Genomic DNA, 144,179 nt, shown 5'->3' with positions numbered 1-144,179 from the left:
CTTCAAAATATGTATGAAATATTTTAATTAGCTAAAGGATGAAAGAGAGGATCAATTGCATTTTGTAAAGTAACTAAATATTGAGCTATCAACAGTAATTCCTTTTTTTTTTTTTTGTTTTTGTTTTTCAGAACACAAAATATGGAATTAAAACTATACTCACAGTTTCACTTTTGTGGCCATCACCTTTTGCTCCATGGGGTCCAGGAAGTCCAGGTAGTCCTTGGTTACTCTAAATACAAAATAACAATTCAGGCATTGTGCCCGAAACTGGATCATCACAATGTAACAAATATTAAAAAATATGTAAGGAAACTATTTAATATCCTTCTGGAAATACAGAATAGCAGTTACCAGGTCTTGCAATTTGTTCGTAAAGCTCAGGAACTTTTGTGCTTTTTTATTGTTACCTGGGTTGATTAAATTATGATTTCAGAAGGAGTTCTTATTAGTAAATTATTAATTTCTTGATTTATAGAGGAATCTCCAGAACACTGACTTTATCTTCAGCCAATACAAAGTTACTTTTTAAGTTAAACTTGTATGACTTTGAGATAAGTCCTGACATTTGAACAATGAATTTAACAATATTGAAACATAATATGCCAGACTTAAGTTATCATATTTTGCACTTTTTTTTTGCTTTCAGGTAATCACATTGGTTCTTTCATCCAGTAAAGCAAATCCACATTCTACAAGTGAAAGAAGTAAAAGAAAGAAATACAACCAGTTATAAGAAACAGATAATTTAGTTTAGCCTAAAATGCTCTGTATTAGGAGACAATCACCCCTTCTGTTGACTCTTACCCTGACTCCCATTAAAAATTTGTGCATTTGCAAAACCTCAATACTTCCTTTCACGGTCAGAAGAGAAGCAATTAGCAGTTTTTTCCTCTTCCTCATTCTAGTGATAATTTTCCTGACATTTAATGAGAAAATTATCTGAGCTTGCAATAGATTGTTCTTCACAGAGCCAAGAAGGAAAACATATTACTTTGAGGTATCCCTCAAGATACACTGGTAGTCTGTACCATGTAGTATGCAGATAGCACCATCAATCACAAATCCTTATTAGTACTGGTAGGTCACACATCCACCTCACTAAGCACAGTACGTATATGGTCATACAGGGAGAAGTGTACACCCCTCACTCAGTCCCACAGAACCAAGAAATGCAACTAGACTCTCTTGTAGAGTGTTGGAGGGTCAGTCATCAGTATACATACAGGTAACTTATCCTGATGTATAATTACATACAAATAGCAAATACTACCCTGTCTATTCCAGTGAAAATAAATAGCTAGAAAAATGACTTCAAAATTACAAATGATTTAAAACCACTATTTTGTCAGCACATTGTGACTGGAAATTTCCACAACAACATAATGCTCAAGAAATCCCCTGACAGGAGCTCAGATCTCAGCAGCTGGTCTGTCTGAATACAGTGTCCATGACTGGAGAACAAAACAGCTCCTAGTTAGATATCCAGCAAACCCAGACTTTGTGTCCAGATTTCCTGTCCCACGAACGTCTCTACCATAGACACAAGTAATCAGATGTTCTAAATCAATTTAAGCCTTGTTGAGGAAAAATTAAAGAGCTGCTTTGGTTCTCTTAAAAATGGACGTTACAGGTTTAAGTTAGGAGGTATGTGAACCAAGAAAGACAAGGTAGAATCAGTGTTCTCTTTAAGACAAAACCCTGAAAGCACTTTAGGATGGAATTTGGGATTGGGATGCAAGCATGCCTTATGCTTAAAGAAAATTGTACATGGTAGGTCACTCCTGCATGACTCTCTCTTCCAGCCCAAAGCGATAGTTTCTCTGGAAGATTTGAAACACAATCTGACCACTAGATTCAAAGTGCATCAGCCCCAGAAGGAATTCTCTTCATGTTTTCTAATTTTCAAATGACAGAATTCTGAACCACTTCTGCAAAAATTTAACCAACAAGTGTGCTTCTAGTTCATAAATAGCTTCATAATAGAAAGAAGTTCTTAAGTTGTGAATAAAGTGAGAAATGTCTTATAATTGTTTAATAACTTTCTTTTTTCATAAGAAAGGAAACCATGGATCATGAGTTTATCTCTATTTTTACTTCTAATTCCACTGAAGTAAAAACCAGCCAAACAGATGTTTTCATTCTTAGCAGACCATTGTAAATACCAAATACATGTTAACATATCCCCTTCTGTAAGAACTGGGATTTTGTCAAGTGGCTTTGTCGTAAGTTAAATAGATATAAATCTACTTAAGTCAAATCTACAGCAAAATCTCCTATAAGAAACAATAACCTGGTCCAGACTATTTAACTTTTTAATAGCTCCTTCAAAAATATCCAAGAGATGGCCTAGGAGCAATTCTATGATTACTGCTTCCCACTGTTTTGTGAGATCTCATAAACATATTCACAGTGACTCACTCCATATCAGTGCACTGGCAACAAGGCAAGTGCCACTGATGTCAGAGATGCCATGCTGAATTAATTAATCTACCTTGACATCCCTTCCAGGACAGGCTTGTTCCCTGGTTTTGGCTGGGATAAACTTAATTTTCTTCCTAGTAGTTGGTACAGTGCTGTGCTTTGGATTTAGTGTGAGAAAAATGTTGATAACACACTGTTTTAGTTGTTGCTAAGCAGCACTTATCCTAGGTGAAGGACTTTTCTGTTTCCCATGCTCTGCCAGAGAGGAAGTGCACAAGAAGCTGGGAAGGAGTCTGGCCAGGACAGCTGACCCAAACTAGCCAAGTGGCTATTTCATACCATGGAACGTCACTCACAGTATATAAACTGGGGAAAGTTTGTTTCCATGGCTCTCCAGGAGTTAAGACCTCTAGCAATCCCAGTATATCAAATACTTAAAGATATACTAAAATGACCTCAGACCAAGATAACTCCTAGCTTTGAAAAACAAGCGGATTCCCCGCATTAGAAACTTATAATGTCTAGTTCTACTACTGCAGATACTAGAATGTTCCAACAACATAATTACGAGTAATCATTATACTATCCACAGTGAAGAGAGAAAAGAGACCTGTATAGTCTCTTAAATTATTGAGCAATTGTCAGAAACATGGCAAATACTTGTTTAAACAAAGAAATTATTATGGCAATAAAGAGACAAAGTTGTGTGTTTTCTGAAAAAGAACTTGCATTTTTAAATTACCCAAAATACTTGTTTTCTTACATCAGCCACTGCACATAAAAGCCCTGATCTAAAATTTAATAGTCTGGAAAAAGCCCTACACATAGGACATGGCCAGTCCGCTGTGAAAGTGATATGAACGGTATTGAACAGAATAAAATCAGAGTGAAAAAGGCAACATTTTTCAGCCTGAATTCTGTCAGTCTTGACTTACTGGTCTATTAAAAATATCACAATAACTAGGAAAAAAGGAAGAGACTTCTATAGTGAACACTGTCTTCATTGGCACATTATTTAGTAGATTTTGAAGCAATACAAGGGCATGTCACAATCCTTTCCTTTCTTTCCTCTCTGTGGCTGCATTTTTATTCCAGGCGTACCCTGAGTTTCTTGTGTTCCTTTCTGCCTTCCTTCTCCATGCACAAACAAGTCCAAACCATATCCTAGCCCTCTGTGATGACCTGTGATCAAGCTGATGAGTACATTATATATACAATACCTACATGTGCTTGGGGAAGAGGGGCACATCCACTTTTAAGGAAGAACAAAAAGGGGCATTAAATGACTTCAGAGTGATGAGATGTACATTAGTGACCTATGTACTTTAAAAACTAGCACCAAAGCTGAAAGCATCAATTAAGGTTGAAGTTAACTGACATATAAGTACAGCAACTATTTGGTTCTGAAAATAAAAATAGAGTGACAGTGAATTTTCAAGTATTTTCAAAACTATCAAAGTTAGCTGTACCGTTGCTGAATACGCTAATTTTACTCAGCAGGACAAATCCCACTCAGTTCAGGTACATTTTCCCCACTGAGAAGATGAGGTGCATGTAGCTCTAGCTATTTTGTATCTGACATTTCATTTAAAGTACTATCTGCAGGTTCACTTGGAAGTGACACACAAACACTCACTTCCAAAATTGCCACATCCAGGAAACAGTTAGTCTAAGAAAACAAATGTATAGTAAATAAAAAAACCTTCAGACTCTGAAGCGTTTAATTTCACAGGAAGGACCAAAACACAATAGAAATGTAGTAAGTTTTGTTTTGTTTTTTACAAATGGCTTCAGGAGCCAATAACACATATCAAGTTAAAAATCCTGTAGGACTCCCAGACTGTTAATTTTTAGTACTTTTCAGTCCTTATTTCTAAAATTCAGTCATCCTTTTTAGTACAGGATTTTTAATTTCTTTAACTTATAGTCTTTTATTTTTCACAGAAATTTTCCAATCTCTGGTCTCCAGCAAACACTTATCAGATACCTTTGGTCCATCAGGTCCCCAAATACATGATCCAGTAACAACAGGTGGTCCTCTCTCTCCTGGTCCACCCTGTTACAAAATGGGATCATCTTGGTTTAAATAGACAGTTTAATTTTCTGCACAAGTAGTAAAAAGTTTTTTTAACATTTTATATTAAAATTATTATGAAATTATCTACCACATCGATCTATGTATAAAATATACAATATTTGGAAAAACCATCTTATTGTTCTTCTGAAAGCTGGTCCAAGTTTCATGTTTTAAATAATGATTGATTGAACTGTGTATTTATTTTTTTAACTTCAATCCACTTTTTTGTGTCCAGCTTACAAAGCCAGTGGAATAATCAGAATACTTGTATTATTTCAACCTCCTTATCATTCAGAGTAAAACTTACTCACAAAATATTATAATTGAATGTTAATATTTAAAAGTAGAAATCTGCAAAATGATCTTGGTTAGAATCACTTGGACAACTTCAATTTAGTTTCTCAGTGCTCATGCATAACTATAGGGTTTGTAATTAAATGTTTACCTAGTCTTTTTCTCCTTGGGACTTTTGTGTCATTCAAGAGGATGGAAATATTTCTGCATTTTTTTTTAGTCTACTAAGTCTCCAAGAATCAGATGCTTGAGAAATTTGTACATTGCATAAATTCCATAGATTCTTTTATAAAATATAAAGTGAAGGGTTACCCTGAAGAAATGAGCTTACTTTTGCTCCAGTTGGGCCTTGTACTCCTTTATAACCAATCAATCCTTGGGATCCTTTTTCTCCAGGGTCACCCTGGTGAAAACAAATCTTTTTTACAATCTCAGCAAAGATTCATTTGCAACTGGGAGGTTCACAAATAGCAAAAAACATAGTGAAAACAATGCCTATTATTAAAAAGGTATTCAGATGCTTCACTCCAAGTAAAATCCCATTCAGCTCTAGAATATGACCTAAATGTCCTAAATTTAACCAGGTGGAACAAAAAAGGTATCTGTTTACTAATATATCTTTCCAGGCTTTTAATTTCTTATTTAGATATCTAACAGGTTACCTAACTTATCTTAGCTCCTTCTCTCTCCCTAACAGCACAGTGAGAAAAACTGCCTCCTCCTAACTTTAACAAAATCTATGTCCTGGATTTTTAGATCTCTATTGTTCAATTAACTGCTGGGCCTATGTTTATAGTCTGATTTTGCCACACTTGCTCAGGCTAAGGAAGCATTTCCCAAAATGGTAAGGCAGAATGTTGCTGAATAAAGAACACAAATAGCTAAGTAGTCCTTCAGAAGGCAATTTATCTCATTAATATTGTGTCCGGTTCTGGGCCCCTCAGTTCAAGAAGCACAGAGAGCTGCTGGAGAGAGTTCAGTTCAGAGACACAAAGATGATGGAGTGGAGCAGCTCCCTTGTGATGAGAGGCTCAGGGATCTGGGGCTCTTTAGCTTGGAGAAGTGGAGACTGAGGGGTGACCTTATTATTAATGTTTACAAATACGTAAAGGGCAGGTGTCAGGAGGATATAGAGCCAGGCTCTTCTCAGTGATATCCAATGATAGGACAAGGGGCAATGGGTATAAGCTGGAACATAAGAGGTTCCAAAGAAATATAAGGAAAAACTTCTACACTGTGAGGGTGATGGAGCACTGGAACAGGCTGTCCAGATGGGTTGTAGAGTCTCCTTCTCTGGAGACATTCAAAACCCACTTGGATGAGTTCCTGTGTGACCTACTCTAGGTGGTCCTGCTCTGGCAGGGGGTTGGACTAGAAGATCTTTCAATCCTTAAGATTCTGTGATTCTGTGAAAATAAGGTAGCTTATTAAACACATAAGAGAATCATTAACTTACTGCTGTTAGAAGGACTGTACAACTATTTAGTGATTATCTTGATAGAGTTTCTGAACTGAAGTGAGAATTCAGAAAGCACAATGTTTCAAAGAACGAGATCCATCAGTTGACATTTTATACCATAGAACCATTTCAGTTGGAAATGACCTTTATGATCATTAAGTCCAGACACTAACCTCACACTGCCAATCCCTGTGCACCTCTTACATGCTGGTTTTAAATATCTCCAGGGATGGAGACTCCACCACCACTGGGCAACCTGTGCTCATGTTTAACAGCACTCTCAGTGAAAAAGCTCTTTCTAATGTCCAACCTAAACCTCCCTTGGTGCAACTTGAGGCCTTTACCTCTTGTCCTATCACTCATTCCTTGGGAGAAGAGATCAAACTTGGGAGAAGAGACCAGCGGAATGACCAGTGATCTTAAATAACTACTGAAAATCTGTCTCATATATTAAAAAAACCCCATTCCATATAACTACTTTTTGGCCTTGAATGCCCTCTCCTGGTAGACCTTTCTCACCTGGCAGACCATCAGGACCACATGGTCCCTGTAAGAAAAGAAAAACATATTCTGATTATATTAGCAATTCCATTTTTATTGAAATTTTGTTTATGGGTTTTTGCAACTCACATGATACTGTACATAAAAATGTTTCAGCAACAAATGGCTGAGCACAGGCAATTAAAACAAAATGTAGCAACCCTTAATTGGATGATTTTTATTAGAACAAGCTAAGGATTCTACATTTTTTGTGAGAAAGTTAATCTTTTACAACCACAAAGTGACTTTCAAAAATACTATTAGGATGAATTTAACCACCCACCTACATATGTGTTTATTGATTAACAATGTCTTTGAGCTTTTTAATGAAATACACAAGGAAACCACATATTTTATACATTTCAGAAAGAAAGTGCATCCAATGAGCCCTAACTCAAAGTTACAAAAAGCTTGCTGAAGTTCTGTAATTCAAAAGATAAAGATATCATTAAAGGCTTATAATTTGTGTGGGGTTTTTTGATCCAAATTACACACAGGAGTTGAGGAATGTCTCTGCTCCTGGATTCATCTTCTTAAAATTTTATTTTAGACAACTTTAAAGTTTATTTTGAACTCAGACAAGTAGGAGTACAGCTATTTATATACAAATCCATGTCTTTCTGGAAACTGGATGCTGCAATACTGCTCACATGGATCAAGCAATTTTTTATTTCCCTAAAATGTATTTGGACATGGATTTATTCTCCTACTCGGGCAAGTCCCATGCAATTACTGCTGCAATACTGGGCTGACATAACTGAACATAGTTCTACTGCCCCAAACTAGGTACAAGGTCATTTCAGGAATCAGTAGCCAATATAACTGCTGTCAATCAAGTACACTTACTAAGACCTATTTTCTTATATTTTCACTTTCAATGCATACATCACCGACTTACAGGTAATCCTGGCTCACCAATTCCAGGAGGTCCTGGGAATCCAATTTTACCTTCTTGACCTTGAGCACCCTTGTGAAATAGAATATTAAGAAGTTCAGTCCTAATTCAACTCCACACTTTTGAAAAGCCTAACATTTACATATAGATGACTAAATGATGTCACCAGAAAGATCTGAAATTAAATGGGCAAAGTCTCCTGATTTTAAAAAAAAAGCATAAATAACACTTAGAAACATGTGAAAGTACTGTTTGATTAGTACTTGGGAGCGTTGGATTGCATTCCAGACCTCATACCAACAGCAAAGAGGTGTTGTCACTTTGCATAGGAGTATCTTCTTAAAAAAATAGGACCTGAAAGTTGACAATGATGAAGGAACAAAGTCAGGCAAAATTTGGTTGGAGTATAACCCAACCATGAAGCAGGGGATCCTAAACACAGCCTCTATCTAGGCATTCAAATTGAAGCCTTCTTCAGTGGAATATGTGATTACATGGGAACTTGAGGAACTGCATAATTTCTGTATCTTCTATTTATAAGGTGTCATGATCTTCACAATTTGTCCAGTTTACTGAGGACTATGCACTTCACTGTGATGAACACAGAGGATTTTATCTCTCCCTGGAGCAGTGTAGAGACTAGGAGTGACATTCCTTCTCCGTAGATTATTTTCCCTTCTGGAATGATCCAAATGACCCAGTGTCGTTACTTTTATGTGGCAAATTACTAATTTCTGAGCTCCAGAAACCTTCTCAGTGTTCCAAGATCTGCCTCACTGCACATAAAATATGCAGGAGTTCAATGAATGTACAAATTAGAGCAGTAAAAGCAAAAAAAAAGTGCAGGTAATTTAGACGCTGGCATTTGACTCCAAAAATAGGGGGGAAAATAGCATAAAGCAATACCAAAAACTTAGCAGCCAGAAGAACTGGAGTGAGATCTAGTTCTGCCCAGTTTAGATTTCTTGTTTGAGTCTGAGCTGTAGATCTTTGAGAAAACTTTCATAAACTAAGTAGTCATGTTTCCTATGTGGATGCTTTTGCAATTTTCCAAAAGGAGACCTGGCTGGCCAACACAGGAAGACACGACTTCTCTAAATTAGCAAGACTAGATTCCACTTTCTAGTCTTGCAATAAAATAAGATGGAGGAATGAAATGCTACATGAGAGAGAGAATTTTAAAACTTCCAAGGATATCTGTTCCCTAGTGAAAGAATAACAAGACAAATTTGTCACTTGACTATGTATCAGTGACTGAGATGTATTTCTATGCCTTGAAGTATGGTTTACTCATTAGTGCATTTGCTAGTACTTGAAAATGATCTTGAATATTTAACTGTCATTTAAATGGCATTATTTCTGACTTTCATCATAGCAACGTGATCAAAATGAAAACTTTAGAGCCACTGGAAAAGCAGGTCTGTTATCTGCATCCTATGCATATACAAAACCTGTCAATACTGTATCAGTTTCACATTTAGATGATAAAAGTCAGAGCTTGATAAAAAGGCAAGTGAAAACTTTCAACCAAAAATGGTTGCCCACAGTTAGCACATTAATAGATATATTGCTGAGAGTTACCTTGGGTCCTGGCTGTCCAACACCTGGGAGTCCTGGAGGACTTAAAGGGCCTTGCTCTCCCTAAAGTAAAAAAAAAAAATGGAAGAACCTATTAATGAAAATGAAACCTTAACCCAATTCTTTCACAGTGTCTTTCCACAACCTCATTTATGGCTATAGAAACATATTTTTAAAGTTAAAAAACAAAACAAGCCAAAGCAAAACAAAAAATTCAATCTGTCCTCAACAGTTGGGTCAATATCCTGGCCATAAAAGTTGCTGAGATAGATAATAATTTTGTAAAGCCATTGTTTCACACTCCTCAGGAAAAATAAAAAATATATCTATTCTTTGTCCTATCATTGGTTCTGACCTTATCCAATAATTTGGTGCATCCTTTCTAGAAGGATTGGCATTTGGAAATTAAGCAGTGTTTATGCTTTAAACATTGCACTCAAGGTTCTTCCCATAGCAACAACTACATATCTAAATTGTTGTTCCTACTGCTGTCTTTGACTACAGCTCCTAATTCTCTTGCATGTATAAAGTTTTTAACAAAGCCAACATAGATACATGATTTGTAAAAAGGTTTTTTATTTTTGTGTTTATTTTCTGGAGAAGTATTCATATTTTGGGGGTTAAATTTCATATACATAAAGAAATTATATATGCTGAGTTCTGAAACCTTTCAATGAGATTTTTGCACTTGAGGCTTAATGGAAGTGTGAAAAATTACTTTGAACAGAGATATTTCTCCAGAAATGTACTAGTTTGTAATCTGCCAAAGAATGAAGCTAAAATGAAAGAATGGGAGTATACAGTGAAAGTAGCTAGCAACAGGACAAGGGGTAATGGGATGAAGCTGGAACACAAAAAGTTCCATTTAAACCTAAGAAAAAACTATTTCACTGTGAGGGTGAGGGAGGCCTGGCACAGGCTGCCCAGAGGGGTTGTGAAGTCTCCTTCTTTGAAAGTCTTCAAGGCCCACCTGAACGTGTTCCTGTGCGACCTGATCTAGGGGGGTTAGACTAGATGATCTCTAAAGGTCCCTTCCAACCCCTACCATTCTATGATTCTATGATTATCTCTGAAGCTTAATATCTCATAACTACACACTTGGAGTGCTACTGTCAAAGCTTTAAACCTAGAGTAAGGTGGAATGATTCCTAGTCTTAAATTCTATCCCACTACAGGACAATATGATAATCTGAAGAGCAGCTATGACATTTAATGCTTATTGAAAACATAAAATTTTATAGCACACCTTCATAATCTAATAAATTAATACAGTATCAGTGTAAGTCTTAAAAGGCAGAGAAAAATCAAAGAAAGGTGGTATAACTCAGCAGAATAGTGCTTGTATCTCCACTTAGCACACTGATAGAGTATTAGCAACATTGACACTGCTTTAACATGGTTTCTGTGCATTTAGAGAACTAAAGATGTGCAAAGTTGAAAATATATTTAAAAATATATTACAAAAAATCTATCCAATTAAAAAAAAAAAATCATCAGCCTCCAGCACTACTACGGGTAAGGAGGTTACTGTGGGCACAGCAGACACTGCTAAGCACGATGGCTCCATTTGTTGAAACTAAATCTCTGTAGGAACTTGTTCCATTCTGAAGAATGATGCTTGATAAATACAGGCTGATTGCTCAGCCAAAATAAAAAATGAAATTCCTTTCTTGTGTTTGGAAAGTGTCTTCCTTTTTTTTTTTTTTTCTCATTGTCCAAACAGACATTGTATTTTGCATCTATTTCTGAGAGCCTCTGACAGAACTTCCCAAGACAGAAACTCTGAGGGATACTTCCTATTGCAAATCACTTGCTCCTTTCACTCACATGACAGAGCTGCCTTAGACACAGATGGGAGTCCTACTGAGGTTAATGTTTTTCCAAAAGCTTTTCTTTAACCATGAGAAAAACATTACACAGTTTTCTTTCCGTTGACTGGTGTCATGTAATCTACCTTGCAACAACTGTACTAGAAGGTAATACTGTTGGCAGCGTAATCAGTCCTTATGATAAAAAGTATGTAAGGTAGTATGGCAATTTTATTCTGTTAGATGTTTTCTCACTGATAGCAGAGGATGTCTGAATATTAATGGAGAAAGAAACCTCTCCTTCTACCAGATAACATGAAAAACTTAGAAACTATGTTAAAGGCTGTATATGTCAAACTTCATTTGGCTATTAGGAAGCTTGTGTTTTATATGTCTTTATATTATTAAATAGAAATTAAAATTTATAAAAACCATAAAGTATTGGCAATAATCTCATTATTTCTACACTTAAAAGGAAAACTCTACTTTTCAAAGCAGCTTCTTTGTAATTACCTTCTTCATCTAACACTGCTCAGTTTCTGTTTTCTCTCTCCCTATTAGGATTTTCCTTGAGGTGGCATCTAATATTGGCCAGAGCAATGGGAAGGAAAATGACATTTTATCTGAACTTAATATTTTTGCATATTAAAACTGTACCATTTTAAGTTTTAAACATAATTAACAGTCTATCCCCTCTCGAATAGTTTACGACAAGAAACAGATAGTACCAATTTAAATAATTTCTCTACTTTTAAGAAAGTGTAAGGAACAAAAAGACTCTGTAATTCAGTTTATAATGTGATAATGATTAAGCTATAGTTAAAACTAATCTTTCAGGTGTAATAAATTATCTTTAAACTAAACATTGGCATCAACAATGCAAGTAGATATAGATCTTTTGAAAGATATTATTGGTATTTTGTATTTGTAATCTACTTGTGGTTCCTTTACAGGGAAATTGTTTTTTTCATTCTCCTGGGAAGGATGAAACTTGCCACATAAGTAAGGAAGGAACTTGCCACATGTGTAAGCCATCAGAGAAGAAGTAACATTCCTTAGCAGTTCATTCTGGGACACATTTTCAGGCAAAAATGCAATGATGTATTTTTCACAGAATTCTCCCAAGATGTTTTTATGCTTTGAATACCTACATTCAAACTTAACTCTTTGCTTAAAAGTTTGAACATGCATCTGTTCACACAGCTTTAGATTCTTAATTCAGAATTTCACTATGTAGTTTAAATTTTCCAGAGAGGCTCTTCCTATAGCAGTAGCTTTTAAGAAAGTGGTGTTTTCAGTCTTTCCATACCTCGATTTCTAGAAATGTGTACTTTATTCCTAGTAGTCAAGAGTTTAGACAAATAAACCCAATGTCATTTCTGACATGATAACCATAAGTACTCTACGTTCATCACTTCTTTATGAGTGGAACACGTCATGCCCACTTCCTGATTTTATGCCCCAGTTTTATAAATTGTAACCGTACATTCTGCTTTTAAATCATCTACTGAAACTTGTGAATAGTCACTATTATTCTCCTCACTAAAACCACAAATTTTCAGAACTACCTTGAATACAAACACTCTTAGGAACCTTACTGGTGCTATTGTATAGAATATGTTGTGGTTTGTTTGTTTGTTTGTTTTTAATAAGTATTATTTAAGCATTTAAAAATAAATTAATGAAAACAGACAAAACAATACCTACTATTTTGAATAAATTAACAGATGTCTGCATGTTGATAATTCATTTTATATCTAACACCCAGGGGAAATTGGATATGCACATTTTACATTGTTGACTTCAATAAGGTACTTTAGCTTTGTGAAAAGGTAAGCAGCAGAACCTTAGGGCAGAGAAGTTTGATTGATCAAAATAAAGGGCATTATGTTCATTCTTAGAACCATGTTTTCCAGAAAAAACTTGGGCCTTCTGCATCTTTTACAGTGAGGAAATCGAGATGCACAAATTCTTTTTGTGCAAGAATATTTGCATTTTCCACAGTTTTTATTGATATTGAAGGGCAAAGCTCTCATCTAATGAGAACGTAGTCACATAAAACATGTGGTAATAGCTAAATCCAACAAAAGTAAATGCAGAAGCTAGTTAGGAGGCTATTTTACTGTATTAACCAATGAAATTAAGAATGCTGTTAACAGCTATGTAGAACTTAAATATGAAATGACTAAATATATTAAATTTACAGAGCAAGTGTCTCATTTCTATTAACAGAGAATAATGACTTTATGTTCTTTCTCCTCTTTTGAAAGCCTATGGCTTCCTTGTGATAACTTCAATGTTATCTTTGAGAGGTAAGCCAAGCAAAAGCAACCACAGCTGATTTACACAGAATCATAGAATGGTAGGGTTTGATAGGGACATTTAGAGATCTTCTAGTCCAACCCCCCTGCAGAAACAGGTCCACCTAGATGAGGTCACACAGGAACACGTCCAGGTGGGTTTTGAAAACCTCCAGAGGAGACTTCACACCCTCCCTGGGCAGCCTGTGCCAGGGCTGCCTCACCTGAACAGTAAAACAGTTTTTTCTTATGTTTAAAGGGAACTTTTTGTGTTTCAGCTTCATCCCATTACCCCTTGTCCTGTCACTAGATACCACAGAAAAAAGGGATGCTCCAACCTCCTGATATCCACTACTTAGGTATTTTTAAACATTAATGAGATCCCCATACAGTCTCCTCTTCTCTAGGCTAAACAGCCCCAGTTCCCGCAGCCTTTCCTCCTCATAAGGAAGACGCTCCAGTCCCCTGATCATCTTGATGGCTCTGTGCTGGACTCTCTCCAGAAGTTCTCTGTCCCTCTTGAGTTGAGGAGCTCAGAACTGGACAAAGGACTCCAGATGAGGCCTCACCACGGCAGAGTAGAGGGAGAGAAGAACCTCCCTTGACCTGCTGGCCACACTCTTCTTGATGCATTCCAGGATGCCATTGGCCTTCTTGGCCACAAGGGCATGGGGTTGCTCCACCCCAGGTGCAAGACTCTGCAGTTGCCCTTGTTGAACCTCATGAGGTTCCTCTCTGCCCAGCTCTTAAGCTGGTTGAGATACCACAGAATAACAGCACAGCCTTCTGGGGAATCAGCCAGTCCTCCCAGTTTGGTGTCATCAGCCAACTTGCTGAGGGTACACTCTGTCCCTTCATCCAGGTCGTTGATGAAGATGTTGAACAAGATTGGCCCCAGAACTGATCTCTGTGGAACTCCACTGGCCACAGGCCAGCAACTGGATTCTGTGCCATTGATCACCAGCCTCTGGGTTCTGTCATTCAGTCAGTTCTTGTCATGGTTTGACATGACAGCATTTTCTGGTAAGGGGGAAGGGGCTGTAAAGATGGCTCCTGTAAGAAGTTGCTCATAACTCTCCCCAGCTCCGAGCCAGATCCACTGCTGGGGCTAAGCCAATTAGGCACCTCCACGATCACTTTTTAAGAAGAAGCTGGAAGAGGAGGTTTCTTCCTCCATCTTTTTCCTTTTTCTGCCCCTTCTTTTCCTTCTGGCTGCTGGTGGTGCAAGGAGGAGGAAAAGTGAGAGAAACAACCATGCGGACTCCAAGGTCAGTGATGAAAGAGAGGAGGAGGTGTGCTGGAGCAGAGACTCCCCTGCATTCTGTGGAGAGAGCTGGTGAAGCTGAGATTTATTTTCATTTCTTTAAAGACCCCATGTCAGTGGTAGAGACTCATTTTGATAATGATCCTGTATCAGGGCAGAGACTCATTTTGCTAAAGCTGGCCCCAGACCAGGGGCAGCGATTCACTTCATTAAAGGCCCTGAGCCAGGGACAGTGACTAATACCGGAGGAGGCTGTGTTCCGAGGAAGGGACCCTTTATCACTATGGCCGGAGTAGAGCTTGTCCCAAGGAAGGGACCCAATATCCACAGCTGTAACTGTGGGTAGGAAACCATAACAAAGCAGCTCATTAAACTTATGCCCAGAAGAGGCCTTATCCCAAGAGAGGGACCCTGTAACTGCAGAAACTGCAACCATGGCAAAGAATCCACACCAGAGATATTCACCAAGGACTGCATCCCGTGTGAGGGACCCTGTATTGGCAGAAGCCACAGCTGTTGGGAACAACCCACACCAGAGAAGTTTGTTAAGGACTGTGTCCTGGGGGAGGAACCCCATGTTGGAGCAGGGGAAGAATGCCAGGAGTTGTCCTCATCTGAGAAGAGAGAAGCAGCAGAGCCCATCTGTGAGAGACTGACCACATCCCCCATTCCCTGCCCCCCTGAGCCATTGAGGGGGTAGAGATATCGGGAGCAATGACCAGGGCCCAGGAAGAAAGGAGGGATCGGAGAGGGAGTGCTGGTTGTAATTTTCTCATCATCCTACTCCCTTTTTGCTTTTATTCCATTCTGTTTCTTGTAGAATAAACTTTCCTACTTTCCTCTCTAAGTCAAGTAGTGGAGTCTGTTTAGCCCGGAACGGTAACTGGCAGCGAGCCCTCCCTGCCCTTGTCTTAATCCACAACAACCTTGCTTATCTTTTTACTCCTATTTTGCTGGGGCCTCCACCATCCTAACAAGGGTGGGGGTGAATGGGGTCACTGAGCGAGAGACTGTCGTGGTGCTGCTGTACTAGCTGGGCCAAACCACAACACCTTGTTTCCTTTTGGTCCTGGCTCACCTTTTTCCCCTCTGTTACCAGCACTGCCCTGAAACAAAGCAGGAAAATATCATTACTGTTGTGAGGATAAAATTCTCCAGTAGAAACTCACACTGAATCAGGTAGGGCATGTGTAGGGCATGGCTACTTTCACTTAGCCAAAAAAAAAAAAAAGGTACTACAAGGTATCTGAGTTTTTTTAATCAATATTCTATGATAAATACAATTTCTAGAAAGTATTTGAAAACTTAACCAGGAAAGCATCACAGAAAACACACACAATTCATCTGCCTTATATTTCAGAGTCACTCTCCACTACCTGACAGAATAACTTTAAAAATTCTTGAATCTTAAATTTTAGACTGGAAACTGGGAGTTTAGTTCCAGATATACAGGGAGAAGATGACAGTCCTTGCTGTCATAATCTGCCATACATATGTTTGGCCAGTGTTCTAGTGTTGAGGGAGAAAGGCAAAAACCTCAATATGTACCTTGGTTGACTCTGGTAAAGCTATTTAAGATACAAAAGGGATCAGAGAGTTCACACACTATCTGAACTCTCCTCTCTTCTTTACCAGAGCCAAGAAACCACTATGTGTTGAAGCACCACATGAGAAAAGAGAATACTGGAGACAGCATTTCAGACCTTTTTTCATATATGACATCACTCTCAATCTTTTGAAACTTTATTCCTTACACAGATAGAAGATTCTGATGGAAGTAATCCTTAATGGACATTTCCATCCACATGGTAAGATTCCTGAATAGCTTTTTGATTTAGGTTTCAAAATAATGTACCTGTTAATTTTCAGTGTTTTATTACCCAAGAGTATAAAACTATTTCCAAGACAGCATGTGATTATGGATAGATTTTTCTCTGAGCTCTTGAAACAGTGGCCTTTCACAGTGATATGCTATGCTATATCCCTTTTTGCAGCACATGCACAGCTAATGTCTTGGTTTTTGCAGACATAGTAACCAATTACAATACTGTGCAATACTGATCTCAATTAAAATTCAAATTCTGGAGGCTTTTCCAAAGAATGCATACTTACAGATCACCTTTGTCTCTTTTACTCCCTTTTCACAGCCACAGTTCTTCTGCATACACTGCAAAGTTAACAGAAACATTAAGGAGAACATTTTTCAAATGTATTATTTCAAATTTTTAAAGCAAGATCTGCAATTGCCTAGCAACAGACTAGAGATCATAAAAGTGAAATAACAGGAAATAAATGTTTTTCTAATATATAGTTCTTATATATTCAACATTAGACTTCTGTGTAGCCCAATTAAAATCATTTGCTTGATTTATTTATAACAAAACCAAATAAGCCTCTTTCTACTGCAACTACAAATGTTTAAGGTAGCATATACATAGTATATAGTACTGTGAACCTTACATAATTTTTTTACCCATTTTAACATTGCTATTGTTTTTAATAAGATCACTAATTAACTTGTGTATGTTGTACTAGTCCTATTTCACTCTGGTGAAATAGGTAGGAAGAGTTCTTTATATTTGACTAATGATACTACTCACTAATGAACAGAACTTGTAGGTTTCTCAGGAGGAAGGATAGAAGAAATAGTTGGAAATTTTACTCAAGGACAGAAGGTTGATTAATCCTGGAGTACTGATGCATTATAGAAGAAGCAGACATCAGGAGATCTATTATGAATGAGAGTAATAAAATACTCAAAAAATCCTACCTGCTTCTGAAGCAAGGCTTCCTGAAAAGAAAAGAAAAATACTACTTTCATATATATTCAATGTAACAGAGTACTAATTTAACCATTTTTCTTCTTTTGTTTACAGAAGTTCCAAGACAAATGTTAAAGAATGCGAACACTGTCATCCTTCATCCCTTCCTCACAATGGTAAGAATCCATCTGGGGAACTACTTGTATGAAAAAGGGTTCTCTCTGAGGAATAGAGGTTTACTTTATATGACCCATAATGAACAGAAAACAAATGAGATGTAATGGTACACCTAAAGAGACAGTATTAAAGAACAATGCTAACAAGGGGAATACGAAAAGACTTCCTAATTAAAGGCCTACTATAGAAGGCCTTACTAACACAATATATAAGGGAAAGACTAGGTGATTTTATCAGCCTTATGCATAAGAACAAGTTACCTTCTAAGGTATTATCACACACTCAGAGGCATACTCTATGTGCTGGCAAATACCCTGTCCCTCCAACAATGATCAGTGCAGTTGAGCTATTACTGTCCACATGCACAGCTTGTGAAGGACGTTTGGGAGGAGGAAGTTTTTTATGTCCTGACTCCTGATGTAGCAGTTATACAACACAAAAACCTCTGCACTGTCTTCAGGACCTTACTATCAAAGTTAAATGAAATCTGCCATGATAGACTATGACAAGAATAATGTCAGGATTCCTTACCAGTTCCAATGCTATATTGACTATCAGGTTCTGATCATCCAGGCATAAGATATGTTTAGAGGACGAATTACCAGATATCAAATGCAATTTTTCTTCTTGGACTTTTTTCTTAGAAAGACTAATAGTAAAAAAATGTATCCCAAGTCTCCTAGCTGCTGTGGCTACACTCTGGACATCAGGGTTGTTTGGATGATCCACACCATCAGTCATCAAAAAAGCCACTTTTACACTTCTCTTACGACCTTCATTTTTTAAACAGCTGAGTAGTATTGGAAATTGCATAATAGGTGTAGGTGCCCTGGTCAATAAAGCCCAGAGACTCCACTTTCTCTTTAAAATTCTGCACATTTTTCCAGGCTATAAAGGGATGATCAATGCTGACTGTACCGCTGAACTGCATACTTGCTAGTCGGACATTATATTTCTGAGATGTAACTGGCTTCCTCTGGAAAATGCTGTCAGTTAAGTTTTGAAAAAAAATTTTCTGTACATTAAACAATTGATTTTTGGCACTTTCTGAACTGTCCATGATAAAGGCTATATCAAGAAGATACATATCATCTGTAATAGAACAAGGAAGTTATATCTATGAATAATGTGCAGACGCGTATAACAGACTTCAGACAATTCTCTGCAACAATTCCAATCCTCAAATATTTTTCCCAAGGATTACTCTGTCTTCCCAGTTAAAATTCTAAGGACAAATTTAAATGTAAATGCCAAGAAATTATACTGAAGTTGAGTAATTAAAATTAAGTTAATTTAATTCATATCAGTGTTATTAAATACAGTCTACAGACAAAAACTTTCAAATGAGGTTCTTGATGGGATTGTTTTAGCATTTTAGTTTATTTTGTATACAAAAATTTCTACATGCAATTTCAAACTAAAAATTAGGCTCCTTATCATTTATCTTAAGAGAGATAAGTGTGCCAATGCAATTCACAGATGAGTCCACAACCAAGTATATGTCATCACAGTATTTCCTAGGTTTGATAATCAAACTAAACCACATTTTATAAATGTATAGAGAAATTATTGATTGCTAGCTAATTATCCTGAAATATGCAGAGATATACGATATGGTCAATCAGAAATGTAAGAAAATGTTTTTACCTTCATCTTTTTGCGTGAGTGAATAAGAATTCTTTCCTTTCTTTTTGTTTTGTCCATTTACTATTTGGTTTGTTGTCAAAGACAGAAGTAAAAAGCAAAAGAAAAAATGTTCTTTCCACATAGTGACTTTGATCTCAAATTAGATGACTTTTCCTTCCTAGTAAAAGTAAAAAACCCACCTTCATTAATGCAAACAACTAAATGCATATACTTTATATACAGAATACACATTTGTAGGATGCAAAATGTCTAAAAAGCAATTATAAAAACTCACTGGGTAGGTGGTTTCCGCATAGCAGCACCAACTGTAGCTCATGTGTATTAGAACCTGTTCTATCAGAGAAGAAACAGGGATACAACAGACACAGTGCTCCCTTTCTTTCTTAAAAATAGCCTGATACCTTTAGCTTTCATTTTTATATCTAACAAAAAATAATAAAACAAATTGTTACTAATGCATGTTGCTATTAACGTACTTTGCTATTAAATTGATTAGATTAAATTGGCAAGGGTTTGGAGAGTTAGTATGAACAATTTATTTTTCTAAGAAATGGTGGGTTAGAAATTAGTAATACATGAATGTATTACTAATGACTGTACCAGAATGTGTGCAATATCTTCCATAAAGACAGCAATCTATGAAAATGACAATATACACTAATAAAATTAACATTACAACATTCAAATTAGTAATTCAACAATCTTTTAGAGAAAAGTGAACTTCATTAAAACTAATTTGTAAAAACTGCCTGCAACTTACAATATTTCATTTAAAATATAATTCATATCAAAGATAATATATTAAATTTTAATATCTTTCCTCAATCTTCTTTTCAAGTTCATGATGCACATACATTATAGAAATCATAACTGCAGTCCTCTAAAACTAGAAAGGAAACAACGAGGTCTCTTACCTTTGAAGGTATTCAAAAAGCAAACTGTGGACTGAATAAGCTGTCAGTGTAGAAAATATGTGCAGCAGTACATAACGGAAAATATCTTTTGTTTACAAAAATCAGTCAATCTGTAAAGAAATAGCCTATACCCTTATAAAAGGTGCTACTTTGCATCTAGATCTTTTATGGTCCATCATTGCTGTTTATTGGCCAAAATTGAAATGAAGTTAGTCAGGCACTTAGCCAGGGCTGAGCGGGCGCCTAAGCTGTTTTATTAAAGAGACAGTATCAGTCTGGGAGCATAAGTGTTTTCCCATTTTAAATAAATGAACTTTTACATTAAAAAATCCACTTCTAGACAATCTGCATTTTTACCCAACACTTTGCCAGCCACACCTCTTCATCTTGTCTATGTTAATGTTGCAGCACTGGCAAAATCAGAGACGTGAGATTAGAACATCAGTCGTAGGCCAGAACTGAATTCTGAACAGTTGGTTTGTTAGTCTGCCAGAACCATGAGCATGTCTCAAAGACAGCAACTACATTAGCAATTTCAGTAATAAAAGACAACTTAAAAAAGAAGTCTTCCTGTGTTGTTTTGCTCAGAAATTCTTGCTGCTCTTTAAATTTTTTGATGGGCAGACACACACAGGTTATCTAAAAGAGGCTGTCATTTAGGTAGCTCTCAGTCTGCTGCATGCCAATTATATTTTCTCTACCTAATGGCAGGCTTCAGAGCAAAATTGTATTGTCATGGTGTTAAGGAAAAAAATTGGGGTGACAGAAAGTATGCCAATGGTAAGTCTCTAGGAATCATGACATGCCTTGAAGAAGTTTTGTGCAGATGCCCAACAGAAAGTCAGTGTCCAGCCTCTGGGCAGGCATTGCCTATCAGGCATGACTTCCCTTGGCACCTTGGTGGCAGGACAGAATGGAGAGCTGCTTCACATCGTTTACAGACTGCAAAAGGGAGGACTTGGGCTTCATCATTGGCATGAACTGGATTCTATGTGATTAAGCACTGAAAGTTTTCAGTTACAGATCTGAAAAGACTATGAATAATTTGAGCATTTCAAAACCACATTGCAAAAAGATGGTTTTGATTGAATCAGATTTTTTGACAGAGGTCCAAACTGTCATAAAAATGTAGGATTGAAAATATATAAACAGCTGTTTATTAATGACCCAACTGTATTGAACAGCTTAAAAAAATTCTGCCTAAATGTTATGTAAGTTCTACCCCTTAGCTTTTCTCAAGACAGATTTTCTAGAATTTGAGATCACCTTGCTCGCTTATGTCTGGGACACTCCTTTTAAATATATACATAAAAAATAGATTCTGTATCTAATTCTATAGCACAGTAATGTTGTATATTCATTGCTTTTTATGTTTATAAACCCAAGGATTGTGCTTGCTCTTTTTGTTCCAGCACTTTATGGAAGTTTCATGGTGAAAAAATACCTCTCACCACCAAGAAGACACTTTCAGCACGACAAGTAGTGGGAAAAGCTTAGGAATTGTTATTTTACCAAAATAATAAGAAATTTGAAGCTTTGTATTCTTTGTAAGTAATTTCTGGTTTTTTAAGTTTTGTAGGAAGAGTACATTTGAAAGATGAAGAGGAAAAGGCAGAGAACAGAATTTCTGAACTTTTATGTTGATATTGCAGGTTTAATCAGGTGATTTCATAGAAATAGGCCTTTCTTCAAGGCGTTCAACTTTCAAAAAAATGCTAAAGCACACCTGTTTATTCTGCTTCATGAACAACTCTTTCACATAATGCCCTTCAGAAAGCTGTTAGAGCACAATATGGTAGAGTGCAAATACCTGCTCTAAGAGAATTTCTGCTCTCCCAATCAAGAAATTTCATTAACAAGGCTGATGATTTGCTACTATCCAGATTTTATTATGGGGAAAATAGAGAAACAGAAAGAAAAAAAGAAAAACTATAAATCAAAATATTAATGTTGCTTTGTATGCTAAATTGAAAATGTAAAATGTAAAACATTACAGCCTTTTAGCGACTCCCTAAGCTTAAGGCAAGAAGAGCTTCTATAAGTATATAACTAGTAACCACTGGCTTTCTGTGACTATAAATCCACTGAACTACACCTGCAGCAGTCACCCATATAAAACCAAATCTATTAAAACTTCATGGGGCATATTTCCCTACAGCAGACTAAACAAGGTAGGCAAAACAGTTTTTTTCTCCTGCAGAACCCTGAGAACTTATTTTCTAACACAATTGAATTCCATACAGTCAGTCTTTTGAGTTCTTTACCTACTTTCTGCTGGATCTAAACCAGAGATACTGAATTTGTTGACCTTTAATAGGAAACAGGAGCAAAGTAGTGAATGCAGCACTTGGTGGCATCTGCTGCCACCAGCCCCTGACACACATACACATGGCAAAGAGGTCAGCTTTTACATGAGTTAGGGTTTCTCCTAAATGGGACAGTTACTGCAATGTTTGATCTCCTTGGCCACAGACAGTGAAGCAAGTGATGTTTCACAACTGTTACCATTACAAAATGATGAAGATTAAGACACTTTCCTGTCTCTTGTAAAAAAATACAGAAATCATGTCTGCTTTGTTTTTATTTTGGTTTTTAAACAACAGCAATGGAATATGCTAACTAGGAGCTTTTAAGTTAGCAGAGAAAAGTGAGCTTTCAACTAAGCAGCATAAATTTCCTGTTGATTTCATTAAAATTTTGCTGAAGGGGAAAGGATAAAAGTTAAAAATAGAGCCTTGTTGACCAGTTAGCATAAAAAAATCTCTGTCTTCAGGTTAGTAGAAGCATCCTTCATCTAGCCTGAGAAGAAGGTCTATTGCTAGACCAAATACTTCCTAAGGTACACACTTTCTACTTCTCCAAGAGTAAATCCCTTTTTAAAGAGACAGCCAGACACACATCATCTATTAATGTGTGCTGTGAGCCACAAGTACAACAGCATATGTAATCAACTTATTTAAAGGGCGAGGCAACACATATTACATAACTCAATGAGGTCTTAGCAAAAATTGAGTTGTGTGCTGGTTTTGGCTGGGGTAGTTAGTTTTCTTCACAGCAGCTAGTATGGGCATATGTTTTGGATTTGTCCTGGAAAAAGTTGATAATACCATTGTTACTGCTAAGCAGTGCTTACACATAGTCAAAGCCTTTTCTGCCTCTCACACCACTCCACCAGTGAGCAGGCTGAGAGTGTACAAAATGTTGAGAGGAGATAGAGCCAGGAGAGCTGACCTCAATTGACAAAAGAGATATCCCAGACCATATAGTGCCATGCTCAGCAATAAAACTAGGGGGAGGTTGGTAGGGAGCCTGCTGCCTGGCTGGGCATGGCCAGTTGATGGTAATTGTTCTAATTTGCATCACTGTCTTTCCTTGGTTTTCCTTCTTTCTCTTTGTTATTTTCCTTTCACTGTCTATTTTTATTACCGTTGTTTTTATGGTTGTTATTTCAATTACTAAACTGCTCTCATCCCAACCCATGAGTTTTCTCACCTTAACACAAGTCACTTGTCCCCATCCTGCTGCAGGGGGAGGGAGTGAGCAGTTTTGTGGTGCCTAGCTGCCAGCTAGCGTTAAATCACAACATGCTGCATGGCAGAGCTTTGCATCTGCATATGGTTGTACGTAGCACCATTCCTATACAGAACTGTCAGTCTGAGCGTGCTCTGTTAACATGAAATGTACTGGAGGGACATGTTGCTACCAGAAAAAAATTATACATGCCATCCCCACTCAGGCTCTCCTCAATGCAACTGAGGAAGGGTTAGCTGTCCCAACAGCTGCAGCCTGCTCCTGAAAGGCCTGCTTCCTAGAAACCTCTACATCAACTCCTGTCAGATGATAGATGAGCATGTGAGGCCTCCATTGAGTTTGTCTTCATTAAATAGATGTTGTCTTTGTTATACAAACTGAGACTAAATAATTTAAATGGAATACAATCTTTTACAATAAATATCTGTCAATGCTATATATAAATGGTAATTATTCTCAGCATCCAGCATACCTTGGATCAGATACATGGTGACAATGAAGCATTTAGTTACACGGATCACTCTGTTTACATACTTATTCTTATTCTTATGCATGGTTAGATCAAGACTTGTAAACAGCCTATCTGTCTGTCAAACAGACCATCAGCTATAGAAGAATGCCTGTTCCAGCAGTCATCAAGATTTATCTGCACTATGTGCTGAAGCAGAATTGAGTGAATGGATTTCCAGCCAAGTTCAACATTTTCTCACTTTTTTTGGACCTCCAAACATGATTCTTATCTGGCAGAGATCAGAAAATGTTAATATTTACAATTTTTAGACTGTTGAGGTCTGGGCTACAATGAATATTATGGAGTCAAAGACTGAGAAAGTTAGCAGTTCATCTTTGAATCGCTTTCAGCAGCCGAGAAAGAAAAGAGTGCCTATGTGACAGCAAGCTTGAGCAGGGAGGAAATCAAAACTACAGACTGTAACAGAGACAAAGCGAGAAGACAGGACAGAGCATTAAACTAAGTATTGTTAGAAGATAGAATAGAGCATTCAATTAAGCATTGTGTGATCACATGTACATGACTAACAAATTGTAATATATGTAACTAACAATAGTATAAAGTTAAGTAAAATGTAAGGTAAGCATAACCATAGTCTAGTGTGAGAGAAAACTAACTGAAGGCCAAATAGATGGGGCGATATTTTAAGCACAATAAGGTTGATGTTTTAAGTACAATAAGGATGGTGTTTTAACACGAGGTTGGTGTCTAAGTTGTTACCAAAATGAAACTTTGAGGCCTTATGCATAGCACGTGATCCTTAGTATTAACTGTCATGAATTGTAGCACGTATACAGCATTTGGAAAAAGTATATATGGGATGATTTTGTGACAATAAATTTGAAGTTGATGCACATCATATTGGTGTCTGGTCACTTCCGTCTCGCATAATGAAGAAGAACCCCTGCATTAGACAAAATTTTGACTGCTCAAATACAAATATAATCTCCTATCTATCCAGACAGCAAGGAATCAAGTTTGGTTGTATTTCTCTGGCTAGAAAATCTGTTACACGTTGTGTATAATTTGTCTCTGGAAACAGCCTAGGCATTTTTTCATTACTTACTGTGCATTGGAAGTATAATGAGTATCTTGACAGTTCTGTTACAGGATTGCAGATCTACAATTCAGAGCTTTAGTTTTGCACTAGTCTTGCTAGTATAGTTTTGTAGCTTTGTAGCCACACAGAAATCAAATTTGATGGATGTAATGCCTCCAGATTTATAGCACTGTTTTTGACACTACTAATACTTCCTGTTAAGCTGTTTAGTGCAACAGTGTTTCAACGGCTGCTCTGAACCAGCTGCTCAGTGCACCAGGATTACTGAATGTACATGTTACACTAAAGCCTTGGTCTGTAATATAAAGTTTTATCTGTAAAACTTATCTTCTGTTGGTATCGATTTTTGAGTTAAAAAGCCTTTAGTTCCCACATTCACACTAAGTCACCTTTCCTGTTGGAAAAAAAATCATCTATCATCTTTATTTCATGGTTCAATATATATCCTCCTTGAATACTTCCTGCTATTCTCATTACTGCAACTCAAAAATAGTAAAGAAGAAACAAAAAGAAATAGAGTTGATGAAGAGACAGCTTCTGTATGAAGACAAAGTTAATTGTGATTCTGTAGACTGGAAAGCCAGAACTGAATGTCAATATGATACAGATGTACAGAAGTATGAAAGAAGGTGACTATTCCACAGGACAAGAATGCAATATATTAAAGGACTTACACTGTGGATCAGTTTGCTTGATAATATTAACCAAAATTTATATTTTTCTTTCCTCCAGTATGCTCTTCACTCATAGAGAATGACAACAGTTACTATAAAGAATGGTATTTTTCTGCTCTTGACAAGTAGCTAATGGATGTAAGTAAATATTTTAAATGTCTTTTAGGAACATTGTTCCTAATGCTAGATAGATCTTAATTCAGTGACACTGTTATTCATACACTATATAAGTAAAGATATAATTATATATGATTGCAATAAATGTATCAAAAGGATCATATAGTTGCAGAATTCATTTTCTGTAAACTATAAAGATACTTATGCTATCTAAATCCTGCCCTCTAGTGTAGCTAGATGATATTGCACAATGATTTTATTTCATACTGGGTGACTCATTCAGCATTTAATCAGGACACAGCTAGCAAATGAGGCTACTGTCTGGGCAAAACATTTTTCCTCCTGTAACAGAAGGTGGAAGCCAACACTTCAAAGAGTGAGGATATCTCCTGCAAGAGCTGGTTTTACTCCTTAGTTCCTTCCTGATTCTGAGAAACTAAATACCCATTTCACACATTCCTCTCCTTTAGATACCCAGATTGAGACCATCAGTACCTGACACGTGGATTTTCTGAAAGCTGAAAGTTATCAGTGAATGTATCAGCAAGGTAGTACAATTCCAGGCTGTCAGAGAGTTCAAATGACAGTTTTGTTGTGTTACTTAGGAATGCATGTAATAATGGCCTTAGAAATGTTCCATATTGGTCTTAAGGTAAATAATTACTTACAATTCTAAGAAAACAGACCAAGAATCAAAACAGTAACAGCTCCAAAATGGACTTACTTTACCTCCTGGCAGTCCAGTTCCTGAAATTCCATGATCTCTTTTTGAATGAGGCTCACTTTTTTGACCCTAAATATTTTTTTTTAAAAACCCCAAATATTAATTTAGAATAAGTTTTTATAAAACATAACTGAATGAGAATCTGTCATGTCTTTAAAAAGTCAGTGTTTACATTGTGTTGTAACATAAAAATATTAGTAGTATTCACATGATTTGATTGCATATTCCTGAAAGGATCTGGCTAGTTTGGCTAGCGCCCCTTAGCTAGACATGACTAACAGAAAAGCCAGCCTTCCAAGAACCAAATACGAAAAAGTATAACAAAGTCATAGGGAAAAAAATCTATTTCCAATTAGTATATGAAAAAACTGTTAACTAAGCTCAGTATACCTTGATCTCTTATGAATGTTAAGAGATCTGTAAAGAAGAAAAGCAGCTTGAAATGGTGCATCCACTATACAAAGTCTCTACGTGATTAAAAATTCTTTAAAAATCTCATAGACTTATACATTGAGCAAATTTGGAATAGTTTGCAGAGTTACAAAAAACATGTAAATTTGTACCTCACCCATGAGGAGAAATTGCTGAAAATAGTTTGAGATACAAGTGTGTCAAAGCAATTGTCACATATGGGATTAGAATTGCATTCCTAAGCACTGAAGAGCTCTGGCATTCCCATTAAACATGTTTGGTATCTGTCATTGGAGTAACAGCATTTACTGGTCCAAAATACAGTTTTTAATTTTTAAAGTTCTTGGAATTTTTCTTGTGCGAGAGACACAGGATGTTAGAAGTATATTTGGACCATCATTAGGATTCAAGAAATTAGTATGATGTCAGATATTTAAGCTGCTGATTCCCTAGTGCCTAAAGGACTTCCATTTAAGATGAAAGTTAGACCATGTGATTATTGCAAGTATTAATTAAACTCATTTCCCATACTTCTATGGAAACTGTGGAAAATTTGGGAATACACAAACTAAAGTTCATCTTTGTTACAAAAATGACCAGCAGGTGATTCTTGGAAACTGATGTAAAAAGTCACTATGTCCTACTTCAACAGTAGCAGAGGAAGTGGAACGATGAAAAACAAAATAGATCAGCATGAAAATATAGGCTGCCAATTTTGCCTTTGATATATGATAGACTACTGTGTTTGAACTACTCTTAATTTTTCCACATATTTTGGCCTACTTTATTTATCAAAACAATTGCTGGGTTCCTAATGATTACTGTCATTAAGGAAAAAAATGCTGGTTTCATGAGGAACAATGCTTTTAAAATGGAAAGATCTTGAAAATGAAATCTAAGAAAACTAATTGTTGAACCATTAGACCACATTTTTGGTTTAAATTTAAAAACCCTGTGAATATATAACACATGAAATGTAGTTTCCTGGATAATACAAATTCTCCAGTATGTTTAGAGACAAGAAAAAGCAGCCAACAAACATTAATACAAATGATGGAAAAAGCCATTCTATCCATATGTCTTTAAACTAAAGGCATTGAATTATTGGAAGGATGGAAGAATTATGGTTTATATGTTTTCTTTTAAAAGTTTTGCAAAGCTATAAAAGCACTGGAAAGATCATTTAAAGTTATTGACTGTAATTCAAAAGAGAAAGTAGGAAAACATTTAATGAGGAAGCCAAAGACTATTTGCTTCCTTTGTTTTCTGAGAAAAGAGATACAAGAGGCAGCTAAAATAAAGAACTAAGATCCTGACTAACAGTGCCAAAGAAACAGTTAAAAACGTGACAGCCTTTGTATTTGAAAATACATTATTCTGAAGGAAGTTGAAATTGTCCAATTAGTACTTCAGCTTATATCTTCTGTTCAAAAAATTTTAGAGAGTTAATAAATAAAGGAGAAAAGGTAAAAATGCACATCTTTATGTGCTTGCAGAAAAGTAGGTTCTGAAATCTTTATCACATAGGACCAAGGAAGTATCTCTTTTTTTTTTTTTTCGGGTAAATTAAAAATAAGAAGAAAACTTTATTAATACATGTGTGATCAAATACTGGAACAGGATGACCAGAAACAATGCAGAGACTCTGTTCTAGGAGATATTAAAAAACCAACTGGGCAAGATCCTGAGCAACTTGCTTTAGCTGACTCTGCCTTGAGCACAGGAGCTAGACTATACAATCTCCAGAGATGCCTTCCAATCCCACACATTCTGTGGTTCTGCGATACCAGGCCATATTTCACTGAGATACTAACCTGTATTTCAGAAATTTCACTCCAAGTACAAATATGTTCCCATAAATGTACCTTACTCCCACTGCAGTACCTCAACAACTGTGTGGGTTGGGTCCCAGACTTATGAATATGTACCTAGTTCACCTGACTTTTCAAACACAATGTTAAAAGTCTCATTTATGAACTGTGAATTACACGAAAATGCTTATTATCCCATCCTTTGTTAAAGAAACAACAGGTCTGATAATGGGACAAATCATGTAAAAACACATCACTACACAGAAGCAATAAGAAGTCACAAATCCAACAATGAAAAAGATAGACAAGAAGTGTTGTCAAAGCAAAACTGATGACCTAACAACACAATCTTGGAAAGAATTGACCAAGAACCCATGCATGCTTCAATTCAGATGTCTCCCTGCTTCACAGAATCATTACGGTTGGAAAAGACCTTTAAAAGATCAAGTCCAACCACTAAAAGCTCTGAAATCAGTCAGTTTTCTTAAGAGGAAAGACAAACAAAAGTACATGGGTTAGGGCAGGTGCACTTATTTGCATTGCAGTTTTGAGCTGACTAACTGAAAATGTTAGTAGCTATTTTAACAGCTTTTCCCTTTCGTTTGGATAATAAATTCTGCTTTACTAAGTTAATATCTAAGCAACATGTAAAAAATACCAACACCTTATGTAAGGCTCTCTTACCACTCAAAAACTGGAAAAACATTCAAAATAATCCCTCATTTATGAGGCATTTGTCCTTGTGGAACTTCCTAAAATGTAACTGTCTGTAAATACATTAGTATAAATTATGTGACTTCTTGCATGGTGTAATCACTTATTCATTTATATATGTTCACTGGTGAACTAGGTGACCTTTAAAGGTCCCTTCCAAACCAAACTGTTCTATCATTCTATGATTTATAAGCCCTTTATTAAGTAATTCACTCTCACTACTTGCTGTTAGAGAAAATTACTGAATCAGTCTTCTGTTTTAGTAGAAGATTAATTTGCTTTTACTTTTCAATAGTTGTTTGGTTTGGTTTGAGAAGTCTGTCAAATATAAACAGAATATACATTGTAACATTACGCAGCACTAATGCAAGGCTTGAAATAAAGAGATTATAGAAGTAATAATCAATACTACATACTTAAAAGAAAAGGGTAATTCAATTTGATCTGCCTCCATCTCAAAAAGGTAGTTTAAGGGAAGTCAGTTGTGATATCACCTGGAAGACCAAATAAAATTTTAAAGTATATAAACTGAAGATTGTAGCAGCAGCTTAATTTCTGCAAGGAAATGCTGATTTCTCTTGTTATTTCCTTTCACGGCAGATCTTAAATCTCTCACATCCTTAATGTTCTTGGACATGTTCCTGTGTGATCTGATCTAGGTGAACCTGCTTCTGCAGGGGGACTAGATGATCTCTAAAGGTCCCTTCCAACCCCTATGATTCTCCTTTCAAAATTAGCAATAATAAAAAATGATATTTTTCCTTGGCAAAAACTTGGTTTTGCTAAAAATACTAATTCTGCAGTGTTGTAGAAATGACACTGTCTACTACAGAGAAAATTGAATTATACTGTTTTAAAATATGTAGAATGGAATTTAGGACAAAAGGTTCATGTTCTGACCCACGTAAATTCTCCTTAACTCCCTAATCTCTTTCCCAGTCTCAATCATTCTGTGAATCTGTGATATTCTGTACTGGTTGTACTGTTTCATCTACTCCAGATATGCTCATGTCCAGGCTTCAGGGAAGCAGTAAAATTCCTTCCTCACTTTGTCAATGTATACAGCTATTAATACGTAACAATGTTTATGAGAGCCATGTTACAGTAAACAACTCTCTCCAGATTCCCGTGTCCCCTCCAAAAAGGCTGTAGAAATTAAAATATCCTCAGCAACCACTGAGACAGAAAGCATCAAGAGTTGCCATTGACAACAGGTAATGAAAAAAACCAGTGTGCTGGGCAATTGCCACCAAAGAGACTTTTTGGTTTGCTTTCTTCTAATTCAGCACAGTTATTTAACAATCACAGCATTTTTGAGAGTGCTTCATTGGTTTCATTCTCTTCAGCTGTTGGAAGAGCCTTTGAAAAACATGATGTGCACTCAGTAAATGTTTGGACTGTAGCAGGGGAAAAGAACCTGGAAAGAGAAGCTACAAGGGACTTTATGAACAAAGGGCTGAACATGAAGTGAAGAGAGCTATGGGCACCAGATAACCTGTCACACCTTACTTCCGTGTGGGAAGGATTCTGGGAAGCCAGTGGGCCGGCAAACAGGCAACAGCAGGCCCCAAGCCAAAAGACATTTTCTGAGGTTTCCTCATCTCAGTTCAAATCTGCTATTTCCAGTGTAAATAATACTGCCCATTTGTTGCAGTTTATTAGTTACTTACACTAATGTGTTAAAACTAGTGTTGTTGCAACTGTTGGCTCTCTTTCTGCCCATCACTGGCACACCTGTGACTCTAACCTTTTAATGTGATACTGAACAACGTTACATAAATCAGCAGGAGGGTTTCAGTAACTAAAATCAGAGCAGGCCTCAAGTGACTCTGCTCCTGCTCTGTCCCTGGCTCACCATCTGGCCTGCGCTGCTTCAGCTCTGCCAGACCTTCTACTTTGGACTGAAAAAGGCAGCTTTTAAATTCCAGTCTCGCCACCAAGCCCCCAGCTGAGGGTTCCTGCACGCCCGCCTAACTATACTTCGCAGGCAGCGCCGGCGGAGCCACGTCCGTGCAGAGAGCGGCAGCGGCGGCGCGGCCCGAGCTGCAGAGAGGCCCCAAACTGCGAAGAAGCCGCGGGCTCCGGGCGCAGCCGGGCCGCTCTGCGCGCCGTCACCGTGACGTCACGGCGCGCGGGCTAGCGAAGAGCCCGAAGGGAGCGCAGGGAGGCGGCCAGCGGAAGCTGCGTCGCGCGGGCTGCCGCTCGCTTCGCCCCGCCGCTCGGCTTCCGGAAGCGCAGCAGCTTTTCCTTCCCCGCGCGCCGGAAGCGCCACAGTCTTCTGCACTGCTCCCGCAGCCGGAAGCTGCTGTGCGCCGCTCGCTCGCTCTTCCGTGGCGTTCGGCAGGGCCGGCTTCCGCCGCCCCCCTAGTCACCTTCCGCGGCGACACTGGCGTCGGAGCGCCCTGCGGCGCGGGTGAGCAGGTGCCGCGGCCGGGAAGGGTGGGAGGGTAGCGGTCATGCGCGTCGCGATCTGTTCCCGCGCTGCAGTGTCCTGGCGGGCCTCGGTAGGCTCCTCATTCCGCGGGTCCCTGCGTCTCGCTGTCGCGGGGTAGGGAGCAGCTGGACGGGCCGGGCTGCAGCGGGGCTCCGCGCCCCCGGCGCGCAGAGGAGCTGGGTTGGGGATGAACCAGCAGACACACAGAGAAGGTACGGGGAAAGTAAATAACGCTCTCGTTTCGTGCTTCCCAACCCACTGTGTCCCTTTGTTCACTCAGGAGAGGTTTGTAGGATCTGTGGGGTCTTGTGGTGTATAGGCACGTGTAAGGATTCTGGGCACACAGCTATGGAAGGCGTAAATGGAGTTTAACAGTGATGCACGTTGATGAATGCTGCTAGGTCAAAGACAAGGGAACGTTGAGGCAGAAGGTGGAATCAGAAGCAGCAGAATAAGACGAGTGGAAAGTCATATTTGCATAGAAGTCTTCAAAGAGGGCATGCCTTGTTAGGTTGTAAAACAGAGCAGACAAAACAGACAGACTTTAATTTTTGTCAATTAGTGCACTTCAGTTACGCAGAGACAATTTCTTCTCGCGTGTTTTAGGGAGTGTCTCTTTACCAGCAGCACACCCACATATCGTACCACATCACATCAAAGTTAATCCCTTCTTCCTTAATACTGGTGTGGAATTTGTAAACACAGCAAGTCCTTACTGTTGGTTCTGTGTCACTAGGTATGTACCAGCAAAAATAATGTATACTGTGGGTAAAGTGATACAAAGCACAGAATGCTTCAGGTTTTGGCCTGAAATGTATACATGTTAAACTCTTGGGTTTAACAGATCCATATATTGGTTCATTTTGTTCCTTCACTTCATATTGGTTCATTCACTTGGCCATTCAGAAGCACATATTTGTTTGTTTGTTTAAAAATGATCTCAGATTACAGAGGAATTTTGATTTTTATAACTGTTCCTACCAATTGTTTTCCCAACAGTTTACATATGTATGGATACCACCTGAATCATCTTACAAGACCTTAAATTGGGTGTAAACATGAGTGGCTCCAAACCTGATATTTTGTGGGCTCCACACCACGTTGACAGATTTGTTGTGTGCGACTCAGAATTGAGTCTTTATCACATTGACTCTGCTGTAAGTTCAGAACTCAAGGCTGGGTCCTTGCGTTTATCAGAAGAAACCACAGCTACACTCTTGTCAATAAATTCAGAGACGCCATATATGAAATGTGTGGCTTGGTATCCAAAGTATGATCCTGAATGCCTCCTTGCTGTTGGACAGGCCAATGGCCGAGTGGTACTTACTAGCCTCGGTCAAGATCACAACTCAAAATCTAAAGATTTGATAGGCAAAGAGTTTGTTCCCAAACATGCACGGCAATGCAATACCCTTGCATGGAACCCACTAGATAGCAATTGGCTTGCTGCCGGCTTAGATAAACATCGGGCTGACTTTTCAGTACTGATCTGGGATATCAGCAGCAAATATGCCCCAGAGACTGCAGTTGCTACAGAGAAAGTAAGACTTTCAGCAGGAGATCCAGAAGCAGGGCTGGTAGTAACAAAGCCGCTGTATGAATTAGGACAGAACGATGCTTGTCTCTCTCTCTGTTGGCTTCCACGGGATCAGAAGCTGCTGTTAGCTGGAATGCATCGAAATCTGGCCATCTTTGATCTGAGGAACACGAGCCAAAAAATCTTTGTAAACACTAAGGCTGTCCAAGGAGTGACCGTCGATCCCTATTTCCACGATCGTGTAGCTTCCTTCTATGAAGGTCAGGTTGCCATATGGGATTTAAGAAAGTTTGAAAAGCCTGTTTTGACCTTGACAGAGCAACCTAAACCTTTAACAAAAGTTGCATGGTGTCCAACAAGAACAGGACTGCTAGCTACTTTAACAAGGGATAGTAATATCATTAGACTGTATGACATGCAGCATACTCCCACCCCTATTGGAGATGAAACTGAGCCAACGATAATTGAAAGAAGTGTCCAACCATGTGAAAACTACATTGCTTCGTTTGCCTGGCATCCCACAAGTCAAAATCGAATGGTAGTAGTAACTCCCAACAGGACTATGTCGGATTTCACAGTTTTTGAAAGAATTTCTCTTGCATGGAGTCCAGTAACATCCTTAATGTGGGCTTGTGGACGACATTTATATGAGTGTACAGAAGAAGGAAAGGCTAGTTCCTTGGAAAAAGACATAGCAACCAAAATGCGACTCAGAGCTCTGTCAAGGTATGGCCTTGATACTGAACAAGTCTGGAGAAATCACCTCCTAGCTGGAAATGAAGATCCTCAGCTGAAATCGCTTTGGTACACTCTGCATTATATCCTTTATTTTACTTTAGTTTATTTCCTAAAGAAGTAATATATCTTTATACGTAAACCAGTTGTATGAAATGCATGAAAATCTTTAAATATAATGCAACATCCTGTAAATAGTATGCATATGTTAATCGGATATGACTTTAAATTACCAAAAAAACCCCACAATGTTTTTCAAATACCTGGGAAAAATGAGTCTTCCTATACATGAAAATACTTATGAAGCAGTATACTGAAGATATGGATCAAAAACTTACAGGAAACAAAGGTCCCTTAGTTTATGCTGGCATTAAATCAATTGTGAAGTCATCTTTGGGTAAGGATGTTCCACCTTTGCTAAGTTCTATTGTAGTATGTTTGCAGAACAATGTTTTCATGGGTTTGTCTTCAAAAATTGTTGAAAGAGGCTATTTAAAAATAGAGAAACAAATATTTGTTTTAATATATGTGATTTAACAGTTCATAGACAGAATTTTCAATGTTCTTGGAGGGGCACTAATCATAAATCCAAAGTGTCCTCAGAGGTAAATCTACAGATGAACTATTTCAAACATTTGGAGTTTGACTATAGCTCTGAAAATTTTTTCTCCCTATGTGGCTATTAATTTTTTTTTAAGTTCCACATGGGAATGTAACTCTTGGAAGCTGACTTTACTGTAGTCATTCCTAATGTGCTGAGTACATTTGTATCGCTCTGCTTAAATAAACTCTCTTGGTCTGAGGTTATAATGAGCTCTGGTGCATCACATTATGCCCCTCATGCTCAGTGAAGTTTTTATTGGTGTAATCTATTATTTGAATCTTGTTTATTATTTGAGCCTATTAATATTTATGCTCCTTGGAGCAAAAAAACTCTTCAGTGATGGGAAAGCTTCTAGCAGGTTGATGCTTACTAAGAAGAAAACTGGTAGGGTAGGTGCTTGACTCTGTGTTATGTATTTACAAATTGAACATATTGATAACTCCTGTCTACTGTAACAGGAACCTCCAAAATCTTAGAAGGTGGAGGACAGGCTCCCCAGCTCAAGAGGGATGGGGAACTTCTGGAGAGAGTCCACTGCAGGGTCACCAGGATGATCAGGAGACTGGAGCATCTTCCTTATGGGGAAAGGCTGTGGGAACTGGGGCTGTTTAGTCTAGAGAAGAGGAGACTGGTGGGGGGAGGAATCTCATTAAAATTTACAAATATCTAAATCGTGGGTGTCAGGAGGTTGGGGCATCTGTTTTTTTGGTTGTATCTAGTGTCAGGACAAGGGGTAATGGAAAGAAGCTGGAACACAAAAAGTTCCATTTAAACATAAGGAAAAACTTTTACTATTCAGGTGACAGAGCCATGGCACAGGCTGCCCAGGAAGGATGTGGAGTTTCCTTCTCTGGAAGTCTTCAAGATCCACCTGGATGCGTTCCTGTGTGACTTGATCTAGGTGGACCTGCTTTAGTAGGGGAGTTGGACTGGATGATCTTTAAAAGTCCCTTCCAACTCTACCATTCTATGATTCTATGAATATGGGTCAAGTTTAGATGCATGGTTTTTAGCAGATTAAAATGATCTTGTATATGCTGCTCCTTACCACAGAGATTTTAGTGATACTTAAGTACTAAAATACGATACTCTGCTTTTGTACTCCACTTTATGAAATTAAAGCATTGCATTATGATTGCAATTTGAATTGTGATTTAAGCTTAGTTTACTTATTTTGCATTTCTAGGAACGACAGAGAACCTCAGGCACAGCAGGAGTGAATCTGATAGACAGGCAGATATTATTCTGTATCTGAGTGAGGAGAGATCCTTGGCTTTGCAGCTCTGTGGGTGGATAAAGAAGGGAACAGACTTAGATGTGGAACCTTTTCTAAATTCATTGGAACAGGAAGGAGACTGGGAGCGAGCTGCTGCTGTAGCACTTTTCAACTTGGACATACGGCGAGCAATACAAATTTTAAATAAAGGAGCTTCCTCAGGAAAAGGTGCGTTTTGTGTTTAGTATCGTTTACGTTGGCATTTTACCTCTGTAGTAGATTTTTTTTTTTCTGTAACAGAATTATGGAAGACAGGCTCTTATGGAGCCTGAGAATCTGACATATCCTGGTCTTTTACTCCTCAGACTATCATATGCCTTACTATTTAAAATTGATCGTTATGTTTCAGAATTTCCTGTTGGTCCCAACCCCAAAGGGGACTCAGAACTAGTGGGATTCATTTGTCTCTATGGTGTTGCATCTGGGCACAGATGTATTTGTATCTTAGTCAGGTGTATGTGCTTCCACTGGGCTGTATGCAGCTTTCCACGAGTGGCATGGCTGTGGAATAACTGAAACAGAACATTCAGAGTCTGCAGAAAACATTTGGTTTGGAATAATATTTGGTAATAGTTACAATGTGTGACGGAAAAATTATGATACTGGAGCCAGGAGATGGAGGTATTTTTGGTTTTGTTTTTTTTTGTTTGTTTTTCTTTTCAGTATTCCTCCTACAAGTCCAATTTGCAATCTTTTATTAAATTTAAAATACTGTCTTGCCACTAAAGTGCGTAGGTAAGACATGAAGGAAGCTGTTAAGGTTCTTTTATTTATAATATTGCCCCTTTTTGTTGGGGAAAGTGTATATGTTCTTCCCATAGGTAAAAAAAACCTGAACTTTCTGGCAGAATGAATATTTAGATGAAATACATTTAATGTTTTTAGGAAACTTGTAACTTGAATGTGCTATATGTATTTGTCATCCTCCAGCTAGGTCAGTTAAGTGATGGCTACAGATGCAGTCCTATCTTTTCACTTGTTATGAATATGCTAATGACAGTCTTTTATAGTAGTGATAGGAACACATTTAGCAGCTCAAAGCTATTTCAAAATGCCAGAACTAGTGTGATGTTGTTTAAAGTATAGCTCAGGCTATCATGCATGTGGGCTTCTATCTTTTAGAGCTGCTAGTAACAGAGGCATTTAAAGCAGAAACTAGTACTGGTGTATGCACATTTACTTTAGCTATTGGTAATTCTGCTGCATTTTGTCTTGCATTCTGACAAAATGTTCTGTTTCGAACTGACGCTTACAATTACAGTTTTAATTGGATTTTTTAAAGTCCTTAACTTGACTGTTTTTCACTGATTTAATTTTAATAAATCAGGTGATCTGAACCTTAATGTAGTAGCAATGGCTCTATCAGGCTACACAGATGAGAAGAACTCACTTTGGAGAGAAATGTGCAGTACTCTAAGACTTCAGTTGAACAATCCCTACTTGTGTGCTATGTTTGCTTTCCTGACAAGTGAGTCTGGTTCATATGATGGTGTTTTGGTGAGTAAAATTCTGCTATGTTAAAATTCCTTTTTTTTCCTAGGTGTACATATATACACATACAAATATACGTAGGATAAGTGCTATATACTCTTATCAGTTAATCAGATTAGAATGTACTGTTTTCTCCTCAGGTTGGCAGAAAATATTTATTTCTGCCAAACAGATGTCTCATAATGGTGAACGTTACATTAGTGAACAAAACATGCATAACCAGCCAAAATATCAAATATAGTTCACACATTTTTAGAGGAGTTTTTTAAATGTGGAATTATTAAACCACTAGAAAGACATTACTAGTCATTTAAGCAGAAGGAAAAAAGGGAAGACTGGTGAATCGTGGAAATACACAAAGCAGAGTAAGTGCAGGGGAGTTTGCAGAACTTTCATCAAGCTATATTTGCATTGAATTGTATTTTATTTTGCATTGCTTACTTGTTAAAATAATTTCCCTGTGTTGAAACAGAGTAGTTTCTTATCTTCTGAAATTGGTATAAAATTGCCATCTGAAGAGAAAACAAAATCTTCAATTATGAGATACTTTGAGCCTTCAGAGTAGTAATATACTTGATCCTTGTTTAGAGAACTTGATTTGGTTGGAATTCCTTAGCCTAAGAAAGACCTCTGTAATGCAACAGGGTAATTGTCCTAAACCTGTTGAAAACAAAGTTGCCATAATATGCTTTTTAGCGTCTTAAAAAACTAAGGTAAGAATCCCAGAGGAGAGAAATCTGAGTCTTTCTCTTCAAGAAAATGTTCTTATTCTCTGGATATTGGGTAATGATTTTATAATTGTTTTTTATTAATAGGAAACTGACAGGTCATAAAGTTGGAGTATTTTTAATTTTGATTTTTATTTCAGTGAGACCTGTTGAAGTTTGCAGGAATAAGATTTTGCCAAGCACATCTCCCTGTTTTGTCAGTATCAATCACACTTTAGATTCTGAGAATGCCAGGAGAGGAAAATATGGGCACAGCTAAGTATTAGAATTAGTCTAGTCAAGCATTTTTTTTCTTCAGTGTTGCATCTGAGGACTATGAAGCAGACATTTGGAGTTAGTTTTTGGTTGGGTTTTTTTGTTTGTTTATTAACTGTTAGTTGTGATTTTAGGAAGGAATTGAGTGGTTCAGTTAGTTATTTTGTAAATAATGGTAAACAAAGGTTTTATTCTTCCCCCTGTGACTTGGTGAGAACTTTGGCTATATGTGCTATAAACACTAAGCCCAGCTCTATATGATTTGTAAAGTTTCATAAGCCACGTAGGATGTATTATACGAGACTCTCCTGCCATTTGAGTACAATGTTCCAGTAGCTTGCAGTCTTGCTCTGATGCCTGTATCTGAGTATATCCAAATTGATGTGGTATTTAGTGTTAGCTTTCTTTAGATGTGGTATTTTCTTTGTACCTAATCAATTTCATACTATTAGTTATACAATAGTGCAAATGTTATAAATGTTTATAAATGTTATAAACAATTATTTGAAAAGCACGAACTTGTGTGTGATGGTAATATTCCCATTTTTCTCTCCGAAGTATGAAAACAATGTAGCTGTACGAGACAGAGTGGCATTTGCTTGCAAATTCCTCAATGATACTCAGGTAATACTCAGGTTTGTGGCTGAACTTTTAAGCAAGCTGTTAAGCTGGGCGTTATTTAGGGGCAGAAGAAACTCTGGAGTGGAGGGGTGAACAAGGGAAGCAATGAATCATGAGTTACTTGGTTTTTGTCATCATAGTAGGATATAAGGCATGGTATAATCTGAGCTTCCGTTCGTACCTTCAGCTTGATTTGGTTGGTTTTCTCATTAGTATTCATGACATGCTAGTTTGTTACCTGATGTCTGTTTTACTGAAGAGTATTTGTACTTATTTTCAGATATTTACATTTTCTCAAATTATGGCTTGGTTTTCCAGCAGGAACGTTTTCTTTTAAATTCACTGAAGTATTTGAAGAATAACCTCTTATTGTACTTCCAATCAGGAGATTTAGAGTTTGTTCATAAATTCTTGAATTCTTGCAGTGTAATAAAATTAGCCACCAAGCTTTTTCTGTATAGCATCCAGCAAGCAGCATATTCTGTTAACAGCAGACACTCTTTCTTTAAGAGATGTAAATTGTGATAAGTTTTATCATATGCCAACAAACGAGTGAGGAAAGGATGAACAGATGGCAAAAGTTAAATAATTTTTTTCTTTATAGCTAAACAGATTTATTGAAAAGCTGACAAATGAAATGAAAGATGCTGGAAATTTGGAGGGAATACTGTTAACAGGGCTGACAAAAGATGGGGTTGACTTGATGGAAAGTTACGTTGACAGAACTGGAGATGTCCAGACAGCAAGCTATTGCATGCTGCAGGTTAGTGTTTCGCTTGAAAATGAATCTTTATAGAGGAGAACTAAATGTGATTTCTTCAGCAGTGTAGTACTCAGTCTTTTGAAGTAAAAAAAAAAAAATCTGTAATAAATTGGGATGATAAATGTAATGCACATTTTGTGGAATCATCTTAAGCACTCAATGTTGACAATAAACATGTATTTTCACTCTCTCTAGTTGAGATAGCTTGAGGAGATAGAAGGGGAAAGAGGCAAAAAGAAAACATGGTCCTTTTCAGTAACTGAACTGGGCATACCCATTCCCCTGCCTGTTGCTGGTGTCTTTCCTGACAAGTGTATTACTTTTTTCTTCCTTCCAGGTTTTTTTATGGAGGTGAGGTTTTCCATTTGTAGGCATTTGGTTTGATTTTCTTTTTTTTTTTTTTTTTAATGATGCACTTGTCTTGGCCCTTACACAGTTGCAGCTATCGCTAGCACTGTGTTTAACTGCACATGTAATCATAGCAATGGCATAGACTTACATGTGACAATTTTATAATTCGTCATCTGACAGACACAAGTTTTTGGGAGAACATGGCAGCACAAGTATTTCCAGAGAGGCAGACTGAAGGAAACTTGCATCAATCTTGCATTGCAGTTTAACAGAAAATCTTTTTCTGGACAAATTACACTATTTCTCATAGCTTGTAGTACATTTTGTAAAGCCTATTGAAAAAGTGAATAATAAACATTGTGTTTCTTCAATGCATTTGACATTTTTTCCTGCCTTCTTTAGGGTTCTCCATCAGATGTACTTAAGGATGAGAGGGTTCAGTACTGGATCGAGAACTACAGGAATCTTCTAGATGCTTGGAGATTTTGGCATAAACGTGCAGAATTTGATATCCATAGGAGTAAGCTGGATCCCAGTTCAAAACCTTTAGCTCAGGTAAATGTAATTCTTGTATGAAGTATGACCAGTCCATAAAGAAACATGGCATGGTACTTCTATAGAAAAAAGGTGTGTGCTGACCACATGGCTTTCATGAGGATTCATGTGCAAAAGACAGATTTCAACTAAGGTTACTCTAAAAAAAAGCAGCTGTTTTTTTCCAAAATGTTATTTAGAAAGGACTGGATAACTGTTTTGATAAGAGTACAGGACTATGGTAAATAAATCTACATTTCTTCACATGTACTCCAGAAAATCATTTCTCTAACATTTTATTTGTGTTTTTTTTCCTTAAACCTTTTTCTTCTAAATAACAGGTTGTCTTTCAGAAACTGTAACTTTTTGAACACTTTTTCTGGGGAAACTGTTTTGTTTTTTCCTCTCATGTTGAAAGACAAAATCAGATCTGCCATCCAGCTGAATTCAGAATTGGGGTGAGGATGATGCTGAAACCAGGGAATTGAACCTAGAAGTAGTTAAAATTGTCTCTCTTTAATTGAAGAAAACCTCAAAGCTACTTTGAAGCCCTTGAACCTTAAAGTGAATGGCAGCAACTTTCATTATCAGTTCTGATAAGCTAAACCAAAAATTTAATGCCCTCTCCAAATTCTATCTATTTAACATCTGATGGCAATTTTAGCCAACATGGTCTTACCACAGCACCTTTCAGTCTCTCATATCTGCTGTGTGCATTGTATGCCTTAGGGCCCAAAGGATTCTAAGGAAGGTGTTTTTGAATTTATGTGTCCATCATGGCAGTTCAAGGAGAGCTACATCCTTAATGCTCCAAGTGGGAGGGAAATTGAGTTTACTGCTCCTTCCTTATGTGATCAACAGAAATAGCTCCTAGAGTGTTTAAAACATGTGCTCCTTGGTATCATGACACAACTTCTGTCATAAGGTATGCAGATAGTGCAGATAAGTTAACTTTTGTGCATGTTATTAGGAAAATACTATTAGGAAAATACTTATGTTTGGGACTCCAGAGTGGGCTACCTGACTATACAGAGGGAGAGCCCAGATTTAATTATACAGGAAATAAACTTAATTTCTTTCATTACAGCAGATAATAGCTTTTGTTATCTTAAATAACACCTTTCCAAGTTTTAGTTATTGTGCATGTTTTTATGTGCTTTTAGATCCTACTTCTCAGGACTGTGTGCCACATTTACAAGACATTAGGAACTCATTCCTAAATAGCCTTGGCTTTCCAGGGCATTCTGGTACATAAGTGTTCACTAGCTTGAATGAATTCATTCATACATGTAGCAAAAGTGGAACCAAACAAAAAAATTAATGACCTTCTGTTCTCTTTAGGTGTTTGTGAGTTGCAATTTTTGTGGAAAATCAATCTCTTACAGCTGTTCAGCTATTCCTCATCAGGGGCGAGGTTTTAGCCAATATGGAGTTAGCGGTTCACCAACTAAGTCAAAAGTCACAAGCTGCCCAGGTTGCCGTAAACCCCTTCCTCGCTGTGCACTTTGCTTGATAAATATGGGAACACCAGTTTCCAGCTGTCCAGGTATGACACAGTGGGTTTTATAGTCACTCAGCTAGAGTACAAATTAGAGGCCTAATTAGCAGCTCCTGTTGGAAAATCTTCTGTTGCACCTTTTTCTATTTGTTACTCATACTACAAATATTCATACTCATCAGTTTGAGGAAGACCATCACTGAAAACTTGTTTACATCACATCTGATTTTATGAGGAAACTTATGTCTCCATTCTTAGGTGTCTGATAGTATACAAATACTTAGTTCTGACAGTATTCCCAGTGAGATTGTCCATGAAACTTCAGACAGATGAAAAGATTCAAGTATTATGTTGGTCAGTATTGTGAGCTTTAACACTGTAAGAAAGAAGTGTGTTGAGATAAGAGTGCTAGAAATCTTGGAATGTAAGTTAATTGAATTTTAGCTGGAAGAGGAACAGAATTAAATTACTGTGATATACTTTCTGTCACTAAGTATGAAAGAATGTATGGGTCATGGAGTCACAGAAATTTTATGATGGGAACTTTTCAGTTCTAAATGTCTTGGGCTCAGCATTATATAGAAGGTCTAAATGAAACAGATTTTGTCCGTATTTTTAGGTCAATCTTGCTACAGAGCCATGAGCAGCTGTGCAGTTGTCATCTATTTACATATGTCTTTTCATTCTTTCATTGTGTTATGATTCTATATTGTATTTTTTCCAATTAATAGCTTAGATTTTGTTGTATTTTCTAAACTGGAGTGTTTCGAGGCCCATAGTTTACTGGAGCATAAATCAAACACTGAAACAGAAATCGCTGTTGAAAGAGATTCCGTCTGTAAAATTTAGTAGGCAAGTTTAGTATGTCCTTAAGATGTGAAACAACATCTCAGCAACACAGTTCCTGTTTTGGCATCCCACCAGTTCTTAATAACTTTACTGACTTCTCTTTTAACATCAGGCCACTTCTTCGCGTAATGTTCCTAATTTCAAATGTATTCCAATAGTATTACTGGAACTGAAATGGAAAAAACACCGTAATTTACAAGCATATTTGTGGGGGTGGGTTTGTCTTTGCACAGGAGGATCCAAGTCAGATGAAAAAGTGGATCTTAGCAAAGACAAGAAGTTAGCCCAGTTCAACAACTGGTTTACTTGGTGTCACAACTGTAGGCACGGTGGACATGCTGGGCACATGCTTAGCTGGTTCAGGTAAGTTGATGTTGAAATCTTTCATCGTTCACAATGTGTATGCTGCATGGACACACCTCCTTTGCTGTATCTATAGTTTTGTTGATTTAGAACATATGCAGAACTTAACTAGGATGCTGAGTTTTTCTGATGTACTATGTCTCTGCACATACTTAAATGTAAAGATTACAAAATTCTTGTTTTATTTTACCTGTTTCTTTTTTTCTGCTATTGCTTTCTAGGGACCATACCGAGTGCCCGGTTTCTGCCTGCTCTTGTAAGTGTATGCAGCTGGATACAACAGGGAATCTCATTCCAGCAGAGACTGTCCAGGCATAAATATTGTTTGAAAATGTGAGGCTCTCTAATGAATGTCTATCATAGTCCAAGCATATATTTTAAACAAAGGTCATTTGTGACTTATTGACTGTGAAAAAATAAACTGCTATCAGATCAGTAAAAAGCTGTGTGTATGACTGTGCTTGGTAGAAGCAGGTATTTCTGAAATGAGCCTCTGGGATATAGTCTGTGGTCCTTGTTCAGAGGATTCAAGCAGTTCAGTTCAAAAGCACTCTGGAATTGTGGACTCTTTGGATTTGCTAAGAACCATAGAACTTTAATAAAAGTTTTCAGAGTAATGCTGATTGGCCATTTTATTTGTTTTCCAAACAAAGCAGTGTTTATATGCTAAGAAAGTGGGCCTTCAACATAAACAAAAAATTGTTCTTCAGAAGATCACAAAGAGATGATGAAGATTCCTCTGTTCATTGTTTTACCACACTTTCTTGTACGCAAAAGATTGTTTCCTTGTAAGTTCATTTGAAGTGCCACTGTTAATTGTATTCTAAATACTTTTAAAGAAAAATCCATTTATTTCTGTTCCCAAGTTTTGTTAACAGTAAAGCAACATCTTTACAATTTACCTTTTTAAATTTACTTTCATACCTAGCTGATGTGAATTTTAATGTTGAAGAATCTGGGAGGTTTTGTCTCCTAGCAGTGTCCATGTCTTAGAGAAGAGTTCCCTGAAAAGTCATGTCTGTTTCAATGCAGAGTGCAGGTATAAACTATAGGAGGTTTCAGTTGATTGATGAGTTTTTAACATAGTACTGTAAAAATCTGACATCTCAAGGACTGGAGACTTGTAAATATTTAAGTTTAAATTACATGCAGAGTTTTGACTACAGAAATATTTTAAGACTATTAGATAATCAGCATTTCCCTGAAATATGCTAGGAAGTGTGGAATCAACCTATATAAATCCTGCTCGTGGTCACTGGCAGATACTGGTCTGCTCCCAGAAGGCTGCACAATTTCAGATCATTGACCAGAAGTAGTTCTGGATGTTACCAGCTGGAATGAAGATTATTTATTAAATTGAGAGAGGCAATGGTATTTTGCTAATACTGTGCTAGGAGCTGATCAGGAGAGTTGTCCTTGATCTTGTAGGCAATAAAATTCACACAAATTAGGGGCAAAAAAACCTGTTTTAAGGTGTGTGATAATAACATCAGTTTACTTGGTGTGTGTTTATTTACTAGTAGAAACAGGAGTTAACATTTTTGTGCTATGAAATACTCAATGGAATGCTAGCAATAACCTAGTACTATATTGCCAGGACTGTGAAAATTGGGTGTTTTAAAAGAGAATATATTGTAATATACCAATAGTGCTCGAATGTAGTTGCAGTGAGATGGAATGCGGAAATGTTTTCTGTAGATGTACACAATTATATTCAGGACTTTGGCTTCTATTTCCCGATTTAGCGTTAGTGTTGAAATACATCTGCTGCCTTTATTCTGACCTAAAATTCTTGTCTACTTGACAAAGTTAAACAGCTACAAGGTTCTTAATGTTTGTAGGCAGGGGGGAGCAACTTCCTTTTTTCTTATTGGAATATTTATTTCTCTTTCCAGTATTTTTGCACACTTCATGTTGCTGTTGAAGAATTCTTCAAAATGTTCTCAATTTATAAATGTAAACTGGGGTTTGTGTGATACCCTATTTATATAAATACAGGCAATAAAACTTTTGCTTTATGGAAATGAGGATTTGTAACTGTCAAGGATTTGTTTTTATTCCTTTAGTAATTTTCTTGATAAATTCTATGTCCAGGTGAATGCAACTGCTAACTTAGAATGTCTCATTTTCTTATGTAAAAAAGAATAATTTATGTAACATTTTTTACTTGATATTATACCCTTTTGTGTCAAATTCTGTCATTTCCTTCAATTAGATACTTTGATACTCGGCATGTCTTTGAAATGTTTTGAAATGTGTGTGTATTCTGGCACAGTATAACCACCAGTTTTTATGGGTAATCAGGCTTCCAGGCCAGAAATTATACTATTTGCAAATTTTGCAAATAAAGAGGTATATTGTTTTTAATGATCAGATTTTTTCCTTGTTTTTGCTTTTAAATTAATCAAGCTGTGATTCTGCAGGGATTTGTCGTCTTTTACCAGGCACTATAGCTACAGCCATTTTATTAGCTGCAGTTACTTTAACGATTACTATTTTCTAGTATTTGCTCAACTCTGACCTCGTATGAAGGTGGCCTCGTATACTATGATGTTTTGACCCTATGGTTCATGCTGATTACATTTCATTATTTTCATTTCAACATATGCTTCAGCCTGCTTCTGTTCCCTGATTAAGGGCAAGCACTTTGTCATCATCCGCAGAGGCTGCTTGCGCATGAGCACAGCATGAATTTTGGATGGGTCCATGCCTGAGAAAGGACAGCAGAGCAGGGTCTGGTGAGGGTGACCATCAGTCAGCCAAGAGTCCAGCATTTGCCAGGCAAGTCAGCAGGGACACCCCTGCTAAAGGCTTCTTCCCACCTCCCGTGTGCAGCCCTGGGTTCCTGTGTGGTACTTCACTGCACAGCTGCTTTCTGGTTGCCTGCCTTGGGATCTCCAGTAGAAATGAATTTCCTCAAGAGAATTTGCCAAATTTTTGTCTATTGCTTCAGTTCAGACTCGGCCTGCTTTCAGTACCTTAACCAACTGGGACATAAAACCAGCCACGCTTCTGCCTATCAGGGGAGAGAGGGAAGTCACAGTAATAAGTACACAGCTAGCAATCTTAATAAGGCACTAAATCGAGGTCTTAAACCTGAAACCTACTTGTACAAAAGGTTAATGAATGTGGTAAAGGTTCATTTAAAATGTTACTTGTTGATTTATAGAGAATACTTCCGAAATTAGATTTTACTTTGATCATATTACTTTAAGAGATCTAAGAATCTTGCTACATGTTGTAAAGAGCCTGGAAAGTAACAAGTTTGGAACCACCCAGAAGTTTAAAGTAATCAGGACAAGTTGGCTGAATCCCAGTACTCCACTTAGACTCTGACCACAAATGAGGGCTGTGATGGGAAGTCAACAGCGCTGGAAATCACCAAGCCTAAGTGGACGTTTCTGTGTGATGTCTTCTAAGTGCTTAACATCAGTGCAAAAGACAAATGCCTTGTACTCCCTTTGGTTAAAATTACCCATGTCTGGTAAAATAGACTGGGATTCACCATCTGTCACTGAGAACAGTGCTCTGACAAGTAACACTGACAGAGTTAAATGCAGTCAGGGTCTTTTTTTATTGGAGGAGAGACTATTTTTAAGATGCAAAATACCCTGCCCATGTTCAATAAACCTGTATCAAAGCAAATGAAATTTTAAAAATATTTACATTAAAATCCCATCAAATATCTTCAATACAAATTTCCTGTAAAGTATCCTAGAAAAAGATGCCTACATAAACTTCCATTTTTATCAAGTCCAATCCTGCAAGAGAACACTCCTCAGAGTTGCAAATGGCTAAATATATACAGACAGTGAGATATCCACAGAAGCGTTCTCCTTCTTGATGAATAAATACATTTTCAAGGAAAACACTCTTCACTGGCGATAGTACAGGATACTTTCAACATATTTGTTGGAAATAAACGCAACTGTTACCATGCTGTCAGGCAAGGAAGTTACAGAACTGTGGTCTCCTCTTGAAGCTCTAAATACGGGCTAAGAAGAATCAGTTGTTCTTCCCAGTACCAAATGGGAAGTATTCAGAAAATTCATGAATAATTTTTAGTGCTTCATTGTAGAGTTCCAGATCTGAAAGAAGGCAAAGTAAATGGTTGTGATGCATAAGGCAAATTCCCTCCAGGCAAATGACAGCATTGAGGCATGGCTTCTTTCAAAGCAGTATAGCTAAATGCTCCAGGACCTCTTATCCTCCCGAGTTTTCCCAAAGACAGCCACACTCTCATGGATTGCCTTTTGGAGGGTCATTTTTAGGCCTGCTAGATGCAGTCACATAAGGTCCAGTGCAAGGCAAGAACCACACAGTCAGGAGTGGGACAAGGATCTAGACTGGCCCCAACTTCAAGTCAGTCACTCCAGGCTGAGAGCAAACCAGTATATTTTGTACAGAATTTCTCCCATGATACTCTTCTACATTCTACTCCGTATCTGTCAGCTTAATGAAAGACCTTGTCCATAAGAAAAGAAAATCACACTCTACCTTCTTACTTGTTGAAGAGGAGTTAAGAACTCAAAACGAATTTGTCATCATGTATATTCTTACTTACCAAATGGACATTTATCTTCTCTGAACTGGACGTAGGACATGCACATGATCGTTGCCTGATTTGTTACTGTTCCCACTACTTCAACAACTCCAGAGATCTCCTCATCTAGCTAGAAAACATAAATATTAGTATCACTGAATTAGCCACAGTCTCTATCACACAGCACTTCAGCTAGGAATTCTCTACAAGTCGTGTTCAGGACAGATTCTGTTCCATATCAAACAATACAGTATACTGAACAACCACATTAGCCCTCCCTGAAAAAAACCCAACCTAAGCCACTTAAGAGGTTTACAGCCTTTGTAACAGACAATTCAGTACCAAACAAAAAAAATATATGAAGCAGTATGAGAGGGAAGATACCAGTTTCTATATAAGTATGTAAGAATGTCTCAATCACTGAACAGAGACTAATGTAGGACTCAGCTGAAGAACTGATTTTAATGCATTGCATTCAAACCCAAGTAAACTATAGAACACTGTAAGAGCAAAGGAGGTATCACACATGCCAGACAGTAGTTGCAGTATTTTGAATTCAGGAAGTACAATTTGAAATTATTTCTTAAGTAATCTGTCAGTAAGTGTTCAGAATACAACAATGTTGACAATAACAGGCCTTTGGTTGAACAAGAAAAAGAAGCTAAAAAAATTTATCGTACTCTAAAGTCATACAGCATGGACATGTTTTCTTTCTTTTTTAACAGTGTGGTACTATTTCAGCAGTAGTCTTACAACACCTGTTCTGAAATTTCTAGTAAGTCTTCCAGAACACAGCAATAGATTCCCACTCCTCCCCATAATTTGGGGTTTCTCTGTTGAAATGAAGAACTATGCACATGCAAACTAAGTAATTTATTAAAGGGTAAAAAAGTCAAAAAGCATTTTGATTGGCAAATCTGTAAGTTCCTCTACTGACATGAGACAAACTGGAAAGATGAACCTGGCATGTTTTTTCTGCACACAGCAGTTTCTCCTAGAGACTTCTCAAGTGTTTTAATACATCATTCAGACAAAAAGATGTAAAGATGACATGCATGCTCAATTAAGCCAGAGCGTTTGCCATAACAACAAAAAGAATCCTTTAATTACAACATTAGCTAGAGAAAAAAAAAAAAAAAACTTTAGACAGCAGAGAATGCAGGTATATAATTTTCTGTTAGGCAGATAAAGACAATTTTAAAAAGGGAGGAAACAGTTAAATTAAAATAACTTAGTGGGATATATTACACTATAAACAACAAATAAAACAAGACAAAGTAGCCAGAGACATGCCTAACAAGGAAGGAGTTCTATCTCTTAACACCAGCTGAAAACTGATGAAGACCAAGAGTTCATGAATAGGAAGACTGCAAGTTAGCCGGAAGCTGCGCGAAGCAGAGGCAACAGAATACAAGCGGAAAAGAACCAAACCAATGTAGGGTTTTTTTCACTACTAAAAACTCAGTACATGCATAGCATGCACAGGACTCAGCAGGGATAAAACCTCCGGTACCCACATCAGGCAACATCAAGTATTTCCAAAGTACTCCTTAACTTACAGGTTCGCTCAGCTCCACAGTCGTATGTTTTCCTTCCCCATCTGAAAGCACGAAAAGCTTCCCGGTAGGGTGAATCTACAAAAGACGTTAGGTCTGTGCGCTCAGATGGTAGCTGTAAATTACAGGTTTAGCCGCCTCGACCAGAGGCGACGGGAGCCGCCAGCCTCCCTCAGGCCAGCCTACGACGAGCTGCCGCCAGGCAAGGTGTCGGCCGCCCCACGCCAGTCCCCCACGCAGGGCCTCGACCCGAAGCGCACGCCCGGGCAAGGCCCCGCGCCAGGCGACGGGGCAGCTTCCCGCCCGCGAGGCCCCGAAGGCCCCCAGCCGAGCACAGGACAGACCTTCTCGACGCGGCCCACGAAGCAGACGGGCTGCCCGATGTGCTGTGCCAGATGCCCGGTGGCGATGCGGCGCCGCGGTACCTCATGGACGTCCACCATGGCAGCGCGGTTTCCAGCCCTTTCAGGAGGGGAAGGGGAACGGCGGGAGGAGCGGAGCGAAGGCAGCCTCGGGGCGGGACTTCCCCTTGGCCTGACGCGACCCGGAAGCGGAGGCGGAGGTTGGTGCGCGGCGGCGGCGGCGGGCGGCCGGGCTGGGCTAGCGGGTGATGGCGGGGCTGGGGTCGCGCTGGCGCGGCGGGGAGGGGAGGGCAGCGGGAGGGAGGCGAGTCCCGGGGAATCCGGGCACTGCACTTCCTCTGCACCCCTGCCAGCCTCTGCGCCGCGGTCGCAGCCGTTTTTAGCCCTATCCTGTCATTTAATCCCTTTCTCTCAAGTTGTCCCGTATTTCCCCTCCTCTAACGGCCGTTTTCCCTCTCCCTTTAGATACTGGCTACCCTCAGGTCACTGCTACCCAAGCCAAGCGTTCCCGTCTCCCGGGCTGTTAACCCTCGCTTGTCTTATAGGCCGTAAGTTGATACTCCACACGTTGCGTGTTACGGCTGCTGTACCCATGCATTTACACACACAAGTATACTTTAGGAGGAGGTAGTTGGTGGAGGGGAGCCCTGCAGAAAGGGATATGAGGATGCTGGTTGACAGCATGCTTGGTATGAGTCAGTGGTGTGCCCTGGCAGCCAGGAGGGCAAACAGCATCCCGGCGTACATCAAACATGGTGCAATCAGCCACTCAAAAGAGGGGACTGTCCCACTGTGCACTGTGAGTATTGTATGAGGTTCTGTGCACTGCAGATATATCCAGATGAGGGCAACAAAACTGGTGAAAGGGCTGGAAGGCATGTCCTGTGTGGAGTGGCTGAGGGTTCTGGGTTTGTCTAGTTTGTAGAAGAGGAAGCCAAGGGCAACTTCATTGCACTCTACAACTTCCTAGGGAGGGGAAATGGAGAGGCAGGTGCTGGTCTCCTCTCCTTGGTTATCTAGTGACAGGACATGTGCGAATAGTTCAGAGCTGCACTGGAAGAGATGCAGACTTTGAATCAGAAAGCATTTCATTACAAAGAAGGTGACCAAACACTGAAGAGCTTTCCTGAAGAGGTGGTTGACGCCTCAAGCCTGTTGGTGTTGCAGAAGCATTTGGATAATCACTCCTATTATGCTTTAACTTTTGGTCAGCCCTGAAGTGATCAGGTAGTTGGACTAGATGATCATTGTAGGTCCCTTCCAACTGTTCAATTCTATGCTATTAATTTAATTTCACCATTAAAAAGTTTATGCTTAGCCCTCAGTTAGAACAACTAATGGACATAAGACAGAGGCATGCTCACCATGCATCTCGCCTTTTTCCGTGTGTCTTCCCTGACTGTCTCTTGTGTGGAGAGGTTTCTCTCAATTGTCTTTGCAATAAAAGCAGCTAATAGTATCCTGGGCTGTATTAGATGTAGTGTTGCCAGTGGGTGGAGGGAGGTGATCCTTCCCCTCTACCCAGCCCTGGTGAAGCCCAGTCTGAAGCTCTGGGTCCAAGAGAGGTGTGGACAGACCAAGGAGAGTCCAACAAAGGGGTACAAGGTTGATTAAAGGACTGGAGCATCTTATAAATGAGGAAACACTGAGAGAGCTTGAGGGGAGACCACGGGGACATGGTCCTGGGCAACCAGCTCTAGATGGCCCTCTTAAGCAAAGGATTGAATAATATGGCCTTCAGATGTCTGTCCTTTCCACCTCAGCTCTTCTGTGGTTCTTCAATTTCCATTCTGTTTCCAGGATTAGTGTTTCAGGAAATACTTAAGAAAATCTAACTCTTCTCTGACTTAAAAGGGTGATCCCAGCACTGCCTGTGTGCTGACTGTCCCTTTTAACCAGCTGTGGGTTAAACTCACCTTGCTAAGTGGTTTTTGTTAGTTGGCTGAGTTAATATTGTGATGGCTTGGCAAGCTGAATGGGCTTGCTGAGGAAAGAAGCTACTGCCAGAAGCTGTGCAGAACCAGCATGTGACCCAGAAGTGGAATGCTGTGGGGTTCTGTCTTCGATGAGGTGTCGCTGTTTGTCATCTTCTCAGTGTCACTGTGACATTTACTTTTCAGTAGTTTATTTGCAAGAAAATATCATCATCTCCTTAGCACTTCTTCAGAGATTTTCAAGGAGAGATCTCGTAAATAAAACAGTTGGAGCAAGATGCAGCAGAATACTGCAAAGGGTCTCTTCTAGGCCTATTGGTCTGCCACAGGGTTGGCTGTTAGAAGAACACATTCTAGAAGTTCTTACAAATATATGTCTGTGTCATGCTTCGCAGCTGTTGAAGTTTTGTAGTTGAGAGAACTGTTTGCAGGGAAAAAAGTAGGTTTCAACTGATTAAGTACTATATCTAATAAACACCTACCTTTCTATTTTTACATTTTTTGTCTTCTTCAGGGTTTTGAGTACTGACATCAGTTTGAGTATTTTTATTTCACTCTTGGCTTTGCCTTTGCCATCTATGCTTTTATTGTTTGACTTGGTTATGGTTATTTTTTGTTTTGGGTTTTTTTTGGTGTGTTTTTTTTTTTTAATGACTCGGTGGTTTTATGGTATGGTAATTTGGGTTGCTTGGTTTTTGGCATTTCTACTTCCCTTAAATTTTATGAAAATTATAAACATTCACATGTTATGTAAGTAAAAAAAATATTTGCCGTTGTTTTGTTATATGTATATCTCTGTTTTGTAGTTGTGTTTCTGGTGACATTTACTTTTCTTTCTTCTTTTTTTAAGAAGCACAAACTAAATAAATATGACTAGTGTTAATGCCAGATAAAAGAAATGATCTCTTTTAGTTTTGGGGTTTTTTAATTCTAATTTACACTAGGATGAAAACTTTTAAACTATTCTTTTGGTGTCACAGAGAAATCTTTTTGACATGCATGTTCTTGACTTAAACCGATTGTTTTCATGTCAGAAGCAGGGCTGTAAACATCTTGCACTTCTTCCGATTCCTGCTTTATTGGTGAATTACAGCAGATGTTACTATGGAAGAGAGACTTGCTCTGATGCTCTCTGTTTTCTCCTTCGTAGACTATATAGCTTAAACTGAAATTTTTCTGATTCTTTCTTTAAGGTCAGTTTTGTCTCTTGTTCTGACCTCATTTTATCATTTATGTAATTACTGTCATTGCCACTGCAATTTCACTTTGCTATATTCCTGGGCATCTTCTCTTTATCTTAGTCTACATCTTTGTTGGCTATAATATTAAAACACCTTTCTCCTCCTGGCACTTATAAATATGCAGGGAAAAAGCTGGAAAATAATGCTAAATATGCTAGGAGCTGCATTGTATAGAAAAATTTTATTGGATTTAACATATTGGTTTGGCTCAAAGGTCACCCATACTTCTTGTCAAAGGAGACTGACAAAATGCAGGAGGGATAAATTAACCCCTTTGTGCAGCTCTGTAACTCATCTTTGTCTAGAGCTTCAGAGAAAGACAAAATATTTTTTTGCAGTCTCACAGAATTGCTGTAGCTCATAGTTTATTACTTGCTAATGATTGAAGTGATGCCAAAAGCATTATTCTTAACTATCAGTGTTTGAGATTGGAGGAAGAAAAAATTGTGTTCACTTTTTTTTTGAGAGGGAAACATGAGGAGAAGGGAATTACATATTCCTACCAAGGGAGATTTTTATCTTTGGGCAGTGAATTCAATTTCAAGTCTGCTATAGAAATAAAATTAATCCCATCTGGAACGGAGCAGTGCTGTGCTGTATAGGAGAAATACTGCAGGAACATGGTCCAATCTCCAAATTGGGGGGTATGTTTTCTGTGATTTTGTGCTGACAGCTTTTTTTAAAACAAAACAAAACAAAACAAACCCTCACAGCTAAGTGCTTTGTTCTTTATACTGTGCAAAAATACATCCAGGTTCACAAACATAAAATTTTATTTTTATCCTGAAATGAAACTTGTGGGGAAACTGGCCATTCTCACCTTTCCTTAACTGAAACCTGGTTTATCTACACGTGGTGAAACTCCAGCCTTATTGTGCAAGTGCATAAACTTTGTTCTTTTCTTCTTGAGTGTTTCCATTCAGCTCTGTGTTTCTTTGTTGGACGGAGGCTTTGTTCTGTTTTTAACATGTAATTCAAGAAATTTAGTGGTTGCATTTCCCATTGCTGGCGAGATTTATGTTTACTTCTGAAGTACCACTATGGATAGAATTCTTGAGAGGGCAAATATCACAAATGTCCCAGCGTTGCCTGTCTACAGCTTTTCCTTTACCTATGCCATACTGTGTATAGCTTACCTGTGCCAAACTTTGTACAGCTTACCTATGCCATACTGTGTACAGCTCTACTTTTTGTTTCTGTGTCCCCCTTCTATTTTATTGTGTTTTTTATTTAGTTTAAACTTCATACTGTGTTTAGCAAATGTACTGAGATACTACAAGTAGTAGCTGGTGAGCTTCTTCCTCCACATCAGTTACCCAGTCCTCAGATTCACAAGCACAAGTTTTGTGTCTTGGTGAATTGGTTTCCAAGAGAAGGAAACAGCCTCACCAAGCATGTGAGTCTTTTTAATATGTGAGTTCCTTACCACCTTCCCAACATTTGCAATAACAAAATACAACATATGCTATTTTATTACTGCTGGACCAGTGCTTTTAATAGGATAAGAACTTGAGCCTAAGAGGTACTTAATTGTTATTTCTCTTTTTCTGCTTCAAGCAAAAGGATGTGTGGGGTTTTTCTCTTTTGTTTTCTGTTTGAGAAATACTGCTGGCAGCCAATTAGGTTAAAACTACTTCAGAAACTGAGTACTACAACGTAAAAATCAACCCTTGTGTATGTAGATAAGATTAATTTTGTGGGCTTTAGAAAAAAAAAATAAGATACTCAGACTGCCTTCTGTGAATGAAAGGAAAAAATCTAGTATCTAGAAGTACTTGTAACATTAATTTGGTTAGGTGGAACGGTACTGATTGTTAATTTAGTCTGAATTGAAATGGTTTTTGTGCTGTAAGCGGTAAAGTTTAGGTATGTTAAATATGCAGGACTTAAAAGATGACAAATGCAAGCTTTCCTATAAAACTCTTTTTGTGCCATTTATATACTGGTTAAAATGCTTCTCTTTGTTCAAGAAAGAAGGGAAGGGAACATTTTATGGTAGAGCTGGAAATTGTATGATAATGCAGATCTCAAACTAAAAAAAAAAAACCAATTTGAGCAACTGCAGTTCAGGCATCTGAAGTGGCTTATGGGAATCTGAGTCTTTACCAAAACTATGTGTAGTATTTTACACATCAACTTGATTTTGCTTCTTGTTGCACACTTAGGATAAAGGTAAAATTGCATTTTAAACTGTTCCACAATTGCCTCTCCTTCATACATCATTGGAGCAGAAACCTGACTCTTGAGCATTACAGCACAAGTTTTTACCACTTGAGGTATGGGACTGACAAGCCTAATTGGTAGCAGGAGATGACTTATTCCCTGAGGGTGAAAAAGGAATATGCATTGAGCCTGGGTGTGGGGGAAGGTAAGGAATAAAATAGATAATTAGGAGTTTCTCTATGGAACTGGAAATATCAGTATTTTATGTGTTAAGGTGGGAAAACAAGCAGAAAAGGAATAAAGTGTAGATAATTAACTTTTTTTTTAATTACTGCGTACCTGAGATCAGATGGTTTGTTCAGTTCTTTTGCACCTCAGTGTCGTTTTATTTGATTTCTAGAAAGTGTACCTCATCAGCATAAGCACGCAGTAGCAGGCCAGCCTGTGGGGTATTCAGTTTTTAAGTCTCAGGTCGCAGTTTGCATTGTTGCTGCTTTTGTCATATTCTATTTATATACTGTTCCTGAATGTCAATGCTTACACTTGATAGAGGACTTCTTGTCACCTGAACTTAGAAGTGTTTGCTGTCACTTGTAACAGCAGAGTGTAAGGCAGCATATATCTGGGGAATAGCTAGTGCTGATTGTGCAGTTAATTGCTTCAGGTCATTGGCTCGGGCAAAAAAAGTCATGCTTAAGGTACCATGAGTATTTGGGTGGGAACTGAGGAACTCTGGCAAATAATGTCTGTGATTTGTATCTGTCTTTCTTTGATTTTTTTTTTTTTAATCCAAATGCTACATGGTAGCACTATTCTCTCTTTCTCACCTTCTAAAGATTCTTTTTTTGTTGTTAAATTCAGTGTGAAATCATATTATCAAAACTTGACACTATGTACTTCTTTTCTTTGGACTGGACTCCTTTCCTTTGATGGAGGTGTTTATTAGACATTGCTATTGTCTAACAGCAATTTGTCAGTTTGTCAGTCCCTTCTTTAAATGTTGATGTCTGCAAAGTAAACAAGATTATGCTCCTCAAACTCTACTTCAATCTCATTATTCCATTTTTCTCAATTTCATATTGGTATTGTAGTAGAGAGCATCTTCACATAGCTTTTTTTAAACCTTCCTCTCTGCAGAGAGGAAGACCGTGTGTTTCAGGCAGACCACAGGCTGCTCCATAGGTTGGTGGTGTTCAGTGGTCCGAGTTCAGCCCTTGGGGCTGGAGGACAGTGCACCTTCAAGGGGTGACTGCTGCTGTGCTGCCTCTGTACCTGTGCTATGGATGGAGCTGTTGCAGCAGGAGGAATCTAAGGAGACTCTCAGTTATTGCACTCAGTGGTCCCAGTTAGGTAGAAAATAGAAAGTAGGTGGCAATACGTTGGTAGTTGTCTCAAGAAGCTGAACCTGAGAATATGTGCTTTGTATAGTTTTGTTGGTTGCTTTTCACAAGAGTGACGCTTTCTTATAAAGCTTTTCTATTTTTTCTTGGAAGAGATGTCCTTGAGTTTAAATCTTAAAGTTCAGGATAGTTAGAGAATTTGCTTAGAAAAATGCTTCTGCAGGGGGGTTGGACTAGATGATCTCTAAAGGTACCTCCCAACCCCTATCATTCTATGATTCTATGATCCATGGTTATGGGAGGTTTCATAGGACATAATTTTGTAAAAGCCAACCCAACTGCTTGTCTTTTGGCTAATGACCATGGGATTTTTAACATGACTTTGTCTTTTTAAGGTATTGCCTCTATGTAATCTTCCACTCTTGAGAGATAAAGAGATACTGAGCATAATCTTTTTGCAGTTACTCTTTTTATCCCACTAATTTCCTTATTTGTTCTTGCTGTTGTGAGCTCAAGAGTTCTTAGCTGCTTTGGAAGATTCTTTTAAAGAACTACTGTTATGAAAAATTTGCTATGTATGATTTTGTTGCAGTTTCTTTTAAGGAACTCAGTGGTAACTGTTAATCAAATCTATCCAAGTGTTAAGCTGTCTCTAAGATTACAAACTGGAAAAATGAAAATAGGTACTATGCTAAAATTGTAGGGGCAGGTGTGCAGGTCTTTTTAATTGATGCACAGACATTTGAGACTGAAAATCTGTAGTGCAATTTGCTTCAATAAAGTATGCCTCCGTTATAAAACTGTATTTTCTATAAATCATGTTTTGGGCATCAAGGTTTAGACACTTCAGAACTAGCTCTGATGAGAAAGTTTGTGTAATAACAATTTGAAGTAGCAAAAAATATGGAAACATTCTGAATAAATGCTGAAAGGAGTTGAAGTTCTGGGGGTTTTTTAATGGTTCAACTCCATTCATAACTTTGTGAAAAAGCCTTTTACACTTCACTTTCTTTTTGCCTGTTGAAGTTAGCTGCTACATCAACAGGTTAATCTGTCTGACATGAAAATGCCTGATATTTCAAATCTGGTAATAAAGATTAAGTTGTAATATCATGTGTGCGGCCTTTGGCATGGTGTGAATGTCTTATGGTAAATTCTGTTATATTTATTTGACGTATTTTTTCTTCGTTTCAGGTAACGACTTAGAAGAAAAACAGAAAAAGAGGCGATGTTCAGCTTCTTCCGAAAAAGTCAGGATTCAAAGAAGGTTACAGTGTCAGAGAGAGAAGCAGATGGATTTGTTATTGTGGGTAAGTGGTGCTTCTCCATAAAGTGATTGTTATAATCTTTAAAATTTTAAAATTTCTTTGAGGTGCTTAGATCAAATGAAATGTTAAGAAAAGCCATGTTAAAAAAATGTTCAGAATTCTAACTTTTCCTGAAGGAGTTCATATTCCTAGTCTAATCATGCTGACCAAATAGCTGAAGTTTTATTTACCTAGATATAAAGTCTTATTAAAGAGTATTGAAAATATAGTTTCTTGCTTTCCTCTCATACTCTGAGTAAGGAGAAGTTATGTCCTTACAAAACAGGAAAGTTGTGGATTTTGACTTTATGATTAGAGATGTGTCAAGAAAATACCTTATTGTAGTTGTTAGGGGATTGGTTTTTTTTCAGGTTCCTTCCTTGTAGTGTTACGCCCAAAGCCTTTTTATATTAGAAGCCAAAAAGCGTCTGTGTATTTCTAGTCACGTGGCAAATGTAGATGGTCTGTCTCAGAACCTGACTCTTGCTTAATGTGATGAAAATTAAGCAGTTTATGGTTTTCAAAGTCTTTTCATTATTCAAAACTAATCTGAAGCATACCTACCTGTGGACTGGCTAAATTTGCAGCTTTGATCAAGCTCTTTCACAGTATTGTAGGACGACTGAAGCATGCAGAAGATAAAGAATTTATTTTCATGCTGTAACTTCTTGTTACTTCTCGATTATTTGCAAGTCATGAAAGCCTCTAGATTATAAAAATCTAACAATGTAATTGGGACTTTTTCTGAGGAGATACTTTTTGTAATAGTTATCCGTTAAAAAAACTCTGGTTTTACAACTGTGATTTGGTGGTGTTGTGTTTAATTGTTGCATTGGACTAGATTTTGTTCATTTGTGCTGCCACGTTACATCACTCCAGCACTTTGATATTGTAAGGATCAAATGAGACACACCATCATCTCAAAAAAGTCTGGACCCCATTTAGAGTTTCAAATTCCATAAAAGGCAGAGACTTCTGCACCCAAATATTGCTTATATCCCACAATTGCTAGATCTGATTCTGCATTCAATTTTGCTTCGTTCCTTTACCCTGAAACGCTGTCAGTGACTATTTAAACTTTGTTCATATAAATTAATATGAAATTAATCTGTTAAATATAAACTTACATATCAAATTTACTTGAATATTTTCTTATTTCTGTTTATTATTATTTTCTGCTCAGACAGAAATTAATTAGCAAACTGCAACAAAATGGACTGTAATTTTGTCTTAACTAAAATTAACCGGCAAAAGAATTGCTGTCAGCCTTGTCAGTGGAGCATATTACTGTCTTGCCAGATGGATATATTTGCAGAATTATAGGTCAGCACTTACAGAGATACTTATCTAGAAGGTTGATATTTTTATATCTAGAATAGTAGCAGTCCAAAAAATAACCCAAATAAGCTACAGCACCTAGCTGTTCTTCTAGTTACTGTTTTTTACTCAGATGAGAGGTTCTGTGAGCTTTTTTAAGCTTAGATAAAAAATACTCTAGAATACCAGCACTACATGTCTTTAATAAATCTCAGAAGGATTATTGGACCATTAGTGTGAATACTGCTGTAGGCAGTGAACACTCTTGAATAGAGTGAGAATTTAATTTCTTATCTTGTAAGTTGGTTCCTAAACTTAGTCTTTCATTCAAAGCATATAAATACAAAACCAATGTTTCACTGATATTCTGAGCATGTGAGAGGATGTGATTTGCTTTTCTTTCCTGGAGAAGGAAGAGCTAAAATACATCCTCAGGGGAATGTCTGCTCCTGATTTCTGCTGTTATGGTCAGGTGAGCTTGTCTGTCACAAATCCCTTACAAGATTGTTCACACTGTGCACAACTGGTAAGGGCACGGTGTCTGAATGAGTCTTACCAAGAGTGAGTCAAAATGCCATGTCTGTTAAAAGAATGAAAGAAGTCTATTTGGCAATGTAGTGAGAGTACCGAGCAGCACAGTTAAATGTAGATAATAAAATTGATTTTCACTACAGTATTTACTTACTTTAATCTTTTTCTATATCATCTGATATTTGAAAAAGAGGGAAGGAGGTTCAACATTTCATAAAGAAAGATCCACCCTGTCAAATCTTGAAGCCTTTTTTTTTTGTTGTTTTCTGATTTTTTGATAACTCTTCCAAGTCCTGCTACATATTGCTATATTTAAAATCTACTTTTACTTGTAGAATATTAATGCATTTGGAATTTAAATATCTCAATACCTATTCATTGACTAGAAAGATAACTCATAAAAACACTGGAAGGAACAAAACTAACTTTGCAGCATAGCAACTAAAATAAATTGTCTATTTTAGCTTTTGGAGCAAATACTGTGTACGTCGGAGTCAAGAAAAAAGAATTTGTAACTCACTCTCTACAAAATAAATATAAAATGTAATTTTGTGCTAAAGCATTTTTGTTTAACTACCAGTTCACTTTTTTGCCAGATACTGGTAGCTGTAAAAGTGGTGCTTGTTCTGTGAAAAGCAGAATGAATATTCTGAAAAGGGAAAAGAGACTTATGAAATACAACACACAATTGGTTTTGACGAGTAAATCAATTGCAGAAATATAAAAAAATGTTTCAGTTTGCGTGATCACCACAAATTCTTTTCAATGTTAGCATTCTGAATGTCAGAATACAGAAAACAATCAAGTTTTCAGTTAGCACAGGGATCTTGAGGAGTAAGAGTTGTCAAAGAATTTATGACTTTTCTAATATAAAATAAATTCCAACCTACCATCCATTCCTACTGTTGCTAGCCACAAAGAAGACGACAGATTAGTGCTACCATTTTGATTTGCCACATAGATAAAAATTTCTCTTTAGGTCTCAAAGATGCATGCACAGGTAGTCCTAATCTCAGTCTAAGGTCAGGAATTTTTAAAACTGAGACAGCAATACTACTTTCCTGCTTGTGTATATTTGGCAAGGAGGTCAGAAATTTGCCAACATCTATGTGATGCTGATGGTTCCACTGAGGTGGGATGGTGTTTTTTCCTTGAACACAACTAAAATATCAGAATGGTTTGGTTTGGAAGGGGCCTTTGAAGATCATCTAGTCAGGGACATTTGTCACTGTATTGTGCTGTTCAAAGCTCTGTCCAACCTGACTTTGAATACAACTTCTCTGGACAGCCTGGTCCAGTGTCTCATCACCCTCAAAAATAACACACACAAACAAATAAAACCCATTTATCACAGAATATTGTTCTACATGTACTCCTTAAAAAATGCTGCAAAATGTTAATATTGCTTTCAGATTTAGTATAAGTTGTTGATGGGTGCCGATAGGGCAGGGGCTTGGGCAGAGACTTCACCAACGACAGGTATGGTTCCTTTCTACTTAAACAAGAACAACTGAGTAGATCTGGTGACAGTGACCAGGATCAGACCAGAATCAGAGATTGCCAGACAAGTTTGCAGGGACAAGGGAGATCTGAGGCCAGGCTGGGAAGTCAGGTCAGAGGGCTGGGCTCAGGCAGGGATCTTTAGCAAGGACCAAGAAGCTGTGATGAGACTTCTCCTGCAGCTCTTTTCCTGGACTCGGATGGACATGCTCAGGCTGCACTGGGTCAGTGCTGGCCATGGGCATGGATAGTCAAACCCTGGGACTGCTGAGCCCAGTGATGTGCTCTGGGCCAAACAGCCAGCATGGTTGTGTTGTTTCTCACTAGCATCTAGGAGGCAGCACAGTTTTCTGAGGAGCTCTTGATCTGAGCCCTTGAGCATGCCTGAGTTCAAGTCTCCTAACTTGTATTTTAAAGACTGATCTGTTTCATGAATTTAAGAGTTGTTGGATTTTGTTTTGTTTTCTCTCAGGGATGTTTTTTTGTTGTAACTTGGAATGAAGTAAATGGCTTGGAGAAGCAGCTCAATTGCTCATGCTGATAGACCTGATTTGTAAACAAATTTAACGTTTTTTTTCTTCCTTGAACTTTGCATAGCTTCCTGTTTCATCTTTTCAGATGTAAATTAACACGGATTTTCAATACTGATCAATGACTTATTTTGGAGCTCTTCTGTCACCGTCAGATGCATATTGTGATTGACTTATAGAGAGCACTTAACTGTCACGTGAAGATTCAGCAATTTTGCTGTACAATTTTCAAAGTTTGAAGAGTCAGTATCCAAGGAGAAATGTTCAGGCATGGGATTCTCATCAGAGTGAAATGACTGTCATAGATGCAGAGATGCTGTGTCAGGATGAGAAGAGTTGCCAGGAATTTTATAATGAAGGAAGATATACACCTGCTTTCTAAGCCTCATTTTTCCCTAATGTGTTTTTATAGGTCCTTGGAGATTATCTAGAACTACTAAGAAAATTTTGAATTAACACCTGTTTGTTATGCTTCTTACTATTGGAGCAAGCAGGATTTTTGCCTGTTATGTTTCACAGAATCACAGCATCTTAAGGGTTGGATTAAGATTATTTAGTCCAACCCCCCTGCCAAAGCAGGACCACTTAGAGTAGGTCACACAGGAACTCATCCAGATGGGTTTTGAATGTCTCCAGCGAAGGTGACTCCACAACCCACTTGGGCAGCCTGTTCCAGTGCTCTGTCACCGTCACAGTAAAGAACATCTTCCTTGTATTTCTTTGGAACCTCTTATGTTCCAGCTTATACCCATTGCCCCTTGTCCTATCATGTTTCCTCTCAAGAGACTATGAATAGTTATAGACATAAGAAATTAAGTGTTTTGAAACCATTTCCCAATACGGAGAAGGAGTTGTGTTTAAGTGAGTCTTGAATCTGTTGAATTAATCAACATGAACTTCCTGTTTCAACGCTGATGTCTGAAGACAAGGAGCTGTGCAGAACATATGTGCTTAGGCTTGCACCAACATCTAAAACCTAACAGAGAAGGAGATGAAATACAGTATAAGGCAAATATTTCTTTCTTATTAAGAAAGTAGAAGAGAACTGGTGTTAGATGAAAGGTTCAGGAAAAGTAAGGTATTGTAGAAATCATCAGTACTACAGGTGTGAAAAAGTCAGGAACATAACAGGATGCAAAAAGAGTACACAAAGAGTTGATATATTATGATGATAGCGAATACTCTTACGTCATAATTTGGGTCATCAGCTGTGACTTACATTATAAGCTAATCTCTATAAGGCATTTCAACTTTGACGTCATGTTAAAGAGGTGCTTGAACCTTCCTCTGATCTATTTAGCATATATATTACTGAGCTAATTCAGTATTTTCATTGCCTTGTATGGGAGCATACTGATCTGTAGGATTGAGCATTCTCACTCAGTTGTGAGGCTGTGAAAAGTCTTGATTTACATAAAACTGATTGTTTGCTTTAGTTAACTGCAGTTATATGGCAAAAGAACCTCCTTAACAAATCAGGAAGTCTTCTATACTGAAAATATAAAAAAGGAAAATGATCAACACAAGCCAGTCTTTAGTTCTGGAAATCTTGACCAATTTTGCATACACTTGTTCCCCTCCCACTCTCTATTTTGCCATGAATTTATTCTGCATGCAGATAGTTTCGGGGGTACTTTTTATTGTGGAAGGAAATGGATAAGTTGCATATTTGAATCAAGAGACACCTTCATTGTCATCCATCATTTAAGAAGGACTTAAGATCATTACAGTTTCTATATTGATCTTAGTAGTACAAGCCTCTACATGTATTTTGAAGAAGTCCTTAAATGTTTGCTTCTCAGAAAAATATGCATTTTAAAAATCTTCAGGAGTGAGTCTGTTATGAAACAGAAATGTAATGTACCATTTTTTTCCAAATCAAAGGACTACCTCCATACTAATATGTTCCTGCAATGCAAATAATTTTTTTGTTTCTCTCCTCCGCGTATGCACCTCTAAGATTAAATACCTCAAGAGATTTGTAAAATCATAGTGTTACTGCTGCTGTTTGTTTTCTAGGAGTCAGTTGTAATGAGTTGTAAATTCCTGTGAATCTCAACATTGTTTTTTCATTAATATATAAGGGGCTTGTAGTGGTGCTAGTAAGGAAGATTGAGCTGCTGCAGTGTTTCAAAATATACTGTTACATTAAAGAAATGAAGAAGGCTTTGTTCCAGTAGGAAAAAAGCAGTACCTCAATGTCCTTTCACTTTCTGCATCAATGGGCTTACATTACATTTTTTATATAACAGTAAGTTCTTGTGCAGTTATTTCCAACTTTGCAGTTTTTTAATAACCAAGCTACTACTTCATTATGTTGTTTAAGTTTAAAGATACTTAATACTAACTTTATAATAATATGAGATTTGGGGAATTTAAAAATATTTTTAATCAAAATAATACTTTATATGTGTCAGCCTGTGCCACTGTAAATGAATTATTTTTATGCTAGTGTATTAAGCAGCCTGTTTCTTGAAGTGCTGCTTTATGGGTTTTATACTTAAAAATTGTTAGTCACTCATTTGGACATGGAATTTTGCAGTCAGAGTTGACTGAAAAGGGAGGAGGAGGAAAAAAACAGTCCTCTCCTGTTAGCAATCCTTAGTTGGTTAAGGAGGTAATGGCTAGCCTTCATTCAGTAATGAAGTCAAACTAATCCTCTTGGGTACTAATTTTGCACAAAAACAAACTGCATTTTTCAACAGTACCGCTAGATGGGGATTTCTGTTGTATTCAGGAATTGTAGGGCTTTTCACCCTTGCATGCAGGCACACACAAAGTGGAGTAGTAGTAATTATCAGTACACCATTTTATTAGACTGTAGGTTTTCAACAGATTTATAAAAAGCTTTTTAAAGCCTAATACCAAATCTATAATGGCATTCCAACCAAATAAAAATAATGAAGCTTGAAATGTTGACAGCATGTATCTAGATATTGGCTTGTAATTCCTTCCAAACAGATCTGTTGAGGCCCATGTGGGACCTAAATAACACAAAGAAGTAAATTTGCATATTTTACAGCAGGGGGAAAAAACAGAATGCAAAAACATGAATAATTAGGAGCACAAGCTTCATGCTATATTAATACTGTTGAAAAGCATGTGTTAATTGTATTCTGAAAGCCAGTAGTGATTTGGTTGAGTGAACTCAGTCAGCATCTCTTATGCAGATTAAAAGAACTGGGTTACAGAACAACTGAAATTCATTGTTTTGCTGTATAAGGAGGTATATTTCTTAAAAGAATTTTTTTTCTTGAATTCTCTACAGCACAGGGAATCTTTCTTTTTAATGCCTCATCAAAACATGTTTTTGTTGACAAAGGACTGTGCAATTCTTCATTTACTTGTACATCTCTAGATTTTAAAAATAGTTCTTTTAGCCACGAATCAGATGTTAGTATTTTTAGCACTTTAGAATACATGACCTACTTATTTTTTATTCTTTTTTGTTTTTTCTTTTTAAGGCTTGAGCCCCTGAAACATATTCATGGTGCTTCCATGCTATGAATTTGATTATTTTGAAATTGCAGAAATGCCCTTATTTAAAAGTTAGCATACAGGCCATTTTTGAAACTGAATAATATGAATGATTGTGTTGGCTTCTGTTGATTGTGACATAAGATATATAACTTACTTCCTATGGAAATAAAAATGTAAATAGTATTGCAAGTGATTTGTTGACTGCTTTGACTGAATATTATCTTGACCCCTTAACTCACAGCTGTCTCAGAGAGTGACCAGGATTTGAACACTGAGTCAAGGGAGGTGAAAAGAAAGATGGAAACTTCTAGTTTAACTTCTGCAGCAATTTTCATTCTGAGGAGAAAAAAGAAGTGCTGCTGTATTACAGAGCTTTAAGACAAAAATGCACAGAACCAAACATTTACAAGCACTTTTTTAAGTGCATCTTGTTAATTTGCCTAACCAAAGAGGAAAATGGTAAAATGTACCAGTCTTTTTAGAAGTTGATGTGATTGTAAGAGGTTAAAGAGGCATCTGGCAAAAGGTTGTGTTGAGGTCACACGTGCATCTGACAGTTTGCTGCCAGCCCTCTAAGAAAATATTGGTTGGAGTTGTGTTCCTGTTTTTCGTATTAACTGCCTTCGAACGTGATGTATAATAGTCACTTTCTGCACGTCCAGCTCTTCAAACTATTCCTGAAAGGTTTGATCCTTCTGATTATAACTCCTTCTGATTATAACTCTTGCAAATAGTGATGGAAGTAGAATATGCTGAAATAAGAATTTTTTTTCTTCAGAAAAGATGAAGGCATTTCTTGGACATGATGATTCTGCAATAATGTATTTACATAGTTGACATAGTATTCTTTAACCTTTGTATATAGTAGGGTGATCACTTCTGACGCCTGGCTTCTGACAATTTTGCTAGTAGTGTCTTAGTCTATTGGTCCATATAGCATTCTTAAAGCAATGTGCAGTTAGAATATAAGGAAAATACTGATTGTTTATTGTAAAAAAGAGTAAAAGTAGCAAAAGATAGTGTAAAAGGAGGGTACTGGTTGTAAACTGTTTCCCAGAATATGCTAGTCATTCAATCTCTTTTAGAATTAAAAGCTTCTTTGATTTATTATGCAAATAAAGTAGTTCACACTATGATAATGTATTTTGATCCCAAGTCTGATTTTTCTGTATAATGTGAACTTACAGCTGGGGCTAACTGAAAAACAAAGAGGTGGAAAATGTGTTGCAGGAGTGCAAGATGCTATTCTGGCAAGTGATAAATTCAGGTTCAAGTCCCTCTCGCAGCAATTTACAGCATGGTTAGAAGATCACTCTCTGCAAAGTTATTAGCCCATGCAGTCACTGCCTGTCTGGTTGAAGTCTTTCAGACTTCTACATATATTAGTCAATGTTATTTTTTTTCTGAAGGAAATGTTATGTTGAGCTGATATTATGCACACTCTTGCCTATCTCTGGCAAATAAATGTTTCTGTACATTCTTTTGGTGGAAGAGGAAAATTATTTTGCCAAAGATACGTGGTCTTGTTTATTTTTGATTAGGTAGTGTAAAGAAACTCAAGAAAGTAATGTTCTGTGTTTCACAAGTGTTTAAAGTCATTTGTGTCATAGGCCTCTATATGAAATAGTAATACAAGCGTAAGGCTTTTCTTTATAAAATGAAAGATGACTTGTCACCTTGTGCATATAGGTATTTTTTTCTTTAGCTGCTTTTTCTTGATATACTAGGCTAAGTACCTTTCAGTAAGGGACAAAGAAATTAAAGGATATAGGTGATATACCCAGTCAATTGTTTTGCACTTCACTATTTCATCTACTTGTGCCATAACATATCTTTGGTGGTTGCCAAAAACATAATGTGCTTTCTGATCTTTGCTCACACAGCTGAATGATCTTTAGATCTTTCATGTTGCTTTTCCCCCACAAATGAGAGCTGTGTGGAGTCAATTCCAAAATTACTCTCTCTTCCTTCAGTAAAAAATAATCACTTGCTCACAGCATTGACCATGGCTTGCTGGGAAAGCTACACAGTACTCATTTTTTTGGGACTGTGATTACTTCACTTTGTGCTTTTTATATATTTTTAGGAAACTGTTCTACTGCTATTTCGATTGTCATGGCGATGTCCTTCTACATTATAGTAAAAAATAGAGGAATGCAAAGATATTCTAGAAATAGTGAGCTTCTTCATGCAGTTTGTTTCTTTAACAATCAGCACACAAGTTGCTGTTATTACATTTAATCATGTGTGTCATAAGATGTAATCACAGTCTTAATTCTATATATTTTTTCCTCAATTTACGCATGATTATTTGCTACAAAAAACTGTATATGAGGCAAAAACTGTAATGGACAGAAAATCATTGAAAAGCTTAAGTGCGTTTAACTTGGTAATATTGATACAGTATAGAATGTTTCTCTGTCTTCCTACTCCCATCAGCTGAGACAAATGTGGGACTTCAAATACATTGAGAAGATGGATACTGCCCCTTTGTTTACTTCTTGTTTATGTCAGGGTATCTAAGTGAAGTTAGGGGAAAATGGAGAAGGTGAATATGGATTTTGTATTTTGTCTGTAAGAATACAAGTACAGGCTGTAAAGAGAGCTCTCACAATTTGTCATATTAAGATGTCAACAATAGGTTGACATGTGGCCACCGTTAAACATGTACAATACTCTTTTTTTCAGTTGAAATGGGCAAACTTCCTTAAAATGATCCAAAGTTATGTCAACACTTTATAAAGAGATGCACAAATAGTTTTCCTTAGATTTACGCAGAATTTAATATACTGTCTCCAGCTGAATATAAACTTCAGCTGGATATAGCAACACAAAAGTTTACTCCTACTTCACCACTGAATGAACCAGAGGTGAGACCTAGGAAAGAACTAGTAGTAGTTTCCAACTTGTGAATCATGTTTTAAAAAAAATAAGACAGAGTTAACTAAGAAATAGAATTAACCATCTCTGAAATTTTATTTAAAGAATGTATTTTGAGCATATTTGCCTAAAATGACCTGCTGGCAAAAGCAGACACTGGCAGTAAGCTTGAATTCTTGGTATCCTCTGGAGCTGAAGTGTCTGAATCAAGGTGCTGTACATCAAGCATATTTGTCCACTTGATTCAAAACCAAAAGCCAAACTTAGAGCATGTTCTTCTTGAAATATGTTTGATGTGTATTTGTGCTTTTTCAAACGTTAATTCAAGAAGTTGGGGACGTCAAATCCAGTTCTGCATGGGCTTAGCACAGTCAGGTGCACATCTTCTAGCATCTAAGTCTAAATCAGTCCAGTTGGGAGGGCCTCCACTGTTTATATTGACTGCATAGTGATTCTAGTTCAATAATACAAGATGGAGGAGCTTCTCTGGTACAGTATTAATCATTAAACTGCAGTGACCTGAGAGTAAGGAGACTGGAATAGTGGTCTCTAGTCCCTATCCTATGTGTGTTGCAGATTTGTGCTCTTTTGTTTTCCTTAAACTGAAATAAGGTTTAAAAAAAAAAAAACAAAACAGAACATGGAAAGATGAGAGTGTGTTGACAACTCTTAGGCATCAGGCTCAGATGCCTCCTGATTTCTTTTACCTCTGTCCAAGGCAGCTTTTCCTTTTTGGGGTGAACCAGATCCAGCTTCAAAAGGAAGGAGAGAAAAGTGTCCCAAGCAAATGAAAGTGTAGCTGACTGGGAGTGCTCCCTAGGGGAGGCAGGAGCTTGAGCACCTACAGACTTCAGGGACCAGATCTCAGGTCCATTGTTTCTTGAGTGGGCCAGTTAGAGGGTGAGGGTAAAAGCAGGATCTGGCCTTGTTTCCCCAGTGTTCATTTTCAGGAAAAAGGTACCCATTATGCCTGGAATGTTGCTGTTTGGAATACCAAGGAAGGCAGACGTTACAGTGCTTGTCAATCAGATCCAGGATGCTTGTGTTCATTCGAGAACTGTCACCTAATTAATTTAGATCTTTAATGCATTTTGTGGCTTCTGAGACAGACGCTTTTTTAGATTATTGTTTTGCGTATGCCTTTCCAGGCATCATACCCATTGGAATCTTTTTGATAGCAAAATATGCATACAGTGTGAAGATAATGAGTCGTGGTTTATAACAGTATGCTTTTCATATTAAATAGCATGAAAAAGCAGTCAAATTATATACTTGCAAGTCTTTGTTATTAGACTAAATTATCTTTTGGGAGTGTTTAGAAACCATTAAAAAAAGAAGAGGGAGTACTCTAAGTAAAATAATTGAGGGACATAGTTTTTTTGGGTGATATTCCACTTACTACAGCTGCAAATGCATTCATTAGCACTCCAGAGTTGATTTTTAAAAGCCCTACGTTTTAGCCAGGAGGTATGTGTTGCAGGCTCAGCTGTTGAGCAGAAGAGGGAGCGTTTGTGTGCACCTACTCCTGCTGGTTTAGCCATCCCATCCTGTGAGGCTTTTCTGCTATGTAAAATAATGGTAAAAGCTATCCTGCACATTTTGATTCCAAGTTTGATTATAAGACATTAATGAGAACTTCAGATTAGAAAGTGTTTTACAGATGTTATTTGTCTGGATATTGTTTTTTGACAACCTAAAGCAGACATTACTGCTGTAGAAGTTGGTTTAAAGCTGATCAGGGCCACAGTGCAATAGTGCTGGTCTGCTCTTTATCCTTATATTCCTAAGCTAATTTAGCTTGTAGTGTTAGGGGTTTTTTGCAATCTTCTGCTTTAAAACAAAAAGACAAAAGCATTTTAGAGTTTTTTCCTTCTTTTAAAGATCCCTCTCCCCGGAAATGTCTCATAATATCTTTTACTGGTTAAGCTATACAGGCCCATACCTGCTTAATATCAGCAGGTATCTTTGAGCTATATGTCTTACACAATGGCCTTTGTAACAGCTACTCTTGAGCAAGAAATGCTTTCTTTTCTAACATCTGCATGATCGTTCAGATGTAAAGCTAAGGATGTCTATGTTGTTGTGTATTATTTCAGAAGGTGTGGTAAATCTAAGTGGTCTTGTCTACTACTTCTCTTTCTTCCTTTTTTTGACTTTCTCCCTTGGGTCCAGTGAAACTTCTGAATCCTCTGGATTTATATATTTTTCAATCTTTAGCACATTCCTGGCAGCATAAGCCATCTGTTTGCTTACATTCTGTAGCTAAAGTCAATGAACTTCTTGTGCAGAGAATGAATTATGAAGTTAAGACGTTTCTGGTGAGAACATGTCTAGGCACTTTTGATCTTGACTCTGAGGATAAGTCTTTAACAGGGGGTACAAATGAACACACTTTCAGACGCTCTTGCTTTAAAACTGGTATTTCCATTCTGCTACTCATGATTTCCCTCATGTACAGCATTTGTTACCTGTAACAACTGGAGAGCAACTAACAATTTTGTCTGTCTGTGTGACTTAAAGTAGCGTAAGTGCACTGATGTTATACCTAACATGTTAAGGACTGGTCTATTGATGTAGTTTCAGGAGTCCAGTGTATTTTACCACTTTGGAGAGTACTGAACTATGTATGCTGACATGCTGCAAACTGAAGATACCTTATATACTGTGGGGATATTGTTTGACTCCTGCTTTTAGTTTTAGTTTAAACATGTTTGGGATGATTCTTATTGTTTTTAAACAACCTAGAATAACAGAATTGACAGTAAAATGAAAAAGAAACCAGACAGTTTTTGAGAGGTTAGGATTTTAAGTATATTCTTTAAGATAACTGAATAGATAAATGCTATATAAACTGTCTCCAGAAGTCATCTGAAGGTCAGAACATAATGTGACATGGCATTTGTCCTTCTTTCTTTCCTCCTAAACAACAGCTTCTAACTGGGAACTAGGTCAGAATTATAAATTGAATTATGTGTATGTAATCCAGTTGAGAAGTACAATGTACATATAATCAGAATAAGTAATGTGACTGTCATTGCTTTAGAAACATGCTGAAATGGTAGTCAAGCAGAAGCAGAAATATTGTGAAGTGCATTTACTTTTGCCAATTGTTAAAAACCTTTTTACATTTAGATATTCCTAGCTTCTGATACATTTATTAGCAAAAGACAGATGGAAGAGTCTTGCCTTGTGCACTCGCTGGATGAAAAGATACCCAAAGGAAGAGCTTTCAATATTCTTACACTAGGTACTAACTAAAAGAAAGTATTTCTTATTCTTAAATGGAAACATCTTATTTGTACATAGTACTATATACCCTGAAACTAAGTATAATGGACTGTTTCCAAGACATACCACAAAGAAGTTCAGGAGTAGTTTGTAGATTCACTTGAAACCTTAGAGATATGTGTGTTTGGAATTGTATTTGTGGTCTTCCCACTTTCCCAAGGTGGACTTAGGTACAGTTATTTTCATGGGTAAAAGTGAGATTCTCTTGCCAGTAAAGCATAATTCATGCTATAGTCTTGGTGGAAGTATTTGCATGTTTTACATCTTGATGGAAATTTTGTAGCTACCTCAAACACATTTTGAATAAACAGCATTGTGGATAGGGGAGGCTTTGTTATATTCAATTTATTGCAAACTATGGGTCAGGTTACTTTCTTTCCCCCTTAAGTTCTGTTCTGGTTTTAGCATAGGAGTGTCAGTTGTTTCCTTTTTTTTTTCCCTGAGCTTATGCAATGTAGTGGAAATACCAGACTGTGGAATTGATCCTTATGGAACACTACTAAAACTCTGCTACATGTCCACCACCTGCTTAAAAAAAAAAATATTTCTAGTAAAATGTATGTATATGTTTTTCTATTGCCAATTAATTGTTTTCCAAACAATTCTCAATGATTAAAATAAGTATGTGCACTGAAGATAGATTTGGTTTACTATTAAAGATGAAAAGATTCAAAGCTAAATGTTATTCAAGTGAAGCAGAGCTCCACAGTTCATTACTTTTTCCCATGACATCTTCCAGGGGAGAGCCTCAAACAGCCAAGTAACGAGTAGGCAGAGTAGCAAAAGGCTGAAAAGAGATTGAATATCTGGTCTGGTCTTACAACACCATTTAATTATTGTATATTGTTATCCTTCTTCACTGGTAGAATACCAGGATACAGTCAGGTGTATTAGTATTGTCTGTGATTATGCTCTCCTGATGAAGGGGAATTTCAGGATGTTAAACTTTGTGTATGATGGAACCACTGCAACTAAATCCTTTGTTAATGCCTTAGAACATGAGAGGAAATGGGAGACTAAATATGTCTTTAATTTACCTTTGCACTAACTGATTTCAGGTGGCCTGTCTAGTAGGTTTGTTTGTCCATGTAAATTAGAGCACCCTTTTCACCCCAAAGCTAAGATTTTAAAATGAAATGGTAGACAGCGAAAGCATAGCTTCTGGAAGACGTGATACAAAGTATTAGCTATCCCTGTTCAGAATTCAACTTCTGTTGTTCGTCAGACTTATATCTTCCAGAAGCCAATAGCTCTTGGTCAGTGTCCAGATACTTGAGGGAAGTTTTAGGCTATAATTATGCTTTACAGCTTCTTTTAATTAAAAAAAGGGCTTCATACTGCCAACAATGTACTTGTGTCTAATTGTACCATTTCAAAAAATTAGTTCTCAGGAAAATTAGACTAAACTTTAGGAGTTCTTACATGTCAGTATATTTCACAGAGATATATGATACAAATTGTTGATTTCATTATTTGATCACAATAAAGTTTTCTTTCCCTGTGTAAATTGAAAGCAATGTTAATCTACTTATAAATATGTTTACCTGATATTTTTTGCACTGGATGTAATTTGAAAGTTGATGACATCTATTTTGTATGCAGCTGTCTGCATTTTCAATATAGGAGGAAATACAATCAGTTCAGCATGACTGACTGGATAACTATAAATAGTTCTAGAAAATACCTTCATTTCCTCTACACTTTTATTTTTGTCATATGCCTTACTGACTCTTAAAAATCTCTATCAAAATGTAATCAAAGTTGAAAGTTATATTTTTATTTTAAAAATTCAAAGTTATAACACAGAGCAATGCCTCCACTTGGGAAGAATAACAATAAAGTAAAACCCATCTTACTCAAAAATTTTGGACATGTTTTGTTCATTGTTTTTTTAGGGTGGTAAAGAATTTTACTGATTGCAAAAGATAGTGATGAAAGTGAGAATGCAATATATTCTTGTGCTAAAACTATGAAAATTAATATTGGGAAATAAATAGTACATTTCTGCATTAATAGGAAAAAATATAGATTTCAGTCCTCTTTTGGTTTTTTTTTTTAGTGGAAGCTAATTATGTAAAAATATTTTGCAGTATTTCTAACAATATTAATTTCTAGGTGAAACATTTGAAATTTTAAGTAGGATTTTAATTCCTTCCAAGCATATCATCATCTGGTAAACTAGTGTGACTTGCCTGTTTCTAACTAGATGTGAAAATCATGCCTTTTGTGAGTCAGATAAGTGCAAGCTGCAATATTATGCAATACGTAGTACATCTGAAATGAGAAGCACCTTTTAACAGAAGTTGCTCTTCCATTACAAACTCAGTACAGCCTTCTCTCCTATAGCTTTTCTGCTCACTGGCCTTAGCTTTCTTACCCTCTTTCAGTCCCACTCCTTCTCCCACAAATCTCTCAATAATGGCTTGGCAAGGAATGGCACTTAAGAGACCAACTGGCATGCTGGTCCAAAGTCACCTTACCAGCACATGAGATGGTAGCCACCCTCAGATAAGCTTAATGGAATGCCTGACTTCAGGCCACTTGTGGGTAATAACTGACTCGAGAGGCAGCTAGCAGTCATTACAACCTCTGGTTGTGCTAATCTGGTTTAGCAGCTCTGGTTTAGGGACGTGTTTGAAGCTTAATTGACACAGGCCAATAATCACAAAATTTATTAATGAATAACAAAGGACAACACATAGGCCATCCAACTGCAGAAGCCTTTTTATAAAAAAGAAATTTTTACACTTAAAGCAGTTCACAGGTAAAACACTGGTGATTTTTTTTGTACCTCTATGAAAGGGTATGTGTTGTTTTTCTAAACTAATTTTTTCTGTGACAAATATTTTTCTGTCTTTTAAACATCTTTTACTTTGTTGTAACTGTTACATAAAACTGTACTGAAAGTGATGAAAATCTCAGATTTTCATGCTGAGTCACTATTATTTTTGCTTTCAAAATTGAGTGTTTCAGCAATGTATTCTTTTATTGATATAAGAGTATAATTTCCATATACAAGACTCGGTAGATTAGTTTTACATTTACAAAAAGTCAAGTAGCTGTAGCTTAGTTTGTTCCCCAAACACAGCTAAAGTATTGTGATACTGGATTAATACTAATTATTATGGTTTGGGGTTTTTTTTTATTGATACATTTTTAATCCTTTTCTTGGAATCATTTCACATAACTTCCACAACTCTGATGGGTTTTACCCCAAAATTAGTTTATTGGGTTTGATATGTGGGGGTTTGGTTGGTTGGTTTCTAAAATAAAAGGTAATCAAGTCTATGCTTGACTTACAGTACCAAGAAAGTCACTTTCAGGAGAGCTGCAATAAGGTTATATGTTACAGCTGGGAAAACCGCTAGCACTAATTGTTCTCAGGGACTTGATTCTCACTGTTCTACATGGCAAGTAAGTTTTCGATCGTTTGTGCCCATGCCAGGGGAAGACGATAGGCCATCTAGCTATGTAAAAGCTGGATGTTAGGAAGTGTGCCTTCCTATTATGAAAGTTGCTGCAATCCCCAAATTCAAAGTAGATGAGAATGTGTGCAAAACATCCAGAATAAAGGAGTATGCAAGAAATGTAAATTGATCAGGATGACTCTGCAGAAATAAAAGCTATGAACTTGGCTGTCCCTAAAAGCATCTTATTGGGTGAGTTTAAAGCCCGTCACTGGTGAGGTCACTCGTTTGAGTAGAAGCAACTATAGGCAATCTGTCTGAGAGCAACCATATGCCAAAAGCTGACTTAGAATATGATAAGCCAATGATGTTTCACAGAAGCATCTTGCTTTTATGGAAAGTTTCTTGCTTTTGCAAATCTGTATGCTAGCTAGATGCCTGAATGGTTGTTACCTCAAACTGAGTCCTTTAAAAGAAGGAAAGGCAAGTATACAAGAGAAACATTCTTTAAAAAGAAAAATGAAAAGAAGCATGGGTTTTTCGGAGTCTTATAGATAGGGAATAGGATGTCACTGCTTTGTTCCTGGGAACTCAGGTTGCCACCTGAGAATAGACAGATGAAGTGTGATATATAGTGAAAGAAAGAAGTCTACAGAAGTACTGCTTGATAGCTCCAGAGCCACCTATTAAAGCCAAGCATCATGCAAAGAAACTAGATCCCTAAGTTGATTCACATTGTTGGATAAATATAGTGATGTAATTCCTGTATGTATACAGACAGTTTACATAGTATAAAAAAATTTACAAATTTTTACATAGTTTAAAAATTTACAAATTTGCATGGCCATTGCAAATTTGTTGTTTATGTTGGTAGATTCCAGGGTATTTTCAGCTGTAGTTTAGATAGTCTTACTGGTACGTTTAAGATGCTTAATACTGTTTTTTAAAATCAGAACTTTTTCACAAGTGGAGTGAAAGGAGTTTTTTTCCCACAATTAGTTGAATTCACATGCAGTATGCCATAGTGAATTCAAGTTGAAGAGGGTTGGAAAACTTATTCCAGTACTAATATGAAAGATTGTCAGCAGACTCAGGTAAAACTAGAACATTTTTATAAGGCTGCAGAAATATTAAGTCCCAAAAAAAGTAGTCATCATCTGTATTTCTGCTGTATGTGCTGACTCATCTTTTTTCTCCTTCCTCCATGTTGGTTAATTTTCACTAAAAATTGCAAAGTCTTTTATTAAAGTGTAAGCACTTAAGAATTCCCAAGTGCTGAACACTGGAAGTTTACAGTGGCAAGTTTTAGCTTGTAGTAACTCAGACTGAGGAGAAGACATATTTTAGTTTATCTGTTCACTTCAGCGACTTGTGAGAATAAAACAGTGTAGTTGGTACATCTGGTTTAATATTGAAGGAGTTAATCTACATTGTCCACATTGCACATGTCCTTTCAGTGTATAAACATTGCAAAGTTTTCAGGGCCTAGAAAATACAGAACAGAAGCACATAGCTATTTCTGCTGTAAATTAAAATGTACCTGTAGTTGAAACTTGCTCTCAAGTGTGCCACCTACACTTTGAAAGCGGATTTTTGAAAGTAGCTGACTAGGGGCAGAGCAAGTACCAGAACATTGTAAATTTCTGAAATCTTGGACAGAAATTGAAGAATTTGAAGTAATACAAAGAAATGCGCAGTATAGAAATGAAGGAGCTTCAACAATTTGTGAGGTGGGTTTTGTTGAGTAGGTCTAGAGGGCGAGTCTGGCATAGAGAGCTTCTGTTGGCTATGCTGACCAAATTTTAATACTAGTATCAGCCAAGAAAGGTTCTTTGACTTCTCTTTCACTGTTAGGGACTTCAGTTGATGAAATGTTGTGTAGTATTTGGACAATTGCAGTAGTATGGTATTTGGGCATATTTCAAAGAATGTCAAAAAAGATGTTAGGAATTCTGAGTTTGTGTACTCTCATGCATTATTAATCCATATTTCTTATAATACATCTACAGTAACTACTTGTTCCATTCCATCCTGTCCAAGTACAAACTGAACTCTAGTTCTGTCTTCCAGTGCCATAGCAGGTAAGTGCAGAGAAATCAAAGTGTTCAGTATGGTGGGTTCCAGAGCAAGAGAACTACATCTACCCATTGGCCACATGCTGACCACATTAGTCTCTCAGAAACCACCTACTCCATATTGCTGATTTTGCCTGTTGATGTTCACAGAATCACAGAATCTTAAGGGTTGGAAGGAACCTTGAAAGATCATCTAGTCCAATCCCCCTGCCAGAGCAGGACCACCTAGAGAAGGTCACACAGGAACTTGTCCAGGTGGGTTTGGAATGCCTCCAGAGAAGGCAACTCAACAGCGCACCTGGGCAGCCGGTTCTAGTGCTCCATCACCCTCACAGTGAAGAAATTTTTCCTTGTATTTCTTTGTAACGTCTTGTGTTCCAGTTTATATACATGGCTGCATCCTCCTGACACCCACCCTTTACATATTTGTAAACATTAATGAGATAAGCCCTCATAAGTCTCCTGCAAGCTAAAGAGCCCCAGCTCCCTCAGCCTTTCATCATAAGGGAGATGCTCCACTCCATCATCTTGGTGGCCCTGCACTGAACTCTCTCCAGCAGCTTCCTGTCCCTCTTGAACTGCGGGGCCCAGAGCTGGACACAGTATTCCAGTTGTGGTCTCATGAGGGTAGAGGGGGAGGGGAACCTCTCACGACCTACTGCCCACAGCCCTTCTAATACACCTCAGGATGCCATTGGCCTTCTTGGCCATAAGGGCACATTGCTGGCTCATGCTCATCCTGCTGTCCACCAAGACCCCTAGGTCCCTTTCCCCTACACTGTTCTCTAGGAGTTCATTCCCCAACCTGTAGTGGTACATGGGGTTATTCTTTCCCAGATATAAGACTCCACACTTGCCCTTGTTGAATATCATTAGATTTCTCCCCACTCAACCTTCCAGCCTGTCCAGGTCTTGTTGAATGTCAGGTTTTCCTGGAAACTGTAAAACAATTAGAATTGTGTTGATTCTAGAGGAGGATTTTCTAGGTAGAGCTGTTCTAGGTGGAGCAGAGTTTCCTTTCTCTCTACATAGTCCACAGGGGGAGGACAGACACCAAAATTTGGAAAAAGAGCATACCAGCTTTTCAGTTTGGCTAGGCCCGCCTTGTGCCATCTGAGAATACAGTACCTAGTTGCCACCCCTGTGTGTCAGAGTCAAGATCATAGAATCATAGAACAGTTTGGGTTGGAAGAGACCTTTAAAGGATATCTGGTTCAACCCCCCAGCAAGGAGCAGGGACATCTTCAACTAGATCAGGTTGCTCAGAGACCTGTTTGACCTCTCCTTGAATGTTTTGAGGGATAAGGCATCTACAGTCTCTCTGGGCCACCTGTTCCAGTGTTTCACCACCCTCACTGTAAAAAATTTCTTCCATAGATCTACTCTAAATCTGCCCTGTTTTAATTTAAGCCTATTACCTCTTGTCATCTAGCAACAGGCCCTACTAAAACCTTTGTTCCCATCTTTACTTCCAACTACTCCTTTAAGTACTGAAAGGCCACAATGAAGTCTCCCCAGAGCCTTCTCTTCTCCAGGCTGAACAACCCTAGCTCTCTCAGCCTTCATAGGTGTTCCATCCTTCTGATTATTTCTGTGGCCCTCCTCTGGACCTGCTCAAATAGGTCCACGTCTTTCCTGTGCTGAAGGCTCCAGAGCTGGATGCAGTACTGCAGGTACACCAGAGCAGAGTATGAGATGTGGAATTCTTGGTTGCTTCATGTGCTTTTGAATAAAGAGCAAAGCCATCACTTTATTTTTTACTTTTTGCTACTATACCTTTGCCCTAGTAAATCTGTGTTGGAAAGAAATTGGTAGTGATACTGTGGATTTTCTTAAACCTTTCTGCCTGGATGGCCTTTTGCAATTGAATTAACTCGTAGTTAATATTTGGTGTATCTGGGTTTGTGTGGATGAGTCCAGACAGATTCCAGTTCATTTTGCATGAACTGGGTGGATTGTTTAGACAAGGACTTCTGTACTTTAAAAAAAAGAACAGTGTTGGAAGTGTTGGACTGTGCCTGAGGTGATGATGTGACTGAAAGCAAAGGGTTGATTATGTTAATGCTAGTGACACAGTAATGGATTTACGTTGTCTGGGCTGGAGTTGCCTTGGCTTCTGCCAGTGTGGAAGGGCTGGCAAAGGAGTTTGTTAGTCAACACATAACTACATGGGGAAATGCTCAGTCTCAAGAGCGTGTTACTCATTCCTGTCTGGCAAATGAGTGGTTTTAAAGACTATTGAGATGAGATTAGATTCAAGAGACCAGTAGACCTTAAAAAAAACTTAATTTATTACTATTTCTGCTGTAGAATTTATAATGTAACTTTCTTTACAGTGTCAGTCCAGTAAAATGTAATGCAGGGGGGCTATATTTGAACTAAAGATCATATGTCTTATATTCTTTTGAGCATGTCCAAGAAAAGGAAACCCTATAAAATGCCTTTTTTGGGTGTCATTCTTGTTTCAAACTTGTTAGTTAAATAATAAGTTCACATAAATCTCTTGTCAACTGGCATAATTTTCCCAGAAGTGATTATTTGCAGTCAAGCATTTTAATTAAAATTAGGAGATTTCCTTAAAACTGAGTATTTAACTCAAGTAATTTTAACAAATTGTCATTCTTAAAGACAGTATGTATAACTTTCTTCCTTTAGTTGTGTCCCATCTTTAGAAAATGAAAGCAGAGTTCTGATCTTTGAGGAGTTGAAGTTTTTTTTTTATATTGCATTTTATCATTGATGAAGTGATCAGAGATCATTTGATTTTTTTGCATGTAATATTTTGTTTCCTAAGCATTAATTAACAGAAGAAAAAAATAAAAGGAAATTTTACCTTATCTTAGATTTCTATTTCTAATGGCAAATCTTGCATGTTATCCAGGCACACAATATCTTACAGGGCAGTGTGTCTGTATATTTTTTCCTATTCTTCATATTGGCTTACCTGAAATCTCCTGGTTTTATAGTAATGTTGTCGACAGTTCTGGCCCACTCTTCAGAAAAAATAAATTGTTTGGAATAGAATGGAAATCAACATCAGAGGATGTTCAGACTTGCCAATAAAATAAATTGTTGACTTCTCCTCGAGGATATGTTTAGCAGTTCCTTTAAAAAAAAAAAAAAGCCACAGATTTTATAGCTGCATATTCTGGGTATGGAAACTTTTTTGACCGTGAGAAGTTGAAATGACTGGACTTTGCCCTCTGTGCAATTCTGATACCAGGATTTAACTGTGTACAGGTTTTAGAGATGTCTATGGTGCTCAAAGTATAAGCAGATTGAGAATACCTAGGAATATTTAGCCACAGTTGTTGTCATATTCTTTAAAGATTTATTTTTAACACTGTTAACATTAAGACTGCCATAACTTCCATTTTATTTTTTTCTAAAAGTGATATTAGTAGCTAATAAAAAAAAAAAAACAACACAACAATTTGTAGTGAGGACAGTGTTTTTTCCCCTCATATGTTTAACATAACACAGTGAAATTAGCCAGCTTGACAGGACTTAGTATAGAAGTCTTATGATAAATTTTCCATTAACTGGAAAGTCCTGTGGATGTCAACTTTGAAATAGTTCAAGTTGTATACAGCCTGTCGTAAGTAGTTGTTAGTTATATTTACATTTGATTTTTGCCATAGTATTTCTGGCCAATGTCTGATTTTAGGAGAGCCACTAAAATTGCAGTTGTGGAATATTTTGAAAGACTCTTTTTTTGGGAGCTTGAATTTTTTTTTCTTCTTTGTTTGCTCAACAAATAGCACAACTCTGCTCTACTGTTTGATAGTTCGATTGGCGTTTGCTACAGATTCTGTCTGATTATTTACATTTTGTTTGATATTAAGAACCACATTTATCAACATATCAAAGGTGTGGGGGAATCCAGGCTCTTACCACTAATTGTTTCCTTCTTAGGCTTTTATCCTGATTAGTGAGTTTTATGTTTTGGGTTTGGTTGGGTTTTTTTTTTGTAAATTTGTATGGTAAACCACATTAGTTTTCTGCTACATCTTGTCATAGGTACATTTAGCTAGCAAAGATCCTCATCCTTGATCTTTTCTTTCACTTTTGTGTTCAGCTATTCCTGGATAAAATAATAAAAATAAACTAACTTTACTGAGATCTCTTGTTGACGTTTTTATTCAGTGAGTCATTGTAGTATGCTGCTATATGATTAAGATCTATTTTGGCTTTTAATCATACATACACGTGGTATGGAAGTAGTTGAATGTAAAAAAATTCTGATTTCTGTCATATCAATTTATTGAAGTCTAAATCTCTGTATAATATTAAACTCTGTATTAGACACTGTAATAGTACAAACAGGAATTCTCATTGAAGCTTACCAATTAAGGACACTTAGCATGCTTAGCAAGAAGAGGACATCTAGAATCTAGACTTCAGTTAATTAACTTCAAAGGAAGCAAATGAAACACCTGTCATAAGATCTGTGGGTTTTTAAAATAAGATTTTTGTGCATGTAATGTTAAACTTTCTGTAAAAGGATTGTGGAGCTGGTATTGATCATATGTGAAGAAAATCAAGATATCATTTGCCGAATAGCATGTGTGGCAATTTGTATAGATTTATGTACAGCATTTACTATTTTTTATGACATTTGCCATCTCACCACTGTTTTGACATAAACTGGCAGATAGTTTTTGTTAGTCCATTGTTCCATGGTTGCTTTTTGCAAGCCTATATGTCTATCCTGTGAATAGTGACACCCACATACATTTACCTCATGCCAACTTTGCCCGTCTGGCAGCACACAAGTTGAGTCAGAGTATTAATCGTCTAATCAGGTACACCTTGGCAGTCTGGCCTGAGGGTGATGATGCTGCCTGGTTGGGAAGGGGCTAGGGTAGGGGCAGGGCACAGGGGTGACAGCAAAGACGATTTCAGCTTCAGTGTGCATGTAATGCTAGTTAAATTGATTGTGAAACCAGCCCTCAAGGCAAACCTATAGAGCATATGTGTACTTTACTACATTTTTGTAAGTAAACATTCCATGAGGAAAATATAGTGCTTTTTATAAAATGATTATTATGGTTGTCTGAAGTGTCATAGTAAATGTTGCTGGTTTTCACAAGTGTGATCAGAAGATGTGTGTTAGCAATGCCACGGAAGCTTGTTTTGAATAGCAGGTTTTTTTAATGAAAACCAGTCACTTTTAGCACTCAACATAGAAAAAAGTAATTAGAAATATGTTTTATAAATAAGTGGACAATATATTTAATATAGATGAAAAATCAGTTTAAAATAGTATATCATTACTATATTGATTCCACTAACATAGTTATTAGCTCTCTTAATAGTCTGATTTGCTGCTCTTGCCGCGTTTCCTTGTATTAGACAGTTAGATCCATTAGGTTAAATCAGTGAGGAGGCAGAGATCATAACAGATCTATATGCACATTTCTGAGGGGTTTTGAATCCATCAGAGGCTTGGTCAGAATTTTCTGTAGGCGCAAAATTCTGTCCTGGCACAGTTTAAGGCAAATATGAACTTTGGTTTCTTGGTAAGGAATATATTTTAAGCAGCTGCAAGATTCTTGGTGCGAAGCCAGAATTTTTTTCTTCTATAGAAAGTCATACCAACTGAAAAGTCCAGAGTTGTTAATTTGTTGTTCACTTTTTCAATTTATGTATGGTTTAAGTAATGAAGTTTTTCATGCAGTATCTTTTTTTATTATTATTATTTTAATATTGCAGTAGAGTTGTCACCAAACTGGGTAAAGCTTAGTACAACTTTCTGAACTCTGTTTTTTCATAAGATGTTTTACCATAAACATTTCAAGCAATTACACTTTAATAGTTTAAAACCAGGACATACTGCTTTATGGAAAGTCTTGAAAAATTAGGGAGCTGTGTGTAGGAAAACTCTGCCTCCTACACCATGCTTCAGTGCTGTACACCATATTTCAAGGTAACAAAAGTTAATGCAGTTGTAAGATTTATATATGTTCGTGGGAAGGTACTCCCCACTTAACTATAAAAAATTGCTGTTTCATTCCACTAGTGGAGTTACTTCATGACCATTTTAATTTGCTACTTATAAAACTTACTGCATGCAATCAATTTTGTACTCGTTTCTTCCAAACAGTTTTTAATCATATATTTGTGCTTTGCAGCTTTGCTTAAAGTCACACAAACAAGGCAGATTCTTAAATGTCAACAAAGATGTCTGTATTAATACACTTTTCATATGCATGGTAGTATACCTCTGTTTACACTTATAGTGGAGATGTTTTGAAGAATATAAAATTAATATTTGTGGGGAAAAAGATTGTCTGATTTGTTTCATTAGTTGATTTCAACTTCCTGGTAAATGACATATTGTTTCAATGTCTGTTTTTACCCAAAAGTTCTATTAAACAGAGAGCAAAAATAATTTGTTCCATAAAATTGAAAAAGCAGACTTTTTTTTTTTTAACGTCCATTTGACATTTATAGAATGTACAGTTTTAATTGACCAGTATAAAGATTTGGGCTTCAATCTAGTCCTATATGTGGCATTCCAATACTCAAAAAGCTTTGATCACAGAGCATGAGACTCAGTGCATGGCAGATAGAATTTCCCATCTACTGTCATTTCAAACCATGTCAGATACTGATGCTGTAGTTTTAATCTGATCAGATATGGTTTAAAAGATTATATTAGTTTGTCAAGAATTAAATATCAGTGTGAGAAATACATGTACATTAAAAAAATCTGTAACCAGTTCAACTTTCAAATGCTGTGCAAGTAGCAAATGATAGAAACTACAGAATGAAAGAAAAATCACCTCCGTTTCAGTGTATAAACAATGTTCTCATAGAGTATTCCTCAAGTAATAAATCTTTGTATTTACCAAACTTTCATGTAATAGAAATAGGTGTCCAGCTGATAAGAGTTTAGTTTTTATAGCTTCATTTATGGCCCTATCACTATCCATAGAATTCAGAATGTAATAAATGACTCCCTGAAGTAGATCAACTAAATTAGATTTTAATACCATAGTGCTGGGTATAGTAGAGGAGTGATTACACTGTGCCTGAGCACTCCTGCTGGCTAGTCATTAGAGGAAGGAACACTGGATTAGTTTCTGAGAATCTAGTTTGTCTAGTGCTGAAGTCCTTGCTGAAGCAAAACAGGATGGGGTTTTTTGGGGGAGGGGGGATTTCCTATGTTAGTAAATGGACTAAATCTTGCTAAGAAAAGTCCATTAGACAGGAACACAAGATAATAAACTGGATTAATTTTTTTCTTTGGACATGGAACTGTTAAGGGCCAAAGCCAGGTATTTTTCACTTTAGGGATGGAATAAAAAAAATTGCACATAGCTTTAAGAAAATTGCAACTGCAGTTATATATTCTCGTTTTCATTCCATCCCTTTAGTCTTTGTAACAAAAGTTATATTTCATCTCTGACTTAAATGAAATTGTTGCATAGTAGTAGTTTCTGTTTGGTAATAACTTTGTTTTGTCTAGTAGCAAAGTTTATAATGCAGTGTTACGTAAAGTGTCCCTGTCCTTAGCATTTGTCATCTGAAAGACAGATAAGAATTACACAAATGAACAAGAAGGTGATTGTGGAAGCTTATTTCTTTTTAAAAAATAAAGTTAGGCAGATTTTTGCTAAATGGCAGCCTAGTGTATGTGTTCCTAGGTACAGAATTTTGCAAATTGTCTTGAAAATGGAATTAGTGGAAAAATGAATTAGTTTTGTAATTTTTTTCACATGTAGCTGATGGCATCTAGGAGTTCACCAGAGAAATCAGATGATTCTGTCTTCATGGGTGTACAGGAAATGAAAATAGCGGCAATACAAATGGTGAGGGCTTGTTTGGAGAAAGGAGCTAATGTTGAGAGGGCGGTAGTGAGATGTACTCAGAATGATTTTGGCATCAACAATAATTTAATTGTCTGGTGCAAGTCTTCATGGTTGTAGGTAAAATGATGCCCTTGCAAGGAACAACTTGTAGAGAGTGTAGTGGTAACTACAGATTTTGTACATTACATAGAAACCTTTTCATTATAAAATTACTGTGTCAACTGATGCAGTGAGTTGCTGACCACCACAGATTTAAAACCGATTTTGTCAACCTGACTTATCATCTCAGCAGAAGGTTTGAGACCAGTTTGTTGCATGGGCTGTGGATTGTAACAACCCAAAGTAGAATACGCTTGAGTTTCAAATACTGGCTTCTCAAACAGAATTGTTACCTGTGAAGTTTTTTTTTTTTTCTAATCAGCCATAATATTAAGGCCATTATTACGTTTTAAAGTTCCGAAAACTCAATTGGTTACACTAATTGTTACTATTTTTTCTCCAAGTCCTAGTATTTTCCAGGGCAATTAGGCCTAACATTTTGCTTTGAAAAGAGATTAAGAACATCAGTGTGGTCTCTTCTGCTGGCTGTTCTGCAGGGTTGGTGACCAGCAGCTGTGGGGACAGAAACTGCTGATGAGCTCCAAATGGTGTCAGATGCCCTTACTGTGATAACATGTGAGACTGTATTTGAGGTTTTGGCCAGATGGTGTCAGTTGTGGAACCGAGAACTGACTCAGGAAATGCAGAAGTTAAGGCTTGATTACACTTTGTTAACTGTTTATCCATACACATTGTATTAATGGCTCTAATTAATGACAACAGGCTATTTTAAAATATAACTGTTTAAGATGTGACTGTACTTCGCTTTCTGTGCTCAAAAATGATCTTTGCCTTATGGATTGTTTTTTCTAATGTCTTTGAACTTAAGACTGCTGAAATCTAATTGAATTTGTAAATTTCAACAGCAGATTAGTCTTTTAATTTTTAGGTTGGCTTTTCTCTCCCTAAATCACAGTATATGAGAATATATGTTCTGTACATTCTCCTATGCAGAAGCTTCTGTATTTCTCCTATCCTTCTCAAAGGAAATGTTTAACAGTTGTAACTCTGAGGTAACCTGATCTCTCAGTAACTGGTGCAGTTTGTCTTTCAGAGTTATTTTTTTATTCATGTGGATTTTAGTTTACATACTTTGTAAGTTTGTTTGGGAAAATGCCTTTAGGCAGGACAGCTTTGATAGACACACAGTATTGCCTGTTAACCATGAGTATCATTAGACAAACTAGACTAGATTTTGGGAGACACCAGCCCTTCTTCAGGTACGAAAAGGAAAGCTGCTGCTGCAGCCAGATAGCATTCGAGACAATTGTTCAATTCGAGACAATTGTTCAAAATGAGAGTAAACAAAACCATCCTGGGGAAAAAAGGGAGTTAATGCTTTTCAAAGGGGAGGAAGAAGTAGTGTGGTGGGAGGAAAGGTGGTAAGGATACAGATTTTTATGGAGGGGGGACGTTAGTGGGGGACGTTAGTAGGTGATGAGGATTTAGAATTGCTGTGAAACAAAGATTTTCTTGACTTTTAATGTGAATTGGGTAAATTAACAGATACTACTTACAAACTATGAGCAAACCTGTAGTCAAGTCCAAGCAATCATTTTGCACTCATATTCCATTTTCAAAGCTTAATTGCTTCTGGTTTTAGGCTTAAAGGACTTCTGTGACCCAAAGCCTAATATTTGTGTCTACTCTCCTTGTTCTAATAAGATATATTACCTTTGCTTATAGACTTTGTCCTCTCTGAGTTCTTAAACCTTTACAACTACAACAAACCAGCACTACAGTTATTTATTAAAGTCACTTGTTATTTGTCTGTACTGACAAAGATTTATTTTCCAGTAGTTGTTTGAAACCATGTGTGGGAATATTAGAGGTCATCTTGGATATTTTCCCTTTCACTCTTTCTTGACCACCATTTTACATTTCACAGTCTACTATGTGGATTAGACTTTCTTCTTTTCAGTGAGATAAGTAGACATAATTGTTATTAGCCCAAACGTAGGTCCATTATATTGCTACTGGCCCTAAAACAAAGCATACACTTAAACTGGCAAGTTGAGCTTATTTAAAGTGTCAGTCCAATTTAACTTTCCTTGCATGTGTGCTAAATGTAGCACTTGTATTTGTGTGTTGTTTCTAAGCCAATTATTTACATACATTTAAAAAGCAATCAGATCTGGTCTGTTAGGTCAAGATAATATGAACATAAATGCACATTCTTATAAATAAGCTACTCTAAAATATAAAGCAGAAAAACAAATGTAGTGTGAAATGCTATGTAAAATGCAGTGATTGCATAATTAGCCAAGGACAGTAGAAATGCTGTTTGTTAGGACTTGAATAGTAACAGTCAATTAATTTCTCACAACGGGAAACAGTAAAGCATTTAACAAAGAAGCATAATCTGTATCTCTAGCATAAAGACTATACAAAGAAACACAAAAGTGAGACAATTAATAGATCTAAAGTCATGAGTTAAAAAACCAGAAGACTGAGCATATTTCTTTGCAAAGAAATCTGTCTCTGTACATGATGCTATTTTATATAAAACAAGCACATAGACAAAGCACAGCTAGGTGTTTATGTTGTGGTAAATAACTTCTACAGTGTATTTGTAGACTTCATAAACTGGGCATAGCCATCATATTCAAAATAAGTGTAAAATATCTCAGATTATCAGACCAAAGTTAGCTAGTAAGGATACGATTAATGTTTCTGCTTTTTCCTCAATACCAGAACAATAGACGTGATCTGAGTTGGATAAACAGAGGTAAAAAAGAATTGTGTTAGATACAGAGAGAAAGCAGTTATAAACAAATAAAGAGCTCAAACCCTTGTAATAAAAAGTGAAATCTTATGGTAAAACGTTAATCACTTGTACTTAAATACCTTCAGTTTTCCCCAGAAAGCTCTGGTGACTCTCTAAGCTCACTAGGCTCCAATTTAGGTACCTTCATCGAATTATTTCTTTTGGATCATAAGGATCTCTGTGACAAGCTTATTTTCAGTATATAGACAGTAGAACTTTTCTCCTTCTATCGTAGACTTGCTCTTGCATTACCACAGTTAATTACTTTTAATACTGATCAAACCCCATGAGAGGGTTCAAGGATATTTTAAAGGTAGTATAACAAAGAGGGAAAAAGAATATCTGGAATTTCTGGTTTACTTCTGTACAGCTTTTCCAAACATCACATGTTAGAGCTTTTGGGAAAGGTATAACTTTCCATTTAGTACCCCAGGTCATGTGGGGATCTGCTTAGCAATTTTTTGAGTGGGGGTTGTCTTGAGAAAGGCTGATGTCAAATAGATCATCAGTCAATTTTTAATAGCTGGGCTAAGTTGTCTAGTGATACCATGGGTTTTAATGGGGCTGCTTTTGACTCTTGTTTACTTAGTACTTTGAAAGTCCTATTACAAAGCCTACATAACTTGGTATTACTCCTCTGGTTATTTGAAAAAAAAAAAAACAACAAGATTTTCCATCTTCTTTTTCACCAACCATAAAACAAACAAACAAACAAACAAAACTAGGAAAAAAAATAAAAATACTGGGCCACATTTAAAATAGAGAGATGAAGTCTAATGTAAATTGATTCCAGACACAATGGATAAGAAAGGAACAGGAAGAGAGAACAACTGGACTCTGTATCACCTCTTCTACCTACAGAGGAATATTTCCAACAAGAACACGGACTTGTTGAAATTAAGTGATCCTTTGCAGGTTAGAAAAAAAGTAAAATAAATATTTCAGTTGCTATTTTTTTCTGTGGTTTTTATATCTGATTCTGGGACAATGCAGCAACACAGTATTCATTAGTCACAGCAATCTAGTCCAACAGTCATACACACTCCCCAGTCATACACATATGCTTGATCTTGTGGTGCTACACTCCGGTATGCACATACAAACATTGTCCAATAGTCAGTGTTTACCTTCCTGGTTTACCTTTGGCTTCCATCTTTACAACTGTTTTTTTTCTTCTGCAATGTTTTAAGACGTGTCAATGATAGAGATATATTAAGTGAAACACTGGGAAGCAGTAGCAATATCTTGGAAGTTGTGAATACCTCAAAATGCTTGGTAATAAGAGGTTGGAAATATACTGATAATTTACGGAATTACGGAGTCAAATGCAAATGGAATTTAGGGTATATTCAATGTGGCATTTCATACTAAAATCCAGGCTGCAATTTAAAGAAGTAACTTGGATTCTGTGGGACATACATAAAGTGATTTTGTTTTGGTTTTTTTATTCCCCTACTTCATTTTCAGCAGAACTCTAGCTAGCAGTTGTTTTTTTCTCTGTGGGAATACTGCTCTGCCTTTGCAACTTGAAAACACCAGCAGGTACTACTACAAAGAATTTTCAAGAGATGTTCCACTTAGGAATAATTTCAAAACAAGAGGAATAGTTTGAAAAGAGCCCTTCATATATGCCCGTGGAGATAATCATCACAAATATTCAGTATAAAATAGCTGGCTTCCAGTGCCAAAGCCACAGTGCTTTTTAATTGGTATATTTTCATACTAAAATTTTGTGCAATAAACAGTTTTGCCTTATATGTGAAAAGTTATGGTATTATTTTAGAGCTCAGAGAATTACTTAGTTTTGGTTGATCTCTAATAAATGTCCATCAGTGTTTACACACACACCCTTTTTGAAGCACAGCCTATTACAAGCTCCAAGTGCTATTCCTAAAACATCCTTCTGTTAATAGATAGAGGAGACATGAGAATTATGTGCCCCAATGTCGTGGTTTGGCCCAGCTAGCACAGAAGCACCACAACAGTCTCTTGCTCAGTGCCCCCATTCACCCCCACCCTCATTAGGATGGCAGAGGCCACAGCAAAATGAGAGTAAAAAGATAAGCAAGGTTGTTGTGGATTAAGATAAGGGCAGGGAGGGCTCACTGACAGTTACGGTTCTGGGCAAAACAGACTTTGGTACTCGACTTAGAGAGGAAAGTAGGAAAGTTTATTCTACAAGAAACAGAACGGAATAAAAGCAAAAAGGGAGTAGGATGATGAGAAAATTACAACCATCACTTTAAGATCTCCCTCCCCCATCCCTCCTTTCTTCCTGGGTCCTGATCATTGCTCCCGATATCTCTACCTCCTTCCCCCTCAATGGCTCAGGGGGGCAGGGAATGGGGGATGTGGTCAGTCTCTTACAGATGGGTTCTGCCACTTTTCTCAGATGAGGACAACTCTTGGCATTCTTCCCCTGCTCCGATACGGGGTCTCTCCCCCAGGACACAGTCCTTAACAAACTTCTCTGGTGTGGGTTCTTCCCAGCAGCTGTGGCTTCTGTCGATACAGGTTCCCTCCCTCGGGGCTCTTCCGGCCATAGTTTTAATAGAGAATCACTACCCCTGGCTCAGGGTTCTTAGCAAAATGAGTGTCTGGCCCTGATATGGGGTCACTATCAAAATGAGTCTCTGCCCTTGATGTGGAATCTTTAACAAAATACAAACAAATCTCAGCTTCACCAGTCCTCTCTACAGAATGCAGGGGAATCTCCTCCTTCTCCTCTCTTTCCTCACTGACCTTGGAGTCCTCATGGTTGCTTCTCTCACTCTTCTGACTCCTGACACCACAGAAAAGGCAGCACAGAAGAAGGAAAAAGAAACAGGAAGAAGCCTCCTTTTCCACCTTCTTCTTAAAAAGTGATTGTGGAGGTGTCAAATTGGCTCAGCTCCAGAAGTGGGTCTGGCTCAGAGCTGGGGAGAGTTTCAAGCAACTTCTTACAGGAGCCGTCTTTATGGCCCCTTCCCCCTTACCAGAAAACACTGTCATGTCAAAGCATGACACCTGAAGAGGCTTCCACTTAAAGTACAGGTACGTCTGATGAGTTCATTTAAAAGATCACTGTCACCAAAAAGGGCTGGGTTCTTCTCCTCTCCACCTGAGTCAGTCCGGCCATTTGTCTGATTTCTTGGTGATTTGATTCATTTCACCAAACTGGTGAAAAACAAGTATCTCAAACACACACACACACTTTGGGGTTTCCTGTCTACTTAATAAACCAAACTGTCTCATTGAGGCATCGATTGAACAACAGGGACGATTTGAAGGACCAGCTCCTTTACTGAGGTCTTACGTTGGCTTAGCTCTTTTAAAAATATGGGCTAGGAATTACTGCATAGTACAGAATTTATAAGAAACAGGATCATGTTACTTCATGTAAATGTTTGGTAAAATCAACTTGAGATACCATTCAGAGGTCATGTGTTTTGAGTTGCAGTAAAAATGCAAAGACGTTGTGCTGCTGATGAACAAATATTTGAGCAAAAATGGAAAGTAGTATCAAGAGCATAGAAAGGAAGTGGCATGACACGGTAAATGCACAGAAGAGCTTAATTAAGAGCAGAAGAAGACAATAGGTACTGAAAGGAATGGTGGCACTTTTTTCCTACTAACAATAACCCTCAAAGACAAATATTGCTATCGAGAAGTAATTTTAAGCTCTGTTTTATAGTCCAAAGGAACATGGTCTTCCCACATGTTGATTCCCATTTGCCTTAACTTTTCATGGGCCCAACAGCAATATCCTACATTAATCTGCTGTACCATAAATGTAAATATATTTTTAAAAAATATTTACCCCTTTCAAATCCAGCAGCTTCGTGTTTACATTGCTTCATTAGACATTACATTTAGCTTAAAACATAAGCTAAATGGGAGCTTGCAGGCAGTACTGTGCTGAATCTGAGTGCTAGTTAATTCACTTCTTTAATGTCTAAAATGCGTGTGTGGTAAAATCAGCCCTTGTCAATTCTCAGAAATGCAGCAGATTTGGTCAGAAATATGAACAGAAGCCACTTGGCCTCCAATCTAATGTGCGAGAAAGGAGGTCATTGTGCAAACGGGGTGATGAGTGTTTTTGTGTAATTTGAAAGTGGAAACCTGTCCAGAGTGGTGACTCACATAACATTGATCGAAGTCTTCACATGCAAGCTGTATTACAAAGGCCCTGTGCTTTTCCTTTCGTCTGCTGCCCTGTATGCCAGTGAGTTCAGTCTCAGTCTTGTCTGCCAGCTTGAACTTGCTTATTTCTAGACTTAACTTTTCAAAACAAACTTGTGTCAGTAACTGCTATGTGGAAAAAAAAACCCCAACTTTCTTACATTATCAATAAAAAATGTAAGCTATAAAACATATCCTGACTTTCCACATAGCCATTGCTCTAAGCTGCTTCTCCCTGTCCTGAATGTTTTAAATCCTTGTTAGGAGAGACATAATACAAGAAGGAGAAGATAAATGGTATGGTCTATGGAAAATACCCCATTGTACTAAGAAACTGGTGTTACTATGCCATATATATCCATCTGTTGTTAATATTAGTGTGTTAGTGCTGAAGTTTCTCCATTACTTCTTGAAATTATCTCTTTCTTTCAGTTGTCCACACTGAAAAGTATTTTTATAAGGGCTTTTTTAATGTTTGAATCTGCTGGTATTACACTCTTTGAAGTATCAGTATCAGCACTGCCACTTTCAAATTAGTAGAAGTGCAGATGATTGAAAACAAAGGGTTCACATGATTTGAATGGTTTTAATCCTGGATTATTTCAGTTAGAATTCAACCTTATAATATAGTCATACTAAGTGTGAGGGAAGTGCTTGGGATTTTAATGCTTTCATAGTAAATGACAATGTATCCAGCTTGTTTAAAACGTTTGTCAAGATTTACTTCCAATGGTTATGATAGTATCCAGTTCATTCCATTACTGCCAATGTATTTTGTCAAAGTGGGAATTGAATCCAAAGATTACTTCTTGCCACTTGAAATACTGTTAGCTCTGTTTATTTCTGATTCTGATTTTATTTTTCATCTAGACTTGCTTGTTATGCCTTGCACTTTGCCACAAAATCCCTGTCAATCTTAAGTAGTTGGAATTTCAGAAAAGGTACTCTATAGCCTTGTGATACTCAGTAGAAACTTTCAGATCTGCAACAACTGACACAATGACTGCTGTATATGCATAGTGGATTTTGGTGTTTATGGAAATATATTGATTGCAATTTGGTTTTATTTTATGTACATAAATGTCTTAAGTTTAGCTTCATTTTTGAGCAGCTATATGTGAAGAATATGTATTTGAAAATATTACTTTAAGAAAATGAGATCTATCTTTGATTTTTGACCTTAGTTTACATGTTCCTTACTACCTTTCTTTTGAGCCCTTAAGGGATATCACCTGATTTACCTTACTAACATTGCTATAGTAGCAGGTTTTCCATCTGGTTGAATTGGGAAGTATTATCAAAAGTGAAAAACTACAAAGAGAGTTTCATAATACTCTGTTACGGTTAAAATAACTTTCCTTAAATTGTATCCTAAAGCTGATGCTGCTTTTCTTTTAATTCAAAACTTTCAGACCAGATAATGTTCTTGATAAAACACTTATTAGATGATTGAAGATTAGACTCTATTTAAGTTTTTTATTCTCCCTATCTAGAAATATTCAGTTGCCATAAGAAAGTGGTGACATGTGATATGGCACACAGAATAGACATCAAATAGGATTTTAATAAAGAACTTGTAATGGTTTTCTTCCCAGTGCCCTCTCTTCTGTTGAATTGAGATATTTCCCTGCCTTCCATAGGCCCATCTGTTATGGAAAACAGATTAAAACAGTGGAGGGCTTGGAGGACTCACGGATCCTAGAACTTTTTCAAGTAGGTATTATTCAGAGATCTAAAACAATGAGAAATTACTTTGTGGAAAAAAGAAGAAACAGTGAATATAGCCACAGTATGTTGGTCCACTCATTGCTTCACCACTCTGCTGCTTGTGTGTCAGTTATCCTGAAAACACTGAAGAAAAGTTACTGGCAGTGAGAATTACACTGCTGTTTCTGGGAGGGCTGGAATTACTGTAGTCCTGATTCCCAGGGATTTTTCTTGTGATTTATTGCAACGTCTAGGTGAAGGTTTTTTTACAGTTGGAAGCTTAATTTCTGTCTGCACAGGTACCTTATTCGTGAAACCTGTGAAGATCTAATAATTTTTGAGACTCATATCCTTCTGTCTGTTGGTTGAAATTAATTGTTTGTTCGTCTTAGAAGACCAGACCTGAAAGAGTACTGTTGTGTTGAACATAGTTCGATTTGCTTTTCTTAATCTGGACTGAAAACTGATGGAAACTGTACTTTGGGGAAAATTTTAAACACTCTCTCTGGACTGGGTTACAGTGTTTGAAAAAGTGCATGTCATTGTCCAAATACCTGAATTTCTGAAACATTTTCCTATTAGAGGAAGGGCTAGAGAACACCAGCACATTGACCTGGATTTGGAAGGTGCCATTAACAAATTGAACTCTTTTCCTGACACTTTGTATAAGCTTCAGGTATGTAGGCTTCAGACAGCCTGTGTCTTCCATGTCTTCCCTGTCTTCTCAAGTAACAGAATGAACATTGGCAGTACGGCAAGATTCTCCCTTTGGATATGTGTGTATACTACAGTAAAAGTCAAATACAGGTTCAAATCTTTAACTTTTGCCCATAGAAATATGAATTTTCAATATTTGTGCTATTTTATGTGCAGTCTTACCAATATGAACACGGAGTTTGACAGTTACTAAGGATTAACTTCTAAAATGAAACTAGTAGTTTACTCCAAGAAGATCAAAAGTTGTACTGAATTTAACTGCCTTTAAGACTTTTATTAAAAAAACAGCCTGGAAGTGGCACAATAATTTTTTGATGAGAGCTGTGGGAAGATCATTATAAGTCTTTATTATTCTTAGGGTCAGAACTGGTGTACAGAAAACCAAAAACCCCAAAGAAGTGTCAAACAAATCAGTTCTGTTTTATGAAATACAAAGTTTTCAAAGTGAAAGTAATGTTTCCATTGAAATTGGAAATTAAAATAAGCATTTATTTCATCTTTCACAGTGTCATGTTTAAAGAATAGACTAAAAAAAACCACTGAAAACATTGAAAAACAATTTACAAATCTGTTAACTTTTTCACATGGAGAGTGTTGATTTGTGAGGCCAAATTCACCAGTTCTTAAAATACTAATATTTTTGTTTAAGAAATGCTCAAAGATACTCAGCATTGTTAGTTTGTTTTCCTGATTTATTGCTTTCAGACTATATTAAAAAACACACAAAAAAAAATGAGCCCTCATTAATTGACAACATAAGATCAAACCTTCTCCACCTCATAAAGATAGAATAAAAAGTAAGGTAGACTAAGTTTTTAGGTTTTCCTCTTTATGTGCTAAAAAATATAATATACTGAAACCTTGGATAATGTCTGATTTGTACTTGATATTTCTAATCTAGCACAAATATAATAGAGATAAAGCCAAAATAAATGGTGATAGAAAAGCTACAGATAATATTTTGAAGAAAAATCCTTAATGCAGGTCAGTGTGGTTTTTTTTCTTTATTGGGAAATGAAAAAATATAAAAACCTTGGAGTTGATTCTTACTTTTGTGCAGTCAACATTATCTTAGGGAAATATTTAAATTTGAATAAAAATGGGAAATGTTTTCAGCTACATCTTGTTTATTTCTGACTAATACATCAAATAAATTTAATGTAGCCAAATCACTAAAACCCAAAAATCTGACTACCCATTCACTACTTTTTAAAAGTATATAAGTTAACTTAGCTGTAAAGTGTTTGCTGGACAGATGCTAGCCTGACCATCAATAAAGTGGTATTTGGCTATTGTAGGAAACTTATGTAATGATTTTGGCTCTGATGTTTTAATGAAATCTTTTTTAATGAAGTAGAAAAAAAATCTATTTCAGCACTTTTTTGGGGTATGTTTTATGTGTCTTATGCTTTTAGTTGTTATCAACGCTTATATTTTGTTGTGATTATCTAAAGGCATAAGGTGACTACCTACACAAATTGTGCACTGCAAGTTGTTCTAAATGTGACTTTTGTCCAAATTACATATTATGACTTAATTTACTGCACCTTCACTGTAATGAGATTTTATTTCATATGTTGTAGATAACATACAATGTTGGAGAGCAAGTGATCAGGAGATGATTAATATTTTGTCTTAATGAAGGAAATATTTTTTTATAATTGTGTTAATGTATCATAATAAACAGTAACAATCAATAAAAGGCTATCCTGTTACTGATTATTACAAACAACTTCAGTAGTGATCAGCCGATTAGCAGTATCTATACCGTTTCTATGTAATAGATCTGCAAACGTGCTGTAGATGGTCATTAAAAGTATCTACAGAAACCCGTGTGGCGTGTGTATGCTTGGGGAAAGGCTTGGTTTTGGGGGTTTTTTGATTCATAGAGGAACACAAATGTAAAAATCAAAAGCTAAGATAGAAAACACTTGTTTCCAGAATAGTGAAGTCTTTAAAAAAAAATCTTTGAGAATTTGGAAGCAATGTGGTTTGTTTTTATTGTGAAAACTCTCAGGAAGAACAATTCAGAGTCGGTGCCATTCTGCCCTGCTGAATGGCGCTTGGTTTGTGAAATGGAGCAGCTGTGGTAGTTTTAGCTTGGCTCACAAAACCATTTGCTTTTTAATCAAGAACTTCAGATTTCTGTGGTGGTTGTTCATGGTGGAGATGGCCAGTTATGCCTTGTGAGACAGCTGTAGTATAATTGAGACAGGCTACGTGAAGCAAATATAAATGCTGGATGGATGTCTTAAAAGCAGAATATTCATTAAACTGTAACTGATCTTTTTTTAAAAGGATGAGAAGCATTTATACAGGCAAGAATTTACTACGTGATGAAGTGGTTTAGATATAGTGATGTTCCTGTGTATATTGCATTAAAACAGGGTTTAAGTCTTCAGCATTAGCATCCAAGTTACAGAGTGCAACAATTCAGCTTTTGTTGAGATGTGTATATAAGTGCACAATGAGAAATGCCCCACTTTTACAGAAAGAATATCACAAGTAAAATTTACTTCTCTTTTTTAAATTGTCTGGAATGTGTTCATCTGAATGTGTTCATCTGAATGTAAGTATACACATTACACATTCATACACACACTTATTTTAAGAAATAAATATGCTTGTATTTTGTCAAATGGAATAGAAGGATACTGGAGACATCAAGAGATGTCATTAATCTTTGGTGGCAATTATTACAGCTACATATTTAGAAAAACTTTTTAAAGCAGGGAAGTGTTGGGGAAATAAGTGTTCCTTCTCATATAGTGTAAAACCTCAGACTGTTTTAGAAGGGTTTTTTCTAAATAGCAGTTTGACTAAATTAAAAATACATTGTTTCATATCACAAATCAAAAACTGCTGTCCATATGTTAATAAAAGGTTGATTTTTAATGTTTTGTAGTAATTTTATTGTCACACTTCACTTTGGAGTTGCTAGTTGTATGTTTCATGCTGAGCTGTAAGTGACAAGTTTGTTGTAGACTAAATACACAGATGGGTATTTTCACCCTCTCCAAACAGGCTATTTTGCTGCCTTTTACATATAGTTTAGCTTAACTTTAAAAACATAGTGTTCCAAAGTAATCTGAAGATAACAGTCCTTGTGGCAGAACATGATATTGCTCCTAGATGTTCTCCTTTGTTTTCAAACACTTTGTCCCATTTTATATTTCCAGTGTGTGTAGTCTAAAATCTCTTTGATGCTGACTAATTGGGGAGGGTGGGGGGACAATGTAAAAGGGTTAATCCGTTACACTGGTATTAATGAGTCAGCTGGATCCCTGCCATTCTCGTTTCTGGTTCACTTGACACCAATTAGCACAAATGACACTTAGTTTTGTGGGAAGCTTACTAGGAGTATGGTAGATAGTACAGACCTCAGAGGAGAACAGCTTGGTCTCAGGTTAAGACAGGTAAATAAATCCATGCCATGTGGATTGAGATAAGAAAATAATCCTGTTTTCCTGCTGGACTCCCGGGAACACGGAGAGTGTTGGTACAGCTGGGATATTTTAAGTGCACATAATGCACAGCAAAAGGTGGTCAGGTTGTTTTGTGAACTCCATTCTCCGATGGGCAGCTGGGGATTTGAGCTTTGGATATACTCACCTGACACCCATGCATAAGTAAGGTGGTGAAAAGAAGTCATTATCTGCATATCTGTGCAACTAAAAGCCCTTTTCTTAAATCCAAGACCTCTTATGACAAAGTTTTGAAAAGTTTTGTTTGGGAATTAGTATAGTAGTAATGTTTCTGTGGTCTGTTCTGAGCTTTTAGTTTGTGATTTTGGGACAGTAATAAGGAGACATTAATTCTGAGATACATTTCATTACTTTTGATGGCAACTATAACTGTAAATTGATTAAAGAAATAGGGAGAAGAAAATGATGCTTCAGAATACACTTGTAGTCCAGTTACATTTTAAGATATTTTTTATTCATTTAGAAACAAATTCAAATAAGGCAAATTTACAGTTCCTCTCTTACACCTTCATTTAACATCTGGACTGAAGTCCAGATAGAACTTTGACTCCTGTCTCCTGGTGCTTCTGGTTTTGATCTTTGCATGATTAAAGCAAATACCCCCCTGTTCCCATCTCATTCCTTCACTGCAGGCAGCTTTTCATCTGCACTGATACCTGAAAGAAAATACCTGCAGGATGGATGCAGTATGAGATGAACCTTAAGTAGAGTGGGGTTGAAGTGTCTCTTGTGATGGAGCATTTTCTTCCTCTCCAGATCTCCTCAGTTTCTGGCATGTTCTTAGAGACGTGTTCACATCCCATATCTGAAACTCGTCTCACTGTAGCAGAGCTTTTCTTCTAATCACAGCCTCTCAGAACAGCTGCCTAAGTTTTGGTCTACCCATCATGTTGAAGAATGGTGTATGTCACTTATAGGAGTGTTTAATTTCGTATGTCATTTGAGAGCAATTCTTCCAGTTTAGTCATCGGATGGAAATATGCTTCCCTGCGTATGGAACGTGTTAAACATAGGTGCCTCCTGGTTATGTTTTGGGGAAGCCTATTAGCAATAGCTGTGTGGAGAGCTTGATCTCCTAACTTAAGAGTCTTTGTTGGAGCTGTTCCTCTTTCCCAATAAATTAGCCCCAAAACATTCTGTGCATTTGTACACTGCACCTGCATTTTGACAAACTTACAACAGGCACAGTCTTCTAACCTCCAAATTGCTTAGAAAGTTTGAGAATGGTTGTTTTTGAGGCCTTTGTTTCTAATTCATCCCTTTGGGGCAGGACAATAAAGTCAAGGATTTTTTCCTAACTACAGAAGCTTTAAAATTAAGTAATGTGAGATATCTCAAACGCAAAATCCTTTATGCTGACTTCTCCCATGTATGATCTTAAATGAACGAGTTGTTTGGCCAGTAGTAGTTTTGCAAGTGAGGATATTCTGACTGTATCAGCTTGCTGCCTACCAAAAGCTCCCCTTCTTCCACCTCAGTGAATCTTGCATTGCTACAGTTCTGATGTTTGCTGGACTTTATCAATCAGCTCAGTTCCTGGAGAAAGATGGGTTAATAGATGGAAAGGGTGATGTTTGGCAGAGTCAGTGCAAGGGCAGGGCCTTCAAGTGAGTGGACCAGGAATTCCCCTCCTTAGTAGTGGTGGGTGATTAGATCAGCTCTGGTGGTGTCACACAATGCCACCTGTATCTGGAGAACAGTTAAAGGCAACTCATTATATTGCATGTGGAAATAGTTTCTCTCTTGAGAAAATCACACTGTTTTAGGCTAGCTCTGTACCTAGCTGGGCTGATTTTTTGCCCCCTTGAAGGAGGGCCAGTTCCTTCATCCCACTTCAGACTTGACACTCTTGCCATTTATTTTTTCTGAGATTTTATGAGCTGTCTTCCAGATTAATGTGCTGTTCTAGTAAGGTGAATTCATTCAAAGGGGTTGAGTGATGAAGCTTAGTAAGGTTAGAGAGAAGACAGAAATGGGAGGTATGAATGGACCTCGGACATTGATGAGTTGCTCAATGGGCTCTTAGTACTATTCATATACTTGATAGGGAGCCAGGCCTGCTTGCTAAACTGAGAGCAGGTTGAGCCAGCAGAAACAGTTCTTCTGGATTAGAGAGCTTAGGGGAGGAACCAGACTAGCTTCAGAATGGATGAGGAGAATGGCTCAGAGACAGAGGAAAGACAAATCCATGCATTTTAGCAATACTGAGTTGGTCTGACAACAGCCATATACAGTATCATAAAATCATAGAATGGTAGGGTTGGAAGGGACCTTTAGAGATCCAATCGCCCTGCAGAAGCAGGTCCACCTAGACAGGTCACAGAGGAATGCGTCCAGGCAGGTCTTCAAGACCTCCAAGGAAGGAGACTCCACAGCCTCCCTGGGCAGCCTGTGCTCCCTCACTCTCAAAGTAAAATAGTTTTTGCATATGTTTAAATGGAAATTTTTGTGTTCCAGGTACATCCCATTACCCCTTGTCCTGTTGCTAGATACAACAGAAAAAAAGGATGTCCCAACCTCATGACATCCACCATTTAGATATTTGTAAATATTAATGAGATCCTCCCTCAATCTTCTCTTCTCCAGACTAAACAGCCCCAGTTCCTGCAGCCTTTCCTTGTATGAAAGATGTTCCAGTCCCCTGATCATCTTGGTGGCCCTGCACTGGACTCTCTCCAGAAGTTCTCTGTCCCTCTTGAGCTGAGGAGCCCAGAACTGGACCCAGTACTCCAGATGAGGCCTCACCAGGGCAGAGTAGAGGGAGAGCAGAACCTCCTTTGACCTGCTGGCCACACTCTTCTTGATGCATCCCAGGATGTCATTGGCCTTCTTGGCCATGAGGGCACATTGCTGGCTCATGGTTAGTTTATTATCAATCAGGACTCCCAGGTCTCTGCAGAGCTGCTCTCCAGCAGGTCAATCCCCAGCCTGTACTGGTGCATGGGGTTGTTCCTTCCCAGATGCAGGACTCTGCACTTGTCCCTGTTGAACCTCATGAGGTTCCTCTCTGCCCAACTCTCAAGCCAGTCAAGATCCCACTGAATGACTGCACAGCCTTCTGGGGAATCAGCCAGTACTCCCAGTTTAGTGTCATCAGCCAACTTGCTGATTGTATACTCTGTCCCCTCATCCAGATCACTGATGAAGATGTTGAACAAGACTGGCCCCAGAACTGATCCCTGAGGAACTCCACTGGCCACAGGCCTCCAACTCGATTCTGTGCCATTGATCACCACCCTCTGGGCTCTGTCATTCAGTCAGCTCTTGATCCACCTCACTGTCCACTCATCCACGCCACACTGCCTGAGCCTTCTGATGAGGATGTTATGGGAGACAGTGTCAAAAGCCTTGCTGAAGTCAAGGTAGACAACATCTGCTGCTCTCCCCTCATCTAGTCAGCCGGGTATGCACTCATAGAAGGCTATCAGGTTGGTCAAACAGAATTTCCCCTTAAAGGTCCCTTCCAACCCCTACCATTCTATGATTCTATGAATCCAAGTTTACTCCCCCTGATAACCATCTTTTCCTTCATATGTTTAGTAACTACATTCGATATCTATTCTGCTGCAGCATTTGTGCATATAAACCTCTAGGGACTAAGCCTGTCACCCTCACCTCAAAACAATCAGTTGTCTTACAGATAGAGACTCTGTCTTTGAGTAAGAAAGGAGTGTCATTTTGTGTTCATGGTCCTGGATCTTTTTTCTTTCTAGTTTTTCTGGACATCAGACATGACTGTGGGCAGATCACAGTGTAAGGTTTTCAGGTTCCGAATATAGGACACATTCTTGAGTAGAGGACACATTAAGTAGTAACTGCATCATGGAAACTGAATTCTCTCTTGTTTTGTGGAAAACATTAATCTACTGTAGCGACTGCCTGTCAGATACAGGAGTTCAGGTCTTTGTGACCTAGGATTTCAAATGCCAGTTTTCAACCAGTTGAATAGACCTCCGGTAACACAGCCCATTGTGCATGGGACAGATTGGTTTGTTGGCTTGTTTTGTAGGGAGACAGCAGAGTGAAATTATTGGACTGTACTTTGAGTACTGAGTTCAAAATGGGAATGATAAGGAGTATGGCTAGAAATGGGGAAGAATATCAATATGACTGTTTTGGATCTCATCTTCACAAAATTCCTTATGTTCAGGATTGAGGTAAGTGCATCTTAAACAGAGTTTATAAAAATTCTATGACCATACCTACTTTTTTGCTGCTGTACCTACAAGATATTAAATACTTGGACAGATTCCAAGTATTCCTACAAGATATTAAATACTTGGTCAATGCAAACATTGACCAAGCAAAATTTCAGATGTTTAATAAAATTACTTTGCCCATAATAATTCCTAAAGCTAGTTTACAAAAGTACTGAAAGAGCTATCATTCAGATAAATGCATTTTGCTTCCTGAGACAGCTCCTTGAACACTGCAATTCACATTTGTGTAGTTGGTGCTCACTTGTCTGATTACCTGGGGCTGACAGTGTAAAAATGTAAGAATACAAGCAGAATATGGAAAACTAGTTCCTGTTATGACCCCTTAGGAAGAGAACAAAAAATTCATATTAATCTCTAGTAATAACTGGTAATAACAAAAAGGAACATTTTCTAATATAATAAATTTGTTCAGTTTTTTGGTGTGTTTAAGAATTTCATCATGGTTTTGATATGTGAATGCTATCACACCTTTAAAACATTCTGTGTTGCTTTATATAATGTCCAGAATGGAGACTACATTTTGATCCTAGTGCCGTCTTTCTTTTTTTCATGATGGAAAGCAAGACTGGTGCTAAGATAGGGTGTATTTCCACAGGATAGCTGAGCCACTTAGCTGTCTGAAGAATGGGTCATCCTACTTGCTCCTGGAAGGATTACTTTCCATCACTCTTGTACCAGCTCAATATGTATCTCTTTTTTAACCAGTTCAGTAAGCTTAGGTGGCGTGCAGGACCTCAGGAAAGTCTGGAAGCCACCACAACAGAAAGAGTGGGAGCACCGGGGCTGGGGGGAGAGGCAAGACTTCTTTTGGCAGTGCCAAGCTGTTAGCCTGACTCAGCCATGTTGTGAAAACTCACCGAGGTAATAATGTTCACACCACAGGTTGACTGACAGTTCTTCAAGTAGTAGCCAGAAGGGAGTTACCAGTTTGTTTTTGTTGAGTGGCTTTGTCTGTTTTCAATGTGTTGTGTTTTGAAACAGATACTTATTCTATTCTAATCATGTTATTGCATGAAAATGTTCTGCAGAAAAATTACATGTGCAAGGCGGGCCTGTCTGGGAACTTGACATTGAGCAAGTGAGTAAGGAGCCACAGAACCTGGAAGAATGTGTATGTCAGCCCGTGGGACAGTCTGCTTGTTGGATTTTGGGGGAATTCAGAAATGTTTTTTCATCTAGTCTGCTGAACGTTGCAAGCTTGAATGCCTGAGACATACTAGTCCTTTGTCTTTGAACATCAGGAAGTTTTTCTTACAACACCTGGTGGCCCATATTAACGTAGCTGACATATCACCATGGATCTTGAGTACCCATAAGCCTGGACCTCCCTTGAAACGCTTTCTGCAGATTTTAAAGCTCACCACAGTTCACCCCTTTGGCTTCCCAAGGCCTCTGGGGAAGGGGTGGTTGCCATTTCAGGAAACAAGAAATGCTACTTTTAGAAAACTGTCTGTCTGTCTTGCTGTTGGGTTTTTTTGACAACATGTTTTGTCAAATGAAAAATGCCACTTCTGTGCACAGATTAGTGAAGGGACTGATGTACAGTGTAAGCAGAACTTGGTATTAGTGATTGTAGCCCTCAGACAGTTCCACATCATTAACAGCTGATGATAAAAGTTACAGCCAGCTGTGACCTTTCTTCCTTTCTGTCCATGTATGATAAGAATGTGGTAAAGTCCTGGCAGGATCAATCTATTTATTTATTTATTTAATGACTTATTCTAGTGTTGCATAATTATTAATTTTTTTTCTCTTGGCTTTGTGGCAATGTTAATGTCAGATTTTGGTGTTCGTGCCAATGCATGTTTCATTGAAACACACAGACAACAATATACCAGTTGGACTTCTACATCCATTGCCCTTGTATCTTTGGAAATGGAGATTTTCATATGGTGAGACTTTTTTAGCCTTCGTAAACTAAATTTTTCTGTTAAGAAATTCTTATCAATCTCACTTTTATCTCCCAAAATACTTCTGCCCTGCTCTTCTGATGCTTTTGAAGAATTCTGCTAGTACTTTTTAGTGCTGATACTTTAATTTTTTTTCCTAACAGTTATCCATTATTACTTTTGTGTAATATGAAAATTCAATTGAAATTGCAAAAAAATAGTTAGAAGTTTTAATGTACTGAAAAGAGAAATACTAAAAATATATATTTAATGCTGTTTATCTCATTGCCTTTAAAAATCAAGCAATCTAGCTTGTTGAAATGAACATTTCCATGTTGTTTACACACAAGTCAAAAGTAAGCCAGAAGTTTTATAGTGTAATTTCTTCTGCAAAGCTGGCTTTAAAATAAAGTTCCTAGAAATACTAAACCAGCTTAAAGTGCAAAAGTAGGCAGAAAATAAGACTTTAATCCCAGTTAATCCACATTATTGACCTATGTGCTCTAAAAGAAAAAAAAGTAAAATTATGTGGACCTTTAATCATCTGTGTGGAACTGGTTATTCATGAAAGAGGTCTGATCCAAAGATTAGCTACTGTGCTGGTTTTCGCCATTTCTGAGGACAGGTTAAATGGATTTATGTTTTATGTTGAGTGAGATTGCCTATTACTTAACTGGTTTTGTTTGGTTTTTAGTTTTAGGTCCCTTTCCTGAGTCTGAGGTAGATCAGAGGATGGTACTAATACAACAGGATTAATAGTGAAAATAAAAAATAATATTTCAAGGACTTATGGAAGCAGAGCTGTTTTGTTTGTTTTGTTGAATCATTTGTTGAGATGGCTTTTGGATGTAGGTTTTTCCTTTTTTTAGTATTCAGAATCTTTGCATAAAAAATTTAGGTATGTTTATAAACTTATGCTTGATACAACACAAAATCCAAACAGAGAGTTTGTATTTCTTTTTAGAGGAAAATAATATGTGCTGTGTTTAGAAATACTCTGCAAGCGTGTGTCAGAAATGGAAAAGCTGCAACTGATCTACCATAAGGTTTTCTGCTTGGAATTGACATGCAGTCACAGTGACATAAAATTGCCAGGCCACTATCTAGAAAGTAACATTCCGAAACATATGGGTGGGGAAGCTTTTTGGGCCCCAGCATTTGTAAACCTTCTGATGAAAACTTAGGTACTGTGATTTAACTTTCTGCATCAGGTATATTGGTACCTGTAGACTCATATCACTGTATCTATAACTTTGGGTGTAATGTTTATGTTTCAAATAAATTTTACTTGAGAATTCAGTGAGGATTTCAATGCCTCTGGGAGGATGGTAGCACTTTGTGAAATGGTTATTACTACTGAGAAGATTTTTTATAATTATGTTACAGAAAAATTATCTTAAATTAATATTCTGTCCTGTGTATTAGTTCTTCTCCCACAAAGTATTAAATCAGCTTTCTGGTACTTTCAGAGTTCCTAGGAGATGTGACAAAACCAGTTCTTAATAACTAACATGATTGTTATAGGCAGCTGCTCACACATGAAGGCTAGTTATTGGGATAGAGTAAATGTTTTACTTCCCCAGAAAAGTATGATTCATTTGGGTTTGGAAGGTTGCATTTGTTTTGATATGCAGAGGAGGGGCTTAATTGACAGATAAAATAAGTGACAGGAAGATTTACAGATTTTCTAGGACTGTCAAGAACTGCAACTTAATACATGTAAGGACTGGGTTGTGGCATCTAATCTATGTCTTCCAGGTAATTTTGCAGTGTTTTGTTTGTTTTTTTTTTTAAGGGACTGTGTTCATGATAAATGCTAATATATAATAGATAAGATGGGGGCTTATCCACAGAACAGTATCAGTTGAACAAAGGAAGAGTAGTGAATGGTTTTGAGGTTCTCCCTGAGGCATGGGTGCACATTGTTAGATTAGATTGTTAGGTTAGAGACTTAGAGGACATACACTGTTGTGTAGCCTTTGTTTTCAACTTAGTTTTTACAAAGTGATTGAACCTGTCATAAGCCCTTACTTGGATCTATACTATGGTGGTTGCTTCAGTACTAAGGCTGTATTGAGTAGCTGATAAGTCATATTGCCTGATCATTCTCATAGCAAAACCAAAGAAGATGCACAGCATCCAGGGTAATGAACTCTCTAATGGGATTTCTAAATAGCAAAATGGAAAACTGAGATCTACGGAAAGATATGCTGTAGTGAGTGGGTTCAATGGTTTTGTGGGCTACTTAGAAATGCCAATATGCACATATAATGGAGGAGAAAGTACATGGGTACATAACACCAGTAAATTGGAATGGGATTGATCCTCAGCATTTATGTTTGACACGAAAGTATTGTAAATTAACAGCAAAGCAAAATAACATTTCATTATAAGGGATTCTGATGCATGGATGAATGAATTCTACAGCTTTGTTTGAACATGGCTGTAGACCTGAGGTAACAAATAGCAGAGGGATAGATATAACTGAAAGATGAGAGAGACTGTGGAATCTCCGTCTTTGGAGACTCAAAATTCAGCTGGAGAAGCACCTGAGGAACATAGTTTCACTTTGAATTTAGTCCTGTGTTGAACTGGAGGTTGGACTAATGTGACCTACAGGGAATCTTTCCAACCAATATTTGGCTATGAAACTTTGGCTTTTGATTCATGAGCTTTCTGAAAGACTTGTGCACCTCTTAAAAGAAAGCCAATCTAGATGGGGGTTAAGGAGTTGGAATTTGATCTCAGTGAAGTGATTAGAGGTAGAGTTGGATTTAAACTATAAAGTCCTTTGTTTTAGGATCCAGGAAAACTTTGAAAGAAGTTGGAAATAATAAAAACCACTTATAAAAAAAAAGAAAGCTTTTTGCAAACTTAAAAATATGTAGATTTGGGATACTTAAACTGTACAGGAACCTCTAATCCTCTCATATTGTTTTTCTATTGACATCTTCCTAAAAAAAAATTTTGTTTGGGGAAAAAATATGTTTCTGTATGGGAATTGTTATTCTGTGATTTTGCTCTGATCTTGATAGTGGGATGTGGGTTTAGAAGACCCTGACAGAATTGTTCAGGAAAATGGAGACTCTGCATTAAGATGGTCTGTAGAAGGATAGATGTCAAAATGAAACCCAGTGGCAGTTTGGAGTGCCATTCCCATAATCTTCAGTGGCATGTGCTGTAGGTGAATTTGCTATTCCTCATAACTAAGGACTGAACCTTGTTGCTTAATGTCTGTAAATTCAAAACCATTTAAAATAACATTTACCTTGCCACAGTTCCCCCCTCCCTTTTACAACCTTGAAGAAATCAGTCTTTCAGGGCTCTCATTATTCAGGATTTTTCTCATGATTCATCAGGATAATTAGAGAAGATACTGGTAACTTCTACTCCCAGTCAAAGGTTTATTTGTAAGACCCTTTATACCCAACTATAAAAACACTGTTGAACTTAGTATAAGGCTGCCAAACGCTTACCATGTGCTTGCTCAGGCTAACATGGACCTCTGCCTTTGCATGGACTTGCACAGACTTCCTTCTCATTCACCCTTCTACAGCATAAACTCTTAAACTCTTGTTTTGCTGAAAGTTGCAGCTGTGGAGAATCTTTTTGCTGATATATTGGATTTTTAGGAGTTATTATTAACTTGTTGAAATGAAACTGCTGTTGATAGGAAAAGCTTTAATATGAAACCAGGATGAGGTGACTTGAAACTAGGATGACTTCATTGTTTTGCCAACTATACATTCTCTTTATAAGGCTAGAAGGTCTTGGCCTAATGAACATGGAAGCTAGTGGGGATTAATGTGTAGATTTTATAGCACTAGTGCTAAACATAATGGTAGTCCCACTTTTAAGAACAGAGCCAGCTATCCATCAATGTTACATATCTCTCATTAAGGATCAGCAACTGGCCAGTGCTTTATTTGATTCAGGTGGATCATTGAGTCATCTGATAGTCAGCAACGGGAACTGACAATTTACTTAGTGTTTATTATATGTTGCTATCGCTGTGTACAATCCATTAAGGCTGATTGAACTAGATGATCTTTGAAGTTCCTTTCCAGCCCAAACCATTTTGTGATTCTATGCCCATTAGGAAAGATTTCTGAAGTTCTTCCTTCTGTTTTCTATTTGTTTTCTTAATCCCATAAACCAGCACAATTTTGTGTTCCGGGTACTGCCATCCGTGCTCCCTGGTACCACTGCAGTCCCCAGCACGCTCATTGGGTAAGAGTTGGCTAGTAAACATATTTGACTATAAACATATTTGGTATTTGTGACTGGCAGCTCAGCACACTGGTACTAAATGTAGTTGCGGATTCTTCTTGAATGGAACCAGGGTGACTGAGATAAGGCTTGAGGATGGAAGTGGCAGCTGTGACTTGACATCCGTTGTTGATTGTCCATCTGCTGTATGCAACAAGAAAGGATAAGAACTTTTTACTAATAAACTTGCAGTGGGTGCTGGAAAAACAAGCAAGGTTGGGGAGAGACTGAGCAGAAATACATTTCATCCCTGCTGAAGGAGCTGGAGGCTATTAAAGTGAGGCTGAGAGAAGAGTAGGACTCAGAAAAATTATATTATCAAGGCCCTTTACACATAAGTGCAATTGTAGGAACTCCTGAGACTCAGATGTTCAGAGGGCAGAAGGAATTACAGTACTTCTTAAATACTTCCCTAGATTGAAAGCACTGCCACTTCAATGGACTGAAGCTTGAAGTTCTGTTAGTTTATTCTGGAGTAGTGTTAATTAAAATTGATGTGTCTGGTTTGTCTTTCTTCCATATCGCAGAGAGAGAGGAGAAGATTTATAAGTAAAGAAGAGAGGCAAAAAACTGCAATACAACTTTAATGCTTCCAGAGTCAGCCTCTCCTGTTTTCAAATACTATTAATCTTCTCTTAAAACTTTTTGTCTTTTGCTTCCTGCTATTTCTGTGCAGAAGACAATGAGAGGCAACAAAGAGTTAAGCAACTAACTAAAGTACAATGGAAAATAGCTGTGTTCCTTTTGAAGACAAAGTTGATATTTGAAAATCTATGGTAGCTGGTTACTGCTTGCTGTGTTGCATGTGCTGCACTGTCTTACAGGACTCTTGCACATAACAGGAACAGCATCTAAGTTATAGAAGACTCCAAAATGTATTTACAATTTGGTTTAATTTTGTTAAACTGAGGGTAGGATAGACTTTTATCTGTCTGTTGATCAAGAAACTACAGAGCTTGAGGATAACAAAATGCTGGAAGAGGAAAGAGTATAAATAGAAACACCGCTTCCTTGTTGAGTAGATGCCAAACTTGTGGTTGAACCTTTCAATACAACAGTGCTGAGGTCCAGATAGCTGAATGCAGATTTCTGAAGAAACAAAAAATTCTGAGGGCAGATGTGTGCAGTACATACCAAAGACTGGACTGGGTATTTCTTATGTGACACCTGGTGGCAGTATTGGAAAAAGAGGATACCAGTGGAACTCTGAGAATGTTGGTGTAAATCCAGTCCTATGTCAGTGAATGGAGAAATGTATGTTTGACCTTTGTGTGCAGCATCATTTGTTTGGGCCTTGAAGGGGCTGAACATAACTTAAAAACAGCCTTCCGAGACTGAGAATTTGAAATATGGGCTTTTCTAGACAGTAGGATAAATATGTCTACTACTATCTTTTCAAACTTGAAAATGTTTTTGCATGGATAAGTAAAGGAATATTTTACATCAATAAGCATGATTATTACTTTCCTGATATATTTTCCCAGTAATGTCCTGCGTATTACAAATTTTGCTGATGATATTTAAACCGTATTATAGTGTGTCAAGCACCCTTCATTTCTAATCCTTATAGTCTCTAAATAGTATATGACATTCTAAAATATTACCTAGATTATTTTTATAGGAGTTTTACAACTAAAACTAATTGTTTTGTAAAAAGAACCATTTTGTTTGTTATCTCTTAATCAAAATACAGCTTTAAACTTGCTCTAGTTCAAATGAATTAAAGATCTTATGGCCTATATTTATATAGTAGATTAGGTTAGATTATTACAGTGGACCCTCTGGCCTCATCTGTGATTTTTTCAGAGACACATTTCAGTTGCTTGATTTGGCAAAACTGTAGTTACATACTTATTTACATCAAGGTTGTGTAAGGGAAATTGTTCCTGCTCCCAAAAGTCTGTGCTCTCATGGGATGTCTGTCTTTTCGGTTGTTTAACTTCATCCACCTTCCTGACATGTAAGAAGATGGGAAGAGGAGATTGCAGGGTTGCAGTGAAGAAGAGGAAAATCTATATCAGAGGGAGCCATTTGAAAGGCTGAGCATGGTGAGAGAAGAGAAACTATGTCTTCCAGTTAAGGGAAAAGATTATAATCTAGGTCAATGGCAAACTCAACAAAAAAGCTGAAACCAAGGCAAGCTGAACAAAAAAAAAATTGAGAATGAGTAAACAAGATGGATCAGCTGTGACAGGCTTGATAAGGTTCGAAATGGTGGTGCTGAGCAAGTGTGTGAGAGTAAATTCATTATTTGGGCTAGTAGGAATAAGGATGTCTAATCTGTTCGGATATTTGAGATAGGAACCAATGAAAGAACTACATCAAAAATACTGATTTCTCTGGAAAACTATCCTAGTGGACATCTTGGGCAGTTTGGTGTGCAGCTACCTAAGACTCTGTTAAATCCATTAATTCAAATAATAATAGTCTATACAAAGATTTATAACATTCTTGCAGGACCATGTGTCTGAAAATTTGGCAAGATGTTGGGGTTTTCCCATTCAATTACGTTTTCTTTCTTTTACATTTTAGCAAAGAAAAGCTCTGCTTTAAAGTTCAGTTTACAAAGGCAATTTGAATTGTGAAATGGGATAGATTTTGCTACACTTTGGCCTCCTTAAGAAGTTATGACCTCTGGAAGTTGGATGTCAAAGTTCTAAGTAAAAAAACAAAAAGAGAATTTCTCTCCAAATGAGCTGTTCTTATTCTTCCTTTCCTGTGAATATTGGTACATTTTTTACCTTTTGATCCTGATTTCAAACAGAGATTTCTTTTCGTCTTCAGGAAAACTAATCACAGGAAAAAAATATATTCTGCATAGCATTAACACACAAATTTTTTGCATATAAAAAATTTGAGTACTTTCTCAGGAACTGTATCTAAAGACAAGTACAATCTTGGTCCCTGTGTTTCCTAAATCCCTGCTGTAACTCTTTCAGTATATTTATGCATACACCCAACTTTGCCCAAAATGAGTTGTCCTGATGGTTTCAGTTAGCTGTCTAATTGCTACTGACTGGCTAGGCAGCTCTTCCTGTACACACTTAATGGGTCTTTGTCCAGGTCACTGCAGTCTATTTGCATCTTCACAAGTCTCCATGCAGCCAGCGTAAGTTCTGTTGACAAATTCTGAGTTCTGGAGAACTCTCTTCAGTTCCAGAAACTGAGGGAGGAATATCCTGTGTCTTTCCTCTTGCATCTTTCATGGAATGTAGGACTAGAAGGGAACACAAAAGATCATTAATCTTCCTTATTTGGCAAGATCAAAACCATTCATGACAGATATTTCTTCGGCCTACCTCTGAAATCTTTTGGAGATGGACCAGTTTCCTTAGATTGTTTCAAGTGCTGAAATAGCCTTACTCCTGGAGAAACTGGTGTAGCCCAAGTTTGGTACAATTTAAACTTCTTTGCACTCTCATCCACAACAAAGATACCAAAAATGTGTCTTGCTGCCCTCTTAATATAGCTATTAACTATTTTCACACCTCTCTAAGTTTTTACAGTCTTTCATTGCAGAGTGCATTTATAAGACCTCTTAGAATTTTTCTTTGCAGGCCTTTCTACTTCATTAGAAATGAAAACTAATGGCTTGACATAATTTATTTTCATGGCTGTTACCTCATTATCTTATTTGCACTTACAAACTTTGTTTTTCACAATATGGTGGGGTGGAAATGGAGATTAACTAATAGTCCATCTCCTTTGTTCTCCTTCACCGCTTTTTTTTTTTTTTGAGAGATGATGTGAATACAAGTATGCCATGTAGAGAATTACTGTTTTACTGAGAAGTATTTTTCAACTCCAGGAAAGATCTTGAAAAGTGTAGTTAGTTAGGAAATTAATAGACATTAATGACTGATAATTAAGATACTTTATTGATGATTCTCAAAATACACTGTTAGGGATAATGCTCAAGTATAAAAAAGCATGTCAGATGACTATTACTACTTGTTTTCATAGGCTACTTCACCAAATATTGCAGATCTGACCAGTCGGTCCTTGTGGGCCTATGACAGCATGGAGCAAACATGTGTGGGCCTGGGTATCATTAGCTTCCAAGCTAACTGGGCATGGGAAGAAGTTGGCTGCTGTTCCCAGTGGCTTCTGCTAGGTGCACTCGCTCTAACTAAACCTCTGGAGAGAATGGAACAGGACAGCCAAAAAACCAGCCTTAGCAAAGGAGTTAAACTACAGTAACTTGAACCCTTTCATTTAGAATTTTTGCTGCAGGACTCCCAAAGGATACAGACTTTCAAAATACTCCATTACAGAAACCAGTATCATTTCAAAGAAAAATAAAACCAGAATTATCCGAGTAAATCTTTCACCTTTCCAAGTTGTCTCCTCTTAGAAGCTATTATTTGCTGAGGAGCACTAACAGCAGTAGGAGATAATCCACAAAATCTTGACAAGTTCTTGTACACTCTCACTCCAACAAAGAAGATTAGAGAAAATAGGCTAGGTGGATGTTTGTTTTACAATAGCTGATAAACAAATGCTGATTTTGTTTTGTTTTGTTTTACTATGTCTTTATTGCCTTTTAAATAAAACTAATAATACACCTTCTGTCTTTAAAATAAATATAAATACTCTTGTCTCTAGTTTATTGCTGTGATCTGCCCATCTTAGATTGCTCTCAGATGCAGCTTTTGGGATAGACCAGATCATATCTCCTTTATAAAATCCTGGGCAGAGGTAGATACATCTATGCAATAAAAGGAGGCTAGTGCCCAGGCTGCCAAGTAGTCATTGGCTCAGTATGGTCAAAGCCAAACCATGCTGGGAAAGTGAGCCAGTTTCATTTAGCACTCATGCACAGGTGTCCTCTGTATGGAACAAGGTTATAAATGAGGCTAGAGTAACGGTGCATATGCCCTTCTAGCCTGATGTGGGACTGAGATAGGACAGAAACCTGGTATTGCCTTTACACCGTATACTCATACTGCCGTGTCTCCTTTGTTTGACACTTTGCCAGTATTAGAACGTAATGGTCTTAAAGTGTGCAAAAGTAGGGGCACTGCATTTTTTCTTTCTCTCTCTTTTTTTCCCCTCTGAATTTTTCCCTTTAATTGACACAGATTTATTCACAGGTTTTGCAAACCACTTCTTAATGTTTTTCAACTTTGCTTAGGTTCAAAATTGCAAAACATAAATGGGGCAAGAGTTCCCTTTTCCCAGGGAACTATAGGATTTTAATTATGAAGATTCAAGTGTTTTTCTTATTCTGCATAAAATATGAAGGATTTAAATGATTTAATAGGGTTATTTTTACTTTGTTAGGTGACACAATTGATGATCCAAGTAGAGAGTCAAAGGATAAAACGGAGACCAGACCGATGTACAACCAACCCTCACAGGTAGGAGACTATTTCCTTAAGCACACATGATGAAACTTCCGTAGCACATAATTTAAAAAGCATGAATGTCTTGCAGAAGACATTCCCATCTTCCACAGCCTCAGTGCATACTCATCCTTCCTTGTCATCTGTCATAAAAAAAGCATTGCTAGCAATTCGATGGCAATATTATCAAGACCACTGATATTTGAAAGAGAAATAGTAAGAAAGCTGGGCTGTATGGTGTTGCTGAGGTTCTTATTTTTATACTTGAGATGTTCAAGCATGAAACTGTAGCTAGAGTGTTAATGAATTGCCAAGAAGCATTGGTATGATGAGTAGTGATGGAAATGTCAAATATTTGAATGTCATTTATTTCCACAACTACCATGATAAGTAATATGTTGTAAATGTGTATCTTAAACTGTCTTCATTGTGTGGCTGTAAATCTGGACTTATTTTTCTTCATGTGGTTTACTTAATTCATATATACCAAAGAGGGCTTGTCAGAACATGTCTGCATATGATGTACATGTATTTTCTTCTCTGCCTATGTTTTTGCAATAAGTATAAGCCTGTTTTCCACACCAATATTTTTTTGGGTACTTGCAAGATAACTGTGAGATATTTTGCTTGGACTTTTGTGCTTTTGTGGTGTTTGAGGTTTGGTTGGGTTTGGTTTCTCAGCGCCATTTTAATATTTATTATTGCTAAGTCCCACGGTACATCAGAGATGTGTGTGATAATATTGCATCTTTAACAGTGATCGATATGTGTATGATCTGCAGCCTCCTTTTTTAATTTAAAATTTAAAACTGTTTCTGATAGAGCTTTAATTCATCATAACAAATGAGAGGTGTGCCTTCTGATAATGTGAAGTATGACCTAGTTACAGTTAAAGAATTTTAGTGTGACTTCTGGATCCATATACAAGTGAGCCAGGGTGTTTCACAACTGAAGTCCTGCAATTTTGAGGCTGTGTAATGCATTGATATTGCAGTTACCTACTGCACAGACATTATTTCCCTCAATGTGATGTTCTTGCTAGGTATTGTGAACTGCCAGTTACTGTAGTCAGTGGTTTGTTCAATTCTGTGGAAGCACAGTAAAATAGAATTTGCTGTAGATTTTCAGTTTTTAGTTAAAGGAAAGAAGTTTTAAAAATAAAATAGAAGATATGACAGTGAAAAGTAAACAAAGATTTATTTTAACCTTTCTATTAAAGGTTGACTTATATGTCACAAAAGTATGAACTGACTTGAGACAGCATCAGTTAAATTATGATAGGCATAATTGCGATAGGCATCTGATAATACCTAAGTTATTAATTCCAGTCTAGATTTCTGTATTTGGACTTCACATTACTTGAAGGAATTCTCAGTCTCTCAAAATAATAACTGAGGATTGTGGAAATGAAATGGATAATTCTGGCCATTAAGAAAGCAGTATTCCTATTTGCAGTGGTGAGTATATTTTTATAAAGTTGGAGGAGAACTCTACCAATTTAGCAATACTGGAAAACATTGTACTACATATTCAATATGTCACTGAGACACAGGAAAAAAGTTGAAATAATAAACTTGTTAGCATGAAAACAAGAATGCTTCATAAACATAGTACAGTATGGTAAAAGATATGTGTTAAGACTGCAAAATAGTATCAGGTATTTGTCATACTGAGTTGAACAGAGAAGTGTTTAGTTCTTCAACTGCAGCTTTAAATTGTTGAAACTTGCTTTTATTTTAAAATGGAAACTATTTTACAACTTATTAAATGTAGACTTTTTGGAATATGGAAACTGGTTTTAGAAACATGATTTAAAGGAGAGTGAGCTAATTTATGTTCATCAATCACATCCTTATTCCAAAGGGAAATGAAGTTGAGTTAGATTTTTTGAAGCAAGCATCTTCTGGAGTATTTTTTGGTAACTGTTGTCATCTTTGGAGCTGCCCATTTACTCAAGTACTATTGGATTTGTTTGCTGTACAGTTACCAAACTCTCAAGTACATATTTTTGTATATTCTTGCATAAATCATTTAAACCAATGCATATATAAAAGCTTACACCAAGATCATCTTACTGCAAATAACAACATTAATAGAGGATGGTGTAACAAGTGCCATGCCTGCGTTCTGCCTTATTTTAAGAGGCTTTGATATTACATGCATGTTAGCGGAACTGCAGATGTTTAGAAAAATATTGGAGAAATAGGCCAATTTAAGTCCCAACATTTCATCTTCTGCTGCAGAGAGTAGGAACAGAAGCTCCCGGGGGGGCATCCTCTGTCTCCACGAGTCTGGATGGAGGTTTGGGAAGGTCGTGTCCTGATGCTGAGTCAGTCCTAGGGAGACACGTTGTCTGTCAGGGTAATGAGTGCTCTGGGCCTAATCAAGTGCGTACGATCCTGCTGAAGTTGCTTTAGGCTCATGAACTAAAAGTCATACGCACATTTAAGTGCTTTACTGGATTGGCGCCAAAATGCTTAGCACTGTACAGGACCAAGAACTTACATTAGTCTTTCTGTGACTCTGAAATACAAAGCTTCTGATTTTATCTGCAATGCCATCATAATAGAAAGAGATATTATGGTTTTTTTTTTTTCATGCTTGTGAGTTTTCCATTATCATAGTACAATTTCCAGATGATTCAATCCTTATCTGCTTTCAGTGGGAATTTAAGGTTATAGAAAGTAACAGAATAGGAAGGTTAATTTTTATATATGAAGATTGCCAGAAACACTGGTAATGTGATGGGGTTATTTTTGATAATGAGCTATTCCCTTGATAAATTAGCGCAACCATGTATTTTTGTCCTACTATGAGAGCAATTATGTAGCATATCTATTAGAAGACACACAAAATGTTTTTGACATATGGTATGGCTGTAATTTAGGATTTATGAAGATTATTATATTTCTGGTATCCAGGACACCTGGGATTATTAAATTGGTGTAAGAAAAAGGACCAACAAAAAATACATTTCTGGTAAAAGCTGCAGTGTTTTGTATCTCCCTACTAACACCTTAAGAAGTGGCCCATATTTATTTGGTATTTCAGTTCTTGGTAATCTGACGTGTTCTTTAGCCAATAGATGTAAGCAAATTTAATGGGTGAAAACTGTACCAATAAGTGTATTAAAATAATAAAAAATTACACCCATCTTTAGATTGTAAATTAAGATTTTTCTTGTGCTATGTGTTTTGAGGGGCTTTTTCCTCATAGTCCTGTTTCTCTCTCAAGGACTTAATAGCTGTTGCCTTCTATCTAAGCAGCTTGTTATACTTTTTCTAGGGCAAGAGAGAATCCCCCAAGGGATTGCTTAATCCATAATTATCTAATTTATATGTTGTTGTTATAGCTACTCTTAATTATATACCTTGCTGTGATATTTATCATTATAGGAAATAGGTTTCTTTATGAATTGCAATGGTTCTGCTATGTTTCTTGTGCCTTTTTCATGACTTGCTGCTAGAAACTGAAAATCTAGCACATTGAAGGCCCACGAAGTTTAAAATTATGGTTTTCTGGTGTGCACTATTTTAGGCAAGTATCTAAATAGATTAGAAAACATATTTTAATATATGAATTGGCAGATAATATCCTCATTACACTGATCCTTTGTAAAGCTGCTATGTAAGGATTCTAAGAAGATGTAAATAACATCTGTTTAGGGATAATACGAGTCAATCGGAAAGCTATAAGATACAAAATATCAAGGAGGAGATAATTGGAACTGAGAGCACATAAAGTAGGGGAAAAAATTATTCTTTTTACTCTTTTTACTCTTTTAGAGAAATTTACAAGTATTGCTGAAGTTCATAGACTTTTAAGATACCTGTTTGACCACCTGATATAATTTCAGGGCATGAATAATGTTAATGTTATCTTGTTTTCCTTTAAAAAAAAAAAAAATCGATTCTTCCAAACCTGTTATTGCCCAGTTTATACTAAAGATTGGCTGTCTGGATTATTTTTACAAGTTTCTGGAAAAGGAGCTATTATTGATTGTGTCTCTGTTCAGTCATCCAACTCTTAGGTTATGGTTCAGAGGGTCTCATATTTAAAATCTTGAGAAGGGTGTTCAGGGCTAGATTTATTGCATTAATTTTAAATTCCCTACGTTTGCTTTAGAGAAGGTGGTTTATATTTCAAAATTATTGGCCAATGTTTGTGATTAGTTTGCTCCATTTTGACAAAAGATAGTGGCTATAGAAAATATTTCTGGTTATATTGGCTTTGTTTTTTGAGCTCTCATAAGCTATAATTCTAGTCATGCCCTAATTATATTAATTGCTTGTCAAATGTCATATTAACTCCAAGAGCTTTTTTTTCCACATATAAAGCCCTTAAAGCATGTTGGTCCATATTTTCTCTCTTCTTAATTGGGTGTGTGAGCAATAATCACTTAATGAAATTATCCAGTCTTAGAAGGGACTGGAATGAGACTATCCACAGTATGTCATCAAGCACGTACTTTCCTCTGAGTGCTAGTACCATCAGAAGAAAGATGTTTTGCTCAACTATTGTCTATGACCATAAGCTATAGGAAGTGAAGTTTTAACATTACCTTCAAAGAAGGATGACTGGTTTTCAATGTTGGCTGCATTGAACAGCATCTTTATTAGCTTGCTCCATCCTTTGCATGTACAGTAAATACCTTGCAGTTCTTTGGGGGATCCATATGCAGACACAGATAGTAAATGTGTATGAAGTAGAGCTGCCATATTGTAAGAAAGGCACAAAATGTGATTGTGAACTTACTGAGAATTAAGGTAAATAGCCTAATCATCTAAAAAAGTTAGCTGCTATATATAAAAAGTACTACTATGGAACAGCATATTTACTTTATAAAGCTTATTATATCGTAATGTTCATATTGCTGTCTGTTTGATAATTGACCAAAATATTTAACAGGGCTTCTTATACTAGGAAGATCTCCAGAACTTATGGTCCAGTGGACTTCTGTCTGCCCTCAACACTTGGGCAACTTAGCAGACAGCTTCCTTTCCCATTCAAGACCTTGGATTTTCGTATACTAAGTAAAATAATGAGAACGTGACATTGTCACTTTTTTTTGAGGTTCTGTCCCATGGGTATCTACCATCTCAGACAAACTGTCACCTTTTTCCTGTCACATAGAATCACAGAGTGATAGGAGATGGAATGGACCTCTAAAGATCATCTAGTCAATAGGGGGTTACCATGTTGGAGCTTCTACTTCTGCTATTGCAGCGGTTGGGAACGAGAAGTAGAGACATGGAGGCAGAGATTCCGTTTGTCTAAGGTCCTCCTGTTCAGATCATCAGCTTCCCAAAAAGTCCATAGGAAAAACTCAAATCTTGTTGTCACTAACTACATCGCCTAAATGTAGCTGCTAAAGTAAGATGATTATTTAAACACTGTTTATTTCAATATTTATAGAAAATTAATTTCTGAATATACTCTCTGGTGATATTGAAAAGTTATCTGAGTTCTGTGTTACATCAGGAACGAAGTTAGCAGCAAAATAAATGTAGTACTTTGTGCTTTTGGATGATACTGAAGTTGCAGAACAAATCCATTATCAGCATTTGTCAGACTTCTCCATTCATTTTGCAATATATTGACTTGTCCTTCACTTTGTTGTAGGCGCCCAGAAGATCTCAGGTTGCAACACGAGAGGTGGAGGGTACAGAAGAGGCAGGCACGGGGTAGAGTGAAAGGAGGTGCTTGTGTTCGCAGATAAAAGCACATGGTGTAAACAATTAGTTGGAGTAAAGCATCATCCATACTGAGTATGCAGTGATCTTGTCCTCTCAGCAGTTGGTGATCTGAGTGATCCGTGCGGGCGTCCTGGTGATGTTGCCGGTAGCAGCAACACACTTCTGATTTGCGGCTGTGGAATGCACTGCTGGATGTCTCCAGCTGCCTGCATTTTCAATTACAGTTCTTCTGGCTTGTAGTTCACTTACTGCAGTAATTTTCATAACTTCAGCATACATGTTACATTAAAAAAAAAAAAACAAAAACAGGTGGCCTGGTTAGTAACATTTCCTGGTGCTGGCAGAAGCACAACATGCTGAATAGTTGTTCACGTTGCTTGTTATAATGTTTGAGATCTTTTCTATGAATAGCTTGCATAGTACTTCAAAGGAACAGAGGAACTAGATAAACTGTTCCTTACTGCACCTGTCTTTCTAAGATAACTCTTATCACAATACTCATGTTGCAAAGGGGAGTGTTCTACAAAATTCACATGTCAGGACAGTGCCCTAAACTGAGAGGCCTCCAGAGAGACATAGGGAGGCAGCAAGAACAAAAGCCCTGCTACTGAGAGGGCATAAATGCTGATACAGCACTTCAGTTATCACGTCCAAAAGTGCTAAAATTGGTTGGGATAGAAGGAAAGATAGGAGTGGATAATTATTTTGGCTATGATAGGAAATTAAGAGTCAGAATTTTTAATAAAGATTTAGAATCCTTTTCTGCTTCCTTTATTCTGCTTTTTCTTAGTTCTTCAGTCTTTCTTCAAATTGCATCTTATGCCTGTTTGTTCACAGTTTAATAGTTTCTCATTATAGATGCCCACATTTGAGATGTTATGATTCTCCATCTTTAAACAATTCTTGAATGAAATAATTATATAAAATTAATTTCGAATAAAGGAATCAAAGTAGGAATTAGGAATAAAAATACCATTCTAGAATGTTTGGCTATTTAAGTTAAATATATTTGTTAAATTTATCCAAGTATTTCCTGTGTCCAATTGTTATTATAGGGAATTGTGTAAAAACAGAACCTTAATCTCATTCTAGTTTGAGTTTGCAAAATTGTTAATGAAGAAATCCAATTATTTTTTTCTTCTAGGAGATAGTTGGTTTAGACACTTATGCAGTCTTTTGTGGTACTTAAGAATAATTTTCATGGTAGAATTCCATTCTATAAGTGTATCTTAAATCTATCTCACAGTTATCTCTAGTATTTACTAGGATAATTAGACTAGCATACTTTAACTATGAAAGATTCAGAATTAAAATGCCAACCTTGCAATTCTTACCCTCTGCAGAGATTAACAGTTTAGCTGTTTGAGAGGGCAAGAAGCATGTACTAATTACAGAGCATTCATTCTGTGTTTAAAATATCAAATTGTTCCTAAAAGCTAGTTCTGAATAATTACATTTTACTAATTGCTTTAATACCAATAATAATGTACAAACTTAAATCATAATTGATACTGAAAGTGTGGTTTAGCAAAGATTCCCCTACTGTTCTTTGCAGGCCAAAATGCTCTGTGGGGAGCTTTGTTATAATAATGAAAAACTACAGAATGTCAGAGGTACTTTTCTCTGTTTCTTTAGAATTTTTTCTTTACCGTTTCAGCAACATTAACCTGACCTTGATTCTAGTCTAAGAAACAGCTGAAAAGCATACTTTAATGAGGAAAATGAGAAATAGAAATACCTAAAATGTAAGTCACTGATCAGTAAAAATATTCTTAAATGATTATTTTAAAATCTGGTTCTGTTTTATTCTGAACAGTGATATTGATAAATGAAGAAAATATATACTACCTACTAATCACACAAAATTTGTACATGTAGCAGGAGCTCTTTAAGAAAGTCAAATCACTGCTACATTTACAGAATGAGAGTCACCGAAGCTGGGAAACAAGATCTCAAAGCAAATGGGAAAGCTGATGTCCATTGACAATCATTCCTGCATTTAAAAGCCTCACCAAAGATTCAGCCCGAAGCTTTCAGCGTTTCTGCTCTAGTGCAACCACAGACAACACACAGTTTTAGGCTAGTGTTACAGTCCCATTCACTGCACTTCTATTAAGAAGGAAAGCAAGTGACCAGAAGCCATTTGGATACAACAACAAGCTACTGCAAGGTCTCCAGCACTTCTTCCATCTCCTTTTATTCTCCTAGATAGAAATATTTTTTTCTTGAATCTCTCAAGGGGATGCTGACTAAACTTTTGAGTGAGCCTTGTAAGAATAGTGGCTGTCATGAGTCACATGATATTTTCTGAACCAACTCAGGGGCTTCTATTATTGTGCTTGTCTGGGTGGGTTTTTTCCCTTCTTACAGTTCTGTAAGGATACAGGTCACATACTTATTGGTATGTTGGATGTGTTTTGTTGTTGACATTGTGGGCTGGGGTTTTTTGTGATTTTTAAAAACTATCATGTCATGTACAATTTTCCCTCTTCCAGCAAGGTTTTACTGAGCCTTTTCTCCTAGCTTAAATATTTGAATACAAAGTGGCTAAACTTTCAGAGTGCCTCGTGAGAATTTTTTCTTTTCCCCTCTGTTCCTCTTTGCCATTACTGTTCTTACTTGAAAAATGAATCCTTATCCTCAATGAAGATTCTCACTCTGAAGTTCCTACAAATTTAATAGAAAGGCCCAATGAATACTCTAAAATGCATCAACTTAAACACAATTGGAAGAACAATCCCCTAAAACAATTTCCATTTCTAGATGTGTCAGAAATAACTGCATAATGCTAAATAAATTCTGAGAGACATTATAGTACAGTATTTGCTGTAATACCACAAAATTGCCTGAAATATAGTATTTCTGTATCACAAGTAGTGTTGTAGGCCTGTGTCATAATTATAGTATTTCTGGATATTTACTAAATATTCTGGAAGATTGAATGTACTGTTTGTTTATCAAGACTGTCTTTTTAAGGAAAATGGGTCTACTTCTGGAAAAAAACACACTTTTTGAGAAAATACAAATTTCTTTAAATTAGTCACTTTTTGTGAGAAAACCTTTTTCAGTAGTTTGGATGATAATAATTCTAATACTGATTTTTTACTCACCTTCAGAGTGCTGTAAATCCAGCTTCTCAGTACATTGTAAACAGTGCCTTTTTTCTTCCTTACAAAACTCTTGGCAGACTTTATAGTTAACACACAGAGATGCAGCAAATGAGATGTTTTTAAAGGCAGATGAGAAACATTAAAAAAAAAAGCAAGAATTTAGAGGATAATTTTATACTTTTTTATTGAAATAACATATAACAACCTTGCTAGCAGAGCACACTTTGTTATTGAAATAACATATAACAACCTTGCTATCAGAGCACAATTATTATCTGGTGTCCAGCTGCCATGTATGTTTACCTACTGTTTCTTTTATCCCTGTTCATTTGGATTGCAAACCAAGAATAAAGAAAACACCTTGTTTAATTGAATTCAATTTGATTACCATACCTCCTGTACTTTTAACCAATTTTTCTATTTTCTGCTGTTTAGTGAAATGTAAATTGTTTGGTAATCTTCTAAGTGCATTCAGTATTTCTCATAGCAGGATTGTGTGTCATAGTATTTGGCAGTGCTTTGTTTAGCTATTATTCAGAGAATAGTCTCTGAATAGATTACATATATATATATATAATCTATTTTTTATATATATATATATATATATTTCTGGATAAATAAATTGAAGGCATTGAAGTAGAAACCAGTGTCATGGTTTGACATGACAGACTTTTCTGGTAAGGGGAAAGGGGCTGTAAAGATGGCTTCTGTAAGTAGTTGCTCGAAACTCTCTCCAGCTCTGAGCCAGACTGACTCTGAGGCTGAGCCAGTTAGATGCCTCCACAATCACTTTTTAAGAAGAAGCTGGAAGAGGAGGCTTCTTCCTTCTTTTTCTTCCTGTTTCTTCCTTCTTCTGTCTCTTCTTTTTCTGGCTGGTGGTGGTACAAGGAATAGGAACAGTGAGACAAACAACCATGCAGACTCCAAGGTCAGTGATGAAAGAGAGGAGGAGGTGTGCTGGAGCAGAGACTCCCCTGCATTCTATGGAGAGGACTGGTAAAGCTGAGATTTATTTTCATTTCTCTAAAGACCCCGCATCAGCGGTAGGGACTCATTTTGATAATGAGCCTGTATCAGGGGCAGACACTGATGTTGCTAAAGCTGGCCCCGAGCCAGGGACTGGAGGAGGCCATGTCCTGTGAGAGGGACTCAGTCACTTCACTACAGACCCCAAGCCAGGGGCAGTGAATTTCTTCATTAAAACTATGGCCGGAGCAGGCCGTATCCCAAGGGAGGAACCCTTTATCACTATGGCCAGAAGAGGCCATGTCCTGTGGAAGGGACTCAATATTCACAGAAGCTGTAACTCTGAGGAGGAACCCACGACAAAGCAGCTCATTAAACATATGCCCAGAAGAGGCCAAGTCCCAAGGGAGGGACCCTGTATCTGCAGAAACTGCAACCATAGCAAAGACCCCTTTCCAGAGATATTCACTAAGGACTGTGTCCTGTGTGAGAGACCCCGTGTTGGAGCAGGGGAAGAATGCCAGTTGTCCTCATCTGAGAAGAGAGAAGCGGCAGAGCCCATCTGTGAGAGACTGACCACATTCCCCATTCCCTGCCCCCTTGAGTCGTTGAGGGGGAAGGAGGTAGAGGTATCGGGAGCAGTGAGCTGGGCCTGGGAAGAAAGGAGGGATGGGGGAGGGAGATCTTAAAGTGCTGGTTGTAATTTTCTCATCAACCTACTCCCTTTTTGCTTTTATTCTGTTCTGTGTCTTGTAAAATAAACTTTCCTACTTTCCTAAGTCGAGTATTGGAGTCTGTTTGGCAGCAAGCCCTCCCTGCCCTTGTCTTAATCCACAACAACCTTGCTTATCTTTTTACTCTCATTTCGCTGGGGCCTCTGCCATCCTAACGAGGGTAGGGGTGAATGACGGGCACCAAGAGAGAGACTGTTGTGGTGCTGCTGTGCTAACTGGGCCAAACCACGACAACCAATGTGACTAATATAGGATATCAAATTCTCTAGGACTTGCAGTTCCACGTATGCTTGAACAGCACATGTGTGAAAGCATAAGCCATTTCATAACCTTAACTTTGATTACATCACCTAACTTTGTGCTGGTGTTGGCATTGTAACCAGCTTGGGCCTTTTCAGCACTGATGGGTGATTGATGTTCTCTGCTAGAGTGTCCAGTTCTTTACTATGTTACAACAGTTGCTATAAAAGCCTTCTGGTCAGGTTGGTGTCATCAAGGTCTTTCCACTGATGCAGATTCTCCAGAATATGGGTGAATATATCTTAGCCCATTTAAAGGATGTTGTTATGATTTGGAAGCACGGAAATACATCTAGATCTTGATAAGATCTTGCACATAAGGCCACTGTCTAAATCAGTACAAGATGCTCAGAAATGATGGGGCATAGCAAAGGGCAACGGTTGCCTGTAATGACTGTGACAGGCAGATTTGGAAAATTACTTCTTGCAACCTGGATTGTTCAGGACAGGAACTTTTTTTCTTTCTATGTAGATGCCTGTGGTGATTTTGCCAGGTGCCCACCAAGTCATATCACTCCCCCTCCTAACTGGACAAGAGAGAGAGAGAGAGAAATATAATGAGCAATTTGTGAGTCAAGATAAGGACAGAGAGATTGCTCAGCAATTAGCATCACAAGGAAAACAAATTCAACTTAGGGAGAAAAAGGTTTGATTTATTAAAGGAACAATAAGAACAGGGAGATGAGAAATAAAACCGAATCTTAAAACACCTCTCCCCACACCACCCTCTTCCCAGGACTCTCCTTCCTTCCCCCCCAGCAGTGCAGGGGATGGGGGTTGTGGTCAGTTCATTACAGATGGACTTTGCTGCTGCTTCTTTTCAGGGGGAGGCCTCCTCATACTTCCCACTGTTACAATGTGGGGTCCCTCCCATGGGAGACAGTCCCTCACAAACTTCTCCAACATGGGTCCTTCCAATGGGCTACAGTTCCTCACAAACTGCTCCAGCATGGGGGGCAGCTCCTCATAGCCTGCCCCAACGTGGGTCACTCACTGGGAGAACATTCTTTCAGGTACCGACTGCTCCAGCCTGAGTCCCTCAAAAGATCACAAATCCTGACAGCAAACCTTCTCTGGCTTGGACTCCAGCTACCAAAAACCTGGCAGAGGCAAAACCGCTACAACACCTAATAGATAATATATGCATGTGACAGTCTGTATTAGGTAAAGGGATGGGCTCCACAGTATTTAAAGAGTTAAACTGTAAACATGACAGTTTTCTGCAGCCTATTTTCAGTTAACTTTCTGGGTTAACTTTGGCAGGTGTTTTTCTGCCATGTTTGGGTTTTGCATACTGCATTAAAGAATCATCCTCCACAGGTTTTGTATTTTTGCTATTGCATAATTTGTTGGGATGTCAGTCCAATGATTTTAACATAAAACACAGCTTGCTGTAAATGAGAAAGGGAATGTGAACTCTGAAGATAGTGAAAAATAGCCATTTTCATGGGCAAGACAGTAGTGGTTTATGTGTGAAACTGAAATAAGAAATCTGGAGTCATGTTTGCATTTATCCTGTAAACTGATTTTGTCATCTTGGACCCAAGACCTTTTCATGAGGGGCTGAGTAAACTGTGACCCAGTGACCACTGAATCTGAGATCATATTATGGCATTTGTGTTACTGACCTGACTATTTTCATTGTTCCTGACTTGCCTCTATGATGTTTGGGCCCTGTTTATGATACTCTTTCGACTATTCAAATAGTATCAGAATCTTGTAGACTATTAAGAACCTCACTGACAGTATGCAGAGATCGGGCATGGTAAAATGATGTTTAACAGTAAAACAATTCTAATGTTACTCTTCCTGACCACATTATTGCTCTGAAATGTGGGACTTGAGAGTGTGGAAAGTTGGTTCTTGCACTGTCATTGTCAGTACATGGTATCTACTGCATGCGGAAAGGATTTTTAATTTCTGAGAGTGCCCATTTGTCATCCTTTAACAAATGTAAGGGTTTTTGGAGGAAAAAAGATACTTTGTGCTTTCTCTGGCTTTTTTTTTCTTCTCTTTGAAGCTAGTTCTGCCATGTGATAGTGTAATTTGCATTGTAAAGTGAGTTCATCCAGCTTGTGGGACAATTAAGATATAAACAGGTGTTCATAAAAGTATAATTTGCCAAACAAAATAAACATTAGATTCTAGAGATTTGTGATTATCATCTGAGCTATGGGAATAGGACAGCTAGTGAGGGATCATTTTTGCCTGGAATGTGGGAAAGCAGGGAGGCAGAAAGGTCTTTGAAGTTCTTGTTTAATGGATTCCTAGATGTAACCTTTCCTGGTTTTCATTTGGAGCTTTCTGTCTCTGCTCTCCCCTTAAGAATATGGGACTGAAACAAATACCAGCACTTCAATAAATGTTCCACAAGTTATTTCTTTCAAGATGGAATGCAAAAAATGTGTGCAGAATAGAAATTAAAGAAAGTTTTCCGTTTACAGATACTATAAATTTAAGTACTTATTTCTTGTATTGTGGTGGCTTTTTCTTCAGATAAATATAATTAACATAAATAAATGTTCTGTGTGTTTGGCAGTGTTGTTATCAAGAGAATATATGTGTAGCAGAATATGTGTATGAATTTTGTCATGATGCACACCATGAGCCTATTTGGTTGTGACAAGAAGGAAGACTTCCCTCTAAGTGTTATCAGTTAACAGCTATAGAAGCTAAGATCCATTTGAAAGTGAGAGCTGCTGATCTTCAACTTGAAGATGATTGTGCTAATTAGAATAGGCAAGTACAAGAGGTTTTAGGGTTTTTCCTGAACTTACAGACTTAACAGTATTGTTATCCATGGGTGTTTTACTCTGAGCTTGGAAAGCTTCAGTAAGAGAACTATGCAGGCTATCTTTCTGACTTTTTTGCTATCTGTCCTATGTTCCCTGCCCTCTAAAGACAGTCAGGAAAGCCAAAATAAATCTTTATCAACTGTTGCCTCTGCTGCTGCATGTATCTTTCTGAAGATCTGTTAGCCTGCTACTCATAAGAATAGAGTATTGAGAAAAGGAAAGCTAGGGGAAATAACATGTTAGTATTACAGTGAGTCAGAGAATATCATAAAGCAGGACAAACTCAGCATCATACCTTACCTATCTCCAGAAGCTTTGAAGTGACCTGGAAGAATAGACAAAGATGAGGACTACTCTTTAATTTTGAATACCTGTGAAATAAAATATTTTATAGCAATTAGCCAGATGATGATCTGAAGGAGAAGGTGATCAATCAAATCAGATTTGTACTGCAAAGAGAATCTCTGCAGCTCAGTAAGAGAATGTCTTCCTCACTTGTCTCCTTTGGGGTTTATTCACTCTTCTTTTTTATTTGATCATAACCAGTAAGACTAGGAATTACATCTAGCATTCATTCCTTTAATAACATTTCTTACCTTTTTACATTATTATCCTGTGATGCAATAGTAATGGACCTTGGAAAGTTTATCTTAAGCTTTAGGTTTCCAGTGATTATGACTGTAAACAAAAGCTTTCAAATGAGGGCCCATGCTGGATGAACATGAGCCATCAGTGTGCCCAGGTAGCCAAGGCAGCCAATGGCATCCTGGCTTGTATCAGAAACAGTGTGATCAGCAGGGCCAGGAAACTGATTGTTTCCCTGTACTCAGTGCTGGTGAGGCCTTACCTCCAATACTGTGTTCAGTTCTGGGCCCCTCACGCAAGAGGACATTGAGGTGCTGGAGTTTATCCAGAGACAGGCAACAAAGCTGGTGAAGGGTCTGGAGAACAAGTCTTATGAGCAGCAGCTGAGGGAGCTGGGTTTGTTTAGCCTGGAGAAGAGGAGGCTGAGGTGAGACATGATCACTCTCTACAACTACCTGAAAGGGGGTTGTAGCGAGGTGGGGATTGATCTCCCCAGTAATGAATAAGACAAGAGGAAATGGGCTCAACTTGCACCAGGGCAGGTTTAGATTGGAGATTAGGAAGAACGTTTTTACCGAGGGGGTTATTAAGCTTTGGAACAGGCTGCCCAGGGAGGTAGTGGGGACACTATACCTAGAGATATTCAAAAGGCACACAGATGAGGTGCTGAGGGTTAGACCTGGCAGTGTGAAGTTAGTGCTTGGACTCGATGATCTTTTAAAGGTCTTTTCCAACCGTAATGATTCTGTGACTCATTTCAGAGCATGCTGCACCACTAACCCCTTCCATCCCAGCAGCCTACAAAGGAGTGAGCTTCCTTCATCACCTAAGACAAGTACCAACTCTGAACTAACTTATATTAGCAAGATTTTTATTCTTGATCTTAATAGGTTTAATGATTATCTGTCCTACTAGATGAAATGTTGGCTCATGGTAAGGAATGACTAGTGCTTGAGTTGTCTTCAAGATCAGATCTTGAGCAGCACAGCTCCCCTAAAAGTCATGGAATACTTCAGGATGAAGGCAACATCCACACAACTAGATCCATTTAATTCTTATGATTAACTGAACACCAAATTAGTGTTTAACACTTTCAGTGCTCTCCTTTCCCTAATAAAAGTATAGGCTTTTGATTTTTCTGACTGTGTGTTGAGGATGGAGGGTTGAAAACAAAAATCAGGACTGCAGTCAGAACTTCATGGCTAATGTTCTTGGCTTTGATATGACTTCCTAAGCACTTTTGAACAATTTACTATTTCTGCATGTGTGCTTATACACAATAGAAATCCATATAACAAACGTCTTACTCTTAGAGATGGCATGAGAGCTACCAGTTTGCACAGCATTTTGTTGCTATAAATAGTAGAACAAGCTAGATTTGACTTCCAGATACAGAGTAAATAGTCTTTTCTTTGTTTTTGAAACAGTACAAGCTTTAGGATAGATGCTTAATGAGGTCATATTGGTAGGTCAATATCAAAGCTTGCAAGTGTATTGGGTCTGGCACCCTATCTGCTGGCACTTTTGGTAAATCATATTGACTTCTTCTGTATAGCAAGTTTTTTTATTTCATTGCTGGTTTTAGTTGGGGTTTTTAAAGTTTTCTTAACTGGTTTTTTCTATAAAGCATCTATTTGGAAATGCATATATTGCCATATATAAGAGACTTCAGCCAGTCATGCAATTCCATTTCAAATTGGAAAGCAAAAACATTAATATCTTGAAATAACTGGAAGAGGAGTATTTTTAAATCATCAAAGTCATGCCTTTGTGGGTAACTTCTGAAAAGGCACAGGGAGAACAAAAGATGGAGCTTCGTCAGTTTGTGAAATGAATTATATGAAGTGATTTCCCCTAAATAAGACTAGATATAATGACAAAAAGTTCCATTAGCCTGATGGGTTTCATAAATGCGGAGTAAAATTAGATGGAGAAATCTCACTAGTCATTCAAAAGACCTTGTTATTTTTAGCCCTAATTCAAGTCAACTTGACCCAAAGAATTATATCGACATGTATTAAGAATTGCCCTTTTAGATCTACCTGAACCAAACTCTGAAACTGGTTTTTTGTTTGTTTTCATTTGTTAGTGGGTCATGATGATTCTTAAGTACAGAGCCTTAGCTGCCCAATTTGTAGTGTCTGAATTTCTGTTCTTCTGTTCTCTTTAGATAAATAAAGGGCACCGATCGCAGTTGACGGTACCAAGTGCAGAGGTGGGAAATGAAAGGAGTCAAAACTTGGAAAGCAGCCCTTTCATGTCAGACCTCCTGAGCGATGTACCCTTTGCCCTGGCACCTCATGTGTTAGCAGTACAGGGCACCCATAATGACGTCCCTGACCGATTGCTAACCTACAACATCAGTGATAATTTATCAAGATTTTGGTATGACTTTACACTTGAAAATTCAGTGCTCTGTGATCCATAATGTTGTCTCTCTTCCTTCTGTCTGTGTCAAGAGCAAGTCTTAAAGTGAAGATAAAGACTCGCTTTAATTGACTTCGTATTTTGGGGGCCTACCACTGATATATCATATGCTTTGCATCAACAGGATTATTATTCAGAACGGTATTGTATTTCTTAGCTTTAAGCAAACTGTAACTTACTGTGTTACATATTCTATTTATCTGTGAAGAAATCAAGCAAAACTGTTTCAGCCTCAGTAGGAGACTGGCTGTTGGTATCCACTTGCAGTAGGTAGGATGCAAACACAAACATTTCACAACGTTAAGATGAAGTCTGTGCACCTCTGCACTGTTTTGTTATGTCACTCAGATACTAAACATACAATTCCTATTACACATGTCAAGATCACCTCTGATTTTCTACAAATAGAAGCCAGTATTAATGCTAAAGCAACGCTGCTTTGCACTGCTGGAATTCTTCACCTGAATCAAGTTTTGAAACTCAGAGTTAATTATGCATACTTAAATAATTTTCAAGACTTGATAGAATTGGTTAAACTTACCAGTTTAAAAATGAAAATCTGTTTCTCAGCTCCCTTTCCAGTAGATGGTATTTTTGTCCATCTCATTTCGTGCCTGGAGAAGTCCACACCGCCTGCATGTTGGCTGCTGTTTGTTCTCATTACCACATGTGTTCCTGATTTATACACAGATCAGCTTTTCCATTTTAACCTCTTTGCCCCCTGAAGAAGGAAATCTCAGGACCTGTACTTTTAATGGTCACACCCTTATTTTTTTAATTTGTGTGCCAGAGATACAGATGGCAATGTTTAACAACAGGAAAACATTACATTGTTTCTTATCCAGCTAAATTAAATGGCTAAGTACCTAAACATGTATTCTCACAGACTGCTGTATCCCCCACTCACAAGCTTTGAGCATGTTTTTTCCCGACTAAAACCAGAGCTCCTGATGCATGAGCAACAGCTCTCTGATGTAACATTGTGATTTGTGATGAATAATGATATGTGCAACACAAAAGACTCTACTTGTTTTCTCTCATGAAGTAGAATATTTATATTGTGCCAAATGTTAGTGGGTATTTTCATATGTTTTCTGTGCTCTGTGATAGCTTAAAATACATATATTTTCAAACTTTCATCCTCTTACAGTATTTGAGATAAATACTGTAAATGATGGAGAAATTGCATTGTGAAATACATCTTAGATTGTTATTCATGTTTTAGGGTTTTTAAGTGTATGTATTTAATATTTTTGACAGCTATGTTTGTAAATATTTTGAAGTTGTTGTTTCAGGGAAAGTATCTGTGCTGCACTGCAATTAAAAAAACCCTGCTAAGTAATAGTGAGTTATGTTTTATGTGTGAGAGTTATTGCTTGGCTTTACTTGTAGCTATGACTATTCACACTTCCGAGGAGCTTGAATATTGGATTGAAATTGTGTATTCCATTTGGAAATCTTTTCAGTGTCATTTAAAAATTGGTCTGCTAATTAAATATATCACACTTTCACCAGATATATTCTGTGTGCTATGTTGATGACTTGCGGTGGCTTAGGGGACATCCATGACACTGCTGTGAGGATAGCATGGCTGTGAGCTGAGAAGTTTTCACACTTCTTAGAATGAAGAATTAATTTTAGGAAGTTTTTTAGAACTATTTTGTGTGCAGTTTTCTAGGTAACGCATATTTGAAGCACTGAATTTAATTTCCATGAGATATTTATATCGCTATATATTTAAATGTAAAAATTAGTCATTCTGCAAATAACATGTTTACATTTAAGTTGTTAATTTCAAATCTGGAATGTTTCTGCAGTTCAGCTGGTTTAGAAGCAGGATCACAAAGCACCGATGAAGACTGGATAAACTCACAATACTCGTTCTTTCTTGCTGGCTTACTTGGCACATAATATTTTACATTCATTTTTTGCTTAAAGTTAGATAAATCTTGTAAAATAATTACATCTTGTCAGAATTGTGCTCTGTTATGCTCACAAGCTTCCTTTCAAAAGAAAACGAGAGGCAAAGGAGAGGAGGTTCTGTTCACCCGTGCTGAGAAATGTGGATGACAGGTTACACATTTGGCCTCCGTCCTTAATATGTTCCGTAAAGGTTAAAATTTACATCAAGAACACTAGTTATGAGCAAGAGTTCTGAGAAGGCTTAAACCTCTCCCTTGCTTGAGATCACCTATAAAAGGAGGATTGAAGGCTAATGGTGACCAGACAGTAAAAGTGAATTTCTTCCTACTGGGATGAGAAAGAACCCCATTTAAACTGTTATAAATTAGTAAGATTTATGTATGTTATTATTTGCCCACTAATAACATGAAGATGGCACAAAGTCTTCAGAAAACTAAATTTCATTACAAAATGGGAGTCGCTTGTGTAAGATATGTTTAACATCATTAACTAGTGCATAAAATATATGTAAGTGTATGTGTAAGTGTATGTGTATCTGTCACCAGCAACAAGTACTGGACAGTTCCATATATTGTCATTCAAACATTCGACCACTGGTGAGGGAATATAATTAATTTTTTTAAATGTCATACTATTAAAACATAATCAATATTGATACCAATATAGTCACCCACCCTGGCTGTCCTTTCTGTATGATCTGTATATAGGAATGAGTTACAGAACAGAAGCATTTGTTTTGTGTTAAGCATATGGATATAAATTGTTTAGACAGAACTGAAAGATATTTCATAGCTGATGTCATTAACATCAGAGTCAAGACAGGTTGTCAACTCCAGAACTAGTAATGAAAGACTGAGGTGTGATTCTGGGCCAGTGAAGTGCTGTAAACTGGAGCTTTGTCACTGCCGTTAGTGGGCATATTACTAGTCCTGCACTCCTTTATTAAATAGTTTATTTAGAATTACTTTAGTTCATGGGAGATGTTGAGTTTTGATTGCAGTTTGCTGCATTTTCCCTGCATTATGTGATAGCTTCCTTATGAAATTTTCTAATAAATCAAACATAACAAGACACTTCTTACTTCCTCTGGAAAAGTTGTAAATACAGGCTCTGGAAAAGTCTAATTTTAAGTGTAGGAAAAGGGGAACAAAGCCCACGTGTTCAAATGTAAATCAAAGAATACTTACATCCAGAGCAACCCGACAGAATGCTGACTGAGAGCTGATCCCTACAGACGACTCCCTGGTGACAAACTCAGAAGTGGAACCAGACAATGCTGTGTCCAGCAGGTCGGTCAAGGAGGTGGTTACAAATCTGGTTTCTGATGTTTTCTGTGAAGTACGATCCAAGCCCTGATACTGCAGTACTGCAGCTGGCAAAATACATACTTGTGTGGTTTTTGACCAGAGAGCGAATAAAGGCAAAAGGCAAAGAGTGTATTCACCATGGTAATTACAGTATCTCAAAAGAACACACAGTTTAGTGTGTTTTTAGCTGCAGAACCTGTTATGTTCACAAAAGCACCAGAGCTGAGCAAGTTGTCTGAGCAAGACAAGTGGTTTGTTCTCAATAACAGCATAAAACTCACACTTGAGAAATTGCTCTCTTCCCCTCAACCACACTTTTATTATGACATGATAATTCATCTTGCTTTGAGTTTTCTCTGTTCAACTTAGTGAGTATGGAAAGGAACCAGAAGTGCAACTCTTAGAGGAAAGTTCTTCCCTTCTTAGGAATCTGTAACTGTTCTGCTGATGACAGGCAATTCCAGATTAACCAGATTTGCTTTCAAAGATGGACAGTGTTACAGCAACAAGAAGGTAGAAAATCCTCCCTAAATTCCAAAGGTAGGTTCATGTTTGGTGCTATAGGAAGAAAGTTGAATAAGTCAAGTTGGGTTTGTTCAGTCCGTCAGCATTAAGCTTGGCAGTCTGTAACAAAGCTTGCAAAGTTAGAAAGAGGTACATTAGGCCTGATCTTTTCCCATCAATATGTCAAATTCCTTAAACTAAGGAAAATTGTCAATCTGCCTGTGTCCTTCATTGAGACCACGTCCTTTTTTTACTAGTTAGATATTTTCATCCCTTGAGTCTCTTTCTTTTCAACATCCTCCACAGAGATGAGACTGAAAAAAGACTTGGACTTCATTGTGCAAGAAAGGTCTTTTCCCATAGACACTTTTCTTAACCTACCTTCTGTCTGAATCACAGCCATCCAAAAGAGGAAATGTAAGTATTCATGGTTACTGCAAGGAGAGAAAAGTCACTACCTTGTTCTTGTTGTGTTGACAGTCAGTTAACTTGGAAGCATTACTGTTCATAGAATAAAACAGATTTTTGTAGAATTTCATTGTTTTCATATGCCAGGAGTGTAAGAAGTAAACTTGATCTCCTAGGCATGACATCTCACTGTTCAGTTCTGGAACACACATTTTAGGTTCTGTGTACAGGTACATGAAGTCTTTCTTTGCACTATATGAGGCTAATAAGTAAGACTGCTTTATTTCTCCTGCACATGCTGGCAGGCCAACTGAATGATCTAAAATGCAGTAAGATCCAAAGCACTACTTTCACTGCTGTGGATAAATTCCCCTCATAAGACAACTCTGTATGGAGATTTTTTTTCCTCCATGTATAGATGGTTTTAAGCATTCAGTAGAATTTCTAAAAAATAATGCTTTGTTTTCTGGAACATATTACTGGAAAGCTTTTGTACCTTTATGGTGAGTGCAACAGATCTTGACTAAGCTTGACTATTCTACACACAATTACTCTGAAGCCATTAAAAGGTAATAATTTTTACAGATATATGCCTCTTATGAAATGGTAAGGTTCATGTGTTCGTTACTTCTTTCAGTAGTATAGAAGGAAAGAGACATATTAAAATCACATCAGTTAATGAAGAGGAGAGGAAAAGGACATGTAAAGTAGTTCTCAGTGAACATTGTTTCTGTAGTAGCTAACGTTGGCTGTAGTGAAAATATGAAAACTAAATGAAGTGCAGGTAGTAAGAATATGATGACACTATCATATTGGTGATCTGAATTGGGAAGTAAATCAGCATTATGCCTCATAGTCATTTTTTGTGTACATGTAGTAGATAGCACAATGGTCCCTAATGCTAATGCATTATTAACATAAGTCATGCGAGAGTAACAATGGGTACATACTCCTTTCAATCTGTCAGAGATTGCATCTTTTTTAGACTGCAGCCTTCCATGCAGTAGTCTTTCTAGACTGTGTTTTACTCCAAAAAAATTCACTGAATATTCTGTTAAAGTTTATTTTCTGATGAGGTACCAGGCTAGCAGAAAGAGCTCTGCTGTATCACAGATCAGTGGTTTGGCAAATACGTCCCTTCTACAGGGGCAAAACGGTCTGAGCATGCTGCATGGTTTGTATCATAAACCAGGAGTTGTAAAGCTTTCAGCACTGCACAGCAGGTTATGATGAGATGTTGGAAAATACTTATTTTTTTAATTCTGTAGCAAAAGAGAGTAGTGGTGGAAGTGGAAGTTAGGATGACCCCAGAAGGATGCAGCAGCTGTAAAACAGAGACAAGAGAGGGCTTATTTCTGCCAGCCAATTCAATTCACTTTTCCGTGCAGCAATAATAAAATAAACTCTTGAGATCAAAGATCTCATTTACAAGGCTATCCTCTTAAGTCAGTCGACACATGTACTTCAATAACAGAACATAAAAGAAACTGCTCACAAGCAAACAAAAAAAGGATGAGCCTCAATTATAAACATCCCTTATCCAACTGTGTGTACGTATCAGCATGATGGTTAGAGTAGCCACTCACATCCAGATGTTCATGTAACTCTTCTGGGAGGTCAGCTTTGGGCATCCATCTAAATCTCACTGGAGAAGAAGTCTGAAGCAATTGTGCTCAGAAAACAAAGACTGAGGTGAAATGGACTGCCACAGCAAGAAGGGAATTACTTATTTAAAGCAACTGATACTTGTTGCAACTGAAAAATACCTTGAGACTTTAGTCTGACTGCTGTGTTACCCTCTCTATGAAGAGATCTGCTATATTTGTCTATTTTCCTTAAGAAAATGAAGCGTTGCGTGATGTTTTGGGAACTGTACTGTAATTTCCTCTTTCAGCTGTTTTTAGAAACTACTGGTGCATCTGCTTGGCTTCTTCTGCTCTTAAAGACATTTTTAGATTCCTGTAACTCTGATTTTTTCTATTATATGTTTAGATAGGGCTTTTCCCAAAGACTTAATATATATCTTACCAATTGATTCAAAGGATCTTTTCACTGGTATCTGACTTATGTTTTTTGTAGTTTGGGTAGTTCTTCAGTTGTCTCTCAAATAAAAAGAAAACATTTACTTGATAGGGCAGAATAGAACATATGCATGAAATTTGTCAGTGTCTAAGAGAGCAGTCTGCTCTCTTTTAGGACTTACTCCAGAGCATTAGAAGACAAGAAAAGGTATCCTCACAATGGGATTTCATGTGGAGCACTGTTGATGACAGAAATGAGAATACCCTATGCTTTTCATTGGGGAAGAAAACCCCCAAAAAAACGAAGAAAAGAAAGAGAGATGGCAGCTTGGCACTTTGCTCTGATTTTTAAAAATACTGAACATCTGCTTTGTAGTAGGTGACAGTGATGTTTTTGAGAACAAAGTCATTCAGCAACACTTGGCTTGCTCTGTTTTCCTTTGCTCCCTGTATATATCTATTGATCCTAAACTCCTCCAACCTAGAGAGAGCCTCTTCTTCAACATTTATTACATTATTAAGATGATGAAATTTGAAATAGAGAAGAAGGACAGTTCTTATCTGAGAATTTCTTCCCTTGAACCTTTTGTCCCAGATGCATTCAACCTGGACTTCAGGTTCCTCTCCTAAGTTCCTGATGGTATGCTGGCTCTAGCCAGGCCGGAAGGTCCAATCACAGAATTTCTCAGATACAAATCTTTACTCTTCCTTGTTTTCTCCATGCTGGTATACTTAAATACTTACCAGTCATCCTAGTTTCAATCTCCTCACAGTAGAGGATGGAAAGAGGAGCTTTTCAGCCAGTGTTAAGATGACAAACACCCTCTGGCTTGTCCTCTCTTCCTTTGGCTGTCAACACAGCAAGCCAACCGTGATCGCTGCCACCAGAAGTGGCTCCAGCAAAGTCCCTCAAATTCAACAAATTTAGCTATCTTAACCTATTTATCCTACTTCTCTGACAATGAATTATTTTCTGCAGAGATCAGACCTGTTGTTAGCAGTGGAAGATTGTATTACAAAGGTGAGTTCATTTACTATTAAATAAGCATTTTTATTTGTTCTAAGTCCTGATAATGTGGTCTGGAAAAGGGTCAGTGGGCTGTTTCTTTGCTCAAGATATAATGAAAGGGCTGGTCTGTGGCCAGACATGGAGGAAGGTAGAAATTAGAGTATGCAGCATTTAAGGAAAAAAACAGATAAAAGTAAAACTTCATTCTGTAGATACAGACTTAGTTGTGAACAGTAGTTTGAAGATAAGTAGAGGATGTCAATTTATAATGACCACTTCCTAAAACAGATTGATGTGGAATTCAGAATATCCTACATAGAATATACTACGTAGGCCAGCAACTAGTGTTTTTCAGTCTGCTGCTTTCTCCAAATGTGTGAAAAAACGCCTGTGAGTTCATGTAACTTCAGTTACCAGTTTATGCCTACGTCTTGTCCTCAGCATAGAGATATCTCATGTACACACAAAGTTCTGAAAAGAAAAAGGTATTTTTTCACAAACTTGGGTTTCGGCAAAGTTACCTTCATTTACATCATCATAACTGAGAACAGTATTTGTAGTAAAGCTTATAGCAAAATTAATGTAAAAAGTTAGGGCAACAGAAGTGTGTCATAAGCTCAGGTACATGCCCAAGGAATGTAGAAATATATGATGTGTATGTGTGTGTATGTAGGGATAGATAGATACACAAGATTGTGATGCACAAAGGGATACATTGCGTGAGATTGGTCTTCAGTTTCTCCAGAAAAAAAAATTCTTACTTCTTTTAATTCAGATGTCAGATGCCTCATTTTGCTGTATTAATGTAGTTACCAAAGTCTATATGAAGAAAAAAAACCCATTTTTATTAATGCCTTGTAAAAAAAGGTGCTCAGTATTTTCCCAGTTGTAACTTGTGTGAAGGGATGAAGTGACTATATACACAGATGAGGTTGCAGTCTCTGGACCTGTATCTTTGCTGGTTTCATGTGAGCCATGTACCTTTAAGAAATACTCTCTATACTTGTAATTCCTTATTATAGGAAATTGCAGTTGGCAGCAATCAGATTAAGTATTTAAATATTTTACATTTAATTGAGAGAATTAAATTCACATTTCCAATTTAAAATGTTTCCCCATCTTAACTGCAAAATGTGGTTGTATGTTTTAAAGCTTTGAAAAAATATTAACACTGACTTAGTATGAAAATTCTTGATTTCAGAAGCACAAAAGAAATCACTTTTTTTTTCTTGTCATTTAAAGAAGGGCACATTCTTTAGCAGGCACTAAATTATTTATTATTTTGATTGCTGCCTTCATTTCACTCCTCCATTCCTCTCCCAGTAATTAATTTTAAGTGTCAAATGTGGAGTAAATTCTCATAATGAAAGAGCTGCCACAACCTGCTCACGAACGGAGATCCCTCTTGGTAGTTCATTTTTTGTAGTCTATGTTTTCCTACTCTTTTTTTTTTTAAATCTAAGTCATAGAATGATAGGGGTTGGAAGGGGCCTTTAGAGATCATCTAGTCCAACCCCCCCTGCAGAAGCAGGTCCACCTAGATCAGGTCACAAAGGAACATGTCCAGGCGGGTCTTGAAGACCTCCAAGGAAGGAGACTCCACAACCCCTCTGGGCAGCCTGTGCCAGGGCTCCCTCACCCTCACAGTGAAATAGTTTTTTCTTATATTTAAGTGAGACTTTTTGTGTTCCAGCTTCATCCCATTACCCCTTGTCCTTTTGCTAGCTATTATAGGAAAAAGGGCTATCCCAACCTACTGACACCCACCATTTAGATATTTATAAATGTTAATAAGATCTCCTCTCAATCTCCTCTTCTCCAGACTAAACAGCCCCAGTTCCTGCAGCCTTTCCTCGTATAAAAGATGTTCTATACCCCTGATCATCTTGGTGGCTCTGCACTGGACTCTCTGCAGAAATTCTCTGTCCCTCTTGAGCTGAGAAGTCCAGAACTGGACACAGGACTCCAGATGAGGCCTCATCAGGGCAGAGAAGGGGAAGAGAATCTTCCTCAACCTGCTGGCCACACTCTTCTTGATGCATCCCAGGATGCCATTGGCCTTTTTGGCCATGAGGGCACATTGCTGGTTTGCGTTTAGTTTATTGTCAGCCAGAACCCCCAGGTCTGTCTCCTGCAGCAGGTCAATCCCCAGCCTGCACTGGTGACATAAATGTTTCCAAGAACAAGGCTTGGGTAACAGAAATTGTGGTGACCTCTTCTTTGAAGTAGAATTTAAAAAAGGACAGGAAGAAAGTCTATGTGTCTGCCTTCCATGCATTTTAAAAATGTGTCTTTCTATATACAGTGCCTGCCAAAGAGCCTGTCTGCATCTTTTGTGTTCCTCAACAGCACACACCTTGCAATTTCATCTCATGTCCATTTTCGGGCAACTGTGTCTCACCTTTTCTCTATCTTTTGCAAATATCTGAGAAATTCGCCTGTGCAGTCATCTGTACCATTTTCATGCCAGTTCAGCTATCAGACTGGTGAGGCAGCTGAGCCCCAGTGCTGCTGATATCCCGGGTGGGGTGGCAGTTTGAGCCAACGTGATGGATTTCCCGGCAAGAGCTGGGTTCATGTTGTCCTAGGCTTCTTTTTATTTTTTAAATCTAGACAATTTCATCCATTTAATTCTAATCTAAAATGGTATTAAGATTGCAAAGCTAAGCATGGGAGTTCTGCTACTTTGGGGGAAACAGTGCATCTGGAGTATTTCCAGAAGCTCAGCAAAGGAGCTTTTACCGCAGGATTCCTAAAAGGCACCCGACATAGGAGCTGTGCTATGTAGGCCACCACGTTGAGCTAATTGCCTGTCTTGCTGACATAGATTGGAGCCTGCAGCCCCTTGCTGGGTTCACCTGCTGATCCTGGAGACAGAGTGATCATTAATTTCAGTGGAAGCAAGGAGATCAATTGGGAGCCAGGAGATTATTTTCCTTATGAAGGCAAAATTTTGCTCCCATGACTGGTTGCTGCTTCCATTTCCAAACTCCTGCTGGATCTGAACCTTTCTTCTTATGGACATGCATTCCAACTCACAGTTGCCAGTAATTATACGTCTAATTCAGGGGTCAGAGAGACTTACTTCTTGCCTTAAGTTGTATCCTGGGCACGCATCAAGATAAGGCTGTGGCATCATGAATATGTGATCATGAAAATATGGTATATTTTTTCCCCCATATTGGCTTCATTTGGAAAGAATGTGTGTGGGTCGAGGAGGAGCTGTGGTGCATTTTGGCAGATCTTCATCTGGACCATCAGAGATCCAGGGCTGCAGGACACAGCATCCCACATCCCAGAGCATCCCTTCCCAAAGTTCACACTCAGCAGCAGTGTTCATGGGGGGCTCTTGATCATCAGGGTTAAATCTTTGCCTTTCTCTTCTGTTTCAAGCAGAGGGTTATGTGTTCTACCTTTAGAGGCTGGCTATAACGAGCAGAAGGTTTTAGGAAAAACAATCCGAGAAAGATCATCATGAAATACCATTGGAAAACAAATGTTTCCAGGCGTTGCTCAGAGTGAAGGACGAACTAAAGCCAGATGCCGTGGGCAAACAAGTTCTACACTTGGGTTCACAGCAGCAACACCACAGCTTCCTCTGTGCCTCAGGGAGACCAACACAGTCTCTGCACTGTGGAAGTACCACTTCTCAGTGGGAGGTGCTGGGGCAAACAGTCACATCCCACTAGGATCAGCTCTGTCAGGCACACTGAAAGCCTGCAGAGCCAACTTCAAATCTATCTGCTGCTTACAGGGGTAACTTGTAAAGTTGCCTCAGGGTGGACACAGTGTAGTCACAGTTTCTTAACCCACTGAGCAAGGATGCAAATGGAATGGCTGAGTTTGAAATTCATACAGCATGCTCACATCTGTGTAGGACGGGAGGTTTGTAGAAAATCCTGAGTGCTATCCATCCTGTTAAATGGACATCAGTTTAAGATGATACTCCAGGTACTTTGTTACCGCTCAGAGTAGTAAGGCGTCTCGTTAGCCATGTCCATACTACAGCAAGTCGTGCAGCCCAAGAGGATGGGATCATACAGTAAAAAACCCTCAAGGCTGAACTAAGGCTTAACATCCACTCTTACTTAACATCTACATCTTACTTTTGCTCTTGCCCAAGGGGTTGAATATCATCTGAATTCCAAAGCTTATCTTCTGGTTTAATTTTGTTCAGAAGGACGTGAGCTTGCAAGCTCTGAGATGGTTCCATGATTCAAACAGAAATGTGGTATGTTGGACTCCCAAGCTGAAATGCTAACATACACGCACCCCTTGTGCTTAAATAGGACTTCACTGCAAGAGCTCAGCAAGCACAGACTCAAGCTGTAGACATGCTGAATGTTCTTGTGAAGTCATAAACTAGGGATTTGTTATGGCAATTATATAATTATTATTGTTAAGTGCTACAAAAGTGGGATTTGTCATAATAATCGGTTCTCTTCTTATCCTCAGATAAGAAAACAGATCAGATCTAACTGCAGATAACAGTTCTGTTCAAGAATATAATCCAGTTTCCTACATCCATTCACTTGGGATATACATGTTTTTAGTACAATACATTATTCTGAAATGGCTCTTAATCCTTCATGCACTGCCTTTTATACTCATAACTGTTCAGGAGACAGATTCTGTGGTTTTTGGAAGATTTTTTTAAAATTATCATTCCCAACTGAAAGAAAACAAATTCATCATGGTGTGAAACACAAAACCGGTCACTTCTGGGTTTGCAGTACTTAAAACTATAAAGTAAAAACTGTTTTCCACTAATAATAACAAAGTAGAACAAAACGTTGGAATAGATACTAATGAAAACCTGTTCTCCTTCCAAGTCAAAAGTTGCCAGAACAGTAAAGCATGTGAAGAGTTTAAATTTTGATGACTACTGACTTTCTAGTGGAAAATATTCTCAATAAAACTGATTAGCTGCTTCTTTGAAAGTAAGGGGGAAGATAAACAATGCTGAGTCAGAAAATATCTATCCAAAGGAAAAAGGACTATAAGATTTTGAACCCCCTCCCCCCCCAGGTTCTTATCATCCCTACCTGAGATAGCTCTGAAATTATAATTGCTACCATTAATGAGCTTCGTGATGAGGATTTTTTTTAACTGGAAAAAGAGTTAGGAATTTCAACTATGTTTTCCGTATTGTGCATACGCTTTTGGAACTTTTTTCCTAATTACACCATGAGAAGTAATATGGCTTGGTAGTACCTGCTAAGGGTTTTTGTCAAAATAAGCAGCACTTTTCACTTTACAGCCTTCAGACGTAGTTTGATATGACACCTATATTTAAATGTCTTCTATATTGAGGAGCTTTACACTTCTCCAAACACAGTCATCTCCCCTAATCCATACTGTATCAAACAATTTGAAAGGAACATTATTAGTGGGAAGGCAGCCACCCATAGAAAGCATAATCACATTTGATTTTAGAAAATGATAGTAAACTGAGCATGCTGCCTATTTGCCTTTTACAAAACAATATATGGGTGATGGATAATTTATAAACAAATAGTATTATATTATTGATCTCTAATCTCCATGGTTACTGGGCTCCACTAGTTTCATCTTGGCTTCTATGTAATTAAACCTTGTTGCACATACACAGCAGTGCAAGCTAGATTAGGCTGGAAACATGAAAATTGTTAAAAAGGACAAAGCAGGAAATGTCCTTTGTTTTGCACTATGGCATAACTGGCAAAGCAGTTTTGTCTCTGTGTATAGAGTTAAAAAAAAAGCAACGTTGTGCTGAGACACCAGAACCTGTCATACTGAGGTCTCTAAGAATGCTCTCAGTTTGAGAATTGCTGTGTTCTGAACGTGACTTTAAAGTAGTAGTGGTAAGTACTTACGCTTGTATAGTGAGATTTTTTAAACTTTTTTTTTTACTTCTTTCTTGCTACGTGAAAGACCCAGACAATCAGTGAGGGCATTGTTGGGTTTTGTTTGTTTTTTTTAAAAAAGAGGCAACATGAAAATGCCCACACATACAATGTGAAGTACCACGGCACTGAGTTTTCTCTGCGCTCTGTTTCTCCGTTACAGTAATCTTGGGGGGTTCTTGGAGCAACTTTAGTGAAGTTTGCTTTTTTACAAACATGTTTTGAATACTTTTCTATGCCACCTTTGAAGTGACCTGAAGCAGGTTAGTCCTCTTCTAGGTACCTCAATTCCAAACTATCTAACAACTTTAAAGTACAGGTAGGAAATAGTGGAAGAAGCTTTTGCATCTTGAAATCACTTAAAAAATTTCTCTTTTAATCTTCATGCACTGATGATTCTTTCACTTTTCTTTATCAGACTTTTCAATTTAATTTTAGTTTTCGCTGTTTCTGGATTAAATTTCCCCAGGCTTCAACTTTGTGGCATATTTATCCTGCTGCAAGCTATTCCCTGAGGTTGTGGATATCTGCTTTCCAATCTAACTGTGGAAGTAACTGCTCTGAAGGGCATGGTCACCTTTAAAATGGCAGTTGCCAAAAGGCTTCCTGACTGCTCCTTTTCTTGTAATTCTGCATATGTTGAAACAGTAAGATATTGCTTGTTAGCCTTGTTAATACCTCAGTACTCTGTAGCTTCTTTTCTCCCTTTCTGTTTCTTAAAGGCCACAGATTCCTTCTCAAATAAAGCATGTTAATTTTTTTTCCTGTTGTTCCACTCTACATTCCCAACTGTGGTACTTTTGGCATCTATTGTATCTACTTAGGCTTCCAATGGAGTGGATACTCACG

At 37.5% G+C, this 144,179-nt stretch overlaps 3 protein-coding genes and 1 long non-coding RNA gene across 9 annotated transcripts; 2 read left to right on the top strand and 2 right to left on the bottom strand.

Moving 5' to 3' along the window:
• Positions 1-16,750: 16,750 nt before the first annotated feature.
• Positions 16,751-19,281, bottom strand: LOC133625469 (uncharacterized). Its single transcript, XR_009818742.1, has 3 exons — positions 19,226-19,281; positions 17,410-17,430; positions 16,751-16,806 (listed from the first exon to the last, which is right to left on the bottom strand). It is a non-coding gene; the product is annotated as an uncharacterized LOC133625469 (long non-coding RNA).
• Positions 19,282-31,940: 12,659 nt separating this feature from the next.
• MIOS (meiosis regulator for oocyte development) lies at positions 31,941-46,098 on the top strand. Of its 4 annotated transcripts, XM_061996141.1 has the most exons (12): positions 31,941-32,105; positions 33,126-34,481; positions 34,697-34,795; positions 36,189-36,446; positions 37,606-37,775; positions 39,311-39,376; positions 39,978-40,136; positions 40,890-41,042; positions 42,363-42,567; positions 43,602-43,731; positions 43,953-44,064; positions 45,627-46,098. In XM_061996141.1, the coding sequence occupies exons 2-11, from the start codon at positions 33,185-33,187 to the stop codon at positions 44,047-44,049; spliced, it is 2,634 nt and encodes an 877-aa protein (XP_061852125.1). In that variant the 5' UTR covers positions 31,941-32,105; positions 33,126-33,184; the 3' UTR covers positions 44,050-44,064; positions 45,627-46,098. The 4 variants fall into 4 exon arrangements, with proteins under 4 accessions (XP_061852125.1, XP_061852122.1, XP_061852124.1 ...); XM_061996138.1 differs by having other exon boundaries at positions 43,953-46,098; XM_061996140.1 differs by having other exon boundaries at positions 31,941-32,113; positions 43,953-46,098.
• On the bottom strand, positions 44,337-50,354 carry RPA3 (replication protein A3). Its single transcript, XM_061996150.1, has 4 exons — positions 50,175-50,354; positions 49,834-49,908; positions 48,296-48,404; positions 44,337-47,819 (listed from the first exon to the last, which is right to left on the bottom strand). The coding sequence occupies exons 1-4, from the start codon at positions 50,271-50,273 to the stop codon at positions 47,737-47,739; spliced, it is 366 nt and encodes a 121-aa protein (XP_061852134.1). The 5' UTR covers positions 50,274-50,354; the 3' UTR covers positions 44,337-47,736.
• A 3-nt stretch (positions 50,355-50,357) lies between these two features.
• On the top strand, positions 50,358-131,756 carry UMAD1 (UBAP1-MVB12-associated (UMA) domain containing 1). 3 transcript variants are annotated; one of them, XM_061996147.1, is made up of 5 exons: positions 50,411-50,437; positions 50,658-50,740; positions 58,065-58,180; positions 113,600-113,676; positions 130,017-131,756. In XM_061996147.1, exons 3-5 carry the CDS (start codon positions 58,099-58,101, stop codon positions 130,272-130,274), a joined length of 417 nt encoding a protein of 138 aa, XP_061852131.1. In that variant the 5' UTR covers positions 50,411-50,437; positions 50,658-50,740; positions 58,065-58,098; the 3' UTR covers positions 130,275-131,756. The 3 variants fall into 3 exon arrangements, with proteins under 3 accessions (XP_061852133.1, XP_061852131.1, XP_061852132.1); XM_061996149.1 differs by lacking the exons at positions 50,411-50,437; positions 50,658-50,740 and adding an exon at positions 50,358-50,392; XM_061996148.1 differs by lacking the exons at positions 50,411-50,437; positions 50,658-50,740 and adding an exon at positions 50,798-50,991.
• Positions 131,757-144,179: the final 12,423 nt, after the last annotated feature.

The sequence above is a fragment of the Colius striatus genome, chromosome 5 (assembly GCF_028858725.1).
Source record: "Colius striatus isolate bColStr4 chromosome 5, bColStr4.1.hap1, whole genome shotgun sequence".
NCBI lineage: Eukaryota > Metazoa > Chordata > Aves > Coliiformes > Coliidae > Colius > Colius striatus.
The sequence above is the reverse complement of the archived record's forward strand: the minus strand, read 5'-3'. Positions and strand labels throughout refer to the sequence as shown.

Bases quoted from the DNA above. Each gene is read 5' to 3' on its own strand.
- UMAD1 (XM_061996149.1), top strand. From the start codon at position 58,099: ATGTTCAGCTTCTTCCGAAAAAGTCAGGATTCAAAGAAGGTTACAGTG. The intron at 58,181-113,599 runs GTAAGTGGTGCT...TTACTTTGTTAG, and splicing joins AGATGGATTTGTTATTGTGG to GTGACACAATTGATGATCCA. The intron at 113,677-130,016 runs GTAGGAGACTAT...TGTTCTCTTTAG, and splicing joins TGTACAACCAACCCTCACAG to ATAAATAAAGGGCACCGATC.
- RPA3 (XM_061996150.1), bottom strand. From the start codon at position 50,273: ATGGTGGACGTCCATGAGGTACCGCGGCGCCGCATCGCCACCGGGCAT. The intron at 48,405-49,833 runs GTAAGTTAAGGA...TATGTTTTCTAG, and splicing joins CTGTGGAGCTGAGCGAACCT to CTAGATGAGGAGATCTCTGG. The intron at 47,820-48,295 runs GTAAGTAAGAAT...GCCTTCTTTCAG, and splicing joins AGAAGATAAATGTCCATTTG to ATCTGGAACTCTACAATGAA.
- MIOS (XM_061996141.1), top strand. From the start codon at position 33,185: ATGAGTGGCTCCAAACCTGATATTTTGTGGGCTCCACACCACGTTGAC. The intron at 36,447-37,605 runs GTGCGTTTTGTG...TTAATAAATCAG, and splicing joins AGGAGCTTCCTCAGGAAAAG to GTGATCTGAACCTTAATGTA. The intron at 40,137-40,889 runs GTTAGTGTTTCG...TGCCTTCTTTAG, and splicing joins CAAGCTATTGCATGCTGCAG to GGTTCTCCATCAGATGTACT.